Source organism: Macrotis lagotis, chromosome X, assembly GCF_037893015.1.
Source record: "Macrotis lagotis isolate mMagLag1 chromosome X, bilby.v1.9.chrom.fasta, whole genome shotgun sequence".
Taxonomy (NCBI): Eukaryota; Metazoa; Chordata; class Mammalia; order Peramelemorphia; family Peramelidae; genus Macrotis; species Macrotis lagotis.
The window spans coordinates 525862742-526006920 of NC_133666.1; the positions used below are offsets into that span (position 1 = coordinate 525862742).

General features: G+C 35.0%; 1 protein-coding gene across 5 annotated transcripts; it reads left to right on the plus strand.

Annotated features, from left to right (window-relative positions):
- The first annotated feature begins 13884 nt into the window (after positions 1 to 13884).
- SLC35B3 (solute carrier family 35 member B3) lies at positions 13885 to 74167 on the plus strand. Of its 5 annotated transcripts, none has more exons than XM_074208119.1 (10): positions 13885 to 13999; positions 32557 to 32838; positions 36529 to 36650; positions 39185 to 39339; positions 41742 to 41849; positions 45059 to 45156; positions 60636 to 60728; positions 61150 to 61261; positions 69812 to 69881; positions 71575 to 74167. In XM_074208119.1, the coding sequence occupies exons 2-10, from the start codon at positions 32638 to 32640 to the stop codon at positions 71723 to 71725; spliced, it is 1110 nt and encodes a 369-aa protein (XP_074064220.1). In that variant the 5' UTR covers positions 13885 to 13999; positions 32557 to 32637; the 3' UTR covers positions 71726 to 74167. The 5 variants fall into 5 exon arrangements, with proteins under 5 accessions (XP_074064220.1, XP_074064217.1, XP_074064215.1 ...); XM_074208116.1 differs by lacking the exon at positions 13885 to 13999 and adding an exon at positions 14194 to 14310 and having other exon boundaries at positions 45092 to 45156; XM_074208114.1 differs by lacking the exon at positions 13885 to 13999 and adding an exon at positions 14195 to 14310.
- Positions 74168 to 144179: the final 70012 nt, after the last annotated feature.

Here is a 144179-nt window from a genome sequence, read left to right on the forward strand (position 1 = left end):
GCCATGACAGTTGATCATCACACAATATTACTGTTAATGTATATAATATTCCTTTGGTTCTGCTCACTTTTCTAAGAATCAGTCCATGAAAATCTTTCCAGGATTTTCTGAAGTCCACTCATTCATGATTTCTTACTGAACAATAGTATTTCATCACATTCATATACCACAATTTGTTCAGCCATTCCCCAGTTGATGGGCATTTCCTCAGTTTCAAATTCTTTGTCACTAAAAAAAAGAGTTACTATAAATATTTTTGCATATGTGTATCTTTTCCCTTTTTATGATCTCTTTGGGATATAAATTTAGGAGGGGAACTGTTGGATCAAAGAGTTTGTGGTTTTATTGCCCTTTGGACATAGTTCCAAATTGCTAAGCAGAATGGTTGGGTCAGTTCACAACTCCATCAACAATGTATTAGTGTCCCAGTTTTCCTATATCCCCTCTAACACTGATCATTCTCCCTTGTCATTTTTAGCTCATCTGATAGGTGTGAGGTAGTACCTCAGAGCTGTTTTAATTTCTTTCACTCATCAATAATGACTTTAAGCATTTTTTTCATACAACTAAAGATAGTTTGAATTTCTTCACCTGAAAACTGTCTGTTCACATCCTTTGATCATTTATCATTTGGAGAATGACTTGTATTCTTATAAACCCAATTCAGTTCTCTATATAGTTTAGAAATAAGTTCTTTGGCAGAAACACTATGAAAATTGTTACATTTCTGCTTTCCTTCTCATCTTTGCTGCATTGGCTTAACTTGTGCAAAACATTTTTAATTTAATGTAATCAAAACTATCCATATTTTTTTTAGGTTTTTGCAAGGCAAATGGGGTTAAGTAGCTTGCCCAAGGCCACACAGCTAGGTAATTATTAAGTGTCTGAGACCAGATTTGAACCCAGGTACTCCTGACTCCAAGGCCTGTGCTTTATCCACTATGCCACCTAGCCGCCCCCATTTTTCATTTTATAATGTTTCTACTTCTCTACTTCTTTTTTGCCCATAAACTATTCCTCTCTCCATAGATCTGACAGATAAACTATTCCTGTTATCCTATTTTGGGTAATAGTTTTTAGCCTTTATGTCTAAATCATGTAACCATTTCAACCTTTTCTTGGTATAGTTATAAGATGTTCTATGCCAAATTTCTGCCATACTATCTTCCAGATTTCCCAGCAGTTTTTGTCAAATAGTGAATTCTTATTCTAGAAGCTGGAGTCTTTGGATATATCAAATAGTAGATTACTCAACTTATTGACTACTGTTTCTTTTCTATCTAATGTATTCCACTGAACCACCAGGCTATTTCGTAGCCAGTTACAGACAATTTTGATGACTGCCACCTTGTAATATAAATACAGATCTAGTATGGCTAGATTACCTTCCATTACGATTTTTTTTCCATTAGTTCTGGATCATTTGTTCCTCCAGATGACTTTGATGATGATCTTTTCTAATTCTGTAAAATAATTTTTTGGCAGTTTGGTTGATATTGCACTGAATAAGTAATTTAATTTAGATAGAATTGTCATTTTTATAATATCAGATTGGCCAACCCAATAGTAACTGATGCTTTTCCAATTTTTTAGATTTCATCTTATTTGTATGAAAGTGTTTTATAATTGTATTAGTATAGTGTCTGAGTTTCTCTTGGCAGATAGACTCATGTATTTTATGTTGTCTACAGTTACTTTAGTTTTATTTATTTATTTTGGGGTTTTACAAGGTAATGGGTTTAAGTGACATGCCCAAGGTCACACAGATAAGTATTAAGTGTCTAAGGCCAGATTTGAACTCAGATTCTCCTGACTCCAGGGTCAATACTTTATCCATTGAGCTACCTAGCTGTTCTTGTATTTAAATGGGATTTTTTTCTATTTCCTGCTGTTAGATTTTGTTGGTAATATAAAAATTCTGAAAGTGTATGTGGGTTTATTTTATATACTGCTACTTTGCTAAAGTTGTTAATTGCTTCACGTAGTTTTTAAATTGATTTTCTTGGGTTCTCTAAATATGCCATCATATCATCTGTAAAGAGCGAAGGTTTTGTTTCCTAACTGTTTGTTCTATTTCCTTCAATTTCTTTTCCTTTTATTATTGCTAAAGCTGACAGTTTTATAATTAAATTTTTCCAATTACATGCTTTGTAGTTTTTCAACAAGCATCCATTTGCAAATTTATACATTTCATATTTTTCTACCACCCGTACTTCCCTCCTCCTTCCTCTTGGTGGTATACATGTATATGTACATTTGTATATGTACATTTCTGTTTAACATATTTACATAATAGTCATTTTGTATAAGGAGGAATTATAACTAAGAGAAAAGGAAAACCATGATATAGGAAGGAAAAACATAGGAGAAGTTTAAAAAAAAGTGAACAGAGTATACATTCAGATTCTGTGCATGGTATTGTCCATAATAGAACTCCTAGCATTGTCCTTGATCTCTAAACTGCTGAGAGGATCTGCATCTCTCATAGTCGATTAACTCACAATGACCAATGTTCTCTTGGTTCTGCTTTTAAAATTAACATTTCTAATGCAATATTGAATAATAGTGATTATAATAGGCATCTTTATTTCACTCCTGATCTTACTGGGAATGCTTCTAGCTTATCCCCATTAAATATAATGCTTATATATGATTTTATATTGATACTGCTTATCAGTTTAAGGAAAACTCCATTTATTCCTTGGCTCTCTAGTGTTTTTAATAGGAATAGGTGGTGCATTTTGTAAAAGGCTTTTCCAGCAACTATAGAGATAATATAATTTCTGTTAGTTTTGTTATTGATATGGTCAATTGTCAATTGTTTTCCTAATATTGAATCACTCCTTCATTCCTGTTTCAAGTCTTTTGTGATCATAGTATATTATTCTAGTGATAACATGCTGCAATGTCTTTGCTAATATTTTATTTAAAATTTTGCATCAATATTCATTAGGAAAATTGCACTATAATTTTCTTTGTTGGCTTTTGGCTCTTTCTGGTTTTAGTATCAGTATGATATTGATGCTATAAAAGAAATTTTGTAGAACACTTTCTACATCAATTTTTAAATAGTTTATTTAGAATGGGAATTAATTGTTCTTCAAGTGTTTGGTAGAATTCACTTGTAAATCCATCTGACACTGGAGATTTTTTTGTAGGAGTTCATTGAAGGCTTGTTCAATTTCTTTTTCTGAAATGAGGGTATTTAAGTATTTTATTTCCTCCTCTATTAATTTGGACAATTTAACTTTTTGTAAAGATTCATCAATTTCACTCAGTCAGATTTAGTGGCATAAAGTTGAGTAAAATAGCTCTAAATTATTACTTTAATTTCCTTCTAACTAAGAGAAAAGGAAAACCATGATATAGGAAGGAAAAACATAGGAGAAGTTTAAAAAAAAGTGAACAGAGTATACATTCAGATTCTGTGCATGGCATTGTCCATAATAGAACTCCTAGCATTGTCCTTGATCTCTAAACTGCTGAGAGGATCTGCATCTCTCATAGTCGATTAACTCACAATGACCAATGTTTTTCCTTCCTTCTAATGGTGAGTTCATGCTTTTTATTTTTGATATTTGCAATTTGATTTTCTTCTTTTCAAATCAAATTAACCAAAAGTTTACCTATTTTATTGGCTTTCTTTGTAATATTAATTCTTAGTTTTATTAATTCAATAGTTTTTTTACTTTCAATTTTATTAATTTCTCCTTTTATTTTTAGAATTTCTAATATGATATTTAATTGGGGATTTTTCATTTATTCTTTTTCTAGTTTTTTTAGTAGCATGCCCAAATCATTGACCTCCTCTTTCTATATTTTATTCAAATAAACATTTAGATATATAAATTTTCCCCTAATAAGTGCTTTGGCTACATACCACAAAGTATTAGTATGGTATCTCATTATTGTCATTGTTTTGGATAAAATTATTTCTATTATTTGTTGTCTGATCCACTCATTCTTTCAAATTAAGTTAGTTTCCAATTTATTTTAGTCTATCTTACCATTGTTCTTAATTACATGTGATTTTCATTATATCATGATATGAAAAAGATGGGTTTAATATTTTTGCCTTTCTATATGTTATTGTGAAATTCTTATGCCCTACTAAAGATCAATTTTTATATGAATCATATACTGATGAGAAAAAAGTATATTCATTTCTATCTTCACTCAATTTTCTCCAGTTTATCATATCTAATTTTTCTTTTAGGTTTTTGCAAGGCAAATGGGGTTAAGTGGCTTGCCCAAGGCCACACAGCTAGGTAATTATTAAGTGTGTGAAACCAGATTTGAACCCAGGTGCTCCTGACTCCAGGGCCAGTGCTTTATCCATTACGCCACCTAGCTGCCCCCCATCATATCTAATTTTTCTAAGATTTGGTTCACCCCTTTCTTGTTTATTTTATGATTAGATTTGTCTAGTTTTGAGAGAAGAAAGTCGAGGCCACCTACAAGTATACTTTTGCTGTCTTTGTCCTTCCATTTAGCATTTTCTCTAAGACTCTGGATGGTGAATATATGTTTAGTACTGATATTATTTCATTGTCTATGGTACATTTTAGGGAGATGTAGTTTCCTTCCTAATCCCTTTTAACTAGATCTGTTTTTACTTTTGCTTTGGCTTAGAATAAGATTAATACCCCTACTTTTTTTTAACTTCAGGTTAAACATAATATTCTGCTCCAGCCTTTTGCCTTTACTCTGCATGTTTCTCTCTGCTTCAAAATGTGTTCCTTGTAAACAACATATTGTGGAATTCTGGTTTTTAATCTACTCTGCTATGATTCCATTTTATAGGAGTTGATTCCATTCACAATCTGTTATAATTACCAATTTTGTATTACTCTCCATCCTATCTATCCCCCTTTTGCAATTTTTTCACCTCCATGTTTCATTTCTGACCACCACCCCCTCAATCTGTCCACCCTTCTATAAATGCTCCTCCCTTTTCTTAACCCTTTGCTCTTTCATTTTCACCCTCATTTCTGACCTCACATATCAGACCCTCCTTCCCCCTTCTTTCTGTTAAGCCTCCTATTTCCCTGAATAAATATCTAAACCTAATTTGAAATGCATGTTATTTCCTCATTGAGCAAAATCTATCACACCCTACCTTCTTTCCCTCAACTATAATATCTTTTGTGGCTCTTCATTTTATTTACCCTCTTCTGCCTCCCTCTTCTCCTAGTATTTTATACCTATTTTAGAATCACAATCCTTCAGTATACTCCTTTCAACTATCCTAATACAATTCAAGAGTTATGAGTATAATCACATCATAATCAACTTATACCCACACCCGCTGTCTAAATATGCTCCTTTCAACTGTCCTAATAGAAATACAATTCTTGAGAGTTACAAGTACTATCTTTTTGTGTCGAGTTCCCCCACCACCACCAAAAGAATATGCTGAATTTTGAAAGGTAGTCAATGCCCAGTTCTAATCCAAGCTCTTTGTCTTCCAGAATAGCATATACCAAGCCCGATGAGCTCTTAATGTAGTTGCTGCTAAACCTTGTGTAATCCAAACTTACGATATTTGAATTGTTTGTTTCTGGCTACTTGTAAAATTTTCTCCTTGACTTGGGAGTTCTGGAATTTGACTATAATATTTATAGCAGTTTTTATTTTGGGACCTCTTTCAGGAGGTGATCAGTGGATTCCCTCAAGTTTCTATTTTACCCTGTGCTTCTAGAATAACAGTAATTTTCCAGGACAATTTCTTGAAAAATGAAGTCTATACTCATTTCCTGGTCATGACTTTCAGGTAGTCCAATAATTTTTAATTATCTCTCCTGGATGTTTTCCTGGTCAGATGTTTTTCCAATGAGAAATTTCCCGTTTTCTTCGTGTTTTTCATTGTTTTGGTTTTGTTTTATTGTCTCTTGACTTCTTACAAAGTCATCAACTCATTTTAGCTCCCTTCTACATTTGAAGGAATTATTTACTTCAGAGAGCCTCTCCTTTTCCATCTGGTTAATTCTGCTTTTTTTTTTTTTTTTTAGGTTTTTGCAAGGCAATGGGGCTAAGTGGCTTGCCCAAGGCCACACAGCTAGGTAACTATTAAGTGTCTGAGGCCAAATTTGAACCCAGGTACTCCTGACTCCAAGGCCGGTGCTTTATCCATTGCACCACCTGGCTGCCCCTTAATTCTGCTTTTTAAGGCATTCTTCTCCCTTTGCCCTTTTGGACTGCTTTTTTCATTTGGCCTAAACTGATTTTTAAGATGTTATTTTCTTTAGTATTCTTTGTAATTCTTTCACCAAGCTGCTGTCTTGGTTTTCATGATTTTCTGGGATTGCTCTCATTTCTCTACCCAATTCCCCCCCCCCCACCTCCTTTACTTTATTTTCAAAATCTTTTTTGAACTCCTCCATAACTTGAAGCCAATTCATATTTTTCTTGGAGACTTTGGATAGAGAAACTTGGACTTTGTTATCTTCTGAGTGTGTATTTTGATCTTTCATGGCACCAAAGTAATTGTCTATGGTCAGATTTTTTTTTCTGTTTTCTCATTTCTCCAGCCTATGACTCGATTCCCTGTTTTAAGGTGGGGGTCTGCTCCCAGGTGGAGGATGTACTGTTCCATGCTTTTGAAGATTTGTTAATCTGTTTTCAGGGATACCCACCCCAGGGACCTAAAATTCTTTCAAGGTCTTACGAGAGGTTCTGACTGCTGTCCTGGCCTGTGCTCTGCCCTATAACTGTGAGGAGGGGGCCCTGCCCCACTATGGCAATAAAGCTCCTTTTCCTGAGAATGGGGCCCAGACTGTGACCTGGATCTGAAAATGGGTAAAGCCAAAGAGTTCTGCCTCAGGGCAGAGACATTTCTGCAGTCTTCTCCCGACCCACCTACCATCTATGGACTGAGCTCTCTGGAAGCAGCTGCCAGGTGGTAACCTGCAGTTTGGCTCCACAGGCCTGCTCCCAGAACTGAAGGAACAGTAAGAGATAGAGTTAGGATATAAGGAAGCAACTGACTTTGAATTTGCTATCTGCTATTAAGGTTATTCAGAAAATGCCCAGTCAGCCTGGTAAGTTCTACAACAGTCTAGGCAAGAGAGTAGAGTGCCCCAGTTGTAATGAATTTTCATGTTATTCAGCTATTCTGCAGTGCTAAAATGATCTAAATGTTAACAACTCCAAATTCTTCCAATCCAGGAAAAATCTAAGCCTTTAAAGGCTTAGATCAAGAGGCTAGACATCTATAAGTATAACAGGGAGAAACACCTAAAATGGTGTTATTTCTTTAACCACCCCAAGTTCATGTCACTCCTGAAGGGAATTCAAACCAGAGAATCAAACTAAGTATATAAATGCCCTAAGGCAAAGTAAGACTTAACAGAAAAGAAAAATGACTACATTGGTTGTATAAAGTTTATTAATAACAGTGTGTGTCCTCTGCATTTTCTATGAAGGTGATATAAAGACTGTACCATATCTAGAATTACAAGATCAAAGAATTTAGAGTTGAAATTAACTAGTCTTTAGATTCAATTTGAAAGAAGAATCCCTACCCCATTCCCATCTAAAAAGTGTTCATTCACCTACTTCTCAAAGACTTCCAGGGAGGAGGAGTTCATTACTTCCTCAGGAGTTATAGACTATAAATAAGTATATTTGAATTTATATTATGATATTGTACAAAGGAATAGGGGCAAAATAAGCCCAAGAGATTTAGGGATGGTGATATCCACAGGACTTAATTCAATAGCTATCTCAGGAATGTGGTCAAGGGTTATGGGTACAAAAACAAGGCAAAAAACCCCTTATTTGCTAAATAAAAGTAGGACATGGGATCTCCATGTCCTATGGATTCTTATTTTTCTCACCTGCCCATGGATCAGATTTAATCCAGGACATTTATCGGGTTAAGGCCATATTTGGGGGTTAAATGGCCACATCTGGAATAATTATTAAAGAACTATGCAAGGTGTTTACAGGCAGATAGACTAGTATAGCATCAACCTGATAATACTATACAAAAATGTTCTTTCCAGGAAACCTAACAATAATAGAACCATCAGAACATAGCTTCTAGACTTCTCAGGTATCAATTTTTAAAATGTAATTCTTAAAGTCCCATGTAGTTAACACAGTGACTGTCTCACAAATAAAACTCTTTTTCTAGTTAAAATATTATGTTAGCCCAAGAGAGAGGAGTGTTGTGTATGCCAGATTTCTTTGGAATGATATTTTATTCCTTTTGAATTCCTAGCTGTTGGTGACACAGATACTGATACTGCTCTGAAGGGCTCATCAAAGTCAAGCTTGGATTAGCAAAATTATTCCCACATTTTCAGAGCCATTTAGACCGAATGGCTTATATGTGAGCCATCCAAGCATCGTGCTGAACTTGTGGCAAGGCAGAGTTGGACAACATAGATCTATTTGCCTGTAATTTGCAAGAACCAACAGATGGCTCCCATATATTTCTAGTTATTTCTATGGACCTGGACACCTTGTTTCATGGAAGAAAATCAATCAATTGGTATTAATTTGGAATGTTTATGTAGAATAAATATTTGGCAAAACCTTAGAGTTCAAAGAATACCTCATTACTAAAGTAGTCAAGAATACCACCATAGCAGTGTGGGCAGTGGTGATATTCAGCCGATTTGCACAGATTTGGCAGAGGTTACACCTAATTTTATGCTGAGTTTAGCAAACTGGTTTTAAAATGGTATTTGTAATCAGGGTTCTCTCAAAGGTGGGTTCCTAAGCAGCCACCCAATGTGTAAATCACAAATTTACATTTCTTACTCATTTTTAACCCTCATCTGCACAACAGCATTTTCTAAATGCCCAAAGTAATGCTCATTTTGTCCACTGGTGAAAAAAAATTGACAGAACTATGTTTGAAATACTTTTCATTTCTTAAATCTCATTATGCCTTTTTTTTTTGGTGGAATTATAAGCCTCTTCATGAGAAGACTGTGCATAATGTCCCAGAACTGAAGGAATAGTAAGAGATGGAGTTAGGATATAAGAAAGCAACTGACTTTGACTTTGCTGTCTGCTATTAAGGTTACTCAGAAAATGCCCGGTCAGTCTGGGCATTTTAATTCCCTCATTTTTGTTACTTCAGTAAACAAACATAAAACATGAAGAGAAAAAAGTGCCAAACAATCAGGTACTGACAAGCTGTCATTTGTTTCTGCTTTGTGTCCCCCAAGATATTATGAGTGCGTTGGTGTTCCCTGAAAGGTGAAACTAATAGGGTGTGGGGACACAATGAACCAACAGAAATATAGATTTCAAGGGTTATCTTACCGCCCAAAGTATTTGCAACAGTACTTTTTGCAATAGCAAAGAATTAGAAACAATGTAGATTGGGGAATGGATAAAAAATTGTCCTTTCTCAAAAAAGACATCAAGAGTGTGAAGTCTTAAACATGAACTGGATGAATGAGGCAGAGCTGCTCAGTCTTCAATCTCACTCTTTCCTCCAGAATTTGCTTCCTTGATGTTTTTGAAAAAAATTCTCCTTCACAACTCAAAGCTGTCTCCAGTGCCTAGAATATTCTTCCATCTCATCTCTATCTCTGTACTTTCCTGAATTCTTTTAAGGCCTAGCTAAAATCCAGTCCTTTAACATTAATGCTTTCCCTCTATTATCTTCAATTAATCCTGTAGTATAACCAGTTGTTCAGTCATTTTACACATGCTGCCTGTCTTCTCCCTTAAGACTGTGAGCTCCCTGAGAGCAGGGATTAACTTTATGTCTTTTGTCTTTATTTGTAATTCCAAAACTTAGTATAGTACTTAGCACCTTGAAGATGCTTTATAAACATTTACTGACAGATAAATAAAATTACTCTTCCATCCAATTTGGCAAATGTTAAGATATCTTATGTTTTCTGTCAGTGTTTTGAGGCTAATTATTTTTTAAGACTTTTACCAAGTCTGAATTGAATGTGTATGCAAAAGGCAAAAGAGAATAATTTCTTGCTGTCTTCACTGGAAGTTTTAAAATGAGAACTTCTATTGGCCCTTGAGTGGGGGTAGACTGATCAGGCTATCAAGTGCCTCAACATATAGTACTTCTTATTTTTTAAGAGTTTAATTGAATAGTAATCTGGAAAATGAACAAATTGAGGTACAAACCTATAAACTCTGAAAAGTAGGAAGATCCATCAGAGAACCCTGCAACTGGAGTTGATAAGAGTCTGTACCAACTGAGTCTAGTGAGGAGGAATCCTTCAGGGATAACCTGTATGATACAGGCTATAAGTAAATTTGCCAGGCAGATGAAAAATCATGTTCTTGCACTGATCCAAAAATTATGACACACCCAAAAATATACTTGATGGGGAATCTGTAAAAGAAGAAAATATTCCCAGAGTCAAGAGGTACACAGGTTCTTTACATGTGTCTTTACCATTGTGCTTTTTGAGTTGTGCTTTAAGTTTGAACCCACTCTCCCAGATGACTCTGAAAGAGAAAGTGGATCAAGTGTATACAGGAGGAAGAGGGCTTCCTAAATTGGGGGTGATATTTTAGTAACTTCTGTCTTAGTATATAGGCCTTCGCAATAAATATCTTTTTTTGTAAAAGCTAACTAATATCAAATGACTGGTTCATATTGGGCAGATATTAACTGGGTAATTAATATTCTGGGAGCATATTAGATAAGGGCTCATGAAAAATACTATTAGAAACAAAAAGACCCATAATTACACCTAGAACTCTGAGGGGAGATGTAAGTCAGCTAACTTTTGGAGCTCCAGTCCAGGAATGGGAGTGGAAATTGGGAACAGTAAGCCCAGAGGGGGCACTAAACTACAAAGCAATAGTCAGCAAAACAAGCTATACTGATTTTTTTAAAAAAAAGAATAGCTGATTAATTAAGAGATTGTGAGGAATGTAAGGTGTTGGTCTTCACAGGATGTGGGGGGGGGGGGGGCCCTTAGGGAATCCATCACGAAGGGGAAATGCCCAGCCAAACACAAAGCAGGTAGAGTTTTCCTAATCCCATTCCAGAGATAGCAAACCCAAAACCACTCAACTGGTCAAGAGTGACCTAGAGATCTTGACCTAATGCAACTGAGTTTTCCCAATTAGGTAATTGAACATTAATCCACACATCCCCTGTGAGTATTGGGGTTCATCAGCATATCATTGTTCTATGATGTGGGGGGGGGAGACAACTATGGAGAACAGTTCTTGACTAAACAACAAAAATTTTAAAAAGTTTATCAAAGGGAATAAGAAGTTAGATTTTTATTTCAGAAAATTGGAAAAGTTTTGCCCAAACAAAAACAATCCATTTATCATTTAAAGGGAAATAGCTGTGGGGAAAAAAATCTTTCCAACAAATTTCTTTATAAAGGTCTAATACCAAGATGTGTAGGAAACTTCTACAAATATAAAAGAACAATAACCATTCACCAATAGAAGGATAACTATATACATTATATAAGTATTATAAATTAGATTATAGATTATATAAGCAAGCAGTTACCAAGGAAACATACAGATATCAAGAACCAAAAGAAAAATGCTCCAAATGACAAATTACAAGAGAAATGTAAATTAAAATAACTGAGATTCTGGCTTATACTCATCAATTTAGAAAAAAATGATAACAAAGTTGAATGACAATTTTTTTTGAGTGCCCTAAGATAGTAACATTCACATAATATTGATGGAGGTATGAATCAGTCTAACCATTATGGAAAATAACTTGAATCTATGGTACAGATTAGTTACAGCAGCTTTTTGTGATTTGCAAGCAAGAAAACAATAAACTGAAAAAATGCAACTTAAAAAAACTCTCAAAAATAACCAAATAATCACCAAAAAATTCCCTGGTAGAATAGTCTGTAATGTCAGTTTCCTTGGGCATGGTGATTCAAAGATTTGTCGATGATTACATTGTAATTACTTGGAAATACTAGACAGAAAAAGGTTAAATCTTGTGTTTTTCTATGCAGACCTACTTAGTATATCCTGAGAATATAGAGAATATGAGAATATGCTATAGAAACTCTGTCTTGCTACAATCCCTGGGAAAATCTTCCTCTCTACCAGACCTTGGAATTATTTTAGGTGTCTTGCCAACTAGAGAGGGCACTTGGCTCTGCTGCTGGGGGGATCAGGGAGGTTCAGGTGGAACTCAATGAAATAACGAACTGTTAACTAAAAAATGAATCCTTGTTCCCCCCAAATGGGCTAATTCTTGTTAACCATAATTTTCTTAGGTCAAAAATGAAGTAACAAATGTTAGTTTTATAAATGAAATTTTATTCTTGAGATGTTATCAAGACCCCATGGGTGGATGGCATCCTTCTGATGCCAATCCAGAATTAAATGAATAATCAGTATTTATAGAATTTTAACAAAAGAAATTTTGGCAGTCAACCAATCAGGTTAAATATTTGTGCATAAAAGTGTTATTGATTACTTTATGATTCTCTAACCCATCTATAAAGTCTGTTCTATGTCAGAACTGAAAAAGATCCAATTAGGACAGGACTACTGTCTCCTCTTCTGACTTTGATATTTTATAGTTATTAGATATGAAATAGACATATAAAACATTGGAACTTCTCCCTTTCCAAAATGTCCTAAGTATAAGAATTTATTCAGTCTCTTATCTACCTCACCAGAGTAGCTCCCTGGCTTCCCAGGTTGGTCTTATCCTCTAATTGTTTACATAACTTGAAAGCCACTCTAATTATTTACATAACTAGAGGGGGACTAGGCTGTTTTTACATAGACAACTTCAGATTTATAACTAGAGAGCCAGAGGCCTTGTGGAGAGCAGAGGCTAACATTCCAGACTTACAACCTCAGTTAGAGGCTGATAGAACAGATTTTGATCAGGAATACTTAATTCTTAGAAATTCAGGCTTGGATATTATCCTTGAGCATCCTGACATAATCCTTTACACTATGCTTGCATCCGCCCCACCCCCAACCCTTTCCCAGCACACATACATAAGCCATATAAGCCATAGCCTTTGTCCTGCTAGTTGCTAAAGGATACAGGCCTGCAGAATAAAACTTGTATGTCCTTTATAACTCTGAGTCTTGAATTTTTCTTTTGAATCCATTCACCACTCAAACTCTAAGCTGCATCACAAATCTGTATGAACCAGAATGGATTTTGTCTGTTATCCAGCCTTTATTTAGAGTAAGCATATTGCAGTAGAAACAAATGACATCAGAAAAAACCTGGATTCAAATCTAGTCTCCAACACCTTTCTGAGACATTTTCCTCATCTATAAAATAGAGAACAATAATAACATCTATCTTGAACACTGGCCTTGGAGTCAGGAGTACCCGAGTCCAAATTCGGCCTTAGACACTTAATGTCACTTAACCACATTTGCCTTGCAAAAAACCTAAAAAAAAAAATAATAATAATAATATCGATCTCAATGTTGGAGTCTTAGAACTGACTTTGAATCCTTTCCTTTTTTTGGAACCTTAAACAAGTCATTTTAAACCTTTTTGGACTTCATTTTTCTCTTGTGTGGGAAAAAAAGCAGCAGCTGGAGCTCCTGGTGCAGCAGAGTTCAAGTTCCAGCTGGGCTTCCTTACTGGGGTGTGACCCTGGAGAAGTCGGGTGTCCCGCTTCCCTTAACCTGCACGAGCCGCCCCGCCCAGACTGGCGCCGGGGGGCACGGCCAAGGCCACGGCCAGGGCTCGCCTCAGGGGGCTCCGCGGCGCTCGGGGCCGCCCGGGCACTTCCGCTCCCGGGCGGGCGCGGGCCCAGGCGCCCCGGCAGGGCCCGGGGCGGGGCCACGTGCGGCGCCCGGGGCCGCCGCTTCCCCTCCCCAGGCACGGCGACGCGGCCCAGGCGGGGAGCGCCGAGTGGGAGGATGAGCCGCTCGAGCCGCTCGGCGCTCGCCGCCCTCCCACGCCATCTTCGGCGGCTCAGCGAGAGGAGGCCGGCGAGCCGCCGCTACCCCGGCGGCCGCCCCGCCGCGCCTCGTCCCTCAGGCCGGCGGGGAGAGCCAGGAAGCGGCGCGCGGCCGCTCCGAGGTAACGCACCCCGCGGGCTCCCGGGGCCGGGGAGGGGGAGGGTGGCCCAGCCCGGAGCCCCCCCAGCTGGAGCGAGGGCAGGAGGCGGGGCCGCAGCGCCGCCGCTCCCAGTCCCCTTCCGCTGGCTCGACTGCGCACGCGCGCCCTTCCGAGACACGTCCGCACGCACGCGCGACGTCATTTACATACGCGGAAGCGGGAGCTGGGAGCCGCCGATGCGGAGCCAGGCGGAGGAGGCGGCGGCTGAAGGCCGCGATGGCGGAGACGGGGGGTTAGCGACGGAGCTTCCTGGGCCACGGCGACCCTCCCAGGTGACCGCATCTGCCTGAGGCGAGAGCGGCCTCTGCCTGCCGCCCCGCCCGCCCGACACTTCCCTCTGTAGGCCAGCCCCTGCCCCGCGCGGGCCCACACCGGGGCGCCCCGGCTCCTCGCTTTCTGACAGCCCGAAGCTGGTTGCGGTGCCTCTGCCCGGGCCCCTCGCCGCCTGGGCGCCGGAGCCCTTGTTTAATGACCACTTCCTGATTCTAGGGCGAAGCGTCCCGTGAGCACTTGCGTGTCCAGGACCCGCTGTGAAGATGAATATGGCTTTAGCCCTCCGCGGGGTGGGGGGCCGACGTGCAAGTGCGCTCAGAGGGGTGTGATTGTCCGCGTGGGGGGCCTTTAGAGCCGCAAGTGCGCCCGAGAGCGGTAAATGGATGAGGACGCGCCTCCTATCCACGTATTGGGCTCTTTAGATGCATTTTACGCGTGTGCTACGATATTTAAGTCAAGTCAGCAGAACTGCAGTGCTTTGCACAGGCTGCTTTGAAAACACGAAGAATGGCAAGAGGCTGTACAAGTGCCCAGTCTCCACATAATTGGGTTTCAGTCACTTATATAGCCCTTCCCCCAATTTAAAATTTACCAAAATGGTAAAATGTTTGGTTTTTTAATTGCTAGAAGGAGAGGGGAGAAAAAAACTTGAAAACTCAATTATTTGACTTGGCTTTTGAGGTTAAAGAACTTGAAATCCATAAAAGTTTAGACTAGTTATTTTTCAGAGGCAATCCTCTGCCTTAGGAACAAAAGGAATTATCATTATTATTTTTGTCCAGGAGTTCCCGATCCCCATGAAATCATAACTGTATACCAGGAAAGAAAAAAAAAACTCTTTTGTAAGGCAATGGGGTTAAGTGGCTCGCCCCAGAAAAGAAAAATTCTAAAACTAATGTTAGTGCTGAGTACTTTGGAACAGAAATAATAAAAGAATAACGAGAATGTTAGCTTTTCATGTAGCTTAACTGTGATTTCAGTCAACCATAACCTGGTTCTTCTTTTAACCCGTACTAATCATGACTGCATTTATCACAACTTACATAACCAGAACCAAACTTTCTTGAATGGAATGTCTTCACCATTTGGGTTTAGCATATCATTTGTGACTAACTTATTTCATTGGTGGAGGACATTTTTAAACTAAGTAAAAAAAATGGAGCCAGATTAAGTGGTTAAATAATAATTGAGGCCTTTCAAAGGGTTGATTTTCATTGTAGATATTACTGACCCATCAAAAGGTACACAGAATGATGCAGTAGACATAATATATTTGATTTTTAAGTCAGAGGACCTGGGTTCAAATATCACTTCTGCTACTTTTAATCCCCATATGATTCTGAGCAATTCTTTTCACCTAAGCTTCAGTTTCAATTCAATTCAAAAATCATTTGTTAAATGTCTACTCTGTAATGTCTGGAAAAATGAGGGGGTTAGGCTAAGTACTCTCTAAGGTCTTTTCCAGCTCTAAATCCTATGAGCCTTTGTTCTAGGAACCCTTCAACTAAAATATCAGAAGTGTACTCTGCTTTTGGGAAACTTAAGTTCCTAAATTTCTTGGCTAACTTTAATAGGGTAGTGGATAACATAACAGTACATCAAGGATCCATGTTTTCCTAGGTGTGTGGGAGTTCCTATATGATTACTGTGCTGAGTGGTTATAAGAAATTGTGAAATGATAAAAGCAAAATTAATTTTTGATCATGTTAATTTTTTAAAATTAACATTTTAGGATTTTTCCTAAGTCCTTTTAGAAATTAGTAATGTTATGAAGTAAAACAGTGATAGGATTTCACAACTTACCAAAATGACATCATTGATGTAATAATACCTTAGATTAGCTAAATTTTGTTCATCCCGATAAATGTTGGTGTAATTCCTTGGTTTAATAGTATTCATTATAGAAGACAACTTTAAATATCTTTACTGAATAAAAATTATTTTAGAGTCTTTTAAAATTAACCAACATGTTATTTCTTTATATTCAGGAATTTTCTTTCTAAATCTGTATGTTTCTGACCTTTTAAAAATATTTTTTGTTACATTTTGTTCATTTTGACTACTCTAAGGCCATTAAGTATATACAGACTTGTCATTTTAAATTGCTCTGTGATTTCATGCATGTAATGTTAAGAATGGTACAAATCCTCTAAGCTTAGAGTTTGTGCTTGATATATTACTATTAAATTTTACTACACTTAGTGAGTGACTTGTTGAACAAAGTTTTTTCTATCACTGATAGCTGAAAAAAGAGACTCTAACCTTTAATTCTTTAAGTTCTGACCAAAAACCATCAAAAACTTTGTCTCATCACAATACATCCATTAGACTCTCACCATCTATACCTACATTCTCTTGTAAATTCCTCTTCCACCCTGAATCACTTGCCTCTGGTTTCCTGGTTCCCTCGTTGCCTGATTTGGGATAAAGCGAAAACATGCTTTTAGTAATTTGGCTTCTCTGACTTTTTTTTTTTTGCCTCTGCTTACATTACATTTAGTAAAATGAATATGGAACTGTAATCTTAACTCCCAAAAGATTCAGCTGGGAAGAAGAAACAACTTTAAAGCAAACAACATTTCAGAGTTTCTACTAATTATAAAGATCCACATAGTTGTGCATGGTACAAAAAACAGAATGTCAAGAAGTAGGGAAGAGTTCTTATGGTACTTTACACACAATTGCTCTAAGCCTACTTCTTTGTCACTTTACTATTAAAATTTAAAATAAGTACAAGTATCAATGTTTTACAACAACACGAAAGAAATTTCGCTATTATTTAAAAGAGAGAAGTTCTTCCAAAAGCTATGGTTCAATGGAGTGGTTAATCTTAGAACCCTAATATAGTGAATTATATACCTCCTTTCTTTGGACTGATGGAACTTCAGGAAAGTTTTCCCATCTTGCCACTTGTCAGTATTTTAAATATTTGCATCCCAGATCCTTGCTCAAGTAATAATGCTAGGGTTAGAGTTTGCACTGAATCAACCACAGAGTCAGAGACTAAAAGAACAGTCTTTTAGTAGACTGAAAGTACCCAGGTGTAGCTAGCAATGTTGCTATTCCAGTTCTGTCTCTCTGTCTCAGTCTGTGTCTGTCGCTTTCTCTCTGCCCCCCCCATCACGATTCACAAATTAACTTGATGTATGTTACATCAAACTTAATATATGATATTTTTGCCTAGAGTCATGGTAGTAGCCTAATCCAGGAATTTTGGTTATTTCATTCACTAGACTGTTGACCATAGTAAGCCATACCATTACAACAGCAAAATTCTTCCTTTTCCCACTTCATAAATATTCTAGATGGTCTAAAGATTTAGTCACTAACAAAGCAGGAAGTAGCATTACCACTTGATATTCTCTTCCCCAAGAGCATATCAGGTAAACTTTCTAAAATGTCTAATCTTTGATGCTTTTTGAGAGTGGAAAAATAGATTTCTGATTAATAATAATTTTAAACAGAAAGAAGTTAATTGTGGTTGTTAAGGGAAATTTTCAAGGTATTGCCTAGAAATTAATGAAGCTTTTGCCCAAGGTAAATTCAAGAATTTGTTTCATATCCATTACATTCTTTCTTAGTCTAATTCATGGAAATGCTTAATTTTTGGCATGAGTTTTCCTTCAAGTTCCAGAGGACCATAGCTTCACATGTCCAACACATAAACTAATCAGAAACCATGCTAATTAAAAACATCAAATTCACAAATTAGTGTTCAATAGATATTTGTTGTGCATGCTCATAAGGTAAGCAAGTTCTAGGTTCTAGCTGTTTAGATATGTCCTATCCCTATAAGTTAAGGAGGGCCTGATGCTGCTTCCCTGTTCCCATAGCTGGATTTCTTACCTCTCAACTGCAAATAGTCCTGCTAAAATAGAGTCCTATGCCAACCTTTTTTTTATGTGTTTTTATTGTATTATCTATATTAGTGGACTCATCTTTGGCATGGCTAATTTTATTGAATGTTAAGAGAAAGTAATGACTTTTGTGAGAATATTACAGACAGATACAAAGTAAGTTATGAAGTAAAAGAAAACACATGTGTTGTGGGATTTTTTTAAACCTGATCTCAGTAGATACCATACATGGGTTGAATTTGTATGGTCACACATTTTTTTTTCCTTTATTAACCTTTGAGTATTTGGACCTCGTTTTTGAAGATTTTTTTCTAGATAATTCATAGGGTCATTTGAAGAGTAACACTAACCAGTGTTGACTGTGTTGACATTTTATTATTATTGCCTGTAAGCTTAAGGATAAATTGTACAACTTTTAAAAGTTTAGAACTTCAGATAACACACTTATACTTTATACATATATCTTTTGAAAATAAATGTTGGGACAGCTAGGTGGTACAGTGGATAGAGCACTAGCACTGGAATCAGGAGGACCTGAGTTCAAATTTGACCTCAGACACTTAATTACCTAGCTGTGTGACCTTGGGCAAGTCACTTAACCCCATTGCCTTGCAATTAAAAAAGAAGATGAGTATCATCAAGGCTACTCTTAATGAAATCATCTGATTTTATTTAGACATTTCAAGATCAATAATTGTCAGGTTGCAAGTATAATAATTACAAAGATATAAATTGATATGCTTTTCAAAAGTTTATTCGATAAGAGACTTATCTAAACAGTGGAGTAATAAATATTTTTTAAATGCCAAAGAAAATAAAAAAATAAAAATTAATAAAACTAAAAGCTACCTTGAGAAATACCCTACCATTTTTATACATAGGTATAATTATTTCCATTTTACACTTTTCCTGAGGACAAGTAGGTGGTACACTGACCTTGGTGTCAAGAAAACAGTTCAAATCTGACCTCTGAAACTTGACACTAGTTTAAAATGAGGACACTGAAACTTGGGTTAAACAACTCAACCAAGGTCACATTTATAGCTAATAATTGTTAGAGGCAGGATACAAACCCAGATCCCTGCTAACTATTAATATGCATTTCCCTTTATTGTCCAAAATTTGGATCTGGCATATCAACATTTTTCTTGTACATTTTCCCTTCTCTTTAATATTTTATTTTATTTCAACTTACGTGTAAAAACAATTTTAATTTTTTTAAATTTTGAATTCAAAATTCTGTCCCTCTTCTGACCCCTTATTGAGAAGGTAAGCAAATTGATATGTTATAGCTGCACAGTCTTACAAAATATTTCCATATAAGTCCCATTTTAAAATAAAGTTTAAAGTATTTAAAAATAAAGTATTGCCTTGATCTGTTTTCAGATTCCATCAGTTCTGAAGATGGATAGCATTTTTTTTTATCATAAGTCCTTTAGAATTGTCTTGGATTGGGCGGCTAGGTGGTGTAGTGGATAAAACACCAGCCCTGGAGTCAGGAGTACCTGGGTTCAAATCTGGTCTCAGACACTTAATAATTACCTAGCTGTGTGGCCTTGGGCAAGTCACTTAACCCTGTTTGCCTTGCAAAAACCTTAAAAAAAATTGTCTTGGATTTTTGTATTGCTGAGAATAGCTAAGTCATTCACTGTTGATCATCATAATATATTGCTGTTATTGTGTGTAATATTCTCCAATTCTGTTCACTCCATTTTGCTAATAGTTCATGTATTTCTGGGTTTTTCTGAGAACATCTGTTACATGGACAATATGGACAATAGCATTCTATCACAATCATATACTACAACTTGTTCAGCCATTTCCCATTTGATAGTCACCACTAAAAGAGCTGCTATAAATATTTTGGACCCATTGGTCCTTTTAAATTTTTAATCTTTTTAGTGGTGGTATTGCAGGATCAAAGGCTATGTCATTTTATCAACCTTTGGACATAGTTCTAAATTGCTCTAATGGCTGCCACATCCAAAGAAGACAGCAGGTACACAAATTATCCATTCCCCACCGGGGATGTAGTGACAATACATAACTCTTTCAAGGCCCTGTAATTGGAATGAGTACACTTTAGATCTTTTAAGGAGGATCCATTGAGGGAAAGTCTGGTACTAGCAGCTGTGATAATTCCCACTCTGATAACATATATTAAAGTTGCTGTAGTTAAAAAGTTTGTAGTTGAATCTTGAGATCAAGTTGGCAGGCCTCCTCAAGGTGAGCCACCCCCTGTCCCAGCCCCTCCTTCTCCATGCACCCTTGATGCTCTTAGCTGAGGATTTCTCAGGGCCAAAGTGTTTGCTTTGGGTTCAAAACAGGCTTGAGTAGCCTGAATATCCCAGCTATGAATAATGGAATAGTACCCCGGTTCTATTTTTGTGGTTTTCAGGACTGGGGCCATGATTATTAAAAGGGACATTTGGCGGCAGTCTTATTGTAATACAAGAGGTGAAATTCTTGGACCGTTGCAAGATGGACCAGAGCAAAAGAATTTGCCGAGAATGTTTTCATTAATGAAGAATGGAAGTCAGAGGTTCAAGGATGATCATATTATCCTAAGACAATGTGATGCCAACCAGTGAGTTATTCCAGGGGAATGGTGGGGGGTAATAGTTGCAGAACTGAGTAGAACAATTCACTTCCCTTACTGAGAGACCATTAAGAGGCAGGATAGCTATACTATGTTGTCACAAAGTTGTCAACAAAAATTACCATGGTGTTAGGTTCAGCACTGATGAAATGCCATAGTGCCTTGTTGATTTGGGAAGGACTCGCATTCTAAAGGCCAACAACTTCCATAGCATCCAGACATCCTATTTTTCCTACTAGATCAGGCCACTGAGTGAAAATAGTTCTAGAAAAGAGAGCAAGAAGGGTGTCACTGCACAACATTGCCCTTATTGTGCATTTCATGCCATCATTCATTTGACACCATGGTCGTCTTTGATTCTGAAGGACAGTAATTAAAAAGGAATGGTTTGGATTAATTTACAGCTCCAATTGTGCATTAGTTTCTCAATTTTCCCTCATTACCTTTAACATTTGTCATTGTCCTTTTCTGTCATTTTAGACAAGCTGATATGGGGCAGGACCTCAGAGTTCTTTTAATCAGTAATGATTTAGAGCATTTTCTTCATATGACTGGATAGCTTTGACTTAAATCCTAAACAATGAGAAAGTTCTTAGGAGTTACAATTATCATTATCTTTCTTATTTACATTTTGATGTTTTCTCTTGAATCTTGTATTTGGAAGTCACCTCTTCCATTAAACTTTGGTCTTTTTATAAGATATACTTGAAAGTACTGGTGTTTCATTGAATATCCCCTCCCACCCCCGAAAGATTATACTCAGTTTTCCTGGGTAGGTGATTCTTGATTTAATCCTAGCTCTTTTTGCCTTCTAGAGTATCCTTCACTAATATGGAAATATGTTTAAAATAATTGTGCATGTAAATCTGGATCATATTTCTTTGCAGTCTTGGGGAGGGGGAAGGAAAGAGAAGGAGGGAGAAAACTTGGAAACTCAAAATTTTATAAAAATGAATGTCAGAATATCATATTCTCAGCCTTCCTGTCCTTTGATATAGGAGCTGCTAAACCTTGCCTTGTCTTGACTTTGGCTCCACTGTATTTGAATTATTTTATTCTAGTTGCTTGTTATATTTTCTTTTTGACCTAGGAACTCTGAAATTTGGTTATAATCTTCCTGAGAGTTTTCATTTTGAAATATCTTTCAGGAAGTGATTGGTGGATTCTTTCAATTACTATTTTACCCTCTGGTTCTAAGATATCAGGGCTGTTTTCCTTGATAATTTGTTGAAAGATGATGTGTTTGTCTTCTTTTGACCCTGACTCTCATAGTTCAGTAATTCTTAAATTACCCATCTTGAATCTATTCTCCAGACCAGTTGTTTTTTCTAATGATAGAGTTCACATTTTTTTCTTCTATTCTTTCATTCTTTTGGTTTTATATTATTATTATTTCTTGATGATAAATGGAATTATCAACTTCCACTTACCTAATTCTGATTTTTAAGCAATTGTTTTCTTCAGTAAACTATGGTACCTACTTTTCTATTTGGTCATTTCTACTTTTTTAAGAAGTTCTTTTCTTCTGTGAATTTATGTACCTCTTTTTTTCCATTTAGCCAATATGCTATTAAAGTAGTTTTCTTCAGTGGATTTTGTTGCTCTTTTATCATTGACATATTCTGTTTTTTAAGATGTTTCTTTTTTTTTTCCAGGATTTTCTTACGTCACTCATTTCTTTTCCCAGTTTATCCTCTGTGATTTCCAGAATCCTTTTTCAACTCTTGCAATAATTCTTTTTGGGTCTTAAACCAATTTACATTTTACTTTGAGCTCTTGAATATAGCACTTTTGATGTCTTCAGTAATTGTGTTTTGAGCTTCCCTATCATCATAATAACTTTCCATAGTCAAGTTCTTTTTTTTGTTGTTTGCTCATTTTTCCAGCTTACTACTTGACTTTTAGTTTTATATTAAAGTTGGACTCTTCTCCCACAATGGAGGTAGCACCATATCAAACTTTAGGTTTTCTGTGCAGCTATTTTCAAGAGCTCATTCTAGGAGTCTTTAAGTTTTCAGATCTTCTAAGGTGGTTCAATCTAAAGTTATTTACAACTCTTCTGGCCTCTACTTTAGTCTGTGAGCAACCATGAGCACTCTTTTATACCCTGGAGCTGTGACCAGGGTCTCTACTGCCCTTACAAGTTCCAATTTTGCTGTGCTTGTGCTTTTCCTCACCCTGAGATTTGCAACCCAGGATTACAGCTTATATTTAGGTATAGTCAAAGCAACAGTCCTGCAAACACTGACAGTAGGGAAGTTCTGACATCTCCATCTAACCCCCTTATTGTATATGGGCTGAGAGCTCTAGAAGCTGCTGCCACCAATTCAGTTACACCCAAGGACCTGCTGTTGGCTACAGAGGCAACCTACTGCTGTCTTGCCAGGGCATTTCCTAAATGGGACTGCCTCACCTTCATGCTGGTCTAACAGACCTTTTCCTGATGACTTTCTAAATTGTCTTGGACTAAAAAATTGTTTTACCTTGTCCTTTTGTGGGTTCTATGGCTCCAGAATTCATTGAAGGCATTATTTTATAGTTGTTTGAAGGGGAATTTGGAAGATCTCAGGGGAGGCCTTACCTTTTCTCCTCCATCTTGGCTCCACCCCTTTCTGCCAACTCTTAGTTCCATCACATCATACTTCCTTTTCTTGAGCTCAGTAACTTTACAATCTTAATTTAAGTGAAGGGATAAAAATAGCTTAAAAAGCTTGATGTGTGTGATAGGCTAGAATGCTTTAGGGAAAGGTCATTAGACTTACAAGGACAAAGAATAAATCTAAAATTGACTTTTGAAGTAATCAGAAAAGCTAGAGTGGTGGCATTCCTTATGGAGAAAAATAAAACAGCATGGATAAAGACAGAGACAGTAAACAGCAAAGTCATTGTCATTTCAAAGTAGTGACATGATACAAACTGCCTTTTAGAAACTTAATATAACAATTATGTACCATGAATTGAAAGTAGACAAGAGTAGGCATAGGGACATTATTTAATCATTCAGCAAGGATTTATTAAATTCTTACCATGTGTTACATGAAAGACTAAATGGGAATGACACTAAAAATGGGAATACAAAAAAAAGTTTTTAAAAAAATCACCCTCTGTCTTTACAAAGCCTATATTTTAATGGGTGAGATAACATACATGTAAGTATGTATAAAGATAAATAAACACAAAAGTAAGCTGAAAGAGAAATATCCTAATTCTAGGTAGACTGAAAAATTCCTCCAGAAGAAGCACGTAAATAAGATAGTAGTTGAGTGAAGAGAAGGGTTAAATGTGAATGCTGTTTTGTAGATAGAAAAGGACAAGATTTGAGAACTAGTTAAATCTGTATTTTTAATAAAGAGTTGAATATTACACTTATGTTATAAATTTAGCAGTAGGATAGTGCCCTTAAAAATATTTAAATGTAGAAATGGATTGGATTTGGGTAAATTTGGAATATTAATGGAATATTATTTTGAAATACCCAGTTGATAGGTTATATTATGAATTTGGCACTAAGGTAAAAAACTAGATAGGGCTAAATCCATAGATCTGATTAGCATCATAAGCATAAGAGGTGACAGGTGGTAATTGAACCCATGGGAATTGATAGGGTCCTAAGTGAAACAAGAAATAAAAGGACACTCATAACTTTGGAGAAAGCAGTTTCAATTAAATGTAAATTTTAGAGGCCAGGTTTTAGAGGAACTAGAAGAGAGAAAGGGGAGACACAAGCATAGATAAAAAAGAGGAAGAAATGAATATTGGACATTGTTTTCCTTGGAGAATTGGGTAAAGGAGGAGATAATGACAGGAATCAGGGATGATCCTCCACCAATTTCACGTGATGAAGTAACCTTATTCCTTACCAAGCTAACCCCTCTACTTTTTTAAGGAATTCCATTTTCCTCCTCCAACAGATTACTCCTTCTGCCATCCTCATTCTCACTTATTTTTCAATTGCTCCCTCTCTGACTCATTTCCTCCTGCCTACAATTATGCCCATGTCTCTCCCTTCCTTAAAAAAACTATAATTCAAGCCTTCCATCCATGCTAATAACTATTGTCTTATATCTCTTCCTGCCTTTTGTAGCCAAACTCTGAGAAGACCATCTATAACAGCAGTTTCCACTTCCCTTTCACTCTCTTTTTAGCCACTTTCAACTTGCAATCTGCCTTCCAACCTTATCATTCTAACAAAACTGCACTTTATAAATTTACTAATGATCGCTTTAGTTGCAAAATCCAGTGGCCTTTTTTCAATCCTCATTCTCCTTAACCTCTGCAGCATTTAATACTGTTGATCATGCGAGATTTCCAGGATATCACTTAATCCTAGTTTTCTTAACTGATTCTTCTTCTCTTTCTCTTTGGTTGTATTCTCCTCCAGATCATGTTCCCCGTACCTTACAAATCCCTCGTTTCTTTTCTTCTTTTGGTTCTCTTCTTTTCTTCCTCTATACTAATTCACTTGGTGATTTCATCAGCTCCCATGGACTCCCATCTTTACACTGATAATTCTCAAATCAATCTTTGCTGCTCCAATCTCACTAGTGACTACCAGCCTCACATCTCCAACTGCCTTTCAAACATCTCAAACTGGATATCCCAAGTTCTCATCTTAAACTCAATGTCAAAACTTTTCTTTTTCCCCCTAAACCCTCACCCCTTCCTATCTTCCCTGTTACTATAGAAAGCAACATCCCTCCCTCCCTCAGCCTCAAAAGTCAGTCTAGGATGACTCTAGACTGACTCTCTCATTTAACTTCTTCCCCTATCCAAAGTGTTGTGAAGACCAGTTGACATCTCCTTTGCACCGTCACTCAAAAAGGACAACTTCTCATCTCTGATACAGTCACCACTCCAGTATAGTCCCTTGTTACCTCCTTGCAATCTTGATGATTGCAAAAGTTTGCTGGTGATCTGTCTCCCTCATGTGTCTTACTCCAATCTATTCCCCAATCAACCACTAAAGTGATTTTCCTAAAAAGCAAGTCTTCATCATGTCACCATCACCACCCGCCCCCAACCCAGTAACCTCCAGTGGCTTCCTGTTGCCTTTAGGAGCAAATACAAAGTGCTATGTTTGATATTCAAAGTCGTTCATAACCTAGCCTCCTCCAACTTCTTTTATGCCTTATTCCCTAACATATATTCTTTGATCAATTGACACTGTTTCTTGGCTTTTCCACCAATAAAATATTCCATCTCTCTCAACTTGAAGCTTTTTTTTTTTTATTCTGGCTCTCTTCCATGCTTGAAATAGCTTTCCCTATTCCACTGACTGCTTACCTCCATGACTTCCTTTAAGATCCAGTTAAAATCCTACATCCTCCAGGAAGCTTTCCCCAAACTGCTCTTAATTTCAGTGCTTTCACTCTATTAATTACTTTCTATTATCCCATATAAAACTTGCTTTTGTTGGCATGTTTTCTCCTCCCTTCGTTTGTAAACTTCTTGAGGGCAAGGATTGCTTTTTGCCTCTTTTTGTATCCCCTAATGCTTAGCACAGTACTAGCATCTAGTAGACATTTAATAAATATTTATTGATGTGAAGTTGAGAAGGAAGATGGAACTCTCAAAGAATGGTATGAGATTTTAAGTTGAAGTATGAAGTCCTCAGCTGGAAGAGGGGTGGGTGAGAGGATAGAATAGAGATTTGGAACAGTTGTGGTAAAAGGGATAGTGAATTGATTAGGGGAAAATTTGAAGGATTCCCATGTTGCATTGAGGTCCCAGTTGAGGTGAGAAAATAAATTTGTGCTAAAATTATTCTAGATTGTTTCATAATTTAGTCTGTTTAACAGTATAGCTGAGTAGGAATAAAAGGAGATTGTGGAAGTAATCTAGGATTGAACTGTGGCAATGAATAATTGGTAATAGAGTAAGGGGGTAGGGGATTCTAGAGTAGAGGATAGTGTAGAGTTCATTCATCAAGGAGTTGTCATTAGGAAAGGTGGAGAGTTGGGAGTAGAAGTGCTAGTCTGGAAAAAGACTTAGAGATAAAGGGGTTGGACATCATGGTGACTCCTTTGGAGCAGTAAGGCATAGGAATAGATGGAATCATAAAAGATAATAAAGTTCTTGAACATGGGAAGTGAAATACTTGAGGTTGGTGACAAGATTAAAAGAATAATATCTTAATAATCAATATTTATGCAGCACTTTAAGGTTTACAAATCTATAATCATCACCATCTGTAGCTGAGAAATTTGAGGAAACATCAGTATGTATGTTGAAGTGCCCTAAGTATGAGGATGACATTTGAGATGGAGAGAGACTACCAGCCAGAACAACTCAATGAGAAAGTAAAGAATACTTATTGTATATCAGTAGGTAACAGCCACCAAGACTTGAATTGTGTAATTAATTTGGGCACAGTCGCCCTCAAAGGAGGAAAGATTGCTAAGTGATGGTAAAAGAGGGACACCTTAGAAACAGCAGTGATGACAGAAGAAAGAAGGAAAGAAAATTCTTACTCCCCATTCAGGACTAATGAGTGAGAAACATAAGAGAATACTGAAGAAGTTGACCAGGGATTGTAATGTCATCCAGAAGAAACTAGTTCTCAGTGAGTGCCAGAAGATAGAAGTGTAAGAAGGAGATGTTTAATTATAGTTCCCCCAGAGGGAGACCATGAATATTTTAAAGTATACACAATATAAATATAAATTTAAGAAATGCCAATATATAAAATGTTGTTAAATATAGTATAGTTTGGGAAGGATTCCATAAGGTAGATATAAGGAGGAAGAACATTCCAAGCTTGGAGAGGACCAGTACAAAAACATAAATGTGGGATTTGGAGTGTTATTAGTAAGGAATAAAGAGATAATCAGTTAGCTGGAGTAAAGATGGTAGAACAGGAAATAATGGATAGATTGGTTTTGGTCAGGACATGTAAGACCTTAAAAGCTAAATATAGTAGTTTATATTTTATCTTAGAATAGTAGGAAATCACTGTGATTAATTGAGTAGGAAAGTTGCATGAGCAGATTTACACTTAAAGAAAATCCTTTGAACACCCATCTGTAGAATGGACCAGAGTAGAATGAAACTTGAAGAAGGGAAATCATTTAGGAGACTTGCAATGAACTAGTCAAGAAGTGATGAAAGCCATAACTAAGGCTAGGACTCTTGTGAATAGAAAGGGTCAGATAGAAGTGATATTGTGAAGATAGTTATAAGATTTGGTAACTGATAAGATCTGTGAAGTGGAGTTAAGGTGCCCAGGATAATGATGAGTTTTTATTATAAACTTGGGAAATTGGAAGAATAGTGCCTTCAACAGAAAGAATGAAAGCAGTTTTACAAAGGGAAACGGTTTTGGAGGAAAGATAATTAGTTAAGATTTGTACATATTAGGTTTAAGATGTCTCCAGGAAATATAATTGGAAATATCCAAAAAGCAAACATGGATGCAGTACTAATGCTTGTTAAACTCATTGGAATTGCTGAGAGTACCAAGAAAGAGAATGTAGATTTTCATTTCTTAGGTGAATTCTCAATTTAAAATGAATTATACAAAGGGAGGAAAATTATTTTATACCTTCATCTCCTTCTTACACTTCTTCTATCTTCTGGCACTCACTGAGAACTAGTTCCCTCTGGATGATACTACAATCCCTGGTCAACTTCTTCAGTATTCTCTTATGTCTCTCACTCATTAATCCTGAATGGGGAGTAAAAGCTATTGCTGTTAAAAGCTGTATTATTATTCAGAAGCCCTTACTGAATACAGATTTTTATGTAAGTTTATGAAATGAAATTTTAGTGATCTTTTATTTTTACATTACCTAAATGCTCCTGTATTATATACAACTATCATAATTTGTTGATTTATTTATTGATTTTCTGTAAATCCTTTAATACTTTCAATAATTTCAAGGATTTGTTACCCCCTCTATCAATGTAGATTATAATCTTTTTATGTCTTCTCCCTCATCCTATGTGATAACTCTGGGGGACTTATTTGTTAATTTTTGCCTATTTTGTGGCTCCTTATACACCTCTTGGACTATTAATATATAATACCAGATTTATAACACTATGTCCTAGAGGCATATCAAATTCAGCATGTCTAAAACCATAATTTTCCTCCCAAAGACATCCCAGCACAAACTTCACTATCATTGTTGAAAATTATACCATCCTTTCAATTAAGCACCACAACTCTTGTTTCCTTGCTGAATCTTCTTCCAAATCACAGGTCTGGTTCTGGGCCATATTTTCTCTCTCTCTCTCTCTCTCTCTCTCTCTCTCTCTCTCTCTCTCTCTCTCTATCTCTCTCTCTCTCTCTCTTTTTTGGTATATATTATTTCAATTGGTTATGTCATCAGCTCTCATGATTTCATTTATCTTTGTGCTGATGATTCTTTCATACACTTACCCAGCTTTAACCTCTCTGCTGACTACCACTTTCATACTTCTAACTGCTAACTGGAAATCTTGAATTGGATTGTCTTTAATTTAACACGTCCAAAACAACTCATTAACTCCCCCAATACTCCAAACTCTTCTCTCTTCCAGACTTCTCTCCCTTTTGATAGTACTACCTTCCTCCCAATCACCCAGTTTACAAAATATGTGTTGTTTTAGACTCCTCATCCCCCTCGATATCTAATCAGTGGTGAAGTCCTATCAATTTTATCTTTGTGACATCTCTTATATATCCCCACTTTTTTTTCTGCTGGCACTGTTACCACTCTGCTACAGGCCCTTATTACTCTTTCAATAGCTTGTTGGTTGGTTTGCCTGATAAAAGTCTCTTTCCACTAAAGTCTATCCTTCATTCAGGTCCAAAGTTAATCTTCCTGAAGTGAAGGGCTAACCAGGTCATCCCCCTCCTCAATAACTTCCAGTGACTCTCTATGCAGATATTACCTATTTTGTAAACCTGGGTGACTAGGAGGATGGTGGTACTGTCAAATTTGAAAGAAGTTTGGACAAGAGAAGAATTTGGGGTGTCAGAGGTAGGTAATGAGTCATTTTGTACATGTTAAGTTTAAGATTTCTAGAGGGCAATCCAATGTAATATAAAATTCCTCTATTTGGCATTCAAAGCCTTTCATAACCTGTTTCCCCCCCACACCCCTTTTCAGCTTTTTACATCTTATTCCCTTCTATTCCCCCCATTTAATCTTTTGATATATCTTGTTCTTTCAATTCCTTTTACTATCTCCTGACTGCAGGCATTTTCCCTGGTTGTCCCAGTATCTGGAATTTCTTCCTTCCTTATCTCTGTCTCCAGACTTTCTTTACATCCGAACTAAAATCATACCCCTCTAGGAAATCTTTCCCAATCATACCCCTTAATTCCAGTATCTTCCCTCTATTTATTATCTCCAATTTAACTTTTTTTTTTTGCTTGTTTGAGAATAGAGACAATCTTTTGCCGTCGTTTTATATCCCCAAGGCTGAACATAGTGCTTTGGCACATAATAGGCACTTAATACATGTTTATTGATTGACCAACTGAAAACCTCTCATTATTATTGTGCTAAGGATTGATTCTGAATGGGTTGTGACTAAACTATATAGGGTCTTTACATAGACAGCTGATTTGGAAATGATTTCTACATTGATAACTATAAAAACATCAGTGTCATTTTTTATGATTTTTTTTTTAGTACTTATCCAACACCTTTCAACTTTTTTCTTAGAATTTTTTTGACTTCCTCTTTATCATGATTCTTTTGTTGGTTAAATATCTCTGTGATATAGTTTATAACTACAGTTATTCTTTATTTTAATGTATTTTCCATTTTTCAAAGTTAATCCTTATTTGAGGAATTTGACTTGAAGATACTGAACTTGAACACTGTCTATTCAAATTTCTTGTTTCTTTTAATGTGAATTAATTTTGACCTTTGCTCTAATTAGCCGATGATTTACTCTGCAAAGACAATTCCAAAGTTACTCCCATACTGGTAACCAATCCTGTCTAAGATAAATTCAAATTAATTTTTTGATAGTTTTTGGTAAATTGCTCTATCTTAATCTTTAAAGCTTTCCTTGGAGGAAAAATGTTTATAATATATAGGCATGAAGTCTTCTTTACTTCTTAGTCGTAAACTTAACTTATTTTCATCTGCCTTTATGTGATGTTACTCATATTATTTACAGATTAATTTTAGAGAATTTTCTCAAGATTTTTAATAGAATTTTCCCTAAATCATCCAATACAACAGAAGTTACTTTATAAACATCAGCTACCTTTTATTTACACTCACCTTTTACACCTTCAAGACTAGATAACAAAGTAGACTATTGAATGATATTTCTTGTTGCCTTTGTGCAACTGATAAAGACTATCTTTGCCAATTATTTTCAGAGGCAAACTTAAAAATAGTTCTTCCATTTAGCTCAGCTTCCTTCTATCTTGTGGTTTTTCTTTATAGTATGAATGAAAGTATGGTTGACCATGGTTCATTTTCTCCAGTGACAGAGCAGCTTGTGGAACATAAATAGTGCTTTTAGACTGCCAATGCTTGAGGAGATTTATAAAAAAGAAAATTGTGTAGGAATAGTTTGTCCTGCCCAACTACCTTTCTAATACTCTTACCATGGAAATGAATGGGAATCTCTGAGAGCTGGTTGGGTTTTTTCCCTCAATTCTAGGTTGGCATGACCAGACACTTCAATCAGCATATGTATCTTTTAATTTGCCTTAAAATTTAGTGCAAATAGAATTATGAATAATTGTTGGATGCTTATGCCAAGTCTGGTATTATTTTTAAATAGTTAAAATAACTAATAAAACTAATAAATAGCTTACATTTAAATATCCTATCTCATTTGAACCTCACAGTAATTCTAGGTGATAGGTACTACAGTCATTATTAGCCCCATTTTGGAAATGAGGAAACTGAAGATCATAGAAATAAGTGACTTGTCCAAGGTTACACAGGTGGAATTTGTCAGAAGAAGGTTTTGTATGATTTTCTCTGGTGCTAATTATTGAGGATGTTGGCAAAGAGTTTTTCATGGAAATAGTTAATGAATAATTGGACTACTGTGCCACTTAAAAAAATGTTTGATTAAAAAGTTAATGACTAGGGGTAGCTAGGTGGTGCAGTGGAGCACCAGCCCTGGTGTCAGGAGTACCTGAGTTCAAATCTGGCCTCAGACACTTAATAATTACCTAGCTGTGTGGCTTTGGGCAAGCCACTTAACCCGTTTGCCTTGCAAAAACTAAAAAAAAAAAAAAAAAGTTAATGACTATATAACCCTAAAAAGTTAATTTGTATATTCTGTATACTATCTTTGAAATTTTACATTTAAAAACTCAATGAATATTTTTACTTTCAAAAGAATTTCATCAAAAATGAAAATTTGATTTTTGTTCATTTTGACATTTTAACAATTTTGACAAATTAACATAGGAAATAATGTATTTTACAATATAGCTATTATTTTGGAATAATGCTGAAAATATGTTTTATACATGTGTATATATAACTCTTTAAATGTATAATCCTAGGATTAAGTGGTGTTGTCTATTGGTTTGTTGCCAAGGAAATTAATATGACACAGGCTGTTTTAATATTGTGACTTCACCCTCATCTTAAACAAGCAAAGATGAATTATGAGCATAAGCACATATATTTTGATGTTATGAAATGTAAATAAATGCTTTCCTATTGAGAGTGAGTGACATCATTTTATGTAATTTTAAAACATAATGTTTAATGTAAGATAAAATAAATTTTGTAACCATATATATATATATATATATATATATATATATATATATCACCCTGGGGTCTGAATTTCACATGGTTTTTCTCATTCTCTAGGATTTTGGTCAATATTCCAAGGAAGAATTCAGCAATAAGGAAAGTAGCTCCATAAGCACTGAATGCATCGAATTAAGAACAATGGATCTGAAATTCAACAACTCCAGAAAATATATTTCTATCAGTGTCTCTTCCAAAGCCCAAGCTATGTCACCACATATCAAGTCAATAGATGACATTGTAGTACTTGGCATAAATCTCAGCAAATTTAACAAACCTACTCAGTTTTTCATATGTGTTACAGGAGTTTTTGTATTTTACCTAATCTATGGATATTTGCAGGTAAAAAAAATCATTTTCATCTATTTCTTTTTTATTGATGCCACTTAACCTTGTGAGATAACACAAGATAACACATACATACATATGTATTTGTAAATGCATATTTCTGTATGTGCATATATATATATATATATGTATGTATGTATGTATGTATATATACCATTTTGCTGGCTTAGTAAATCTTAGGTTTTTAAGTAGATAAAAGTTTTGTCAAGTGTACTTTTCACACCAGTTTTCCTGCTATCTCTGATAGGTTAAAGTTAATTCTACAATTCAAGTGAAGAAATAATATGATTTTCTTAAAAACTAGAAAGATGAGGAATGGAGAGGATGGCAATTGGGCCTTGACATTTACTAGAATTATTCATTTGATCCTGGAAGTGATATAAAGGCACTGAAGTTTATTAAGTAGAAGAGTGACATGGTTGGACCTGTGCTTTTGGAAAATCACTTTGACAGCTAAGTGGAGGATAGATTTGTGGCAAGCAAACCAACCAGCAGGCTTTTGAAATAGTCTAGGTTTGAGATGATGGGGCAGTGGTGACAATGTCAGAGGAGAGAAGGAGGAGTATTAAAGAAGTGTTAAAAATCAACAAGTCAGGAGCAGCTAGGTGGTGCAGTGGATAGAGCACCGGCCCTGGAGTCAGGAGGACCTGAGTTCAAATCCAGCCTCAGACGCTTAAAATTACCTAGCTGTGTGATCTTGTACAACTCACTCAATCTCATTGCCTTAAATATATAAAATTTAAAAAAAATTTTTTTAAAAATCAGCAGGTTGGGTAGCTAGGTAGTGCAGTAAATAGAATACTTACTTTCTGGCCCTGGAGTCAGGACTTCAATTCAAATCTGGCCTCAGGCACCTAATAATTGCCTAGCTGTGTGATCTTGGGCAAGTCACTCTTAACCCCATTGCCTTAAATAAATAAAAATTAAAAGACAAATCAACAGGACCGGCAACAGATTTAATATGGACATGTGAGAGAGTCAAGGATAATACCTAGTTTATGAACCTTATCTTTGTAATAAAAACAACAACAACAACAACAACAATAATAAAGAGGTTTGGAAGGGAGAGGGTGAGGGTTTGGCAGACAAAAATTAGTTCAGTTATAAACGAGTTTAGTTTTAAGATATCCACAGGCTATCTGGTCAAGATATCTACTGTACAGTTGGAGATGTGAGATTGATGGAAGTCATCAGAGAAGTTGGGGCTGGATAAATTCATTAGAGAATCCTTAGCATAGTGATAATAGTTAAATCTATGGGAGGTAATGAGATCACCAAGAAGATTCAGGACAGCAAAGCAGGGATGCCCTGCATGTTGATCCAACAGCCTAACTATCTAACTATAAAGACCAGTTTTTAAAAAGTGCTATGCTCATCACTGAGGATGCAAAAACAACAGAAAAAGACTCTTTACCCTGAAGCATCTTTACAAATAAGCATAGCTAAAATAAACACAGAGTAAATTTGAGGCAGCACTAATAGCTGGGGGCGGGGGTCAGGAAAGGAGTCATATAGGAGGTGATAAAAGAAAAAAAAGTGATTTGAAAACTTTGAAAGAAAAAAGTGATTCAGATATGGAAGCCTAGGAAATTGATCAGCCAGCCTATGAAGAGGCACAAAGATAGAGTGAGTATCATATCAGGCACAGCAAAAATTTATCAAACTTTTTTTAATCTATATACCTTATACTAATTTCACCCTTTTGAAATGCATGTCTAAAGAAGTATAGAGTATAATTAAGATAAACTACATAGAAAAAGTTCATTTACCTGCCCATCCAGAATCAATTTTTTAGCATTTCTTAGAAATACTTGTTAAAATATGCCACGCAAAAAAATTTACCAATAAGCCTTGGTTTTGATCAAAATTGAAATTTAAGACTGCTATTATAAGGGGCAACTGGGTGGTGCAGTGGTTAGAGCAGCGGTCCTGTAGTCAGGAGGACCTAAGTTCAAATCTGGCCTCAGAAATTTAATATTTAGCTATGTGACCTTGGGCAAGTCACTTAACCCCATTCCCTTGCATAAACAACAACAAAAAAGACTGCTATTAGAAGGTTTATGTGAACAGCTTGCTATTTTTTTATGGTTGTTAAACTCAGTAAAATGTGAAGGTTTCTTTATGATTTGAAGATGTTTTAACTTCAAAGTCCCTCTTTTACATAATGAGTTATACCACCATACAGAAGAACCGGAATTGGCAATTTGAATATTTTTATTGAGGAAACACTTTTTAAATAACAAAGGTGGTCATCTTCCTTTGCCCCTTTTAAGTATCATGCACAAAAATCAACAGGTTACTTAAAAAGTTAAGTCATAATTTGTCTTTTTTGCATTTTCATTTTTGAAATTCATATTTCTATAAAATAGTTTTATATTGAAATGGTATTAGACTTCATTTGAAGTAAAACTTTAGATCTTTGGTAATAATAAATTAGATAGGTTAGTTACACATAGTGATTAGTCATATTTTAAATGCCAAACTAAATGTTTGAGAGCTATGATTTAATTTTGTTTTCTCATCTAAAACAAACTAAGACATTTTACAGATTTATATGTACAAAGGAATTAATGGTTCCTTTTTGATAGTAATGCCAAAGGACACCCTAAAAATGTTTGATGTTATCAATAAACATCAAATTCAGTATTTTGTTGCTTTAGTTTTTGTTTTTAAATAAATAGATGCTAGTACTCTTATCTGATTTATTTTTTATTTCAAGCATAGTGGTTATTTGTTTATTTATGTGTTTGTTTATTATTTATTTGTTTAAAACTTAAGATTCACATGCAAAACTTTTCAACAACGAAGTCCCATTCTTTGTAGTGAGTCATGAGCATACAGATTTCCTGATTTGTATAAATTATGGCAAGATCAGTATGATTGTTAAGAAGTCTGAATTCAATAGAATTGTTTTAAAGGGAATTCTTTTTATTTTTATTATAGTAACTTTTAATGACAAGAGGAGAAATCAGTAAATTTTTTATAAATTATATGCTTCTAAAGCTTTCTTTCTTAAGTTGATTAAACATTCCCCTTCCAAGGGAAATTATTGATGCTGTTGAATTGCTTACTATACAATATTTGTAAAAGGCATGCAAAATTACACTTCACATCTAAAATATTTCAATTCTAAGTTACAGGAATTCAAATCAATTAGATTTTACAGAATTTATGATCAGTCAGCTATATCATAGCAATAATTGAGTTGAATTAATTGTCTTTTTTGAGAAGTAATTATAATAAACTTGAGCTCCTACTTATATTACAATAAACTATGCTACCTATTTAATCAGTGTCTTAGGAATGTTAGGATAAACTACCCTTTGATTGTCATTTGGTAATTTGCAGTAATTATATAATATTAACCTTTTAGAAGGAATAATGAAATACCTGGGATTTTTTTCTTCGTGAACCTCTTCCTTCTGTTTTACTGCCTTTTATCAGCTAACATCAGCTCTGTGGAGAGTAGCTTCTACAGTATTAAGAGCTGTCTTCTGAAGAGTAACAGGCTCTGTGTTTGATTGGACTCAATCTGTTTTATTTGTATCAGAAGTCTTATATTCTCATGTATTTGGTGTTAGTAATTTTCTTTGAACTCTACTTTTTAATATTATGTTGCTAGTATCTCAATTATTTGTGACTGATCATATTTGAACTTAAATAATTTCGTATGTTTCTTGACAGGAGCTGATATTTTCAGTGGAGGGTTTTAAGCCCTTTGGCTGGTATCTTACTTTAGTTCAGTTTGGGTTTTACTCTATATTTGGACTAATAGAACTTCAGCTTATTCAGGACAAAAGGAGAAGGTATAAATGTTTTCCTAATTCATTTATGGATAAGATTTTCTTTTGTTTTCCCTTAGTCTTGTATGTGATAAAAATACAATAAAGAAAATTTTCAGAGACTGGTCTGAGCAAGAGGGTGCACTCAAGTCAGAGAGCCATACCTAAAGCACAGCAAAGTAGGTTTTTTTATAGACCTTAACCACAGTCCCCTCACTGTAACCCTCCTCCCCTTTAACCCATTGGCTGGGGTTTTTTGGGTACAATCTATTCGCAGAAAATCCACACCAGCAACAGACACAAAGAAATGATGAAATATTTTCATAATATTTTTTCCACCAGATGGTTAGTTACATCACCATCTTTGAAAGTATGTCTTACCTGATATTTTCTGTCATCATATAGTCTTATATTTAAATAATTGTTTTTAGATTAAGAATGCACATCTATGTAACAGTCTTTATTGGTGTTTGATAGTCAGTAATACTCATTCTGTTTACTAACCTTGATAAAAATGTCTTATTTTAAAGCAAAGACAAAACTTTATTGCTAATGTAATTGGATACATCACCATACTTAATATCAGAAGATCAGTTTTTTCATTCTATTTTTTTTCTTCGAAAATTCTAACTTGTTTAATTATCATGGTAGGAAATAAATTGTACAAATGATTATCAAAATTCTTCAGACTTCTCATGGCATTTTTTGGTTCCATATCTAAAATTCCCAAACTCCAATGTATTTTTAGGGTTGATCTGAAGTTGATAAAGTACAGTTATATCTGCCAAGACAGTTGAAAAAATTTCAGCCCTTTTGATTTCCATTGTAGATTTCGTAAAACACTGGGGTTTTCAGGGTTGCTTTTTTTTTTTATAAAGAGTATTTAAAAATTCTCACAAAGAATTAAAAATACTAGAAATATTTTAGGGATGTTCGAAAGCCACTGGTTTCCTGTTTGCTCATAAGATAAAATCTAACTTGTGCTGTTTCATTAAATATATGTAGATAATGAAAGTCAAACTAATTCAAATATTAGCACTTAACTTGCCAATTTTAGCCTTATAAATGGCATTTAAAGAATTTCAAGACTTAAATTTCTATAACCTTTTAAGTATCTTCCATTTAGTCACCCAAAATTACCCATGGATTATGTATTTTTTTTAAAATGAAAGCATTTGATTTCATGATTCAAATACAACTGAAGAAATATAGTACTTTTTTGTGGAAAGGAATTTGTAAACTAAATAATTTAGAAAATGTAGAATTGTAATATTGAACTTAAATTTTTTTTAAGATATATTTTATGGCTGAAGTAGAAAATCCTCCAAAATTGTATGTAAGACACTGACAGACCCTAAATTGCAACATCTCTCAGTATTTGTAGAATAAAGATTGTGCAATTTTAGATATTTATTTCTTAATTCTTTTATTAAAGCTGATGTCTTTGAACCAAAAATTCATAAGACTTTTGCTTTCCTTTTGCTTTTCTTCTTTGTTATCCCCCCCTTTTTAACTTTTATTATGCAACACTTTGAGAGAAAGAGAAATTCTGAACAATTATTTTTAAAAAAAATGTTTCAATATTTAGTGAAGTCATTAAAAAATTTGTAAAATAGATTTAATGACTAAGTATTTTAATCTATATGTATATATAATATATACCCCAAACTCTTTCAACTTTTATAATTGAGAACTGACTGAATATTGTATTATATTTTCAGTCTAGTTACCTTATAAATGTAATTGCTTAATATAAGATAGTGTATTTTTTTAATAAAGGACATTTTTTAAATCAATATCGGCTTTTTAAATGTCATCTTCCCAAGAATTAAGAATTTATGAAAGTAAGTGAAACCAATAAACTTTTGCTGGCATATATTTTTATTCTCTGAGTGCTGTCTGCCAAAGATAAAGCAAATTGAAATATTTTAAGTCAAAGATGTTGAATTGGGGAGTTTGGATACCTTAATAGAAACTTGAGGTTTTGATTTTCTAATTCTACATTTATTAAATCTTTGGGAAAAAATAGACTATATAGTAAACCTAATTGAAGTTTAAAAGTAAAATATTAAGAGTGGTTATTTGACATTACATAAACTTTAGTGATTTAGGTCTTTTTTTCCTATATTTTCTCACACATTGTGTGTGTGTTTGTGTGTGTTTGTGTGTGTGTGTGTGTGTGTGTGTGTGTGTGTAGTATTACATCCCTTGAAGAAAAAAATTCAAACATCTATACTTCAAAGAAAATGTAAATTAATTTTTATATTTTACTTTTTTGTAAAACCATATTCATAAGTAGTCTTTTACAAATGTTTCAATACTTTTAAATAAAAGTCAAAATTATTATTTTTCCAACATCCATAAAATGATTCAAAGATAATCAGTTCATAATTTTAAGCTAAGAAAATTCCCTGGCTTAATAAATGATATTTTTTTTAGCAGTGCTAAGCAAAATTAGAAAATTATTTACTAAATCATTTCCCTTTTGTGAATACACCTTGAATTGTCTCATTAATTTGGTCCCCAATCTTTATTTTAATGTTAATTGTGTTTCACAGGATACCAGGAAAAACCTATATGATAATAGCTTTTTTAACCGTGGGTACTATGGGTTTGTCAAACACTTCCCTAGGCTACCTGAATTACCCCACCCAAGTCATCTTTAAGTGCTGCAAATTGATTCCAGTTATGCTAGGAGGAGTTTTTATTCAAGGTAATGATTGATTTTTAATATTCCTTAGAGCTAATTAAAGATTGTCCATTAGAGTTTTTTAAAATAGCATCTGACATTAGAAAAAGCATTTAGCTTCCATTAAAGAGGGGTAAATGTTCATTTTCAATTTTTTTTAAATTGCAAGTGGTATATTACAAAAAAGATTTAATTATCAAAACAAAATACAATTATGTACCTTGTTCCCTTAAGTATTTGACCTACCTCTTGACATGCTTAACTTGGATGCAGGCAGTTCAAGTATCAGAATTTTTCCTATTTTTCCTAAATGTATAAAACACTGTTGTTATTTTTTATTAAATTATTTGAGAGAATTTATATTCATCTTTATTCTTGATGTTTTTTCTTGATTGTGTAAAACACTTAAGTAAAAAATTAATGCAAGCTAACTCTCTAAAGCTTGTTTTTTTGACTCATTCTAGAAGTCAACACTTCTATAAACATAGAACAATGTGGAAATAAGAGTTTACAAAGGGAAGTGGTAGCAATAAGAAATTTAAATTCCTATTTGTTTCAGATAAAATATTGTAAGAATAGTCTACCTTAAGATATTTCAGTTTAAGTAAACTTTTTAAATATGTATATTTTACACTACTGGAAAAGGAGTTTGTAAATGAAAATGTATACAGTAACCACATTTTCTTGTGACTTTGATCTTTATGCCTTACCCCCAAATCCTGAGACAAAAATAATAAAACATTTGGTTTTATGGTCACAGTATAGCATAGCTTTCACTCATCTTCCTGAGTGGTAATGATCTTTTGACCTCATCAAGTATTTTGTTCATAACTTTCTAATGAACTTTTCTTATAATGTTGATTATGATATCTATCCATTTTGGTATCTAGCCCCCTATTAGACAGTTAGCTTCTTTTTGGTTGTTTTTTGTTTTTTTTTTCTAGGTTTTTGCAAGGCAAATGGGGTTAAGTGGCTTGCCCAAGGCCACTCAGCTAGGTAATTATTAAGTGTCTGAGGCCGGATTTGAACTCAGGTACTCCTGACTCCAGGTCCGGTACTCTATCCAACTATGCCACCTAGCTGCCCCGACAGTTAGCTTCTTAGAGGTAGAAATTATTTTTTATCTAAAATTACTAAATTTATAGTACCTAATACAGTGCCATATAAGCAGTATGTGGTTAACATGTTTGTTGATTAAATGTGATAAAACCACTAATATTCAATTTCTTTGTCATTGTCCAAACTCAAAAACTTTAATTTCCTACCACCTCATTTAAGCATATAGATGTTGAAGTATGAATGATCTTTGAGTAAATTTTTCAAGATCATGTTGTTAAAATAAACTATGTAGCTATATTTCATATAATTGGAAGCTTAGTAACTCTATGGAACATGAATAATTTAGCAGTCACACTGCCTAAATCATCATCCAATAATCTCTAGAATTGAGTACCTGGAAGAACCATTTAAACATGAGTATGTGCATTTGTAATTTACTTCAGAATTCAGAAATCTTTGCACTTAATAATAAAGTGCCTCCATTAAATTCATTAAAAATATTTTTCTCCCAGAAATTAGATTGGAAACTTGAGAAAAAGATGATTTATTCTCAACACAGAATCATAGGATTTCAGTTTTAGAAGGGACTTCAGTGGTCATCAAGTGGTTACAAGCCCAGATCATCAAGTCTTTGAGTTAGCTCATTTCTTCGTATCAAATGAGTATTCAGTAAATGTCTATTAAATATTGAATGTCACTGGATTTTTTTAGAAATCTTTATTAATTATTGTGATAAAGAGAGAAGCCCATCTTACACCATTTAGAACATTTTTTAGTGTTAATAACTTATTGGAAAATATTTGAAAACATATTTATACCTGTAGTTTACAGAGACCCTCATGTGTGATGATATGGATGAGAGTAGAGTTGAAATCTCACTATCACATTTATTAAATTCTTAGTGTTGTATTATATTCCCTCTTAATACAGAAGTTATAACTGCCCAAGATCATAAATTTTGTAGTTGCTGAATTGTAATTACAAACCAAGTCTTTCTCTTTAATTCTGTAAAGTTGCTTGAAAAATGGTTATCTGCTATACTTTGTTTAGTTTAGAAGTTCACAAACTTGTTATTCCATTCCAACACCTCTAAGTTTTCATGTACAAATTTTTAAATTGCTATAGCTAATATACTTCATCAATTAGTAACTAACTCTCTCCTGATAAATATTGTGACCCTTGATGGTAGACATGGACACCATTGCGGAGCTTATTTGGTAAGGGCCTACCAGAACTTATGTTCCATTGACATACCCTTGAAGAATCATGATAGTATATGAAAGGATTCATGTGAAAGACTATTGAATTCAAAGCACAAGATATGCATAAAATGGGAGTATCTGATATTTAATTCTTGTTCCATATAGGAAAACGTTATAATATTGCAGATGTGTCTGCTGCAGTGTGTATGAGTCTTGGTCTAATATGGTTTACTTTAGCTGACAGCACAGTTGCACCAAATTTCAACTTGACAGGTAAGACACTCTTTGTACTTTTGGATTTCATAATCATCTTTGCCTTTGAATAAGACCTCTTTAAATTTTATAAGAAATTTCAATGATGGCCTTGTACAAGTTCAGAACAATATTCTGATATAAATTTGTTATATGATCTGTGTGAAGAATTATATTACAAAAGTCATTGTAAATAATGGATTTGTTTCAGTGGGCTTTGGATGCTTACCCCATGGTAAGAATAATAATTGAAATTGCTATGGAACTTTAAAATTTACAAATTTATATATATATATATATATATATATATATATATATATATATATATATATGTATATGTATATTATCTCATTTGAACTAAACAAGAACTCTACAAAATAATTACCAGTGATGGACATCATTTCTATTATATAAAGGAGAAAACTGAGTCTCAGAGAGGTTAAGTGACTTGACCATGGTCACTCAACTACTACGATTTCCATGGCTGTTTTTTTTGGGGGGGGGGGGGTTGTTTTTTTGTTTAGTTTTTTAGTTTTTGCAAGGCAATGGGGTTAAGTGGCTTGCCCAAGATCACACAGCTAGGTCTGAGGTCGGATTTGAACTCAGGTACTCCTGACTCCAGGGCCAGTGCTCTACCCACTGTGCAACCTAGCTGCCCCTCAACTACTAAGATTTAATGACTAAGAAGAAATTATGACTCCTCCAACAATCGCTGTACCACAACATGTTGCCTCGCTAATTTTAGATCATAATTGCTTATTGTTTATATAATCAATTACTTTTTAAATTTTATGTATATATAATATATACTATATATATATATATATACATATATGATACTAGATTTAATCAAATGAAAATTCTTTATTGTCTCATACTGTGGGGGTAAAATCCAAAGTGTTCATTAGATGAACAATTTTTCCCTTATCATCCTGTGTAGAATTCTGTAAATTAGTTTTATAATTTCTTAAGAAGACCTAGGATAAAAAGGAAAGTTTGAAAGTAATTAGGAGTTTTAAAATGTGCTAACCTCCAGAAGCCCGTTCATGTTTTAAGAATGTTATAAAAGATTTAAAATGTTGTTTTGGATTAATTTGGATATTTATTATATTTTATTGCCTTTAAAGGACAGGTTTGAATGTTAGATTTTTACTAATAGAGTATAGGAAACATTTTTCTTTTAGTTTTCCTCACATAAGCTTCAAAAAAGACATACCTTGCAGAAGTAGGAGTTCACAGCCTTTAACGAGACACCCAATAAAAAAAATTCTGTTGTCTAGGTTACTACTAATTATTTAAATCAACTTCGTTATCTTTTTTTAATCAAGATTCAAATAGTCTCTTGACTGTTTTTATTAGATTAATTACTTGCCTTGGCAACAAAAATGGGTACATGAACAGTTCTGTTGCCCATTTGGGATCATAGCTTGTAGACACCAAACAAGCTAAAAATAATGGTGTATGACCCCTTCACCTGTCTGCTTTAGATTTTTGTACTTAGGTGTGGAATTGGGATATCTGGATTTGTTACTCTGCTATAAAACTTTAATTGGCGCTATGTTGCCTACTAAACAATTAACTCAGAATTTAAGTCCCTGTCCAGTTGTGTTGCCTCCCTGTTCTGCCTGCTCTTCTCATGCCTCTGCTCTTGCTTCTACTTAGGCCTAGAACTTCACCCTTTCCTCCCCTGTTGTAATCCTACACATCTTATAAAATCCAAACCAAATGGTCTACTATGAATGAAGTTTTTCCCTATCCCAGTCAGGAATGATCATTTTGCTTTTGGGGACCTCAGTCCCCCCCCCTTTTAATTACTCTCTTAAATCATGGAGCCAAGGTTTACTTTTGTATTGTATTTACCTATATGGATGTAATTTTCCCCTACTAGACTGTAAGTTCCTTTCAGTAGATCCTCATCTTAATTGAGATTTGATTCTTATTCAGGTTCTACCTAGCACAGTGCTTTTCATAAAGTAGTTACTTGAACAAAAAATTATTGAATTACATTAAATCAAGTTGAAAAGTCATTTTCCTGAACCAGATTTCAGCTCTAGAGTTCCCAAGAATGACCATAATTTTCATACACACCTTCTTTGTATACTTCAGTGACTTTCATACAAAGGAAAATTTTGATTCTACTACTGTTTTAGGGGGAATAAAAGGTCATCATTATGGGTACTGATACTTTGAACTGCAATTTGAAGTTTGCACTCTCTCTCTTTTCTCTTTATTCCCAGTGAAATAATCTCCTTTGGGAGATTGGACTTCATCATTAAAAACATACATGGAGCTACTTATGCTGTTTAGGAGCTGGGGGGAGGGGGGTTATAGAAAAAAGAGAAGCCTAATCTGTACCTTTTAGAAATATTAGGTCTACATGGAGATGCCAATAAGAGGAATACACCCTAAAATATTTCCAAGTCAATAAGAGTACATTAGTGAATTAAACAATGTGGGTATTTAAAAAAAACAGCGATGAAAATTAGATTTGTGCTTTCAATCATGGGTTTTACAGCTTCCCATTAGGAGCTCCCTCTTACATTTGCATTATATGCTCCTTTGCAACTTAAAGCAGATCTTAATCTTTCTTTGTCATGGACCTCTTTTGCAGTCTGGTGAAACCCTTCTGAGGATAACATAAAATGAAATAATAGGATAATAAAGGAAATTAATAATATAAAAACTTAGTTATCAAAATATTTTTAAACAAGTTTACAGATCCCAAGTTAGGAAGTCTTAAAGAGTTATCTAGACTACAGAGAAGTTAAATGACTGGTCATATAGAGCAGTATGACTCACATTAGACTTGCACCCAGGTCTTACTGGCTCAAGAACAGCCCACCTATCCACAGTGCTTCACTGCTTATTATTTTAAAAATAGAAGAACTTAATGCTTCTAAATAACTTTCCTTTTTTAGAATCCATACATATAAGAAAAATCTCATCATTGCTTGAATCATTTTTGTTATAAATTCTTTTGAATGTCATCTTTACTTGTCAAATGATATGATTTTAGGTCCAGTACAAGATATGCTTTTTAGTAAGATCATTCTTTTTGTATGATTCTTAAAACTAGTTGTAAAGGAAAATAGGAGCTTTAAATAGCATGGGAAGACTATTTTCTCTTTAATGAGAATTCAAGATTACAAGTTTTAAAACCTGAGTACTTTATTGTATTTCTTATATTTAAATAAGGAGACTTTTTTTGTTTGTTTTTTACTTTCTGGAAGGTGTGGTCCTTATATCCCTTGCCCTCTGTGCAGATGCTGTGATAGGAAATGTACAGGAAAAAGCTATGAAGATGCATAATGCTTCCAATTCAGAAATGGTAAATATGAACTTAGACATATTGATGTATTTTCAAATTTAAAAACTCAGCTATAAAAATTTGCCTTGTTTTAAGTAGTAGCTGTCTTCCTGAAAAGTTCTTGGTGAATTTTGCTTTTAGTAGATCAGATCATTTAAAATGTACTGGGAAGCTAGCTATTTTAAGGGAACTCTGATAAATCCTTTTGTGAAGGAAAAAAAAATGCATTGTAAATAGTCTACTCCTGTCTATTTATCTTAATGGAAATGTATTTATTACATTGTCTTAAAGTAAACTCCTAAAGTATATAAATGTTTCAATTTGGAAGAGAAGGTTTTGATTTATAATTACCATTTTTTCATACTCCTAAAACATAGTATTTTTTTTCACTTTTTTATAGCTTGACAAAGAAAATTGATATATGTGCTTACATCATCATGTAAGTGAAAGGCAATATACTTTGTGGTTAGATCACTAGACTAGATCTCCAGACACTTGAGTTTTGCTTTCTGGCTCCACTATTAAGCTATTAAGTGTATTTTGGGTATGACATTGGAACACCTCTCATTTGTCTTTCATGGCTGGAATGGTACATGGTAATTCTGTAACCTCACATGTTCACAAGATAGTTTTAAGAATATATAATGTCAGGGCGGCTAGGTTATGCAGTGGACAGAGTACCAGCTGTCCCTGGAGTTAAGAGGACCTGAGTTCAAATAAGGTCTCAGACACTTAATAATTACCTAGTTGTGTGACCTTGGGCAAGTCACTTAACCCCATTGCCCTAAATAAATAAAAATTTTAAAAAATTATAAAAGAAAAAAGAGTATATAATGTTTCTGAAATACAGCGTAAATAAAAAACATTTAGAAGGAATATTTTGACTTTTAAGATTAGACAGTAATACTACAATAGTTCCCTAATATACAACAGAAATCTTAGGATCAGGATCTTAAGGATTTACCAATAGAAAGAGATCCCATCCATCTTCTTTAATTTTAGATGACCTTCTTTTACAATATTGGACTTCCAATTTAGAAGTAAGGAGTCTTCCTTATCTTTACTCTCTTTAAATCATAGAGATCTTCTTTCTGCCACCTATCCTATAATGCTACATTTAGAGATTATAAGTATTTATATTTGGGGGGAACAAACTTTATGTAACATATCCCTAAACTTATATTTTCTTATCCCTGAACTACCAGTTGACTGTTTTCTTAACTGAAAAATGACTTAAAGAAGAATATATATATATATGTATATATATATATATACATATACATATATACATATATATATATAAAATAAATAATGTGTGTGTATATATATAGATATATATATAGATATATATAGATATATATAGATATATATATTTGGGAGTGCAGGGAGGGAAAAAACAAATATTTGCAAATTAAATATGTAAGCACATGCATATAAAATACTAAATCTAAATCTAGTTGTAAGTGAATCTTTATGAACATATACTTAGAAGAAGGAAGTTGTGCCCAATTTAAGTGGCCCAGTTGTCACAATTTAATTATCTACTAGCTGAAGATATATTTAGGTTCAGAAATCTAAATCCTAATTATACTGTATCATATAAAAATGGACAATAGATATAATGGTCTTGTTGATAAAAATGATTGTATTTTGTTCACATAATTTCCTCTAGTTACACCAAGAAGCAGTTTGATAATGCTGGGGGTGGGTGGAGGGAAATGGGGAGGCTGTTGGAATCAGAGTACCTAGGTTCTTAAGGAAAGTCACTTAAGTCCTTTAGGCTTCACTCAAAAGTTTCTTTCAATTCTCATATTATCCATCAAAGAAATATTAGAAATTGAAAACTCAGAAGGATTAATCATGACTGGAAAATTCCATATCATTAACATTTAATTTCCTCTGAAAGTTTCAAGAAATGACATTGAGTTTTATTGGAAAGAACTCCATTTTTCAAGAATTTTAAAAAAAATTATATTCATAAATATATTGTACAGATGTTGAAGAATATATACATATATATGTACACATGTCCATTGTTCTTATGAAGCTGCTAAAAGAAATATTCTTTTACTCCTCCAAGTACAGATCAACACCACTGAGAAAAGCACTTTCTAATAACTGAAAATTACTACAGCCAAAACATAAACTGGGGTAGGGGGAAGGGGGGAAAAGCACATAATTATATGGTAATTAGTCAACGTTACTAAATGGAATGATCAATCACTTTATCATATGTGTCCAATGATCTGGGTTCTTTGCAAAGTTCAGGGAATAAAAGCAAAAATTAAACAATTGCTGTTTCAATTGGGGGAAATTTTGGCATAGAAAGGCAATAACTACTGGGAGATCAGGAAAGCTCTGGCTGGAAAAGTAGGTTCAAATGAAGTTATGAAGGATTTTAAATGTCAAACAAAGGAGTATATATTTTGTCCTAGAAGTAATAAATAACTACTGGAGCTTATTAAGCTGGGGAGTGACATAGTCACATAGGTGCTTTGGGAATATCACTTTGGTAGGAATAGATGCAACAAGAACATTTAGAAGGCTAATATCCAGGCCAGAGGTAGTGATGGTGGTGGTGATGATGATGATGATAACTGGTGTTTATATAACATCTACCCTCCAATTTACCCTGCCAATTTTATGGAAATGACTGTAAGATAAGGGAGTTGGGTAAATTCAAGATATGTCAGGAGGATAGAAGGAGAGATTTGCCAACTCTCTCATTGAGGGAAGGAAAGGAAGATAGAGGAGTTGGGAATGATCCAGTGGTCATGAGTATATACTTACTAAAAACTGGAAAGTTAGGAAGAAAGGTAAACTTGGAAAGAGAAATAATGAATTCCCTTTTGGACATAGTTTAAGATACCTGTGGGACATCCAGTGAAAATATTTCAGTAGGTTTATGGCAGTTGTGGACTGAGGCCTGATAATAAATAGGTTTGAACCTTTTGGACTTAATGAGGTCACGGAGAGAAGAATATTAGAGAGAGAAGAGAAGAGCTTTGGGGTTATGTCCACAGTTGAGTGTAACATAAATGATGGTTCAGTAAAGGAGACTGAAGACAAGTCAGACAGGTAAGAGGAAAACTCAGGAAGAAAACTCAGGAAGATCAAAGTTATGAAAAGCCAAAGAGGAGTCTCTCATAGAAGAGACTATCAGAGATTGAGAAAATGCCATTGAATTTGTCAACTAAATAATCTTTGGTAACTTTGGAAAGAAATGAAGTCAGAAGCCACACATCAAGGAGTTGAGATCTGAGTGACTGAAGAAGTAGACATAAGTATGGATAGATTTTTGTACCCATTTAATTGAGAAAGGGAGGAGATAGGATGATAAGTTGAGGGGAGTATCTGGTTAAATGCATTTTTGTTAAGATTGGGGAGAACTGGATGTGTTTGTAGGTAGTAGGGAATGAGCTAATTAATAGGAAGTGATTAGAAAGAAAGGGAAAATGATTGGGGGAGGGGATAAAGAAGAAGTTAGCTTTGAAGAGAAGAAAGACCATCCCTTTGATCAACACTAATAGAGGAAAGATTGGAGGATGCCACAGGTGCTGAGATATAGAGTAAGTGCTCTCAAAGCTTCTTTTGTCTCAGGAAAGCATGAGGGGCAGTCTTCAGCTGAGAGGGTGGGACAGAGTGGTAATGTGGGAAATATCTGGAGGACATGAGAAGTTCTTGAACAACAGCTGTGAAGGGTGGGAAAAAGAATAAGGGTTGAAGCAGAGGATTGCTTTGCAGCAATGAGGGCCCAGTTGAAGGCCTTACTGAATTATGAATGGACCCAGTTTGACTCAAGTATATGACTTCCTCTGGCACTATTTAGCAACACGTGACTTAGAGTATAGGAGGCAAATTGGGTATCACATGAATGCTTCTAAAGAATGCTTTTTTTTAGTCTGGAATTTGAATAAGCTCAAAGCATTCATAATTCTAATTTTGGCAACGTTATTTGTAGCACTCTTTTTCTTGTTTTATTTAAAAACTGTATTGAATTTTGTTAAGATCTGACTTACAGCTTCCACTTGAGTGTATTCAGATTCTTTAAGTGTTATGATCCTTATTTTACATACTTAGGACCAACATAATATTTTTTACACTCTAATATTTATTCTCATTTTGTACAAATAATGTTTTTTACATTAATAAAATATTCTTGTTTAAGAGTAAACGAAATATCCCCCCATAAATATAGACTTGCTTGAGTGATAAAGTAAAGGGGAAGAGAAAAAAATTAAAATTAAAAAAATAATAGTAATAATTGTAGGTATGACCAGGTGGCACAATGAACGGAGCACCAGCCCTGGAGCCATGAGCACCCGAGCCCACATCCAGCCCCGTACATCCAACAATCACCCAGCCATGTGATATTCAAGCCACCCGAACCCCACTGCCCTGCAAAAACCGAAAAAAGGGAAAAAAAGACCCAAAATAAAATAAATTCGTAATAATAGCAGAGGTGGCTGGGTGGCGGACAGAGCATTGGCCCTTGAGCCAGGACCACCCGGGTCCAAATCCGGCCTCACACACTCAACGATCACCCTGCTATGTGGCCCCAGGCAGGCCACCCAGCCCCATCTGCCCTGCACCCCCCCCAATAATAACAACAACAATAATAATAATAATAATAATAAATGTGCTTGAATCTTTGTTCCAACACCACTAACTCTGTCGCAGGTGGATCACATTCTTTATGATAAGTCTATGGCAAAAGTTACTTCCATATTTTTCCACCATTGCCATTGCTGATCACAACGCCCTCCTTTCGTATTTCTCCACTACCATGTACTATATTTTCTCTCTCCTTTCACTCTGACTCTGCTGTAGGGTAGCTGAGTGGCACAGCAGACAGATACCCTGCTCTGGGGCCAAGAGGCCCTGAGCCCTCATACCACCTCTTAGGCCCAGAATCTGCCTGGCCCTGTGGTCCCAGACAGGCCATCCAATCCCAGCCCCTTGCAAGAAGTAAAAAAGAAAATGTGTTATATCTGACCACTCTTCCCCCATGGTCCATCCTCTCCTTCATCATTCACATCCCTACCCCTTCCCCCTATCCCCCCCCTTCTTCTTACTCCAGATGCCTATACCCCATTGAGTATATATGCTGTTTCCTCTCCTAGCCATCTCTGATGAGAGTGAAGATTCCCTCCTTTCCCCTTGCCTTCCCCACTTCCATATCATTGCAATAGCTCATTGTAATAAAGAAAAATCTTATTATATGAAATATCTTGGCCTATTCCCCCTCTCCTTTTTCTTTCTCCCATTACATTTCCCTTTTTTCTGTTGACTCCATTTTTACACCATATTTTATCTTCAAATTCAGCTTTCTCCTGTGCTTCAACTATAAAATCTCCATCTACCTGCTCTATTAACTGAGAAGGTTCATATGAGTATTATCAGTGTCATTTTTCTATGCAAGAATACATGCAGTTCATCATCAAGTCCCTCATATTTTCCCCTTCTCCTCCAATCTCTGTGCTTTACCCGAGTCCTGTATCTGAAGATCAAACCTTCTGTTCAGCTCTGGCCATTCCAAACGGAACATTTGAAATTTCCCTGGTTCATTGAAAGTCCATCTTTTTCCCTGGAAGAAGACATTCAGCCTTGCTGGGTAGTTGATTCTCAGTTGCATTCTAAGCTCTTTTGCCTTCCAGTATATTATAAGGACCAACATAATATTGAGAAGGAAAATTTCAGATAACCTTTATCAGTCTGTAAAAGTCCAATAACATACAATAGAAAACATTTTTTTCAGGCCAGTGTTCTAAAGAATAGTACCAGAAAGTCAGTAAGTACAAAGATAAAAGTGGTTACTATAAGATATTATCCCAAAGCATAGTTTAGAATGGACCTATTTCTATGCAAAATAGAAAATTATAATGGATATTTATTTTGATAAAAATTCATCTATATACAAATGACAACACAGACATAGCCATTAAAACTTTACCTAATCAGAGTTAGCAGCTTTTCTTAGTACTGAACTGAATTGGGTGATTAACCTCATTAGAAATTACTTTAGAAAATAATCAGAGCTTGTAAAATTAAGTGCTTTATCATAATGAGCAATATGGGATTTCAGAAGCTGAACAAAGCCCAGAAGCTCTTCATAGTTTCTAGTGAACAGTCACCAGTTTTTACAATCTCCATATTCTCCAAGTACCTGGAGAGAGATAAAGAATTAAAGCATTTGCTATCTTGTTTAACATATTTCAGTACCAAAAAGAGAATCAAATAAAAATTGTCACAGAATTGAGCATGCACTAATAATTGAGAAAATTTGTAATTAATAAAACTTCTAGAGGAGAAGAATGAAATGATTTTATATAAATGATAAGTTCAGGAGGAGTTTTTAATTTATATTGACCAGAAAAAAAATGACCAAATTCATTAATGTGAGATAAGAGAATAAACACATTAAATGAGATTCTTTGGGTAGATTTTGATGGTATTATAAATTAGTTAAATACACTATAGAACAACCCCCAGTAACCTCCAGAGTGTTTATAGAATGAAAATAAATTTATTTGCAAGTGACAATCACAGCTCTTTAACCAACTCATAGAATTAATTGGTTGACTCATTTTGCAAATTAATGTGAAAGATAAACCAGTCACTATGCTGTGTATTGGGGTTACAAAGAAAGGGGAAAAAAATTCCCTGCCCTCAAGGAGCTTACAATCTAATGGGCAAGATAACTTGCAAACAATTCTGTGAAAATGAGACATATATAGGACAAATTGGAGGCCATTCCAGAGGAAGTTCATTAAGATTAAGGAGGAAAACCTTATTGCAAAAGGGAGGATTTTGCTAACATATGTAAGAATCATGGGAAGTTAAGAGATGGAGATGAGGAGGGAGAATGTTCCAATTTTCTCGCTGAGGTCAGCCAGCAAAAATAAAGAGGCCACTAGTGTCACTGTATCACAATGTATATAGAGGTAGGGAAGTAATGTGTAAGAAGACTAGAAATATAGGCCAGCTTATAAAGGACTTTAAAAACCAAACACAAGACTAGATTCTAGAAGTAATAGGATATTAGGGGAATTTATTACATAAATGGATGATAACATCAGACCTAAATTTTAGGGAGAACATTTTAATAGCCAAATGAAGGGTGATGATAAGATGAGACAGGGGACCAGCCATCAGACTATTGCAGTAGTTTGGGACTGAGATGATGAGGGCCTGCACAAATATGGTGACAGTGTCAGAAGTGAGAAGAGCCTGAATGGGAGAGAAATTACAAAGTTGAATTTAAGATGTCTATGGGACATCTTGCTTAAGATATCTAAAAGGCAGCTGGAGATAATATTAATAATTAATGTTTGTATAGTATTTGCTATGTAACAGGCATTGTGCTAAGCACTACAATTATTATCTCATTTGGTTATCACAACAACCATAAGAGGTAGGTGCTGTTATTAATATTCCCATTTCTTTTGTTGGGAGGGACAGTCTAAGGTAGTCTTTTTTTTTTTAATTTTTGAATTTTATTTATTTTTGAATTTTACAATTTTACCCTAATCTCACTTCCCTCCTGCACCCCCCCACAGAAGTCAGTCTGTTAATCTCTACATTGTTTCAGTGCTATACAATGATCTAAATTGAATGTGCTGAGAGAGAAATCATTCTTATGGGAAAAAAATAGAATATAAGAGATAGCAATATTATATAAGGTAATAGTTTTGCTTTTTTAATTAAAGGTAATAGTCTTTGGTCTTTATTCAAACTCCACAATTCTTTCTCTAGATATAGATGGTATGATCCATTGCAGATACCCCCAAATTGTCCCTGATTATTGCACTTATGAAATGAGCAAGTCCATTAAGATTCATTATCGACCCCATGTTGCTGTAAGGTTATACAATGTTCTTCTGGTTCTGCTCATCTTGCTCCGCATCAGTTCATGCAAATCCCTCCAGGCTTCTCTGAATTCCCATCCTTCCTGGTTTCTAATAGAACAATAATGTTCCATGACATACATATACCACAATTTGTTCAGCCATTCCCCAATTGATGGACATTCACTTAATTTCCAATTCTTTGCCACCACAAACAGGTCTGCTATGAATATTTTTGTACATGTGATGTTTTTACTCTTTTTCATAATCTCTTCAGGGTATAGACCCAGGACTAGTATTGCTGGATCAAAGGATATGCATATTTTTATTGCCCTTTGGGCTTAATTCCAAATTGCACTCCAGAAAGGTTGGATGAGTTCATAGCTCCACCAACAATGTATTAGTGTCCCAGGTTTCCTTTATCCCTTCCAACATTGATCATTGTTCTTTCTGGTCATGTTGGCCAGTCTGAGAGGTATGAGTTGGTACCTCATAGATGCTTTAATTTGCATTTCTCTAATAAGTAGTGATTTAGAGCAGTTTTTCAGATGACTGTGGATCACTTTGATTTCCTCATCTATAAATTGCCTTTGCATATCCTTTGACCATTTATCAATTGGGGAATGGCTTGTTTTTTTAAAGATTTGACTCAGTTATCTGTATATTTTAGAAATGATTCCTTTATCAGAAATACTAGTTGTAAAATTCTTGGTTACAGTGGTTTTCTGTGCAAAAGCTTTTTGATGTAATCAGAATTGTCTAGTTTGTTTTTATTGATGTTCTCCATCTCTTCCTTGGTCATAAACTGCCTTCCTTTCCATGGATCAGACAAGTAAACTATTCCTTGATCTCCTGGTTTGCTTATAATATTGTTTTTTATGAGTAAATCCTCTATCCATTTTAATCTTATCTTGGTGTAGGATGTTAGATGTTGGTCTAATCCAAGTTTCTGCCAGACCAACTTCCAATTTTCCCAACAGTTTTTATTGAAGAGAAAGTTTTTATCCCAATAGCTCGACTCTCTGGATTTATTAAACAGCAGATTACTATAATCATTTCCTGCTATTATACCTAGCCTATTCCACTGGTCCACTACTCCATTTCTTAGCCAATACTAGACAGTTTTGATGACTGATGCTTTATAATATAATTTTAGATCTGGTAGGGCTAAGCCACCTTCTTTTGCACTTTTTTTCATTAAACCCTTGGAAATTCTTGACTTTTTATTTCTCCAAATGAATTTGCTTACAATTTTTTCTAACTCCCTGGAAATTCTCGACTTTCTATTTCTCCATATGAATTGCTTACAATTTTTTCTAACTCATTAAAGTAATTTTTTGGAATTTTGATTGGTGGGGCACTAAACAAGTAGTTTGGTTTTGGTAGAATTGTCATTTTTATTATATTAGCTCGACCTATCCATGAGCAGTTGATAGTTGCCCAGTTATTTAAATCTGATTTTATTTGTGAGAGAAGTGTTTTGTTGCTGTTTTCATAGAGTTTTGAGTCTGCCTTGGCAAGTAGACTCCCAAGTATTTTGTATTGTATGAAGTTATTTTGAATGGGATTTCTCTTTCTAGCTCTTGCTGCTGTATCTTGCTAGTAATATATAGAAATGCTGACGTTGTATGAGAGTTTATTTTATATCCTCTGATTTTGCTAAAGTTGCTAATTGTTTCTAGTAGTTCTTTAGATATTTTTTAGGATTCTCTTGGTATACCATCATGTCATCTGCAAAGAGTGAGAGTTTCGTTTCTTCCTTACCAATTCTAATTCCTTCAGTTTCTTTTTTCTTCTCTTATTGCTGAAACTAACATTTCTAATACAATATTTTTAAAAAATACAGTATTGAAGAGTAGTGGTGATAATGGGCATCCTTGTTTCATCCTTGATCTTATTGGGAATGCTTCTAGCTTATCCCCATTGCATTCAGCATCTATTGAGATAATCATATGATTTCTTTTTTTTTTTTAAGGTTTTTGCAAGGCAAATGGGGTTAAGTGGCTTGCCCAAGGCCACACAGCTAGGTAATTATTAAGTGTCTGAGACCAAATTTGAACCTAGGTACTCCTGACTCCAAGGCTGGTGCTTTATCCACTATGCCACCTAGCCACCCTCCACATAATCATATGATTTCTGATAGGTTTGTTATTGATATAGTTTAAACTATTTTCCTAATATTGAACTAATTCTGCATTCCTGGTATAAATCCTGCTTGATCATAGTGTATATTTTAATGATTATCATAGTGTATTATCTTAGTATATTATCTTAGTGGTAACTTGTTGTAATCACTTTGCTAAGATTTTATTAAGATTTTTGCATCTATATTCATTAGAGGGATAGGTCTATAATTTTCCTTCTCTGTTTTGACTCTTCCTGGTTTAGGTATCAGCACTATATTGGTGTCATAGAAAGAGTTATCAGAGTTCTGTCCTCACCTATTTTGCCAAAGAGTTTATATAGAACTGGAAACATGTGTTCCTTAAATGTTTGATAGAATTCACTTGTGAATCCTTCTGGCCCTGGAGATTTTTTTCTTAGGGAGTTCAATAATGACTTGTTGAATTTCTTTTTCTGAGATAGGCTTATTTATGTATTTAATTTCCTCGTCCTTTTACATGGGCAACTTATATTTTTATAAATATTCATCCATTTCACTTGGATTATCAATTTTATTAGTATATAGTTGGGCAAAATAATTGCGCATCGTTATTTTAAATTCCTCTTCATTGGTGTTGAGTTTACCTTTTTCATTTATGATACTGGTAATTTGGTTTTCTGCTTTCTATTTAACCAAATGTTTATTAACTTTATTTTTTTTTATAAAATCAACTTTTTGTTTTATTTATTCAATAGCTTTCTTGATTTTGATTTTATTAATTTCTCCTTTAATTTTTAGATTTCAATTGGGGACATTTAATTTGTTCTTTCTCTAATTTTTTTAGTTGCATATTAGTTCATTGATTTCCTCTTTGTCTAATTTATTCTTGTAAGCATTTAAAGATAAAATATATCACCTGCCAACTGCTTTGGCTGTGTCCCATAAGTTTTGGTATGTTGTCATTATCTAGGATGAAATCATTAATTATTTCTATAATTTGTTGTTTGATCCATTCATTCTTTAAAATGAGGTTATTTAGTTTCCAGTTAGTTTTAGGTCTATCTCTCCCTGGCCCATTATTGCATTTGATTTTTATGGCATTATGATCTGAGAAGGATATATTCACTATTTCTAGCTTTCTGCATTTGATTATTAGGTTTTTATGTCCTAGTACATGGTCAGTTTTTGTGTAAGTGCCATGTCCTGCAAAAAAAAGTATATTCTTTTCTATCCCCATTCAAACTTTCTCCAAAGGTCTATCATGTCTAGGTTTTCTAACACTCTGTTTACCTCCTTTACTTCCTTGTTTATTTTATGGTTAGATTTATCTAAATCTGAGAGCAGGAGGTTGAGGTCTCCCACCAGTAGAGTTTTGCTGTCTATATAACTCATTCAACTTCTCTAAAAATTTGGATGCTATACCACTTGGTGCATATATATTTTGTATTGAAATTGCTTCATTGTGTATGGTACTTTTTAGGAGGATATAGTTCCCTTCTTTATTGTGTTTTTATGAGATCCATTTTTGCAGCCGCTTTGTCTGAGATAAGGATTGCAACCCCTGCTTTTCTCACTTCAGCTGAAGCAAAATATATTTTGCTCCAACCTTTTACTTTAACTTTATATGTATCTCTCTACTTCAAATGAGTGTCTTGTAAGCAACATATTGCAGGATTCTGATTTTTAATCCAGTTTGCTATTTGATTAAGTTTTATGGGAGAATTTGTCCCATTCACATTTAAAGTTATAATTACTAACTTTTTATTGCCCTGCATGCTATCTTCCCTCTGTTATATTTTCCCCTTTTGCCCACTTTATCCATATTCCCCAGTATTTTGTTTCTGAATATCCCCATCTTCACTGTTTTCCCCCTTGTATCTAATCCCCTTCCCTTTCTTTCCCCTTTCCCTTTGCCCATTCTTCCTTCTATTAGTTCCTCTTTTCCTCCCCCACCCCTTTCCATTTTTAATAATTGAAAGGTAAGCTAAGTTTCTCAACCTGAGTGTGTGTGTATATTAACTTTAGGTCTAATCTGATGAGAGTAAGATTCAGGCAGTTCTCACTTCCTTCTTTCTTCCCCTCTATTGCAATAGGTCCTTGGTACCTCTTTATATAATGTGATTCACCCCATTCAGTCTCCTCCATCTTCGCATCTCTTTTACTGTCCCCCTTTTTAAGGAGATATTGCTTTTCAATCATTTTATCTGAGTCACAGTTAAGTCATGACTGCTCATTATTTCTCGCTAATTATATTCTCTCTAATAGAGTTACAGTTCTTGAGAATTATGAGAGTCTCTCTCCCAGGTGTGGACATGGCCAATTTCAGCTTATTGGATAGCAGGTTTTTTTTCTTTACCCTTTATTTAACCTTTCCATGCGTCTCTTGAGCTGTTTGATGTCCAAATTTTTCTGTTTAGCTCTGGTCTTTTCATCAGGAAAAGTTGGAAGTCTCCTATTTCATTAAATGTCCATCTTTTCCCCTGGAAGGTTTAGTTTTGCCAGATAGTGGATTCTTGGCTGCATTCCAAGCTCCCTTGCTCTTTGGAATACCCCATTCCAGACCCTTCTGTCCCTTAGTGTTGATGTAGCCAGGTTCTGTGTAATCCTTACTGTGGCTCCTTGGTATTAAATTGTTTTTTCTGGCTGCTTGTAGGATTTTCTCTTTTCTCTTATCTTATAGTTCTGGAATTTGGCCAAAATATTCCTTGGTATTTTTCATTTTAGGATCCCTTTCTGGAGGGGAATTGCTGTATTCTTTCTATACCTTTTTTTGCCCTCTGGTTCCATAATATCAGGGCAGTTTTCCATCACTAAATCCTGTAAAATTAAGTGCAGGCTTTTTTTTTCTCTTCAATATTTTCAGGAAGCCCAATGTTTCTTAGGTTGTCTCTTGTGATTTTATTCTTGAGATCAGTGGTTTTGCTGATGATGAGGTATTTTACATTTTCTTCTTTTTTTAATTGATTTTTTTGGTTTTGTTTAACAGATTCTTGTTGTCTCATGAAGTCATTAGTCAGATTCCATTTTTTAGAGGAGAATTTTCTTAATTTACCTTCTGTAACTCGATTTCTAGTTGGTCAATTCTATTTTGGAAGGAGTTTTCCATTTGACCAAGTGTGGTTTTGAGAGAATAATTTTCCTTTTGTCCAGTTGTATTTGTCCAATTGTATTTTCCAAGGATTTGTTTCCTTGTTGCAAGATGTTAATTTTCTCTTGCAAGTGTTAATTTTCTCTTGAGTTTCTTTTCTCAAATTTTCCAAAAAAATTCCTTCCAGATTTTTTCAAGGAAGTCTTTCTGGGCTGGAGACCAATTCATATTCTCCTCAGAGGTTCTAGCTCTCTGGGTTAGGATCTGTCTCTTCAGAGTAGCTTTTAATGGGTCCTCCTTTTGCTGGCTTTTTGTCATTTTCCTGAGATCTTATGTTGGGGGAGGGGCTGGTTCACCGAAGTTTGTTGTTGAGATTCCCTAGAGGCTTTACTCACTTGGTTTAGTAACTCCAAGTGGGCCAGCCAGTAGGGGGTGCTGGTTGCTTTCTCTCGAGTGTCTGTGACCTTGATCTGAAGCCCTCTCCCCTAGGCCTGGGGGCAGGGGCTCATCAGGGTCTGACTTATCCTTGAACTATGTGGGCTGGGCCCTGGGGCCATTATGTTAGTTTCCCTTTGGGGGGGGGGTGCTCTGAGGCATGCTGAGGCAGGGGGAGGGGGGTGCTGTTACTGTGTTTGTTCTGGGAAGTGTGGAGCTCCGGGCCCCAGCAGAGCAAGTTGCACTCTGCATCTCTCTATGCTGGGGCTGCCCAGGCCACCGCTCCTGTGGCCAAAGACTCTGTGGCCTTGGACTTCAGCTCCTACACTCAAGACAGTAGCTGATCCTGGGTTAATCCCGGTCTCACCCTGCCCCTGCTGGCTCTCTGCTCTCTTCCCCCAGCTGACCCACAATCCCAGAGACAGACCTTTCTGGGTTTTGTTGATAGGATTTTTGTTAAGAGGTTTCTTTCATATTATTTCTGAGGGAAAACCAGGAAATCTTAGCACAGTGCCTGTCTTCTCTCCACCATCTTGACAGGAAGTCTCTATTATCCCCATTTCACAAATTAGGAAACTGAGGCAAACAGAAGTTAAATAATTTATCTAAGGTCACACAGCTAATGAGTATCTGGGTGTGGATTTGAGCTTGTCTTCCTGACTTCGGGGCTAGTTCTCTATCTGACTAGGTCAAATCATGTCCAGTAAGACTGGAAGTTGGCAGAAAAGTTAGGTTGGACAAGTAGATCTGAGAGTCTGTCATCTTAGTAGAGATGATAATTAAAACAGTGGGAACTGATTCATGGACCAAGGAAACAATGTAGAGAGGCAAGAGATGAGCACCCAGGAAAGAGCTTTGGGAAATCCCTACTTTTAGAAGATTTAGCATGGATGAAGATTCAGCAAAGGAGAAAGAGCAGTCAAGCAAGTATTTTTCTTGGACAAGACTAATAAACCCTTACTAGTACATACCTAACATAACACTTTGCACACAATAGGAGCCTAATAAATTTTGAGTTGAATTTCTTAAGTTTGAACTACTAGAACCATGAATGCTAAACCTTTCTAATCTGCACTGCTTGTGTTAACTTGAGTTATAATTATCCTATTCTTTATAGGTGTAGAAATGGAAAAAATAGATCATCACATAAGAAATTCATGGCCAGGAAGTATTGGGTAAACAGCAAATGATAGACAGTATAGTGATTCCAGACAATGCAGCATAATGGAAAGAGCTTGGATCCTGGGAATGGGGAGATACTAGTTCTTCTTTAAGAAGCAAATTGTTTAGCCTTGCTTACCCTATATCTCATTATCTGTAATATTGGGGGGAGGGTGTCACATAACTCTAACTCCAAGTTCCCTTCCAGGCCTAAAGTTTTTTGTACAAACATGGTTATGTGTTTTAACCTAAATCTCTGATACTGCCGAGTCAATCAAGAGACTCCTTTCTTAAACACTAGTCAGAATAAATTCTATATCGTCACATAAGAAATTCATGGTCAGGAGGTATTGGATAAGCAGCAGGGAGTAACAAAAGTATTAAGATTGTTAGGCAGATAAACCTTGAGCTTTATAAATTGGTGGAAGAATAGAAAAGTTTTCATATGAAGTCTGGCATGTGATGCTTTACTATATTCTTTTTTATTATGAATGTATGTCAGTTTAAAGTATTTCTAGAAAGATCAAATATTAGTGTCATATTCTAAAACCATCATCTTCTAATTCATTAACTGCTCTAAGATATTTAATATATTTAAAAGATAATATGTACTGCAGGATTTTGTTTAATTTAGTCTGTAAAGTTTAATTAGTCCATAAACTATAAACAGTTACTATTAACCATCATTTTTAGTATGTTAGTCTATATAGTGACATTGATGTTAGCTTCAGAATGTTTTGTGCTGAAGACCAAATTGAATAAATTAATCGAGCCACATATTTAAAAGCCTTAGTTTCCTATCTTTGGTTTGATAGTTCCTATCACTAGATAATTTTTTTAAACCACTTTATTTTATCCATTCCAGGTTTTGTATTCCTATTCAATAGGTTTTGTGTACATTTTATTGGGATTGACATGCACTACTGGATTAAGCCCTGCAGTAGCATTTTGTTCAAAGGTAAATGCCTGTTAATTACTTTTTAAACAAACATCTAAATAGTTTTCTATATACTTTTAATCTCCCTTGTTGGAAAAGATAGCTACTAATATAATTTAGAAATTCCTTTAATATAATCTTACCATGACCTGTATTAGGACGTCATAAATTTAGATTGCATGATTTATATTTTAATATGTTTTGTCCTTGCTACAACCCAGCAAATTATTTTTTAAAAAATCACTATGCCAAAGTTGTAGATTTTTAATTTCATTATAATTTTTCCATTCTTTAATCAAATTTAAATAAGAATCTTTGCTTGAATGCATTGTTGAACAACTTATTATTGCTCAAGCAGTTGATTAAAATCTGTATTTTATTTCATCTCCTAATACCTCAGGGTTTGTTTTGCATTTTCCTAACAGGTTTTTTGTTGTTGCAGCATCCAGTGCAGACGTATGGCTATGCATTCCTTTTCTCCCTTACTGGATACTTTGGAATCTCCTTTGTTCTGGCTTTGATTAAAATTTTCGGTGCACTTCTTGCTGTAACAGGTATGAGTAGCATCTATGCTTGATTTTTTTTTAACATAATTATTTTAAAACATTTCTAAATGTTATTTTCCAAAAGCAGGAGTAGAATCCACTTTTTCCAGGTCCCAGCTAGTAAGTATGTGAGGTCAGATCTAATTGATTCCAAGTTCACTCATTGCCTTAAATAACTCCACTATCTATGATAATTCCTCTACTTGATTCCATCCTCTTCCCCCCTTCTCTAGTAAAATGCATTCCCCTAATCATCGTTCTTCCCCTCCTTCACTTCCTCCCTCTCCTACTCTTTCTCTCTCTAATCTTCTCTTTCTTTGGTTTATCCTTTCCTATTTCCTGCAAGCACGCTTAGTTTTTCTCATCTTAAAAATCTCTTACTAGATAATACTATCCCCTTTAGTTATTTCCCTATCTTCTTTCTCCATTTTTCAGTTAAAATCCTAAAAAAATAAGTTTGTCTATACCTGTTGCTATCAATTTCACCCCAATACTCACTCATTTGCATTTTGGCTTCCAGTATTATCATTGACTTCTCTTCCAAAGTTACCAACTATCACTTAAGTGTTAAATCTGATAGCCTGTTTCCCACCTTTATTCTTCTTAGTCTTTCTCTACCTTTTTACTCTTTTGTAGGTTTTTTGTTATCTCTTTATTCTCCTACTGCCTTTCTAATTATATCTTTTTTGTATTCTTTGCTGCATTATAATGGATAACTATGAGTATGTAATCATCCCTCCACATTTGTAAGAATTAGGGACACAGCACTTCTACAAATGTGAAAAACTACAAATTATATACCACCCCAAAATTCACTTTTATTAATTCTTACCATATTTATTTAAAACACAAACAAGTAAAATAACACACTACACTCATAAAAAATGATTCAGTTTCTATGTGAGAGAAATTAGTATCTCACAAACTATGCAGTCTTCACAATAGTCCCTGAAGCTATATCAACTGATTCACGGATTTCCTTCTACTAAAAAGCACAAGATAGAAAGATCACTGGGAAAGAAAATCACATGACTAAGCCTGGATAGTAGAGTTCTAATAATGAAAAATATGTTCCAGTGGTTTCCTGTTACCTCAGGGATTAAATATAAATTCTTTTCTTTGACATTTAAAGCCCTTCATAGTCTGGCTTTTTCTTACCAACCTTCTGATACATATTTTGCCCTTGATAAACTCTTAATCCAATGAAACTGTATTTTACCATGACACTCCATCCCATATTTCAGTGCCTTTGTGCTACTCATTAAGCCTGGGAATGTACTGCCTCTTGATTACCCTATCTCAAAATCTTTAACTTAACTTAGAACTCAACATGTAATTAAAACTATTTCAGTTTGACCTATTGAAACAAGCTCCTAACATGGATGAAGGAAATGGATGAAGGAAAAGACATAACAGTAATTATAATAATCTTGTTATTGTGAAATTTAACATATACATCAGTTAGCATTACAGTGTGATCAAAAGAGCCTAAAGATTTGTTTAGTCAATCACTTGACTGGCACCTTAGTAAAACAATGGTATAAAATGTAAACCCAATCCCAAAATTGTACAGAACCTGGTGAAAGATTATATATTGTATCACCTTATAGAAGGGCAAGAAATAGTGGAGGGAGAAAAAAGCAGTTTGAAAAAGCCTTGAGTTAGAGATTCAGCTAAACAAAGTTATCCTGAGGGCATTTAAGAATGAAACTGAAATGAAGATAACAAGTAAACAAAGAAAAGATCTACAAACAAATTTTATTCCACATCAAGGGCAGTGAGATCACCCACCATAGCTGGACTCTTGACATCATAGTCTCACATGAGTTAATCAATGATACATGCTTAGAGAACATGTAACTAATAGGATTATTGTTCTAGAACTGGAAGGGATCTTAGAGTTCATAGAATCTTTAAATCTCAGGTCACACAGGTAGTAAATTCAGTGTATCAATAAATACCAGATGTCAGTAATTACCAGGCTGGGTTTGAATATAGACTCTCCAATTCCAGAAGTAGCATTTTTTTCCACTGTATCACACTATCCTGAAAAAACAAATCAAAGGTAGGAATAGCAACTGGGATGAATCAGATATAAAAAAGAGGTCTGACCTGAGATTGGGATGTTTCTGATGAGATGGATGATGGATGAGAATTGGCGGTCACCAATTAAAGATTGAGAGATGAAGATTGAGAGTTTTCTTTGAATAGTGAATGAATTCACATAAGCCCTGGGATTTTTAACTTTTCAGGATTTATTATAGAAGGTTTACAAAGATACAGATTAAAGCTCCTAGAAAAGCATTAAGTACTTTGAGGATAAGCTAGGTGATGTTTGAGAGAGACAGAGAAAGAAAGAAGAGAAAAGACAGACAGCCATGACCACATGGCATGGGGGCCCGTGGTGCTCCAGTCCAGTCTAGATTGGGAGCATGTGGCCAAGGATGGAGCAAGCAGGTAGAGTCCAGGAGAGAGAGAGCCCAAGGAGGGGTGGTGCTTCTTCTTAAATGCACTTCTATAATGGGTTGGACAAAGGGTGGCACTTGGGAAGTGCTCTAGCACCTTGTTTAGGTCTCTTTCTGATAGGCTATGTACTGGTCCTTTCTGTCTCAAGTGCGCAACCTCTAAGTTCAATATGTCATTTCCTGTCACACCAGTGTCAGTGGGCAAAGTCGGGTAGTTGGAAAGGGAAAGAGGAAGCTGGAGGAAAGTTGAACAATCCAAGGCCATTCCATCCTGGAATGGAGTCACTTTGAACAATAGAATTTCCCAGATAGATCACAATATCTTCCCTGCATCAAAAACCTCTATAAGTGCTTTAAGTGTCCTGTTTTGATCAATGTGTGAGGGGAAAATCTTGGCCCCCACAAAGTGGTGGAGGAAACATTAGTAACTACTGACCCATCTTTCTCATTTCATATAAAATTGTTATGAAAATGACAAATGTATAATCTCTACATATATCAGATACAACTTTGATGAGATGAGTATAAACAGACAGACTTTCTTGAGTGATATTCCATAAACCATGTCATTTTCATGGTTAAATTGACTGAAGTATAGAAGATATGATCTCATAGTGCCTATAATTTAACTACAAATAAGTGTTTAATTTGGTAGAAAAAATAGTCATCTTAAAGGTATGCATATGTCAAAATAACATGACTCCCTGAAAAATAATAACTAAGGAAATCTTGTTCCTAGACTCTGTAATCATTAATATCAAGAAGACATAAACTAGGGAAATCTGTGCTTGCCAAAGGTATTGATTATTTTCTTGAAGGAGATGCAATGCAAAACCCAAATTGAAATAGGATTCCTATAGATAATGATGTCTTCCAGGTGTTCCTGTTTATGGACGATGATTACAAATAATTAGAACATTACCCATCAACTAGAACATTACAGAGCTTTTTCACTGATATCCAGTTTGGCCTAACTCATCTACATGATAAAAATCAAGTAATTTAAGAATGTCTGTTGTCTTTTCTGATACTCAATTAAATGGAAAGCTATTGTTCTTGTCCAGGATAATATACATATTTGTGTATATAATATGTGACTTATATTAAAATCAGACTCAACATTTAATATCAAGAGGAGGTGGCTATATTACCTTTGGGAAATTGCAAATTTTTACCCTAAGCTTCTCCTTGAAATAAAGGCCTATTTTTTAATATCAGCATCCTTGCTGCATATCATGAACACTGGTCTTTGATGAATTCAAATTATGACCTGTGATAAGGGCATTAGAATAATGCAGTTATGTACATGAATAGAGTAAACATTCTATTAGCAAGTGATTATTAAGGAGAACTAGAATAAAGTATGCCATCAAAGAAATATATGGTAAAATAAGAGATGGGTTAAACATGAAAGAACAAGAATGTATTATCTACTATCCTCTTTGCTCCTCATAATATCAAGAGAAGCTAAAGGCCATAACTAGCATCGTGATGGACCTCCAGTAATAAACTTAAAGGATGACAAGGACAAGAGTTACAAAGGATAGGCAAGCATGGCTGAGTATTTGATTATTTATTTCTTCATAATAAGCCTAGCAATCTTGACTCTAAATTTTTATGAAACTATTAATACACATTCTATATCCACATTTATGTCAGTCATGAAAGATTCATGTGTGTATGTGTCCTTGCATATGGGTGTATGAATTTATGTGTATGTGTACATATATATATATATGTATAATACATATGTGTATTTTTGTTCAAATAACCACTTATACTTCTATATATGCACACACAAACTCAGCAAGAAGACCTACTTAGTAATAATGAAAAGATCTAAGAGAAAATACTTTCGTTTATTTCTGTAATTGTTTTCCTCTTTGTTCAGTGAAGTGATATTTGATAAGTTTAAAAATATAGCATTTCATAATGTGAAAATTTTAAAATATGAAACTTTTCTTAGGTTTTCTATCCCAGATCTTAAATATTAATTCAATTCTTTTAAAAATACAAAAATTAGAAGATGTTTATTTACTGTACTGTGAAACAATATTCCCTTATTTCCTACATTTCCTTTCATTCTTCTATTGAGTGTGGGACTGATGAAAATGTTTAATGAAAATTGTATTTCTATTAGGAAAATGAGACCTTATCAGACTTAATTGGAAAAAAAGAACAAAAGGCATTTAACTTCTGAAATAGTTATAAATATTTTAATTAATAACTGATTTGGTGAAACAGAAATAATACTAATTAAAAGCTGAAGTAATTTAAGTGTTTTTAAATTATTCATCTGTAAACTCAATTTTCTAATTAAAACTATACTTTTTTATTTTGCTTTTTCCATATAATGGAAAAAATCTTTTTCTAATATACATAAATTCATACAGTATTTCAAAACATTGCAATGTTACAAAACATTACTTAGCTTTAAAATAAGTAATTATTGGGGGCATACCATGAATAAGCAAGGAATGTTCTACAATGTTAAAAATATGATTGACTGTATAGTATGATATCTTGAGAGGACCAAGTAGAGAATGAAGTAGAGTAGAATAAGAACAGCCTTCAAGAGAAGACCATTAAAGTAACTCAGGTAGTAATAAAAGATCTTGGTCACATGTTAGGTAGAAAGCAAAGAAGGTAATACATATACACATATATATGTATATGTAATACATATACACATATAATACATATATAATACACCTGTATATAATATATACATACAATACATATATGATACACATATATATAATATACATATATACACATAATATAAAACAATGATTTGACACTTGTTGACATTGGTTGACAATGATAGCCACTAAAGAAATAATTGAATCTGATAAGGGAAGATTTAGGAAGATAGCTATTATAAGTTCAACTTAAGCTTTGTTGTGTTTGAGATTCCAGTAGGACAACCAGTCAATGATGTTCTCTAGGCATTTAGAAGCGTAGGTTTGGATTTGGTTGTTGGGAGAGAAATCAAGGGTTATCTTGGATTTTTTTAGTCATTTGCATAAAGGTATCACCTGAAACTTGATGCTGTATCATTTTGGTTCAGTAGAAAGAACACTGGACCTAGAGTCCAGAAACCTGAATTGAAATCTCTGCTCTCATATTCACCTTTTTTTTTTTTTTTAAACAAGGCAGTGGGGTTAAGTGACTGCCCAAGGTCACAGAGCTAGGCAATTATTACATGTCTGAGACCAGATTTGAACTCAGATTCTACTGACTCCAGGATCGGTGCTCTATCCACTGTGCCACCTAGCTGCCCCTTCTTTGTGACCTTGCAGCATTCAAATAATTTACCTGAGATCTCAATTTCCACAACTTTAAAACTGGGAAATGGGTAAGCAGGAGATTGGACTAGATAATTTCTGAGAATTCTTGTACCTTTCCAGCTCTAAATTTATGCTCCTAAGAATGAAATTACCAATAAAGAGACTGATAAGTGAGAGAGAAGCTACTCAAGACTGTCATGAAAGTGGATAGCATGTTCTACCATGAATCTTCTAGAATTGTTTTAGGTTGTTTTAGAATTCCTAATTCTTTCAAAAGTGGTTTTGTCTTTACAATGTTATAATTACCATATAAATTGTTTTCCTGGTTCTGTTAATTTCACTTTGCATTTTTTTTATTATATCACATTCATAGACTACAATATTGTCAACCCATCAATGGGTATTTAGTTTAATTAAAATTATAGTTAGTTCATACAGTTCTTCCTAGGTTTCTCTGAAACCATGTCCTTCATTATTTATTATAGCACAATAGTATATATTACATTTATATACTATAACTTGTTCAACTATTCCTCAATTAATTGGGACCTCCCTCAATTTTCAGTAATTTACTACTAGAAAAAGAGCTTTCATAAATATTTTTGTACCTATGAGTCCTTTCCTTCTTTCTTATTCCCAAATTTAATGAAAAATTTTTCTGAATGAAATGCCTATCTGAATAAGAGGCAGGCAGACTGCCCAATTCCTACACACCTACTACAGTGAAGTCCTAAAGGACACACTACACCAAAAAATAATCAAGAAATCCAATGAGAAGCAATAGCGACTTCTTCTACCCTAAAACTACACAAAAAATTCAGCCAGAAACCCACAGGCAATGAGAAAAGCAGTCCCTCCAGCAAAATCAGCATGAACATGAGCAAAGATGAAAAACTTGTAACCTGCAAGATTATATATTGAAGCCAGCCAGCCACCAGATAAGTCAGAAAGTCCTAGGTGGTAGCCCCAGATTGAGACCAGTACTGTGCTCATACCCCCAGAACCCCAGGCCCCCAGTCTCCTTAAAAAATGTATTACTTTAAACTTGATAGTTTAAGTTTCAAAGATCCAGAGCTGGGTTGGGACCCCTGGAAATTCAGGGAAGAACCCAAAGTAGTAACAATCAAAACTACCCATCTCTCCAGAAAGATCAATGGGAGGCAAAAGGCTAGGAAGAGCATAATGCTCAATTTCAGAACTTAGAATAGGAGAGGAGTAAATCAAGGAAAATGCAGCTAAATTTAAAAAAGAAAAAGGAAAAAGACTTCAAATCTAGAAGTCCCCCAGAAGGAACAAGTAATTCCGTAATAACTACAAATTCAGAGGTTAAAAAAAAGGATTTTTCCACAATGATTACATGAGTGCAAAGGGGAAAAAAAAGATATAAAATTGAAATAAAATTTTTTAGATCTTTGGAAGAAAGAATTGAAAAGAGATTAAGCAGAAAAGAGAAAATGGAATTTCCAAGAAATGGAAAACTAGAATAGAACAAAGAAAAGTTGATGACTCCAGGTCACAGCAATAACTATTAGAACAAAATCAAAAGTTTGAAAAAAATAGAAAAAAATATGAGCTATCAGTTATCAAAAACTAGTGACAATTCAAAGAGATATTTTTAAGCTGCTGAACTCCCTAAAAAACACTTCTTTCTAAAAGGCCAAATTATATATTTCAGTAAACCAAGAATGAAAAAATGCCTAGCAAGAAAGCAAATAAAGATATAGCTTACTTATCACTTCTTCAAAGGAAGCCCAATAGGAAAAGTCTCAGAAATGTAATAATCAAAAGTCAGGATTACACAAAACCTGAATAATAAATAAGAGGATTTCAACTGTTTTGATAATGGCCTTGTCTACCCACAGGGAGGGTTTTTTCCTAGGCAGAGCTGTTTTTAAAAAAAAGGTTTATTGACATTTTTGATGTCACTTCCCAGTCTATCTACTTACTTTTTGTTATACAGCTCTAACTGTAAAGTTAAAACAAAGACATTGTCCTTGTCTGGCAGAGTAGATGTCATTACAAGGTAGATCTCACTACTTTGTACTATCTGCTGAAAGAGTAATACTGGAAACAAGATTGGTCTCAGCATTAACGTACTAGAAAAAAAGATCTGTGTTGTTTTCCTTTACATTATTATAATTCTATAAATTGTTCTCTTGGTTTGACTACCTCCTGCTGTGTCAGTTCATAAATGAAAGTTTCTCTGACTTCTTCACAGTGAATTTTTCTCATTATATTCATGGATTATTCAACCCATCAGCATTCTCTTTATTGTAACAATTATTGTCACAATTAACTTGATAAAACTTCGGGGAAAAATTATCATGATGTCATTTTGGTTATCTTATTTTTTAAATTTCCATTTCTTTGTTTAATTTATAATTGTTATTTCAGTGTTAACTTCACATCTTTATTTTTCTATTTTTCCTTTTTTTACTAATGCTAATGTTAGTTCTGAATCAATATTCTGACTGTATACTGATACCTGACTCCCACATCAATAAAAGTTCCTTTTCTACCTGATAAATATTTTATTTTAAGTAGCATCATATAGAACTAAATAGATTATATTTTAAAAGGTTTTAATGATTTAATTGCATTTTAGAGTAAATATTCATGTCACATAGAAAAAAAGAAATCTATTATATTTAGCATTCAATGGAAATCTTGTTAGATACCTCATTCTAGTAAGTTTCTCTTTTATTATTATTATTATTATTATCATAACAGTTTCAATGAAAGTTTTGTAGGATACAAGCAGGAAAATGGGCACATATTAAACTGATCCTTTGTTTGTCTTATAGTAACAACAGGAAGAAAAGCAATGACCATTGTGCTTTCCTTTATATTCTTTGCTAAGCCATTCACATTTCAGTAAGTACTTGGTCTTCTACAGTTTTCTCAGCTTCTATGTAGTATAATACATAATTCCCTAAATTACATATAATTCATCTTTTGTATTTTTGCTCTCTTTGATAAAATCTTTAATTTTAATAGTTTTATTATGCTTTAGAAAATATTTGATAATGAATCCTTTTGCTTAAAACTCTTTGCAGATATCTCTATATCACTCATAGTTAAATTCACTTTTTATATAAATGGATTCTAACTGCTTGTTTCCTAAAACAAGAGTTCAGAATTTTTCTTCCTATAATGCAAAGAAATCATGTAGATGTGCCTAAAAAACTGACTTGGTATTTGATTTCTGTCACATATAATACATGTCCATCTTTCATTAGAATAATTCTTTAATACTTCATTGTAGTGTGGTGGCAGTTCCTGAGCCAGCACAGAACACGCTCTGATACTTTTTAGGGGTGTTTAACCTATTGTCTGAAGCCCAGCCAAGATAAGTTCATCCACAGGCTGGCCTCACACTGTGTGTTGTACAGACTTTCCAACTTGTGTCAGTGTAGGAAGCACCCACTCCAATGAGATCAGTGATCCTTGATCCCAGTTGGAATCAGCATTGCTTAAACCTATTCAGAGAAGGAAAAGCTACATTCTACAACCCCTAGTCATCACATTCACCTGAATTTGAAATATGTCTCAGTTGCTTTAGAATGAATTTCCATCATTTTACAGATGGGGAAATTGAGGTAAACAAGGTTAAGTGACTTGCCCAAGGTCAGACTTCTAGGAAGTGTCTGAAGCCAGATTTGAACTCAAGAAGTTGAGTCTTCCAGACCTGACACCCTATCCACTGCACTATCTTGCTGCCTTCATACATACCTATGCAGAAAAATGCAAGCTTTCTTGTTGTACTTCAGTTCTCAGTAAACTCATATACGGACCTGTTTTTCAAAATAGGTAAAGCAAACAATGTAGATGGGAATTTCCTTGGTTCCTCAATTCCTAGAGATAACTTCTTTCATGCCTTTTTCCACTCTCTGAGGTTTATGCATATCGTTTGATCCAGAATTCCTAGAAAGTTTAGATTTTGAATTTTGAACCATAATTCTAAAAAAGTTCAAAATTTGTCAAATGTTGCACTAAAAAGAAAGAATGACTTTTCTCTAGAGATAGGAGAAAAGACCCAGTACATTAGAGATCTCAGGAAATGAAGTAATAGAATTTAAGAACTAGCAGAAGCTAGTGGAACTAGAACACTATAAGAACCTAGCAAATGAATTCAGACACCAAAATTATATAATTTTACTTTGAAATACAAATTTTCATATAATACCTCTGTTTTCTTTCCTTTATAAATAAAAAAAAGTACTGCATGAGTTAATATCACTTGGTCTTTGAGGCATTCTTAAATTCCAGTTCTTCTGGTATAAGCCCAAGCCCTCAATTTACATAAAAAGACTTCAAGGCTCAGGTTGGCAAGTGACATATCAAAAGTCACAAAGCTTCTGATATCAGATGGCAAACTTAGAACCCAGTGCTTTTTCCACTGCCCTGAAGATAGTTTAATAAAAATAATAATAAATATGTAATGATAATATCAAATAAAATGGTAACTTTATAACCTTTAAATGTAATTATGTGTTCATAATCAGATTCTTTTGTTTACAATGTATTGTTACATTAATCTTTAACTCTTTTTTTTCCTCCCTCTCAGGTATGTGTGGTCTGGTCTGTTAGTTGTACTTGGTATATTTCTAAATGTTTACAGCAAAAATATGGATAAAATCAAGCTTCCATCACTATACAGTCTATTAAATAAAAAAATGGAAGACAGAAAGACAAGGACGTTGGCACAAACAGTATAGACAGTAATTTATGCTGTCTGAAATGGAAATTTTTTGAGTGAACAATTATCAGTTCACTTTCCAAAGGGGTCTCTATTAAAAACCAAAGGAGAAGAAGGCAAGCTGTGCATTATGGCTTAAATATGAACATTTTTTAAATGAAATCAACCTCTTCAAAACACTTGAATTCACTTTACTTTTGAAACATACAACAAAGCCAGTTTGTAGCACATTATGAAAATAAAAATCAACATGAAGGATTGAAGTACATGGCAGCTTCTTGAAAATTTTCACCGGAAATGGGATATTGCAAGACCAAGAACAATTTGAAATCATACCTGTGTCATATCTAAAATACCATTCATGTGGAATATATATAGATTGTCTTGTCTTTATTGTTTGTTTTGACTTATTAAAATTGATTTTTTTCTATTATTATGATACTGATGACCAAATTTATATTTAAAAGTCTTAGGAGAATAATTATTTTAAATAAAAATATATTTAATGATTTGTAATATCATATATTATCCATTAAAGTTGAGTATGGAAATTAAATTGTCTTTAATGAAACAAAAAATTGGAGAATATTTCTCTCACTTATAATTTAAAAATCTATTTTCCAGTGACAGCATGCCTTTTAATTACTCTGTGAAATGTGCCTAGGATATCCATAGGAATCAGCTTATGAAATAGTTAAATGCAGAACAATGGAAGGAATTCTTTCTGCCCACTAGGACAGTTCTGAAAAATTAAATTATCCCAGAAGGGCTCATTCATTTAACTAAGGTAGAAAAAATTCATATCAAAATGATTATAGTTTATTTTTCTCACAAAATGTGGATCAGCTTTGAAACAATAAAAAAATGGTGAAATTAAAGTAGTTGAAAACGACTTATTTTTCATGCATACAAAAAAATAGAGACTCTTATATAGTAGGGGAAAAAAACATTTTTCTAGGCTGTTTACCATATTTTCCCATGTAAGACACACACACACACACACACACACACACACACACACACACACACACCTCTTAATTTTGGGGTCCAAAATTTGGAAAAAAACTATTACATAAAGTTATTAAAGTTTTATTCATCATGAAATTCAAGGACCTTCTCAATTTTCAGCATCTTTTGGGCAAGTTTGGTGCATGTCCCCATGCTTAGTCCATTCCATTTCATGAACCTGAAGCAACAATTGTCTTCCTTTGAAATGAGTAACTTCTTTTCCATCAGCAATTCTTCTTGCCTCCTGCTGAACCATCTTTGTGGACACAGGAATTCCAATAGTCCTTTGCTCTTCAATTCCCTCTCTCCCACAGATCATTTGGCTAACTTGCCTCTTATGGCCTTCTTCCAGGGCATTCTCAGTAGGGTTTCTTCTTCCTATATAGCCAGTCTCCAATTGTATTCTCAGGTGGAGGAGGACCAAACTGACATTCAGCAGCATGATTTCCATTCACTTTTGCAAACTGGTTCACTTTTAACTTGAATTCAGCACTGTACAGAAATCTTTTCTAAGTCATTTCTGATCAGAACGTGGCAAAGCGTAACGTAATATATACTTGTAACAAATGTGAAATAATGAATATAAGGTCAAAAACAAGCCTGAAAAAGTGGAAAATGCAAGTTAAAAAATCTATGACCGCTGTATAAGAAGTTCCCAGTTTTTAGACCCCAAATTTTTCCACCAAAAGGAGCATATTATACATAGAGAAATAAGGTAATGTGCAATTTTAGTGCAATGACCTCCACTAAAATATTTTAATGTGTCATTAAATCAGGGATACAGCTTTGGGATGATCCTGAGCTTTTGCAGGTGATGCCAGGGGGGTACATACTAACAATGGAAAGGGCTGTTGGCTGTTGGGTCTGGTTCCTGCCTCCTTATATTTGGAGAATTTCAACACAAGAAAAGTAGCCAACAGGTAATGGTGGGGCAAGGGAAGAACTGAAGGTTTGCCACCCCAAGTCATAAAGAACTGTTAATTTGCCAACATGTAGATGGAGTCATTGATATTTTATATCAATGATGAGACATAGGGAACAGTGATCAACATCACAGCCTTCTGAGAAGATAAGTTGATAGAATCATAGGGTCACAGCCTGAAGATCATCTAGTCTTAAACCCTTTTTTTCAGATGAGAAGCAAAGACTGAACAGGAATGTGTCTTATCCAAGTCATATAGTTAGATATTGAGACAAATATCAATTAAGGGATTTGTCTGAAGGAATACAGCTCATAAGTGGGATCTGCAGCCAGGAATGGAATTTATGTAGGTCCCTAAATCCATTAGTCTAAGTCCAAAACTATACCACTTAGAATTTGCTTATATTTGGAGTAATCTGAATTTTTAGCCATTTACTTTTAATTATATTTAAAGCCACCAGAAATTCTCTCTCTCTCTCTCTCTCTCTCTCTCTCTCTCTCTATATATATATATATATATATATATATATATATACTCAATTCAGAATTAGAATCTTGAGTTTCTATCTTGAGTTTAACATGAGGACATTGTACTTCAGATCCTTCCAGTTCTAAATCTATGTTGCTAAATAGTAAGAAATATTTTATAATATCCCTTAATGAAATTTGCCAAAATCAACATAGCTTACATGTTGTCTAGACTCTTGACAGGTTGGATTCGCTGAATCTATTCTGGTTGGTAACCAACACCATGTTCTCTTTAAGAATTTAACTGATGATTTTTGCCACCTCCCCACCTTAAACTGCTGTCTACTGGTTTAGGATATAAGATAACAAATTTTTAGTATGATTTCTTTTCTCCCACTTTAAATATTAATAAGGCGTTGACTCTTAAAATCTTCAAAAAATTCCCTAATCTTCTAAATTCTGAAAAAGTATAGCATATTTCTCTCCCCAGTTCCATTACCAACATGGTATTTTTGAGACTAAAATATAGACAACCAGGATTTCCAAAATTTGGTGAAGCTGTATGATTTAGTCTTGTCACCTGCTTGTTATTCACCTAAACCTGATTTAGTATTCATTACTTTTTTATATAAATCTGTATTACTTTAAAAAAATTGTAAATGTAAGATAAAGCCATAATTTACTATGAGTCATGGTCTGTTGTTTTAATTTCATGGCATATAGTTAGAATATTTTTTATGCTATGGTGTAGTGACATTATGAAAAAATATTCATTTCAGTGAACTCCAGTTGCTTCAGAGTGCACTCTTTATTACAAGAGTTTAGAAAAGCTTCAAAATAGTGTATGACTTAACACTTAAAGGGTTTTCTAAGAGTTTGTACCTAAAATGTGTATCATTCAATAATTAATTATATAACAAACCACCAAATTTTAGAAACATAAATAATTCCTTTTTCTATGAATTGCTAATTTCCATTAATGAAGTGATTTGAGGGTGAGTAATGACAGAGATGTATGATCATCAAAGGGGTAGTTTTTTTTGTAACTTTGGTCTTACACTTTTCATTCCAAGAGATTAAAGGAGATAGCTTCATCAGCTGTTCAAACCCTAACCCAAGATCTTAACATAATACTATATGGAGAACATTTTTGGAAATAGTATGGCGTAATGAATAATGTGCTGGACTTAGAACCAGTAAAACCTAGGTTCATATATTGCCAATACTTGCTCTATGACCCTGGCATGTCACTTAACCTCCTTGAGACTAGCTTTTTCCCTTCTATAAATTATAATTAATGAGTAATGTCACCTACCTAATAATAATAGCTAACATTTATATAGTGGTTTAAGGTTGTAAAGTACTCCTCACAGCAACCTTTGGAGATAGATGGCATTATTTTCATTTTACGGATAAGGATACTGAGGCAAACAAAGGCTGTGATTTGCCAGGTCACAAAATTAGTGTCTGAATCAGAATTGAACTGAGGTCTTCCTGACTCTATGTCCAATGTTTAATCTGACTTAACAGAATTGTTATGAAGCTCAAATTAGATAATTTATGTGAAAGCATTTTTAAATCTGAAATTGAGCTATTATTATGACCAAATAAAATTGCATTAATGTATGCCATTATTTATATTGCTTTCTATTTACATCCAGTTCTACAAACATCATAAATACTCCATAATAAAGCAAGCCCTTGTACCTGCACATGTGATCTTGTTCTATTACATTTCTTCCTGCAGATTGCCCCTTCTATTATCCCTACTCTATCACTTTAATCTCTCCCTGCCTAACATCTGCCTCATTATTGCCTATGAACATGCCATGTCTCCCTACAACCTGAAGAAAAACCCTCATTTAATCCATCTATCCCTCCTTGAGGACATCTACAGTGGGTACCTCCACTTCTCTCACTTTTTAACCCTACAATTTGGCTTCGGACCTCATCATCAAGTCAACTGAAACTTTTCTCTCCAAAGTTACTAATAAACTCCTAATTGCCAGATCTCATGACTTTTTCTCAGTTCTCATCCCTCTTAACCTCTTTGTACCCTTTGACATTGAATAATCACCTTTTTCTTTTTTATATTGTTTTCTCTAGGTTTTCAGGTCACCATTCTCCCCAAAACTTCTTTGTACCTATCTGACCACTCCTTATTCTCCACTATATCTTCATCTAGATCATGCCTACTAAAGGGGGATGTCCCAAAGGGTTCTATCCTAGGGCATCTTCTCTTTTCCCTCTATACTATACTTGATGATTTCATTAGATCCCATGGATTTGGTTATCTTTTTTGGATTATTTTCAAATATGCTTATCCACCTTGATCTTTCTGCCAACTCTCCAAGACTTATATTTCTAACTGCCTTTCAGACATCTTGAATTTGATGTCCAATAGACATTTTTAAACTTAATATACCCAAAACTGAACCCATTATCTCTATTCCAAAACCTTCCAAATCTATTTGTTGAGGATCCTCCCAGATTCTTCCCAGGATTCCAGTATTCCAATCCTTGAATCTTCACTTTCTCACACACCTCTCCAGCATTGTCCAATTTATTATCAAGAATTGTTGGTTTCAACGATGCACCATCTCTGAATATGGCCCCTTCATTCTTCTGATACTGCCACCATTCTGAACACACTTTGCACTAAGATAATTGCAATAGTCTGCTGATTGAGCCCTGCCACAAGTGTCTTCATTCATGCTCCATTCAGCTACCAAAGTAATGTTCTCAAAGCAAAGGTCTGACCATGTCACACCCCATTCAATAAACTTCATTGGTTCTTTTTGCATCTGTAGGATCAAATACAAAGTATTCTGGCATTTAAAGTCTTTTATAACCTACCCCCCCAAAAAAAAACCTTCCCATGACTCCTAATTAAACCTCATCACATACTCTGATCCAGTGACATTGGCATCCTTACTGCTCAATGAATAAGACACTATTCTCTTGACTCTGGGCATTTTCTCTTTGCTTGTTCATCTCCACTTCCTGGCTTCATTGGTTCCTTCATGTCTCAACTAAAATCTTACCTTCTTCAAGAAGTCTTTTGTAATTCCTTTTAATTCTAGTGTTTTCCCTCTGTTGATTATTTCCTATTTATTCTGTACCAAACTTGTTTGTACATGGTTGTTTACACATTGTCTCAACCCAGACTTTTAACTCCTTGAGAAAAAGGGATTTATTCTTTTCCTTTCTTTATATCCCCAGCATCTAGCATGGGTTCTAATTTAATTAAAGCTCATTGACTTGACTGTGCTTCAAGAACAAGGGCAGGGCACCTCTGGTCCACAAAATGTATTAACCTGGCATTGCCCAAGCAATTGCAGGTGGGACTCAAAATTCAAGAAATTTTGGTACTTTTTAGGAGTGAATTAAATGTTTGACCAAATCTAGCCCACAAATAATGTTATAAATATCCAAATGGCCCTTGGCAGAAAAAAAGTTTTCCTCAGCCCTGTTCAAAAAGAAAGAAAATTGAAATGGCAATAATTCTTAATTTTCTGACTATCTAAACATTTTTTACTGAGAAAACATTTCTGAGCAATAGGTACCTAGACAATTTTCTTGGGCTCAAAGGTGGTAGATGAGACACGTTCCTTTGAAAAGCTTATGATCTAATGGAATACTGAAATACCACACACATGAAAATGCTTGATTCAAACATAGCCAGATGTTGTCATAATGGTTTTCTCTGTTCTAAGTAAGGGGGATTTTTGAGTTTACAGAAGGAGGATATGGATTAAAGTGATTAAACACATCAGTTAGAAAGTTGATGGTTAAGATTCCATGTGGGTAAAGACCAGGGTGCTGTCACAGTAATGTTGAAACCAGGTTCTTGGGGCCTGGGTATTGAAAGATGGGCTCAAATTAAAAAGAAAATCATCTCAGAAGACATAATTTAAAAACATAATAGATTATTCAATAGGTACTAACAGGTACCTTTCTAAAATTTTTTAAATTACCATTTGACCAATGTCTTTAACAATCTGTCATCCCCATAAAAGCAAATCTTAAACTCTATTTACCAATTCACAAGACCTATCTATTACTTTTCTTTCCTATCATAATGTGTCTCAAGATGCTCTAGTCTAACCCAAAATTTGTTACTATTGATAAAAATTTGAAGCTCTTTCACCACAACAATTTAATTAGTTCACCGGTTTGGTTATTGCACAGTAAACTCAGTGAATTGCCTTTCTTTAATTAGTGTTTCTAGTCATTAAATAGTTGACTCAATCCATCACCTTTCTTAGTTTCTTGATGTGAAAAAAATGTTTTTGCCTTGCAATGTCCTTCAACTCAGTATGAAAGAAAATGAAATGAATACATAATTCTTCATATTTAGATCACTGTCTCCCTGGACCTGATATGGTTTTTGTAAAAGCAATACATGGAGAATACAAATCATTTTAATAGTTTATATAACTTGACTATTCCTCGCCCCCCCAAAAAAAACAAAATGAAATACCTATACTTGGGTAAAACACTAAAGGACATATTCTAATGTAAGTTATGTTTTATAGGCAAAATTCTCATTTCCTTTTACCATAGAACTGCCTATTGAATGTGTGTAAGGAGTCAGCATGGCATAGTGAAGAGGGGGCTTGCTTTGAACTATAAAACCTAGGTTCAAGCTCTGCCACTGAGACATTTTGGTTATGTGATCATGGGCAAATTATTTAATCTTTCAGCACTTGAGAAGACTCTAAGTTACAAAACACTTGCTTTAATTAATAGAGGGTATTTCCTGAGAGTCCAAATTAATAAAATAATTAGATCTGGACCAAAAAAACAAAATGTATTTCAGATATTCAGAGACACTAGTTACTGAGTCAAGGTCAGCCAGAACACAAAGGGACCAAAGAAATTTGACCCATCATGTATAATTTTTCTTTTTTTATTGAAATTTTATTTTATTTTCCCAATTATATATATTATGGTGGTTTTTCAACATTCATCCATTTGTAAATTTCTGTTACACACTTTTCTACCACCTTCTCTCTTTCCCCCCTCCCCATGGTGGTGAACAATCAGGTAAAAGTTGTGCATGTACATTTGTGTTAAACATATTTACTTATTAGTCATTTTGTGTAAAAGAAATCAGAACTAAAGGGAAAGAAAGAAAATGTTGAGATAGGAAGGAAAAATATAAGATAAGATTTAAAAAAGTGAACATAGTATACATTCAGATTCTGTAGATTTTTCCCGCTAGATGTGGATGGCATTATCCATAACAGGTCTCCCAGGGTTATCTTTGATCTCTGAACTGCTGAGAGTTGCATCCATTGAAGTTGATCATCTCACAAGATTGTTGTTAATGTGTCATGAACCATTTCTCAGGTCCTCATAGATAGGTCTTTATGCCATCTATAGCTTTAACTTGCTGATATGTACCATCAGAGAAAAATAATTAATTCATTAATTCATCAGAACCATGTTTTATACAACTATTATAAATAGTTAGTTTAAGCAAGATAAACTCTTAAACCTTTATTAAGCTTTATGTGAAAATATTGAATGAGACTGTTACTGTCAGTAGGATTGAAATCCATATATATGTAAACCAAAATCATCTGGCAAAGGTGCCCATCAATTTGCAGAATGACTGAACAAATTGTAACATATGAATGTAATGGAATATTATTGTTCTATAAGAATTGATGAGCTGGTGAATTTCAGAAAAACCTCAAAATACTTATAAGAACTGATGCTGAGTGAAGTGAGCAGAATCAGGAGAATATTGTACATTTTAACAGCTATTTTGTGGGATGATCAGCTATAATAGACTTTGCCTTCCTCAGCAATACAGTGATCAAAGTTCTAAAAGATTTGTGATGAAAAAATGCCATCCACATCCAGAGAAAGAAATTTGGAGTCTGAATGCAGATCACAGCCTACTATTTTCACTATTTTTTTCTTTCATATGGATTTCCCTTTTGTTCTGATTCTTCTTTCACAGCATAACTAATGTAGAAATATGTCTAATATGATTGAGCTGTGTATAACCTTTATCAGAATTCTTCTTTTCTTAGAGATGGAGGAAAGGATAGGAGGGAAGAATTCTATAAAAACAAATGTTGGAAAACTATCTTTACATGTAATTGGGGAAAGTGTATTATAGACAGAAATAAAACCACTATAAGTATTAGCATGGCATCATGGAAAGAACCTTGAACTCTGGTAGTCAGAAAACCTAGAGTCTTGGCCACTAACTAATGATGAATAATCTCAGTCTGGTCATTGATTTCAATTGCCTCATTTATAAAATGAAAGAGATAGATTAGATTATGTTGAAAGTCCCTTCCAACTCTAAGATTCTGAAGTATTTTGTTGAAAACAATAGAAATTGATTGAAAAATCAATCAATCAGCAAACATTTATTAAATGCCCACAAAGTGCCAGCACTCCAGGACTGATTTCTTTACTGAATTCCAGTTCCACATCAATTGCTTATCAAATATTTTGTGTTGAATATAGCATGGGCATCTTAAACAAACATGTACAAAACAAAACTGATCATCTTAACCGTCAAACCCATTTTTCTCCTTTCTCCAAATTTCTTTTTCTGTCCAAGACATTAAACATCCCTCTAGTCACCCAGCTTCATAACCTCAGAGTCATGCTCAACTCCTCTTTCTTATCCCAAATATGCCATCAATTCCCATGTCTTATCATTTTTACTTTCTTTTGCATTTGTCCCCATTCTCTCTACTCACAAAGCTATCACACTACTTGAGATTGCCATTACCACTCATGAGAATCATAGCTTCCAAATTGTTCTCCATATTTAAAAGTGTCTGTGCTCCAATCCATCTTCCACATAGTTATCAATGGGATTTTCCTAAAACACTTCTGATCATGTTATTTTCCTCTTGTGTAAACTAGTGTAAACTTTATTTCCTCTAGGATCAAATATAAACTCCTCTATCTATCCCTGAAGAACCTTTCACCACCTTGATCCCATCTACTTTCCAAACCTTATTACACCTTACTTCTTCCCTTTGTTTACTCATAGGTCCAGCCAAACTGCCCTCCTTGCCATTCTTTACATACAACACTCCTTTCCCCATGTCTCCACATAAGTTATCTGCCATCCCTGGAATATAGCTCCTTTTTATCTCTACCATTTAAAATCCCTGGCTTCCTTTGAAATTCAACTCATGTACAATTCTATATTGTCTTTTCTATTTACCCCCCTCCCCCTTCCAAAAACAGGAAATCAGTACGAGTTTATCAAGTATAAACTGAAACGTTTCTTTCAAATGATGTACCTTTAAATGTATAATAAAACCAATCCTTTCATAGTCTTTATTTACCTCTTCAAGGAGAATGACTGAGCTAATTTTCAATTTATTTGCAACTTTCTATTGTCTTCTGCTTCATTTATAGTGAGAATATTCAGATTAATAGTTTAGTATTTCTGTTGGACTGGCCAAAGTGTGAGTGGGGAGGGATCAGTCCTTAGAGATGTACAGTTATTCTCTGACTAATTTCAATCCAACCACACAGAAACTAGTGAATCTACTTCTGGTCAAGAGTCAATTGGGGCCATACAGTGTGATGATGAAAATGACTGTGAAATTTGAAGAACTGGTGTCTCAGGAATTGCTGAGCCAAAATTGAATGTGTTCACATATAAAAACTGTGGCCTATCCATCTCTCAATCTCTTTCCTTTTATTGGAAACTCAGAATGACTATGAGCTGCTATGTTGGGAGAGGAGGGGGCGAATGGGGAGGAATAGCTGGCTTTATTACTCCAACTAGCCACCATGTGTCTATAAGCACATTATACCTCTGTTTCTTTTGTATTTATTTTCCTGAAAATTGAATAAAGTCAAAAGAATATTTGGAAATGGACCTATCAATTTAATGATTTCAAAAGATGCAGATGTCTCACCAAAGGCTGAAAATCATAGCAGTAGGTACAAAAAACAATAGTAACTAATGATGCAGATGGATGTTAAAAGACATCACTTGAAGACTATGACAGCTTAGGAAATAAGACCCCTTATGGCAGAGGGAAGTGCCAGCTATGGACTGAAGACACCTAACCCTCAGAGTAGAGAATTACATCTATGGGAACTTCATGAGGACTCCACAAAGGATGAAAAGTCCCAGGACCAATCAGGAGTTATCCTATGGCCATACCTCAAATTCTCTATAGTTATAGTTTTATCTTAAACCCACTCTCCCTAGGCCCTGTGTGTAAAAGAAAAGAATATGCTCCCAATGTGGAGGAGGAAGGTTTTATAACTATTTTATGTTATATTTTCTCAGTATAACCTTTCCTAAAAGCTAATGGAATTCCACTGGTTGATTGTTAATGAAGAATACTCCTACATCTGGTCATGAATGATTCCGGGAGTCAGAACTATGGTTGGTACCAATGGGAGCCATTGAGCGACAGTCCAAGATACTCAGGGACTCTCAGGGTTCCCCAGATGAGAAGCATTAATAGCTTCACCCTCTGGAAATCCCAATCTGTGAATATTAGCATCCAGTTGAAGCAATAACTCTAAAAGGGTTTCTACAATAGAATAAATATTATCTAATCACTATGCAGGAATTTCATATTTAGAGTTTCAACAAAGTCAGTTTTTCTTACATTCAAAAATATTTATGATTCTTAATTCCATCTGTCCCATTTTTGACTACTTAGCCATTTTTGATGCTCAAGTAAAAGATTACACAAGCTTGATGACCATTTTATATTTTTCCTTGTTGTATGAATTGCCATTGGCAAGTAATTTAAGAAGTAACCAGTCTAATGGCACTGAGCTTTTCCACACTTAACTAGGTTAGTCCTCAGAAGGCAAAAAGCCTATTGTGCTAAAAGTATTCTAAGCTTTTTCTACAGCCTAACAGAATAGACTAGTGTCATATTCTTGTCACAATAAAGCATCAAAGGAGGACTATTTGTATATGAAGATGAGCAATAGACAGAACCAGAATTTAACAGCAAGAGAAAGGATTACAAAGGGATATTTCATAGTATGTTTAATGTCCCAAAGCAGCTCCCCAAATTAGAGGTTTTTTTTAGCATCTGCAAATTTTCTTTTATATGAGAAAAGAGTTAAATAAAAGGAAAGCAAAGAAAGGACAGTGAACAATTAGAGGAGTGGTGGCTTCTTTGTATAGAAGTCTACAGCTCACATGGCCAGCTGCTGAAATAAAATCTGTATGTCCTAGCCAGTACCAGTTTTGATGACTGTCATTTTATAATATAATTTTGGATGTAGCACAGGTAGACTACCTTGCTTTGCATTTTTTATTAATTCCTTGATATTCTTGACCTTTTGCTGCTCCAGATGAAATTTGTCACTATATTTTCTAGTTCTGTAAAATATGGGGTGTTTTGGTGTTTGATTGATATGGCACTGAATTGGTAAATTAATTTATGTAGAATTGTCATTTGTTATTATATTAACTTGGCCTAATCATGAGTATCCAAAAGTAAGAACAAATTACCCACTAAACAAAGATACAAAGCAATCCCCTTTGAACAGACAAGCAGAGAGAACTACAATAGTTCTTTCACTAAACTTATCCTATAAATTTGGGGGGAAAGTGGAGAGGAGGAAGGTACTCTTCAGCATATATTTTCATTAACTGCAACCCTAATTAGTTATGAAGGAAGATGGAAGGGAACTGAAACCAAAAAGTTCAGTGGCCTGATCAACAATTCTTATGCTCCCTTTCTAGTAAAAGGAGACACAAGTAGTTCTAGGCCCATATTTTTAATATTATTAGTCTTTGGACTATGAAATACAAGTTCTGAGGAATTAAAAATTAGGGTTTTCCAAAGGAAAATGGAAAGGTACACTGAGAATATGAGTAATCTGAGGCCCATTACCTGTGAAGAAATGTACAAGACAAACCATTTGGTTGATTGGTTGGTTTTTGTCCTTTTGTTATTGAAGAATATCTACATGATGTCACTATGTTGGTGACAAGTCACGGTATGTCTGACTGTGGCTGATCAGACCAATATGAACTTGGAAAACTCTACCTCTGTTCAAGTACATACAATCTATGTGAATACCTGGGGTGGGTTCTCTAAACTTATGCAGCTCACATTTCCTTTGAGCTGCTTCCATTCTGCCTTGCCCATAGAGTGCAGCACCCTCACTGATGAGGGAACACCATACTGAGTGGTCCTGTGCCAGTGTCTCCCACATTGCACAGTCAAGTTTGAAGTTCTTAAGAGAGATAACTATAAGAAGAAAAGGTGGGAAGAAAAGTGAACAAGCATTTATAAAACTGCTATCCTCTTCCAGGCAATGTGCTAAGCCTTTTACAGATTTTCACACTTGATCCTTACAAAACTCTATGAGGTAGGTGTTTTCATTGTCCCCAATTTGCAACTGAAGAACATGAGGCAGACAGAAATTAATTAGCTTGCCCAGGGTCACACAGTTAAATGTTTGAGGCACAATTTGAACTCAAGTCTTTCTGAGTTCCCAATGATGTGGCGACCTAGTTGGTCCTTTGTGCAGTCCAGCTCAACAGGAGACAGAAAGGAGATTTGTGCCTGCTGGAACTTGGGGAGCACACTGCAGGTGAAGTCTCCATCATTCAAGGAGGGGGCATGAGCCAGAGCAAGAAGAGGTTCCAGAAAGCACCAGGGCTCTACAAGTAGGAAAGGAGTAAACTAACAACTTTTGCCTGCTAACCAGTTCCAAGTCGCAGATCCAGAGCAGAACAAGGAGACTTTTTCCAGGGACATGGCACTCCACCTAGGGAAGCCCTGGGCAATGTAGGAAGCTCAGGAGTCAGCCACCCCAGTAGCAGTATGGATCAGAATCTTTGAATTTTAATTTTACTTCCAGCATCTAACCTAGTCTGCAGAGGAATAACCAAGACAAGAAACCCAGACCACAATTCTGCTGCTCTGAACCAAAAAACAATGCAGTGGGGGAGAGAACCAACCCTGAAATCAGAAGAACTGAGTTCAAATCCAGCCTCTGACACTAAGTATGACCTTGGGCAAGTCTCTTAACCACAATTGCCTCTCATCCAGGGCCATCTCCAATCTTTCTTATCCATATCTGGCCAATGGATCCAAATGGCTCTGGAGGAGGAGAAGATGAGGCTGGTAACTTAATGTAGTCCCACCTCACAGAAATCTAATTCATGGGCATGCCATGGCATCACCTCTCTGATGTCATGGCCTTCCTCAAGATTGAAGGAAAAACATTATTACTCTAGCATAAACTCAAACCTAAGACAGGAACTTGCAAATGATACCTGGTGATGGAGAGTGTAGGGAAGGGGGAACGCTGTGGAAGAGGGAGAGCAGACTTTGTCCAATCAGACCACTTTAAAAGCAATGAAAAGGGGGGCGGAGCCAAGATGGCGACAAGAAGGGATCCAGTCTTAGGAGCTCTCTGATAAAATTCATCAGCTAAGGACTCTAAACTTTCGGGAGACAGAACCCACAAAGAGACCCAGTGCAGCAGTTCTCCTACTCAAGGTAACCTGGAAAAGAGCAGAAAGGCTCTGCTAACCGGGATCGGAGAGGCAGCCTGCCAGAGGGGTGGCCTGCCAGAGCCAAAGAACTTCAGCCTCCCAGAGGCAGCCCCAGGGCGCTGGGAGTCTCAGCTCACAGCAGCAAGGGAGTCTCCTGAGCTGCACCCTGAGGAGTACCGGGCACAAAGTGGGGGAACAGCGGGGGACCTCTGCCAGAGCAAGCACCTGGAGCCCAGCCCTCAGGGCACACAGCAAGCAGCATGGTCTTTCCCCAGCCCTGATCCAGGAAACAGAAGCAGGCGGAGCCCATAAGCAGGAGCCCCCAGGGCATGAGCCCTTTAAGCTGAGGGAGGGGAGTGAAGAGAGAGACTACTGAGCTCTGTCCTCTGCCCCTGGAACAGGACTCTGGGGCTCTGACCACATTCAGATCCTGATCGCAGTCTAGGCCCCCCATAGAACAGCAGGGGCTCCCCACCTTGGCCCCATGGCAGAGGGAGGTGCTTATGATCATTCACGGACCAGGAGGGAGGACAGAGCCTCACACACTGAGACCCTTGTGGGAGTATCCCAAAAGCTCAGGAAGCACCCCAAAAAACAGGCTTAGGCTGGGAAAATGAACAAGCAAAGAAATAAGAGGAAGACCATTGAGAAATATTTTGCAAATGAGCCCAAGAAGGATCAAAATACTCAGTCTGAAGATGAGGAAGCACAAGCTCCTACATCTAAAGACTCTAAGAAAAATAGAAATTGTCTCAGGCTATGACAGAGCTCAAAAAAGACTTTGAAAATCAAATGTGGGAGTTGGAAGAAAAACTGGGAAAAGAAAGGAGAGAGATGCAGGAAAAACATGAAAATGAAGTCAGCAGCTTAGTCAAGGAAATCCAAAAAAATGCTGAAGAAAATAGCATGCTAAAAACTAGCTTAGGTCAAATGGATAAAACAGTTCAAAAAGTTATGGAGGAGAAAAATGCTTTAAAAAGCAAAATTGGCCAGATGGAAAAAGAGATAAGAAAACTCTCTGAGGAGAACAAATCCTTCAGACAAAGAATAGAATTCAGGGAGATTGGTGAATTTAACAGAAATCAGGAATCAATACTTCAAAACAAAAAAAAATGAAAAATTAGAAGAAAATGTGAAATTTCGCATTGAAAAAACAACTGATATGGAAAACAGATTTAGGAAAGATAATTTAAAAATTATTGGAATACCTGAAAGTCATGATCAGGAAAAGAGCCTTGACATCATTTTCAAAGAATTACTACAGGAAAATTGCCCTGATATTCTAGAAGCAGAGGGCAAAATAGAAATGGAGAGAATCCAGCGATCTCCCAGAGAAAGAGATCCCAAAAAACCAACCCCTAAGAATATTTTAGCCAAGTTCCAGAACTCCCAAGTCAAAGAGAAAATATTACAAGCAGCCAGAAGGACACAGTTCAAATATCATGGAGCTGCAGTCAGAATCACACAGGACTTAGCAGCAGCTACATTGGAAGCTCATAGGGCTTGGAATACAATATACCGGAAGGCAAAAGAGCTTAGAATGCAGCCAGGAATGAACCACCCAGCAAGGCTGAATGTCATCTTCCAGGGAAAAAGGATGGACTTTCAATGAACCAGGGGAATTTCAAATGTTCCTTTTGGAATGGCCAGAGCTGAACAGAAGGTTTCATCTTCAGATACAGGACTCAGGTGAAGCACGGAGATTGGAGGAGAGGGGGGAAATATGAAGGACTTAATGAGGATGAACTGTATGTATTCCTGCATAGAAAAATGACACTGATAATACTCATTTGAACCTTCTCAGTTAATAGAGCAGGTAGAGAGAGCTTTTATAGTTGAAGCACAGGAGAAAGCTGACTTAGAAGATAAAATATGGTGTAAAAATGGAGTCAATAGAAAAAAAGGGAAATGGAATGGGAGAAAGAAAAAGGAGAGGGGGGAATAGTCCAAGATATTTCACATAAGATTTTTTTTATTACAATGAGCTATTGCAATGATATGGAAGGGGGGAGGCAAGGGGAATGAGGGAACTTTTGCTCTCATCAGAGATGACTAGGAGAGGAAACAGCATATATACTCAATGGGGTATAGACATCTGGAGTAAGAAGGAGGGGGGAGCAGGGGGAAGGGGTGGGGATGTGAATAAGGGAGGAGAGGATGGACCATGGGGGGAGAGTGGCCAGATATAGCACATTTTCTTTCTTACTTCTTGCAAGGGGTTGGGATTGGAAGGCCTGCCCAGGACCACAGAGCCAGGTGGATTCTGGGCCTAAGGGGTGGTATGGGGGCTCAGGGGCTTCTTGGCCCCAGGACCAGGAATCTGTCTGCTGCGCCACTCAGCGACCCTACAGCAGAGTCAGAGTGAAAGGAGAGAAAAAATATAGTACATGGTAGTGGAGAAATAAGAAAGGAGGGAGTTGCGATCAGCAATGGCAAGGGTGGAAAAATATGGAAATAACTTTTGTGATGGACTTATCATAAAGAATGAGATCCACCCATGACAGAGTTGTTGGTGTTGGAACAAAGACTCAAGCACATTTTTTGTTATTATTATTTGGGGGAGGGTGCAGGGCAGGTGGGGCTGGATGGCTACATAGCGGGGTGATCTTTGGGCGTCTGAGGCTGGATTTGGACCCAGGTGCTCCTGGCTCAAGGGCCAATGCTCTGTCTGCCACCCAGCCACCCCTACTATTATTACTATTTTATTTTATTTTGGGTCTTTTTTTTCTTTCTTTTTTTTGGTTTTTGCAGGGCAGTGGGGATCGGGTGGCTTGCGTGTCCCATGGCTGGGTGATTCTTGGGTTTACGAGGCTAGATATGGACTTCAGGTGCTCGTGGCTCCAGGGCTGGTGTTTCATCCATTGCACCACCTGGCCATACCTATAATTATTACTATTATTTTTTAATTTTAATTTTTTTCTCTCCCCTTTACTTTTTTCGCCCAAGCAAGTCTATCTATATTCATGGGGGGGAGGGGTATTTTGTTTACTTGTAAACAAGAATATTTTATTAATGTAAAAAAAAATTTGTACAAAATGAGAATAAAAAAATAAATTTAAAAAATAAAGAAAAGAAAACCTCAAACATGCATATATACATGCACCCCTGCCCCACAGTGAGAGGTTATATGCAGATTTTACATAAGCCTGAGTTGAGAGGAAAAGCCCAACAGGTACTTAACTGTTTCTTGACAGATCAATATAACCAATAAAGTATTTCCCTTCATGCAAAAAATAAAAATAAAAAATAAAAAAGCAATGAAAATTTATGAGTACTTAATGCCCCCAAGAAAACAACAAAACCACCAACCTAGACCTTCCCTCCAGAAGTGTAGCAGAACCCAGTCCTGAAATCAAGTCCAAAGTCAAGAAATACATTGTAAGAATGAACAAACAAAAAAGAATCCCTACATAATGAGCTCTTGGGTGTAGGAACATTCAATATCCAAATGCAAAGGAGAATGACTCTAAAACATCTACAAGCAAGGCCTCAAAGAAAACATAGCTTGGGCACCAGCACAACTAGAATTTTTTTTTAGATTTTTGCAAGGCAAATTGGGTTAAGTGGCTTGCCCAAGGCCACACAGCTAGGTAATTATTAAGTGTTTGAGACCAGATTTGAACCCAGGTACTCCTGATTCCAGGGCCAGTGCTTTATCCACTGCACCACCTAGCCACCCCACAACTAGAAGTTTTGATAAAGATGAAGCAAAAGTATATAAAACTATTAACTTTTTTTTGAAAATGGAATGATAGCACTAGAGGGGAAAGAAATGAGTACTATGAAAAAACTGGAAAAGGAGTTAACAGCTTGTCCAAGAGATTCCAAACCCTGCCCAAGCAACAACTCCCTGAAAATTAAGGTGAATCAAATAAAAACCATTGATTCCATAAAGCAATAAGAAATAATAAAGACAAATGCTGTGGGGTAATAGAAGAAAGTGTAAGGTACCTTATTACAAAAACTGATTTTAAAAACAAAATTTAAGAGAAAAAATAAGAATCACTGAACTACCTAAACACCATCACCACAAAAAGACTCTAAACATCATAATTCAAGAAATCTCAAAATTACCTAGATCTCTTAGAACCAGACAACAAAATAAAAATAGAAAGACTCCATTGGTCACCTCCTGAAAGAAATCCTAAAACTAAAACTTCCAAGAACATCATTGCTATTTCAGAATTTCTAGTTCAAATTTAAGAAAATAAATTGCAAGTTTCCAGAAAAAAGAATTCTTAGCAACTCTCACTATAAAAGAGCAGTGAGTTTGAAGCATATTTCAGAAGGCAAAAAATATGGAATTAGAACCCAGAATAACTTACCCCAGCAAAAAATGAATATAATGCAACATGGGGGGGGGGGGAAGTGAATCTTTAATGAAGCAAGGGACTTCTAAGCATTCTTTAAAAAAATGTAAAAACTACATAAAATTTTGAAATTCAAACACAAAACTTAAGAGAAATGTAGTTATATGAACATGAATTAATAATGATAGAAATGATAAAATAATGTTAAAAAACCAAGGATAAATAGCTTATATTCAAATATAGGGAGATATTCATATGTTTCCTTTGACCCTATCATCAATAGACTTCTTAAAGGGATAAGGAATGTTGTATCTTGAGGATTTTAGGAAAAGAATAGAAAGAGATGGTGTGGAAAAGGAGAGGGAAAGAAAGATTAGGGAAGATTATTTCACATAATCAGAATGCATATAAACATCTATACAAACAAAAAAGACAAGGAAGTGACTGACACTTGAAATTTACTCTCATCAGAACCATTCAAAAGAAGGAAGAATATTCACATACACACGCACATACACACACACACACACACACACACACACACACACACAAAGAGGGTTGGGCATAGTAATACATGTTACTCAAAAAGGAAATAAAAAGGAAAATGGGGAAAAGGGGGATTTAGAGAGATGGTAGATTTAGAGAAGGATTAATCTGAGATTCTCATAAACTGGAAAATGGATGAAGAGTTTTGGTATATAAATGTGATAAAATACTATTGTGCTGAACTCTTCTTATCTGTGTAAAAACTAACCAAGGTTCCAAAAGACTAATGATGAAACATGCTACCCACTTCCCAATAGAGAGTTAAAAGACTCAGAATGCAGAATGAAAAAAAAAAAAACTTGACATGGCCAATGTGGAAATTTGCTTTGATTCACTATATATGTTTGGAATGAGTTTTATTTTTCTTATACTCTCAATTATGTGGTATGTGTTGGAGGTGGGAAGAGGGGAGGAGGACTGAAGAGGTGAAAGGATGAGGAACTAGATCTCTGATGATTAAAATGAATATTTTTAAAAGTGGCATGAATATGTTATAATTTTCATGATTGGAAGGATTACTGTTTACTATAGAGTGAAGGAATCACAAAATCATAAAAATATTCCTCCCTATTAAAAACAACTACTAAAATGATTTGCACCTGAGGGAAGAGTAATGATCTAGGATTAGAAATTATCTACTTGATTTTTTTCTTGGAGCTATAGCTAATTTAATGATGAGATGTGATTTTTCAACTTAATTTTCCAATGAACACAAATTTTTGAGCTTTCCCCAATCGTTTTGGGTTTTTAGATGATAAGCCGTATGTATTCTGAAGATGCTCTATGCAAACTGGAATAGTGAAGCAGCCAGGCTTCCCTAAACAGATGCAAAGTCTCACTATTATTACACATTCAAACAGCATCCCCCCAAATGGACATGAATATGCAAATGAGCCTGCTGTCATGTCAGAAAGCTTCATTACAATTATATGAATTTGAACTTAAAACTACCCAGAGAGCTCTTCTGCAAGCCTATTTCAATCCTATTCCAGAGATTCCAAAGCTAAAGACTGCACTGGGGCTGCTGGGACTCCACACTACTTAGACCTTTCACTAAAAGTCTTCACACTGGGTCTTTCTCTATATCCTACAGGCTGGGATTAAGTTCTTAATTCTTTTATACCCATTTAATTTTATTTTGCCATCTCATTCTATTGTATGGTCTTTTGCATGGTGTGTGGTTCCTTGAAGCTCTAAATCTATGCTCCTATGTTAACACACAACAGAAATCTTAAGATTTGCTCATTAGAGCACAGGGTCTGGAGTCAGAAAGAACTGAGCTCTGATCACAGATAATTATTCATTGTACAATGCTGGACAAGTCACTGAACCTCTATTAGTCTCAGTTTCCTCCACTGTATACTGGGGATAATAACACCACCTACTTCTCAGAGTTGTTGTGAGGATCAGAGAGATAATTTTTCTAAGAGTGCTTAGAAAAGTGTCTATATCTATCTGGACATAGATGCATAAAGATATATTTATATATGTTTGTGTGTATGTATATTTTGTATGTGTATATGTGGAGGGGGGCACTATAAATGCTTATTTTCTTCTCTTCCTTTCCCCTTTCTCTTTATTCTTCTGGAGATGTGTGGGTCTGGACCAGAGCTAAACAGTATTTCTTTAAGTTTAATTCCATTCATAGTTCACTTGGATAATTTTTGGCCAAGTATATATCCTCTACTTAAATTTCCATTATCTAATTAAAGGTGGAAAGAGGGAGGAGGTGGAATGCTTACAATGTGCTTCAAGACCTTTGAATACTTTAGTCTAACTCTTCTTGACATGTAATCCCAGAATCTTGGGTGGGTTGATAGGGGGACCACATCAACCACTGACATAGTCCATTTCATTTTTGAAAAACTCTAATCATGATGAACTTTTCCCTTAAATCCAACTAAATTTACGTGATTGTAATTTCCACCTATGACTGCTAGTTCTGCCATCTGGAGCCAAGCAGAAGCAATATAAACCCTCTAGTCTACCTACCCGTACATTAAATAAATAAAGACAACTATAGCATCTCCAATAAGTAGTTTCCTTTCAAACTAAACATTCTCAAGTCTCTTAATTATATTCAATTAAGATGAATTTGAAACCATTTACTATCCTGGCTGTCATCCTCTAGACATAGAAATAATTGCCCTCAATACCCATCTTAGAGTGGTAGCCAATACTGAATGCAGTAGTACAGAAGTGGACCAAACATCTCTCTAATTCTAGACACTATGACTGTCTTAAAACAACCTTTTAACTTTCTTGACTGACATGTTAATTGTTTCCTATACACATAGTATATAGTAAGTACTTAATAAATGTTTCTTTAGGTTTATATTTATATTTTTTCAGACCAAGCATTAAATAGGCACAACTCTTCCTCTTGTACTTCTGAAGTTGAGTGTTTTGAATCCATCTATGAAAATATTTTCCTCTATAACCTTTCATTTTCTTCAATTTATTAAATACATTGTCCTTTTTGGAAGAGAGCTTTCAAGGCTATATATTTTTCCACACATCTATCTATCTATCTATCTATCTATCTATCTATCTATCTATCTATCTATCTATCTATATTATATATAAATAATATATATGCATACATATATACATTCATATACAAACTATATGTATATATGTATATTTATATTTGTATATATGTCATATAAATATGGAACAAATGAAAAATTCAAGACACAATTTCTGGGTCATTAATAATCAATTTGTTAACTGACTAGTAAATGATTAATAGATTGTGGTCAGTGCTCTCTCATAAATCAAAGACATTGCCCCCAGAACACTGAATGCTTAAAAATCCTTTCCCTCTGAGGGAGAAATCAACTCTGCTTGGTTAAGAAGCAATGCTGGGATAGACTTGTTATTGGTGAGGTAGGAAAAAAGTCTTCAATTCCTCCTTCTGAGAATTTGACCCAATCATAAGAATCAGCCACCTCCAGCAAAGTGGATAAAAGAATCTTTTTCTACTCAGACTATTCTGTCTGGTTTTTTGCTTTAATAAGTTTAGTCACTGTGAAAGGTTTCAAGTAAAGGTCCTAGACTGGATTCTGTTTGTAAGATCTTCTAGTACGCTCAAGAAACAGGTATCAAGAGAATTTGAGCAATTTCATCTAACAAGAATGTCCTTCAGAGAACAGTTTGATTTACCTAAAAGAGGCTGGTTTCTGAATAGGAAGACAAAAATAACCTTAATTTAATAATTTAATATTTGGTTAATAATATGATACAAATAATAATTGCTCTCAGATATGTGTATATGTATATATGTACATAACACCATTATGCTTATGTCACATATATATATATATATATATATATATATATATATATATATATATATATATATATAAAATGAATTACCATGTATCCCTAGTAATTCCTGGCATGGCTAATTCATTATGACCAGCTTTGGTGTTTTCCTGGCAAATATACTCAGTGATTTGTCATTTCCTTCTCCAACTCACTTTATAGATGAAGAAATTGATGCAAATAGGTTAAGTGACTTGCCCAGGATTACAGAACTGTTAAGTGTCTGATAGTAAATTTGAACTCAGGTCTTCCTGACTCTAGGCCTGGTGCTCTATCCACTGTGCTATCCCTAGCTGTACATGCAAACATAAATAGATGTATAATGTATGTACATATATATTATTTTTGTGAATATATGTCAAGCCACATCTTTGGATATGATTATTGCTAATTATTATAATTGCATGTTATATATATATTATATTTTATTGCATACATTATATACACGTATATTTATACAAACAAACCTATTTGTAAGTTATACACCTATACAACACACACACACATATAATATATATATATATATATATATATATATATATATATATATATATATATACACATTATACCAAATATAGTCACATATATACTGAAATATATGGTCATTTGTGTCAAACAGATATATGTGTATATATATATATTATATATATATATATATATAGAGAGAGAGAGAGAGAGAGAGAGAGAGAGAGAGAAATATATAAATATATAGAGAGATATATAAAATCAAACAGCACAATGAAAATATTTTTTAACCTTGTCTATTATCTGGCACATTACCTGGTCATTTCAGTTTTTTGTCACCTGCAAATATGTTAAGCATTCTATCTATGACTTTATTCAAATTACTTTTTAAAATGTTAAATTAAACCTAACAATAAAAGAAATGGACATCAAAACAACCCAAAAGTTTACACAGTAAATTGACAGATAACAAATTCACAGAATAATTGATGTTAGAGGAGTTGTTAGAAGACTAGAAGACAAGTACACTAATACATTCTTGAACTGTGAATCAATATAGCCATTCTGAAGAGTAATTTGAAATAATGCAAATAAAAATATTCATGCTTTTCTTTGACCCAGGGATTCAACTACTAACTATATACATGTCATTCATAAGAAGAAAATGCCCAAAAAACACCAAAATATTTATAGCAACAATAACTATGAATAAAGATGATTGGGAATGGCAAACAAACTGATACATTAATGTAATAAAATATTAATGAGATGAATAAAAAGAAGCATGGGAAGATTTATATAAACTGATGCAGACTAAAACAGTGTTTATCTTTCAATATGACTTTTTTAATGTCTTATTTAGTTTTTCTATTCTTCCTCCTTTTGCTTTATTTTTCTTAAAAATACTTTTATGTGAAACAGCTCTCTGGGAAAGGGAGGGAAAGAAATACTGAGAGAAATTTAGGCAATAAAAAGCAAAATATATTTTTGGTAAATAGTATTTTATTTTTCCAATTACATATAAAGATAGTTTTCAACATTCATTTTTTTATAAGAGTTTGAGCTTCAAACTTTTTCTCCCTCCCTACCATCTTCCATCCTTAAGATGGCAAGCAATCTGATATAGGTAATGCATGTGCAATTATGTAAACATATTTCCACAATAGACTTGTTGTGAAAGAAACAACAAAAGGGAAAAGCCACTGAGAAAAGATTTTTTTTAAGTGAAAATAGTATGCTTTGGTCTACTTTCAGACTCCATAGATTTTTCTCTGGATGTGGATAGCATTTTCTATCAAGAGTCTTTTGAAATTGTCTTAGATTATTCATTTGATGAAAAGAGCTAAGTCTATCATGACTGATCATCAAATAATGTTGTTGCTATTGTATACAGTGTTCTCGTTCTGCTCATTTCACTCAGCATCAGTTTCATGTAAGTCTTTTGAGGCTGTTCTGAAATCCTCCTGCTCATCATTTTTTTTAGGTTTTTGCAAGGCAAATGGGTTAAGTGGCTTGCCCAAGGCCACACAGCTAGGTAATTATTAAGTGTCTGAGGTCAGATTTGAACCCAGGTACTCCTGACTCTATCTTCAAATTCAGGTTTCTGCTGTGCTTCATCTACAAAAGCTCTTTCTACTTGCTCTATTAAATGAGAAGTTTCATATGAGTATCATCAGTATCATTTTTCTATGCAGGAATACATGCAGTTCATCATCATTAAGTCCTTCATATTTTACCCTTCTCCTTCACTCTCTGTCTTTCATCTGAGTCCTGTAACTAAAGGTCAAACTTTATGTTCAGCTCTGGTCATTTTAAAAGGAACATTTGAAATTCCCCTCTTTCAATAGAAGTTCATCTTTTCCCCTGGAAGAGGATGTTCAGTTTTGCTGGGTAGTTGATTCTTGGTTACATTCCAAGCTCCTTTGCCTTCCAGAATATTATATTCTAAACCCTATGAGCCCTTAAAGTAGTTGCTGCCAAGTCCTATATGATCCTGACTGTGCTCCATATTTGAATTGTGTCCTTCTGGCTGTTTGTAATATTTTCTCTTTGACTTGGGAGTTTTGGAACTTAACTATAATATTCCTAGGGGTTGGGGTTTTTTTTGGATCTCTTTCTGGGGGAGATTGATGGATTTTCTCAATTTCTATTTTGCCCTCTGCTTCTTGGATATCAGGGCAATTTTCCTGTAGTATTTCATTAAAAATGAGGTCCAGGCTCTTTTCCTGATGGTGACTTTCAGGTATCCCAATAATTTTTTTTCTAGGTTTTTGCAAGGCAAATGGGATTAAGTGGCTTGCCCAAGGCCACACAGCTAGGTAATTACAAAGTGTCTGAGACCGGATTTGAACCCAGGTATTCCTGACTCCAGGGCCAGTGCTTTATCCACTGCACCACCTAGCTGCCCCCCACTGTGCCACCTAGCCACCCCTATCCCAATAATTTTTAAATTATCTTTCCTGTATGTTTTCCAGATCAGTTGTTTTTTCTTCTAAATTTTTCATGGTGTTGAAGTATTGTGTCTTGACTTCTTGTAAAGTCAGCAGCTTCCTTTAGCTCCATTCCACATCTGAAGGATTTGTTTTCCTCAAAGAAATTTCTTATCTCCTTTTCCATCTGACCAATTCTGCTTTTTAAAGCATTCTTCTCCTTAATAATTTTTTGAACTGTCTTATTCATTTGACTTTTGCTTTTCCTTTTTTACTTCTTGCACGGGGCTGGGATTGGGTGGCCTGTCTGGGACCATGGGGCCAGGCGGTTGCTGGGTCTCAGGGGTAGTATGTTGGCTTGGGGCCTCTTGGCCCCAGGGCTGGTGATAAGTTCACTGTGCCAGGTTTTTAACATGTTATTTTCTTCAGTGTTATTTTGAATCTCCTTGACTAAGTTGCTGACTTCTTCTTCATGTTTTTTCCTGCATCTCATTTCTTTTCCCAATTTTCCTTCTATCTCACTTACTTGATTTTCAAAATCTTTTTTGAGCTCTATCATAGCCTGAGCCCAACTTCTGTTTTTCTTGGAGTCTTTAGAAGCAGGAGCTTGTACTTCCTCACCTTCAAATTGAGTATTTTGATCCTTCTTGGAATCATAGACAAAAAAATTCTCAATGGTATTCCTCTTTTTTCTCTGTTTGCTCATTTCCCCCACCTGTTCCTGGTTTGGTGGAGCTTCCTGAGCTTTTGAATATTATTGGGACACCTGTTTTGGGGTTTTTCTTATGTTCTCTTGCCTGTGCTTTGATATGTAGATGACCACAAGTACTCCCCTCTGCCCTGAAGCTGTGAGGAGGATCCCTGCTATCTTAGTATAGAAGGCCAAACTGCAACCTGGATGTGAGTGTAGGCAAACAGCAAAGTCCTGCCCTAGGGAGAACAGAGAGATTTCTGCAATCTCCCCTACCCCCTTACCATCTGTGAGCTGTGTTCTGGAATTGAAGGCTGGTTTCCCCAGATTCCTGTTGCAGGTTCTCACTACAGGGCTGCTCTGACTCTGCTCACTCTGCACTCATTCTGGTACAGCAGAGTTCCCTCACCTCCCCTTCAAGCTGTTCCCAGTGATCCCTGGGCTGGGCTTGGCTGGGCTGCACTGAGCTGCAGCCAGGGCTTTTTTCCAACCTCCACTCATGATGAAACACACCTTTCCCACAGAACTTTTAAGTGATTTTTTATTCATTAAAAAATATATCCTTTGTTAAGAGTAAACATAATACTCCCTCACCCCAAAAATATAGACCCTCATGAGAAATAAAGTAAAGAGAAAAATTTTATTTGTCTGTGTTCTGATACCATCAGCGTTGTCTCTGATGGATCATATTCTTTATGATAATTCCATCAAAAAAGTTACTTCCACTCAGTCTTTCTGTGGATTATGCCCCTCTAAATTTTGGCTAGAGTCATAATCTGATGGCTTTTGGAGTTTTTTAGGGAAGAAGTTTCTGGGAAATGCTGCCTTCATGTTGCCATCTTGACTCTGCCCCCCTTGACCCAATTATTCTTTGGATTATATTATTAATTTTATAATTAGGTTTTAATCTTTCACTCCTTTGCCCTTTATTAATGTAATTTTTATTATCTTGAATGGAAAAGGATGCATTTAAAATTTCTGCTTTTCTGCATTTTATTGGCAAGTTCTGATGCACTCATAAATGGACAGTTTTTGGGTAGGTACTATGTACAGCTTAGAAAACCATCTATTCATTTCTTTCTATCCCCTTTCAGTTTTCTCCAAAGCTCTATCATATAAAAATTTCATAAAATTCTATTCACCCCTTTTTACTTTTCTCTTGTTTACTTTGTGATTAAATTTATCTAGTTCTAAGAAGGAGAGGTTGGGGTACCCCATTAATATAGTTTTCCTGACTATTTCGTTTTGTAACTCACTTCATTTCTCCTCTAAGAATTTGGAGCATATATGTTCATGATTGATATTATATCATTGTCTTTGCTACCTTTTAGCAAGTTGTTTTTTTTCCTTTTCTATTTTAATTAGGTCTGTTTTTGCTTTTGCTTTGTCAGGGATGAGGATTGCTACTCCTGCTTTTTTTTTTTTAATTTCAGCTGAAGCATAATATATTCTGCTCCACTCTTTTACCTTTATTCTGTGAGTGTCTCTGTTATTCAAATGAGTTTGTTGTAAACAACACATACTATGATCCTAGCTGGCATTTTTTTCTACTCTACTATTTGATTTCATTTTATAGGAAAGTTCATCCCATTCACACCAACAGATATGACTACTGTGAATTTCCCTTTATCCTGTTTCACCCTTTTTATACTTTTCTCTCTCCTTTCACCCTGTCCCTCCTCATCAATATTTTGCTTCTGAACACTACCTCTTCTAATCGGCTCTTCTTTGTTTCAGTCCCCCCTTTCTCTTCCTTTTCTTTCCTTTTCCTTTCCTTCTGCTTTCTCTTCTATCATTTTCCCCACCTCCATTTCTTTCCCCTTTTCCCCTCACTTTTCTTTTTCCTTTCTTCTTCTACTTCCCTAAAGGGAAGATAAATTTCTCTACCCAACTGAATGGGTTGGGTATGTTATTCCGTCTTGTGTCAAATCCAATGAAACTAAAGTTTAAACAAATTCCCTCCCCCTCTTCTTTCCTTCTACTGTAATAAGTTTTCCACATCTCTTAATGTGATATAATATATCCTATTCTACTTCCCCTTTCCTCTTCTCCCAGTAAAATAATGTTTTCCTCCTCAGATAAATCTTTTTATCATCACATCAAAGTCAGCTTAAACCCAACTTAAATGCTCTAAGTATACTCCTTTTAATTACCTTAATAGAGATACAGTTATTAAGCATTACAAGTATCACCTTCCTATGTAGGGATGTAAATAGCTTAACTTTATTGAATACCATGTTGTTGTTTTTCCTTTCCTGTTAAACTTTTTATTCTTCTCTTGAGTCTTTTATTGAGGATCAAATTTTCTGTTCAACCCTGATCTTTTCATCAGCAAAGTTTGAATTGAATATCTATCTTTTCCCCTGAAATATTATGCTCACTTTTGCTTGGTTATTTTCCAAACTTTTGCTTTCTAGAATATCGTAGTTCCTCTATTGTTTAATATAGATGCTGTTAAGTCCTGTGTAATCCTGAATATGGTTCTTTGGTATTTGCATTGTTCCCTTCTGACTGCTTGCAGTATTTTCTCTTTGACCTGATAATTCTGAAATTTGGCTCTGATATTCCTGGGAGTTTTCATTTTGGGATGTCTTTCAGGAAGTGAATGGTAGATTCTTTTAATTATTATTTTATCCTCTGATTCTAGGATAATTTCTTGATAATTTCTTGAAAGATGCTGTCGAGGCTCTTTTTTTGATCATGGTCTTCAGGTGGATACTTCTTAAATTATCTCTGCTGGATCTATTTTCTAGGTCTGTTGTTTTTCCCAATGAGATATTTTATATTTTCTTCTATTTTTTATTTCTTTTGATCTTGTTTGACTGATTCTTGATGTTTCATAAAGTCATTTGATTCCACTTGCTCAATTCTAATTTTTAAAGAATTATTTTCTCCAAGTAGCTTTTGTATCTTCTTTTCCATGTGATCATTCGTAATTTTTAAGCAGCTGTTTTCTTCATTCAGTTTTTGTACTTCCTTTTCCAAGTTTCTGTCTCTTTTTTATGATTCTCTTGTAAAACTCTAATTTCTTTTCTTCTACCTCTCTTTATTTTTAAAATCCTTTTCAAGTTCTTCCAAGAGAGCTTAAAGACCAATTGAATTTGAGATCAATTTGTATTTCCTTTTGAGGCTTTGGAGGTAGGCATTTTGACAGTGTTGTCTTTTCTGAATTTCTGTTTTCATCTTCCTTCTTACCATAGTAGCTTTCAGAGATCTCTTCTGTATTTTTCTCAGGTTTTAAAGTTGACCTCTCCTCCTGGGGCACACATGTGTATTCTCCCAAGGGACTTGCACTGGTCACTATCTTCCTTCACCAGGGCCTCTAGTGCTGTTTTTTTGCCCGCTGCACTAGGTTGGCTTAGCCCATTCATACCTGTTGTGCCATGGGTTCCAGGGCTGCGTTGGGGCTGATCACCTCACAGCTGACTTGCTATGGCACTAGCATGCTGAGGCAGAACTGTGTAGCCTCAGTTGGTGATCTCTCCTCACTTTCCTGGACAACTCCTACTCTGAGTCGTGCTCCCCTTTTACCTAAGTGAGACAGACATTACCTGAATTTTCCATTATTGTGACACAGAAAATTATTTCACTTTTTTCGTGGATTCAGTCACCTCACAATTCTTTTAGAATCTTGGTTTAATGTTGTTTCTCAGAGAAACTACCTAGCCTTCCCTCTTCTGATTATTTTTGCCATTTTTCTTAATCTCTTCTATTTCTGTTAAGTCACAACCATTTTTTCTTTTTTATGTCCATTTTTAAACATAAAATGTTCCCCAGTTATTGGTAATTTTCTTGAAGAGATCTCTTGTTTTAACTATTCTATTATTTTCTTCTATGTCTTTGCATTGCTTATTTAATAAAACTTTATCTCACCTTAATATTCCCCTGAAAATCAGCATTCAGTTAGGTATTTATTTCCTTCCCTTTTCCTTTTCCTTTTCCTTTTCCCTTTCCCTTTCCCTTTCCCTTTCCCTTTCCCTTTCCCTTTCCCTTTCCCTTTCCCTTTCCCTTTCCCTTTCCCTTTCCCTTTCCCTTTCCCTTTCCTTCTTTCCTCAGCTATTTGTAAAGCTTTATCCAACAGCCATTTGCTTTCTGGATCTTCATTTTCTTTGCAATATTTTTTTTCTACTGCCTCCTAAACAATTCTGTGAATTTCTGTTCTCTGTTTTCATGAATCATAGTTCTTCATGTACCTTATCTACCAGATGTAATCCTTTGAATATTTTCTTCACTTATTCATATTTAGAAGAGATGTTATTTTGGTCATACTATAATAGTCTGATAGTTTACCCTAATTTTTTCAATTTAAGTCTGAATTTTGCAATAAATAGTTCATGATCTGAATCAGAGTCCGCTCCAAGTCTTTTTTAACTGACTGTATAAATCTTCTCCACCTTTGGTTGTGAAGTATATAATCAATCTGATTTCAGTATTGGCCCTTTGGTGATATCCATTTCTAGAGTCACTTTTTGGGTTGTTGAAAAAGATTGCTTGCTATGACCAGTGAGTTTTCTTGACAAAACTCTATTAGTTTCTTCTCTGCTTCATTCTGTACTCAAGGCCAAACAAATGGAAGAATTGGGATTAAAACCCAGATCCTTTGCTTCCAAATAGAGAGAAACATTTTCTTATATTAAAAATATGGTTAATTCCTTGTTTGTTCAACTAAAATAGTTTCATAAGAATGGCTTTTGCAGGAGAAAGATTCAGTGAAGGCAAGTGGGTTTAAAATTCCTTTAAGTAACATTATAAAACTAAATCAAACTGGGATATCTTTTTTGGCCAATGCTTTATTGATGTCTTTGTTTTAAAAATCACATAATTTTTCTTTATGCTCTCTCAATCCCATTTAATATACTCTTCTAACAAAAAACAATTCAAAAAAACCTCTATTGTCAATGTATGCAGCATCTAGAATTTGTAGTATAGGCCCTCAAAAGATCGAAATGTGTTATATTATTTGTCCTCTATAACTAATATTAGTTATTACAATTAATCTGAGTTCAGTATCTTTCATTGCCTTTAGTCTTGTTTTTGTAAAAATGGTTGAATTGGAATATAAACCTATGGGATTATCTCCAGGAACATACTCAAAGTTGCCCTACCTGTTTCCCGTCAACAATGGCAGAATATTGAGCTTTGCTTTTAGATGGCATCTTTGCTTTTAGACTCATCTTCATGAGTTCAAATCTGGTCTTAGATGTTTCCTGGATGTGTAACCCTGATCACTTAGCTCTGTTTGACTAAGTTCCTTCTGTGTAAAGCAAGATGGAAAAGGACATGGCAAACCACTCTCGTATCTTTGCCAAGAAAAATCCCAAATGGGATGATGAAGAGTCAGACATTACTGAAAACAAGTGAACAACAATTCATGTACTATAGAGCTTATACTCAGAGATGAGAGTCTGCTTATAACTCAGTGGATCTTTAAAAGGAAGGAATGATATCACTTTCTTTGTTTACAGCTAGTAAGTGTCTGAGGTCAGATTTGAATTTAGTAAGATGAATCTTCCTGACTCTGGCACAGCACTCTGTTCCCTCCACCAACTAGTTGCCCCTTCATATATATTAATATCTCTTTTGTATATCTGAAAAATTACTTTCCCCATACCTTATTTATACTGAGCAATGAGTACCTGTTTAGTCCACTCCTTTTGAATGCCCTTGAGGTGAGACTAAGCCAAGAAATTTGTCCTGTGGTTGCCTGGTAAGGGAGTTAACAAATGAAAGAATATAATCACCATAAAGAGAGCAGACTGTCAAGAAGTCCACATATTTGGAAATCAACTCATTTTCAATTTAGAAGTGAAGAAAGACACTGCCTTCTGAGCCCTAATACTTGAAAAGGGAAATCCAAAAATCTTTTTGAAAAGTATACTGCTTCAAATTTACTCTTTTTTTGGACATGAATGTGACTATAGTCAAGAAAGATTATGAGAGGCAAATCAAGAAACTATGTAAATTTAATGTCCAGATCTGGGGACTGACCCTGGTCTGAACAACTTTCATTAATAGAGCAGAAGGACCGCTCTTAAGGAGATCAGAATGAATGCTGTGTCCCAGTCTTTTAAGCCAAGGAGGTTTTTATCAATTGTTTCATTTTCATTTATGTTATTTTAGGTAATGTGCATATATTTCTCTTAGTTCTGCTATATTAGCTCTGTATTGGTTCATACAAAACTTCCCTTGGATTTCTGAAATCTTTGTTTCTAGTAAGGCAATAATATTACTTTCAAATACCACTGTTTCTTCAGTTCACTCTCTAATCAATAGACACATACTTTGAATAGAGTGCTGGGTATGGTTTTAGAAAGACTCATCTTTATAAGTTCAAATTTATTCTCAAATATTTACTAGCTCTGTGACAATTAGCAAGTCACTTAACTCTGGTGGCCTCTGTTTCCTCAAGTGTAAAATGAGCTAGAAAAAGGCCCCAGCAAACCACTCCAGTATCTTTAAAAATCTCAAATGAGGTCACAGAGAGTCAGACATGACTGGAAACAACTGATCAACAACAAGGCACATACTTTCATTTCTAAACTTCTGCTATGAATATTTTATTTGTATGGAACTTTTCTTTTCTGTAATAGGATCATTGTGTCAAAGGACATAAATAGTTTGATCTTTACTCACATAAGATAAAGCTTACTTCTAGATTTATTTGATTTCAAATGAATTTTATATGACATTTTATCTCATAATTTTTTCTTAGTAAGCACAATAAATAAAGCAATATTCAGGAAATTACTCACCACTCTTAATAGGAAGAACTGAGCACTTCATCAAACAACCTCTGTGAGATGTCCTTCAGTGAAAGTTATTTTTTCCTTAAATTCCTTTTCTGTCTTATGTCCAGTCACTTCTCCTACACCTATCAGAGGATCATTGACATAAGACTGGAAGAAATCTTAGAGCCATTGCATTTAATTCTTTAAAGTTGGAACACAAAGAATTTAAGAGACTTGCCCAGGGTCACAGAGCTCCCACGGCAATTAAGGTTTTGAGGTGGAATTTGAACAGAAGTCTTTCTGAAGCTAAGTCCAGTGACCCACATACCACTACTCCATGTTGTCTTTTTTTCCCCATTTTTGAATAAAAAAAATGTTTTTTCTCAACTTTGTCCCTAGTGGAAGAGAATTTCCTCACTGATACAAAAAGTTCTTCATCTTTATTATCTAAGTTTTCAGAAGCAAGCTAGAGGTCTGCCTTAATTTTAATGGTAAAAGAACTGCTTATTTAATGGATTATAATCTGCATCCTTATATAAAAAGAAAAATTCCACCAGAGACAGAATATTTGACACTGAGGAAGAATGTATTCAGGCATTAGATACTTTTTTCATTATGTTCTGCATTAAGTGCTTTTCATTTAGAAGACGGATCTAAAACACTAGTCTTATCATTCTTTGGTTTGCAATTTAAGTATAAAATCCTGCCAGTGTTGCAACCATTAAAATAAAACAGTCTTGGAAATTAAGCACTAATTTCCCCCAAAATGGTCATTACTGGTTTTTTTTCTTCCCTAATTACCATTGTAATGAAGTGGCCAGTATTATAGTAGGAAGTGATTTCAAAGCCAGCTTTTTCTTATTATGAATCATACTTTATTTTTTCCATCTAATGTGAATCAGGCCTAGTTATTAAAAAATCCATGTGCAAACTCCCATCCTTCTTGAGACAAAAAAAACAATTTCAGATAAGCAAATCATACTTGTAAGCTTTCAAAGAGCGTAGCTTATCAAGCATTTAGCTGAAACAAAAATGGAAACAGTCTTTTTCACTGTAGGAGTATTTCTGATCTGTGCTGCTCTTTTGTTATCAATGTTAGATTTTCAAAATCTCAGAACATACATTCTTTCTTTTTTGGGCAAGGGTTAAGTGACTTGTCCAAGGTCACACAGCTAGGAAATTATAAGTTGTCTGAGGCTGAATTTGAACTCAGGTCCTCCTGACTCCAGGACTGATGCTTTATCCACTGTACCACCTAGTTGCCCCAGAACATACATTCTTAAATAGCATCAATTGACACCTTTAAGTTGGGGGGACTTGAATGAGACAGTACATATATGAAAGCACTTTCAGTAATGCATAGCAAGATGAAAAGATAATATTTCTTCTGAGCTCATCTGTTTGCATTCCTCCTGCCCATATTTCCTGACTATTCCTTCCCCTCACTGCTTTCAATGTAGACAGACTTTAGATCAGTAACTGCTTTTGCCCTTTTATTTTTCACAGAATTCAGGCTCTTCCCTTCCCCTCCCCCAAAATCTGCTGCTTTAAAATTGCTATTTCTCTGAATGACATTTCTTTCTTTTCTCATCTTGAACTTAAAACAAAACTTTACTTCTCAACTTTGACAGTATCTCCCTTGGACATGCCAAGTGATCACCTTTTGAACTGTTTTTCCAAACTACTATCTACTCTTTATCTCTCTGTCTAATTAAAATATTCTATCTAGGACATTGGTCCTATTCAAATCCTCAAATGGATCTGTGATCTCCAATCTGTCATCCTTGTCATTCCCAAATTTGCTAATGTCAGTTCAACTAAAGTACTAGAAACCATCTCCCCCTTTTATATCTAAACATCACAGGGGTGCCAGTGGGCAACTCAAGCTGTCCACCCTGCCATCATCTCTCTGTCAATCATGTTAATATAATTATTTGATGATATCATTTACCCCTTTTCTTTCAGACTTACTTCATGGTTATATGTTACAACCTGCTTACACTCATCTTATACTTTCCCATTACTTTCTTTGTGATATTCCTTTTACTTCTTGGAAACAGTGTTGTTTCAGGTCTCACTTCCATTCAGCAACATTGGTAAAATGTTTGTATTGTAAAGATGTGTCTTTACTATTATATCTGTCACTCAAACATGTATTCAGATCCTAACATGTGTCAGACTCTATGCTAAACCTTGAAAAAAAAAGACTGATTTCAATCTCTGCTTTCAAGGAGCTTCCAATATAATGGGGGAAAAGTTGCAAATAATTTTGTACAAAAAAAAAAAAACAGGAAAAAAAAAGAAAAATTGGGAATACTTTGAAAGGGAAGGCATGAAGAGTAAGAAATAGAAAAAACTTTTTACAGAAGATAACTTTAGTTGGGACTTGAAGGAAGCCAGAGAAATCAGGTAGTAGAAATAATAAGAGAGTGTGCTAGCATAGGTCACAGTCATTTAAAAAGCTCAGAGTTGGGAGATGTATGATGTTCAAGGAATAGCAAGAAGGTCATTGTGTCTAGATTACAGAGTATGTGGAGAGAGCGCAAAGTATAAGAAGATTAGCATGTAGGAAAAGACCAGTTCATGAAATTTTTTAAAAGTCAAACACAAGAGTTTATATTTGATTGCAGAGGAGCCTGTGAAGTTTATTGAATATGAATCAATCAAGTTTATTTGTTGTTGTTGTTTAGTCATTTTTAGTCATGTCTGACTCTGTATGACCCTTTTGGAGGTTTCCTTGGCAAAGAAATTTTACCATTTCCTTCTTTAGCTCATTATATAGATTAGAACCTGAGGAAAATAGAGTTGAGTGACTTGCCCAGGGTCACACAGCTAATAAGTATCTGAAGATAGATTTGAACTCACAAAGATGAGTTTTCTTTACTACAACAGTTATTTATACACTGCTCTACCTATCTGCTTGAAATTTAGGAAGACCATTTTTATAACTTGCTGTTCATCCTTCCTTCATTCTTAAAGAGAAACAATGATGTCCTGACTTGCAAGTGTTTGACTGAGATAGAACTGTGCAAAATCATCAGCCTCACTCTCTCCTCCAGAGCCATCAGAGTCTAGTGGCAAGACATAGGTCAAGATTACTGGAAATGGCCTTGTATATAGTGGGAAACATTGGCCTTTTTAGCCTAGGTCTTTCCCAGGTTTATTTGAGGCCATTCAGTATGTAAAGGCTAGGGAAGAATTGAGGCAAAAGATGTCTTAGTTTGCCTTCATCTCATAAAAAAAAGTCAGTTTTGGAGGGGAATATCCTCAGAGCTTCTCGCCAGAACAGAAACAAATGCTCCATTCATTCTGAATCAAACGATGAGCTCCATTTGAATCCCAGTGGGAATTTATCAAATTCTGGTTTTTCCAGAGCTGTATTTCAAGAAATCATTAATGAAAACTACAAGAGATAATATTGTCTTAGCTTTTAAAAAAAGCAACAGTGATAGAGTAAATAAGTTAGGGAAAGAAAAACACCTAACCCCCAAATTCCAAAACTATAAACAATTAAAATTTATATTTCTTCGGACAGAGCACCCACATGTAAGGGTATAACTCTCCAAATGTACAGAGGGAGAAGAGGAAAAGGCAGAGGTGAAAGATTGTGATTGTTGTTCATTCTTCATTCTCAAAGAGGAACAAAGATATCAAAATGTATACATATGAATGACCTTTTTTGTAAATGCAGTTTGGTAGCAGAAAAGAATGGACAAGGAACTTTTGTTTAATAAAAACTGCTAAAATTCACAAGTAAAGAAATACAATTTTCACATCAGATATGACATTTTATTTGGAAAAAGAAAGAAAATATACTTTTTCATAAATAAGAAACATTTAAATCACATTGTAAGAGAAATAAATGGATTCTGCCTTTATGTTTGAATACTTTGTGGCTAAAATAGAGAGGGGGAAAATCTTTCATTTGTGGAAATCTTTTTAAATATAAGTATGAAGTAACAGTTTTCAATAGACATAATGTTAACTTGAAAATGAGAAAGTTCAGAAGTTATAGGGCACTGGAAGGCACTGGAAGGCACTGGACACAGCAAGCTGTTCAGTGGTTGTATTCAGGAAGACCAGAGTAAAATCCAGATTCAGACATATAAGCTGGACAAGTCATTTACTTTCTCTTGCCTCAGTTTCAACTATAATAAAAGATACCTACTCCATAGGATTATTGAGAGGATTAAATGAAATATTGTAAATCACTTACCACAAATCTGAAACATAATAGGTAGTGGGTAAATGCTTATTTCTACCACTTTCTATTGTACTCCCTCAGCTCATTGCATGTAACCTTTATAGATTTGAGTCTATTATTTTCAAAATGGTAAACCACATAACTGAAGACAATGTGGTGATAAAATAAGGACTATGGGTTTAATAACCAAATAAAATTTACGAGTGGGATTTTTTTGTTTTGTTCTGTTTTAGCTCATAAGGGAATGGTAGGTTACTGAGTGTTAGGAAATATTGATTTGAACCACTAAAGCAAGTGAAAAAAAAATCTGATGGGAGTGGTAAAAAATGTCTAGGAGAGCAAGGACTTAACCAGGGTGGAGAAGTCAGCCTCCATAGAGCAGGTGAAGAGTCAGTAGGAATGTCAAGAGGGTTTCAGTTGCTAGTTGCTGTTTGCCTAGTGAAAAGCTGATTATTTTTGAAAGCCAACTGGATTTCCCTTCAGAACCATCTATAGCATGAGAGAGATAAAGACTCTCAGGGATATCTTACTCTCTAAGGAAAGAAAAAAATCAGAAAGGGGGAATTCAGGCTTTACCCTTGATTTGCTATTGGATTGGCTGGTTGGCAGCTGATTAGAAGTCAGATTCCTTGTAAGAAAAGAGCTGGTTGGATTTGCCTTCATAGCCCAGGAGAGCAAGTTTCATGGGCTTTACATTCTTTGGTTTGAAGGGAAATGTTGGTCAATACAAAATTTTCACACTTTTTCTTCATTCTTTTAAAGGTGTTTGAAAATTAAAAGTTCTTATCAATGCCTCAGTACTTTGAGAGGAGAAGAAAAATATTTGCCCAGCAAAAGAGCAATGAGGACTAGAGGAACAGAGAAACAACTTCATGGGATGTTGATTCTCCTGAATAGAATAAGACCTATAGTCTAGAGTTGGGAGTTACTCCAGATACATGGGCTTTCTTCATTTAGGTGTTTCTATGCTTATGTGTTTGCTCACTCTCCCCCCACACATATTAATTGAATTGAAGGATGAGTTTATGTATAGACTATGATGTATTGGTCATTCCTGCATTAGTTTCTATTGAGTACCTGTGATGAATTATTATTACTTTTGTCTTATTGTTAAGGAAATAGTTGAGTGTAAGATTGAATGGATCATCATCATGAGTGACTGTTTTGTAATTACTGTTCTGTATATGGACTCACATCAGTAGAGGCATGTGAACTATAGTGGTAGTGGAGCGAGTGTATTCCCCCCTCAAAAGGGTTTCTCATATAAGTTGAATGCAATTGAATGGCAATGGTCTTTCTTTGGGTACCTGCTCTTGGTAGTGTGAGAGAAGGCTGAGGTGAGTGAACCAATCTACAAAGACAAAAGGTGACCTATACCCTATATAGTGGGAGCTGTGGGAGCAAAAAAAACATGAGCTACATATGAAAATAATTATTATTTCTATTTCCAATTTTTTCTTTGACTACTCATAATTATTACTACCTGTGCACCCTTGACCAAGTTCCTTCACTTTCCAGGGTCTTAGTTCTCTCACATGTAAAATGAAGGGTTCAACGAGATTTGAGATTCTTTCAAGATCTACATTCATAAGTTCAAAAGGTATTATTGTTTTCATTCTTCCATAATACTGTTCTATAAGTCCCAGAGGACTCTTCAGAACTCTAAAAATATCACCATTTTAGGGCAAATCCTTACAAGTCTGGTTATCCTCACATTTCTTGGAATCATTATACCACTGTTTCCAGAAGTACAATTCCCTGAAGCAGACTATTAAAAGTGCTGCTTTTGACAGGATAATAAAGAACTTTAAAATGTTGGTGATTCCTTATTTCCTTCTCTGAAAGAAGTTCCTGGCTCCCTGAGTATTATCAAACCAATCTGCAATGGACAATTGGGGAAATATTGGCAACCAAGTATGAAAAGGATTTTGTTGATTGTTTTAGTTATAATTCTGATTGCTCTATTTTTAAAAACTATTTCAATTCTATGCTTTTCAATAATTAAGGCACCCTTGGGCCTCAATTTCCTCAACTGAAAAATTAGGGGGTTGATTTAGAACTGGTAAAACCCTTTGTGGTCATCTAAATCTATGATCACAAAATTCTAGAATTCTAGATATAAGTAAGTAAAAATAAGCTCTGATCATCACTAAGATTCATTCTAAAAGCCATTAAGAAATTATCATTTCTTTCTGCTTCAAAACTCCAGAAATGAAGAAGCTTTCTTTTATCCCATAGTAAATCTAGGTGGTACAGTTGGAAGAGTACCAGATCTAAAGTCATGAAGACTCATCTTCCTGACTTCAAATCTAACCACAGATTTACTTACTCCCTGGGCAAGTCACTTAACCCTGTTTGCTTCACTTTCTTCATCAGTAAAATGAGCTGGAAAAGGAAATGACAAACCCCCAAATGAGGTCATAAAGAGTCAGACATAATTGAAAATGACCAAATTTAAAAACAAAGAAAGAAACTGAAACCCTGTAATTAATGTTTATCTAGTGAAGTATAAATGGGTTTTAATGAATGGAATGTCCATGAAGCATGAAACATGAATGCTATTGAATTTGATAAATATTGAAGAATAAAAATCCTGAGACAAAATTGAATCATACAGTCTCATTCCCATGATGTAAATGTGTATTTAATTCATTTATTTAGAAGTGGTTTTGCTTTAATTACTACAATTTAAGGTTTAAGATTTGGCATGCTCAACATAGAAAGATGCTGTTTTCAAGTATTAAAGTTTTATTTAACAAAAGCTCTTCTAATTCCTAAGTAATTTTAAAGTAATTTAAAGCAAGAAAAAGTAAGAATTCCTGCTTCAGAGGGAAATCTGTCTTTTTCAAAATGCCTCCAGTATAGTAAATGACTTGCCCAAGGTCATACAGCTAATAAGTAAAGTAACTTAAGTCTCCCGACTCTTCATCCAGCACTCTATTAGTCTTCTTTGTTGTTCATGAGATACATTTATAGTATATAGAGCATGTTGTTATTTTCTATGTCTCATTTATTTAGAATGCCAGAAAAAGTCAGTTTACTTTTCCATTGTAGAACCAGAATTCTGTTTTACTTATAATTTTGCATTATCAAAAACCAGAATTCCCCATTTTCTCCTAAAATATCTAAAGCAATTGATGGGCTTCCAGTCTTTCTTTCTATGACAATATTCAGTGAACAGTTCTATCCATGGCACTCTTTTACCACAATAATGAATTTGGAGATGACCATAGTTCATTACACAGACTAAAGACAAGCAGAGGCCACCAATCCATCTGAAGTTAATGGAAGAGGGTGGAAGTCATTTGTTATGCCTCCATTAAAAAATAAATAATTACCAAACAAAAAGAACTGTTAATGTTTCTGGAATATTTAGAATTTAGAAATTTTTTTCCTTCAAAATTTATTAACATCCAAGGATATGAACAGTTTTCAAATGAAGAAATTAAAGATATATATATATATATATATATATATATATATATAATTATATGAAAAATTCTCCAAATAATTACTGATTAGAGAAATGCAATTAAAACAACCATGATGTATCACCTCACACCTATCAGACTGGCCAAGATGAAAAAATGCTGGAGAGGTTGTGGGAGGATTGGGACATTGATGCACTGCTGGTGGAGTTGTGAATGGATCCAACCATTGTGGAGAGCAATATGGAAATATGCCCAAAGAGCAATAAAACTGTTCACACCCTTTGACCCAGCAATTCCAATTCTAAATTATAAGAAAGGGAAAAGTCCTATGTATTCCAAAATATTCATAGCTGCTCTTTTTGTAGTGGCAAAAAATTGGAAATTGAGGGGGGATGCCAATCAATTGAGGAATGGCTAAACAAGTTATGGTACATGAATACTATGGAATATTATTGTTCTCTAAGAAATCATAAATGGTCTGACTCTAGAGAAACATGGAATGATTTACAAGATCTGATGCTGAGTGAAGGGAGTAGAACCAAGAGAACAATGTACACATCAACAAACATTGTGAGAAGATCAGTCTTGATGGAAGCAACTCCTCTTAGTAGTTCAGAGAGCTAGGAAACCATATTAGGCCAGCTATGGACAATGTTATCCCCATCAAGAGGAAGAAAAACTAAGCAAAACAGAACAAAATGAAACAAAAAAAAACAACCCTTTAGAATCTGATGAACATTTTATAAAAATTATCTCATCTATCTCTTTCCCTTAATCCTAATTCCTCATACCAAAAGTGATTAATCTATAAACGTGTTTGTCAAAAATATATATAGACAATGCTAACTTGACTGGGGGGGGGGGTGGGAAGGGAGGATGGAAGGAAATTTTGCACCTTAAAAATATACATGTGCATATGGATGATAAGTAAATCAATTAATTTTTTAAAAAAAGAAACTGAAAGGTTAGACCAGACCTGAGAGAGGATCTAGCCCAACCTTTTCCTGAAACATGAAATTCTTCTGCACCATCCATTAAAAACAATTACTCTGGGGCGGCTAGGTGGTGTAGTGGATAAAGCACCAGCCCTGGAGTTAGGAGTACCTGGGTTCAAATCTGGTCTCAGACACTTAATAATTACCTAGCTGTGTGGCCTTAGGCAAGCCACTTAACCCCCTTTGCCTTACAAAAAAATTGATTATTCAGCCAAAAAAAATTTATTAACAATTTTATATGATGTTATCTTTAGTACTTGTGTAACCTTGGTCAAGTCACTTAATCTCATTAGGCCTCATTTTCCTTATCTGTTATCCCCATCCAGAGGATAAGACTTGAAACAAATTATACTACTGAGGGAAATAAAACATATACATATAAGCAATACAAAATACACAAAAATTAAATATAAAATATTGGAAAAGGACATTTGCAATTGAGATATTTGAAATGAGCTTTAAAGTAGTTAGGAGTTTCAAGATGTAAAGGTAAAGAGAGTATTTCAAAGTTTGGAAATAACCTGTAACAAGGCAGAGAAGCAAAAGATAGAATTTCTTATTTGGAAAACAGCAAGTTTATCAGTGAATTGAAATTGTTATCCCTCTCACCACTACTACCAGAAGCTCCTCCTGTTATTATAGAAGTCTACAAGCACTCAGTATAAGATAGCAATAGTAAGAAGAATGGAAAGAGGTACACAGAAATCACTTCCAAACTGTCTCAGAAGTTTGAGGAGCTTAGAAGTCATTTTCAACTCCCTTATAAATTGACTCAAGCTGTCTTGAGACTATGTGCCAGTGCAATGACCCCTCCATCCCACCTACTGCCCAGGCTGTAAACTGAAAATAAGTCCTAGACATGAACAGTAAAACCAGCTAAATACTATGCAAATGAATTAAACTTAAGGTGGTATTGATAACTTTTAAATGATGTTGATATATTAATGAACTAAGCCTAAAGTGGCAAGAATAAGAATCAGTTCATGGTCTTCCATCATAACCCTTTGAAAATGGAACCCAAGTTCCTACCTTAAAGTACTCTTCAATCCATTATGGGTTCATGAAACCTAAACCTTAATCTGCAGTTTATATAAGTGACTCTCTGCTCCCCTCCTTTTCCTTCTCCTTTTCCTTCTCTTGCATATTTTGCCTGCTTCCCTATACTACTCCATTCCCCATTCCTATGCCATCTGCTTCTGTTTTCCCTAGCTCTGTCTCTGTATATTCTTTTTCCTTAATAAAGTGTAATTGAAGAATTACTCCCTGCTTGGTGCCTTCATAGTCTTTCCCAGCAAGTATCTAGTTCTCTTCCTTTAGCTCATAAATTGAAAGGGCAGGGAAGCCTCCAGGACTTTATCCTGTTTTTATCATGGATGAGCATGGCACTGTGAAACCATTGGTAGAAAACATGAGTAAGCAGAGAATCATGTATTCCACATCTCCCAAAAAAGAACCCCCCATTGTTGAGACTTATAATGCAAATGGAAGTATATAGCATATAGGAAGTAACTGAAAAAATTCAGAAAGATAGATTTGAATGGTATTGTGAAAAAATTTTAATATCAACTAGAAAAGTTTGTATTTGAATCAAGAGGTAAGAAGTAACTGGAACTTCTTGAGTAGGCTACTGGCTTCTTCGGAATCACCATTATATCAGTTTAGTAAATATAAGGAGGATGGATTGTTGAGAATATCTAGGAAAGAGAAGATGAGACTTTAATTTAGAGATATGGTTATGTGAATGAAAAGAAAATAATTATATGCAAGGCATTATAGGGGGAAAATCAATAAGACTTGGCAATTGATTAGATATAGGCTAAGGGAAAGTAAATAGTAGAAGACTCCAAGATTGTGAACCTGTGTGACTGGAAAGATAATGGTAACCTTGACAGAAATAAGGAAATAAAAAAATAAAATTTTGAAGAAAAGAATGAATTTTGCTAAAGACATGGATTGGTTGGTTGGTTCTTGTCCTTCATTATCGAAGAAGACCAAAATGACCACACCATATTTGAGACAAATTACAATGTGTCTGAGTGGGGCTGATCAGACCAATATGAGCTTGGAATACTCTACCACAGGTCAAGCACAAATAGTTCATGTGAACACCTGGGTGGGTAATCTAAACTTACATATGTCACGTTTCCTTTGAACTCCTTCAATTCTTCATTCCTCATGATGAGGGCACACCATAATGGCGGATCTGTGCCAATGTCTCCCATGCTGTACAATAAATTCTATAGTTCTTTTATGAGAATTTCAGGGTGTCTCAGTATTGCTTCTTCTGATCCCAGTGTGAGTGCTTGCCCTCTATTATTTCCCCATAAAATCATTTTTTTTTGGCAAGCATATATCTGGTACATCAAAGTGTCCAGCCCATCATAGTTATACTCTGTGTACTAATGTTGGAATGCAAGGTAGTTTAGTTTGAGAAAGCTAAGTGTAAGGTATCTTATCCTGCCAGATCTTCAGAATCTTCCTAAGACAATTTAAATGGAAATGATTCAAATTCCTGACATGGCACTAGTAGACTGTCCAGATTTCACAGGTATATAGCAATGATGTCAGCACAACAGCTCTGTAGACCTTCAGTTTGGTAGTCAGCCTAATATCTCTTCAATTCCATACTTTCTTTCAGAGACATAATTTTCCATAAACCCTCACAACTAACAGTATCAAAGGCTTTGGTCAGATCTACAATGGTGTACATAGACCTCTGTTCAATTCCTGGCATTTTTCCTGGGAGTTGTCAGGCAGCAAACACCATATCGACTGTTCCTTGACCCTTTCAGAAACCACACTGGCTTTCAGGGAGGTGACCATTTTCCAGGTGAAGCATCAGCCTATTGAGAAGGACATACCAGCAATGACTGAAAGAGAAATACCCCTGTGATTGTCAATCTATTCCTTTTATCTTTATAGAGATGGACAATGGATGCATAAATGAATGCATAAATGAATGAATGAATGAATGGAAAGACATTTATTATATGCCACAACTTGTGAACATTTGGGACAAAAAACTTAAAATAGAGTCCCTAAGCTTCTTTGGAAGCATAAAGTTTCATAAAGGTAGGTAACAAATATAGAGTAGTAGTGGCTGGGAGAAGGTTGCCTTTCTTTTTTTTGGGGGGGGGGAATCCGGGGAGTGGAAGGGAAAGTGACTAGAGGCAAAAAGCAGTTAATTGATAAACCATCTCCAGAGTTATTGACATGTTGAATCTAAGAAGCTTTGGGGATTTGCAGTCTAAAGTATCCACTAGGCAGTTAGAATTAAGAAGATACTCATGGTTTGTAAGCAAAACATGCATTGACTATCTCCAGCACAGGCAGGCTCAGGTAGATAAGAGAAAACCACAAAATAATTGTCTCTCTCAACAACAAAACAGGATATTCAGGAAGAGTCAACCATGAGAAATATGACAGAAAGATTAAGAAGTATGATAATTGAGAAAAGACCATCAGGTTTGAACAGTATAAGGTCACTGCTAACTTAATATTCCAAAACATTGTATCTGAATTATGCTCCTCCAATAACAATGATGTATACTATTTTCAATTTTGAGAACTCTACAATTTTACAAGTTTACTGTACAGGCTTTAATTTTATCTTAACAAATATAAATAATCCATGAGATGTCTTACTTGCTTTTCCAATTTTTTACATTTTTGGTTGCTTTTATGCTATCCATATGGATATATATATGTATATATATATATATATGTATATAGATATATAAACATGTAAACACATACACACATATATATGCATATATATATATATATATGAAAAAAGTCCTCTAAAGACATTTTCCCTCATTTACATGTCTCTTCTAGATTTCAAAAACCATGCCTTGCTACTGCCATTTCTTTCAGCTTGTAGCACCTATAACCTTCTCATTGTGGAACAGTCTACCCTTTCCAAGGTACATTCTCATGGCATATTTTTCCATAAAGTTGACCTCACCTCTTTTTCCATTGGCAACTCCTTCCTGAAGCTTCCATTTTTTGGAGGGGACCAAAGCTAGCCTACCTTCATTCTCCTTGAAGTCCTATTCCTGACTTTTCTTTTGTCCTTCAAAAACCATGTCCCTACTCAGGTCCCACCTCCAGCTCCATTTTCAGTAATCTTTTATGTATTGTCTCCCTCCCTTAGAATGTAAACTCCTTATGGGCAGAGATTATTTCTCTCTTTGCTTATATGTATCTCCAGAGCTTAACAGAGTAAGCTCTTAATAAATGCTTGCTTTTTGTTTTCTTCTTCCTTTAGTCTAAATAACAGAAGACAGAAGAAATGGAAAAACCTAAGAAATGCCAGAAGAGTAAACAGAGGCAAAAAAAAATTCAAAAATCTTAATGTAGAAAGTTAGCTACTGTAGAACAAAGGGAATCAAATGACAGCAAGTAGAATAGGGAATAAACTATTGATAACAAAAGTCTAAAAGATAAGAAAAATCAACATGAAAATTCAATATGTTAGTGTGTTGGAAAGGGAACAAGATGGGTCAATGATATATTTATTTCATGTGATGAGTAGATCTCCAATAAATTAACTATATTTAATTGAATATGCATGGTCCAATTTATCATCCATGGGCAAATATTTCCACAGTCTTAATCTTCCTTATTCTTCTAGGGGCTCCTATTAATCAGGTGTTCAAAGGAGACTTGTCTCTGGGCACAGACTCATTAGGTGAAATCTCTGAAATGCTAGTCTATCACTTGAGGACATTATATTACTATTAAGTCAATTAAATGCAGGACTAATAAACTTGTTTTCAAGACCATTTAAGGTAAATCTTAAATGTTCTTTCTTTATAATGTGGTTGATACTTAACAAAGCAATTTATCAATGTTACATTATTAAAAGGTGTTTCCATTATTACCACTACACAGTTGCAAATCCTATTTCCAAGTGCTGCTCATAATCTCTATTGTGAAGGTTTTCTTGAATTCTTTTCTAGAAATTTGTGATTTGTATGTCATCTGCCCTAGAGGATTTCTCTGACTAAAAGAAAAGCATCTTATGCAAACACATAAGTAGGAAAAAGGCAGGTTTGGGAGGTGATGGTCTCAACACAGTTTTATAACTCATTGAGCTTTGTGGTTTAGCCATTGACAAAAGTTAGAATAAGTGTAAAGATTTGACAAAGCTTTTATGATCTAGTGAAAATTTTTGGTTTTTATCAACTGAACTCAAATACAAAGAAAGCAGCAGTAAAAAACAACACTATCAATTACGTCATTTGAAACAGCCCTATGAAGGAGAACATCCTCCTTTTACAGAAGAGGAAACAGAAGCACAAGAGAGGCTAAGTGATTTTTTTTGTCATGAGTTTTTTTTAAGGTTTTTGCAAGGCAAATGGGGTTAAGTGGCTTGTCCAAGGCCCCCTGTCATGAGTTTTAAAGCATCATTTGAACCCAGGATAATCCTGATGATTCAATACTCTAGTCACTGTATCATATTCTCCCTAAGAATGCATTAATAAGAGACTTCTTCATTCCATTTTCAAGGGGGGGGGTTCCATTTTACATAAATAGCATTAAAATGTTTTCTGATAATAATAATAATAATGACAGCTAATATTTATATAGCACTTAAAGATTTTCAAAGCATCTTACATCCGCCACTTCATCTGTATAGCAATTAAGTGAAATTGTATTTCAATTCTATTTTTAGAGATGAAAAATTGATACTCTAAAAGAAGTTAAGTAATCTGCCCTTGATAACAACTAGTAAATGTCTGAAGTCAGTTTTAAATTCAGTTCTCTCCTGACTACAAGGCCAGCATAGTTTTTTCTCTTCATCAAGCTGCCTTCATCAGAAGAAAATAACTTAATTTGTGTTTTATTTCATTATATAATTCACCTAGTTTTGAAATTTTTCCTTCCAGTTTGGAGGAATTTAAATACATTGGCTTATTTTATCAGATGCGGTTTCTTATGGCTACTCTCCCATTCAGCCTTTTTCTATTCTTTTCTATTCTTTCTTTATCGATTTCTGATTATCAGTTATTAGTTCCAGATTCTCATGCAGCATTCAGACTTTGCGTCAGCATCATATTGCATCCATTCACATATCATCTCTTTCACATTTCATATTCTCATTTCATCTCCATCCATTCATATCTCATGTTTCTAGTCATTCTCACCATCTCCCTTCTGTCCCTGCTTCCTACCCCACTGCATATTTAACTTCCCAGAACCAAACACTCCTTCCTAGTTGCTACTCCAATAAAGGTTTGCCTTTTTCAGGATATGAGATCCTTGAGGGTAGAAACTGTCTCTTTTAAAAGATATTTTATCTAGTACATAGCACAGTATCTGGAACATAATAAATATTTACTAAATGCTCTCACATTCATGATTCAATCATTACATTGTTTTTAATGTAACCCAACTTCCAATCAAGCTGAATGGGGAATGGATAGCCCTGTTCTATCTTCAGAATATGAGTTAGGATTGATAGGGTTGACACAATCCTATGCAATTATATGAAAGGTGGAATATCTATAAGAACCTAGGAAAGGAAAGACTTTCTTCATTTTTTTTCCTCTTAAAAGGACACACAGGATACCAGACTCTCTTTGGGACTGATTCAAGATAGAAGAGAAGGAAAAAAACTACTTTAGAAGTGGCAAACATTTAGGAGAAACTAATACCTCAAGACATATCAATTTTCTAGTTTGTCTCTTTAAAATAGATTGGAAGAAATTCTCTTTGGATTAGACCAAGGATTCTCTTTTTGGTTGAGCAAGATAGCATCTCACTCCTATTTAAAAAGAACTCATTCACTCTTGTATATTTTCTTGTATGTTCTACACCATGGAACTTGTGAAAATAACTCTTGGTGGGAAGGAGTCAAGCTTTCAGATATAAGCTTGGGTTACTCTTTCCCTTTTAATGATAGAGACCAATGTTTATTTTCTTTTGAACCAAAGAATAAAATAAAATAAAATGTACCACTAGAGCAGCAATATTCTAGTCCAGTATCCCTCTCTCAAAATAAAACAGATCAAATAGCCTCAAGTTAGATTCTTCTCCCTTCAAGACATGAACTACAATGTCCTTTGAAAAAGAGTAGAAAATATCTCTCTCTACTTACAAATCACATATGTAAAGTGATTCAACCATTCTGGAAAGCAATATGGAATTATGCCCAAAGAACAATAAAACTATTCATACCCTTTGACCTAGCAATTCCATTTCTAGGTCTATACCCAGAAGAAATAACAAAAAAAATGGAAAAAAGTCCCACATGTTCCAAAATTTTCATAGCAGCTTTTTTTATGTAGTGGCAAAGAATTGGAAATTGAGGACATGCCCATCAATTGGGGAATGGCTAAACAAGTTATGGTACATGAATATTATGGAATATTATTGTTCTATAAGAAACCATAAATGGTCAGGCCCCAAGGAAGCATGGAAGGAATTACAGGATCTGGTGCTGAGTGAAGGGAGCAGAACCAGGAGAACAATGAACACATTTACAACAACATTGTGATCAACCTCTTCCACTCAGCAGTTCAAAGAACTAGGACAACCCTATTAGACTGTCTGTGGACAATTCTATCCCCATCTAGAGAAAGAAAAACAAAATAAAATCCCTCAGAATCTGAGGAACCCTATATTCACTTTAAAAAAAAATCTCCTATGTATTTCTTTCTCTTAATTCTAATTCCTCATACCAAAAATGGCTAACCTGTAAACATGCTTAATGTAAGTGCGTAAAAACAATAATAACCTGACTTTGCCACAGAGGGAAGTGGGGTGGGAATGGAGAGTGGAAGGAAATTTCATAACTTAGAAATATACATGGGCATATGGACGAATGTTAAACAATAACTTTTATAACATGTATTTGGAAAAGTAAAACAACAGAAAAGAAAGCAAAAAAATATCTTCCAACTTTTGAACTGAAAAAAATCCCTTGAAATGAAGTTGTTTCTCTGACTTTAACATTCATAGAAATTTTTTCATCTGTTATCATATCTAGACCCCTTAGTAACATTACAAGATGAATCACATTCCTAATTACATTAACTTGTTCCTGGAAGAATCAGCATCCTAGAGTATAACAGTCTATTACATTCTCACAAGTAAAACCTAGAAGAGTTCAGAAAGTATCTTTGTTCAGATATATCATCCCTGTTGATGATGATGATGATGATGATGATGATGATGATGATGATATTTATCCTTCATTCTCAAAGAAGACCATGACATCAGGGAGGAGATGCCATGACATGCATGTAAATTGGATTTGAGGATGATGTTTTGCTAAATCATCATTCTCACCTTCTCTTCCAGTGCCATATGGTTCCAGTGGTTAGATATGAATCAGGACAACTGGAGATAGTCCTGGTTGCCAGGCAATCAGACTTAAGTGACTTCCTAGTCTTTGTATGAGTGTCTGAGGTCAGATTTGACTCAGGTCCTCCTGACTTCAGGGCCAATGCTATGTCAACTGTGATCCCTACTTCATAGGTAAAGGAAGGAAAGTTTAATGAACATTTTAGATAGTGAACAACTGATCAAAAATGTTATGTGACTTTATTTTCAGAGTCGTGCTAAAGGAAATGAAGAGTCAAATAGAACATTTCTACTTCCCATGAATTTATTTAAACCAATCTATTTACTATTGAGAGATTTTAATGTAGTAAGAAAATGTCTTACAATAGGTTACCAGTTTTTGTAAATCTAGTAGGACCATTACATGAAGGCTTCTGAGTCTTGGAACATGAACACAAACATGGACACAAGTCATATACATGTTACCAAAAAGGAGAAAAGTAGTAACTGATGGTGATTAAGAGGATTCAAAATTGAGATTGTAGCCTGTTTCTTTGATAGGGTTTGTTTTAAGTGTTTTTGGTTTTGGACTTTTTTCCCCAAACATCACTAAGTAAAGAGAAGACAATTTATGATGTAGAGATTTCTTTTTTTTAGATCTTATTTTATCTATTTTGACAGATTCATGGTTTCATTGATGCTGAACATGATGGCTCCACCACTTCTTAGTCTCTGTTATTCAATTCTATAATTGTCCATAAATCCACCATAAAGTATTGCTGCAATATTATGATGCCTTACTTGGGCCACAATTCTCTTATTATCTTGAATACCAATCTGCATTGGTGGAGAGAATTTTCTCACCAGAAATTCTATACACCAATGGAATCATGGTTTCAAAAAAAAAATAAAAGTATTGGGTACAATGGGACATTAAGACTGACTATATTTCCTCTCATTCTTGCTATGTGATTACCAACCCTCCCCTTCTTTTTCCAGTGATATGTATACTAGAATAATGCATTTTCTGCCACTTCTATGCAGGTTATCACTGGCAATAGACTGCAGCCTACTTACATTTGCCACACATGTTGATTTTTATATGTTTTCATTTTTAGTATTCTGTGATGCTTATAATCCAAAAATCTGCAAGCATACATTAGTAGGAGAATGTTGTTGTTAAAAAAGTTAGGGTTTGGGGGCAATGAGCAGTTTGGAATCATTGAAAGCACTGCATAATTTTCTAAATGTCATCTAGTATAATATCCGAAACCTCCATTCTGGGCACAGCTCAATGTCCATCTGCAGTGTCTAAGATTTGCATATTGATGGACTAATTTGATAGGCTACTCATTCAAGTGTTTGAAGTCTGGGCAATGTGCATTTATTTCACTTGTTTTTTCTAGTGTGGATAGTTAGACAAATTTCTCACGTTTTGCCTTTCAAAGAGAAAGTTTGGTATTAACCTGGGGCTCAGTAAAATGACCAAAATGTTATCTATGTTTAAAAACCTAAAGAGAACCTGGCAGCCCTGAGTTTTTAGAGAATTTTTCTTTTGTTTTGACTACACTTTCCAAGATAGATACTGGAAAACACCAGTGCGGATCACACTTGGCAAATTTCAAAGAAAAGGGAAAAGGAGAGAGGGATAGAATTTGGAACTCAAAACTTTTTTTTTTAGGTTTTGCTAGGCAATGGGGTTAAGTGGCTTGCCCAAGGCCACATAGCTAGGTGATTATTAAGTGTCTGAGGCTGGATTTGAACTCAGGTACTCCTGACTCCAGGGCCAGTGCTCTATCCACTGCACCTCCCAGCTGCCCCCTGGAACTCAAAACTTTAAATAAAAATGTTTAAAATTGGGGGGAACTGGAGCAGCTAGTGCAGTAGATAGAACTGCACTGGAGTCAGGAGAACCTGAATTCAAATCTGACCTCAGACACTTAATAATCGTCTAGCTGTGTGACCTTGTGCAAGCCACTTAACCCCATTACCTTAAATAAAAATTGAAAAAATTGGGGAAAATACTTGGAAGGTTTGTTACCTCTATGGTCTCATCTGTCATAATTTTACATAATCTTAGGGTATCCATATGAGAGATCTTGTTGGAGAAGAACTTCCAAGGATTGTAATTTGTTCTACAGCATAAATTTTTTAAAAGGAAAATTGGAGCCAGCATGATCTTACAATTTCTATATCTATCATTCAATTATATAACTATAAATATGTTATCTGCTGTGGAAAATACTTTGCTTTAGATTACCAGAGTAAAATTCATGTGATTTCAAAAGTGGCATTCTTGAGGATTGAGCCCAACACAGTTGAATATTTTCATCAGCAACTTGGTTAATGGAATAGAAAACATGGTTATTAAGAGTGCAAATATATTCAGTACAGAAAGGGTAATCAGTGTGTGTTAAGACATTAATGGAATTAAAGGTAACCCTGCCAATTGAAAAGCATTACATAGAAAGAAGTATAGTGAAGATAAATATAGGGGAGGGAAATATATCAACGCAAAATTGAAAATAACTTTTAGTAAATATACTTTATTAATAGCATATTTACATAACTTAAAATTTGCAAAGTTCTATCTTCACTGACATCAAATTTATATCTGTTGTTTTAAGTTTCAAGAAATCTTGTAGAAGTTTAACATGTGAGGAAATTGTCTTTAAGGCAGGTTTTACTAAATCAGATGGTTTTGTTTTGGACACATCCCTTTTTAAATAGTTCCTTCCACAGAGATTTGAAAAAAAGTTGTCATGGCAAAGAGAGACAGATCATTTAATAATATAATATGTAGTATTACAAGGTAAAGAATTTATTAATGCCTATAGATAATGTAAATAAAGTTTATATTATATCTTTATATATACAAGTGTATATATAAAAATATTTCAACAATATATTAGTGGTGAGAAATGTTATATCCAGGATCATCTCTGACCAATACTTTAACATTGGACAATTGTTCAGTAACAATTTCTATATAACAATGGACAATCACTTCAACAATTTAGGTCTCTTATGATAGCAGTTTAAATTAAATCTTCAGTTGTCTTTTCCACACAATAAGATTTACATGCAATTCTTTCAAACTGTCTTTTTCAGAATCTTGGGGTCATGAAGAACTTAGTCTTTCAGGAAAGACATTCTTTTTTTCTAATTTTATAAAGGTTTTATTTATTTTCAGTTTTACAATTTTTGCCCCAATCTTGTTTACCTCCCCCACCACAGAAGGCAGTTTGTTAGTCTTTACATCATTCGCATAGTAGTTGAATGTGATGATAGAGAAGTCATCTTCTTAAAGAAGAAACATATAGTATGAGACATAGCAGAATTACATAAAAAGACAACTTTTTAAAAAAATTAAATTAAAGGTACATAGAAAGTCTTTGGTCTTTGTTCAAACTCCAGAATTCTTTCTTAAGATACAGATGGCATTCTCCATCATAGATATCCCCAAATTGTGCCTGATTGATGCCCTGTTAATATGAGCAAGTGCATTAAGGTTGATCATTACCCCCATGTTGCTGTTAGGGTGTCCAGTGTTCTGGTTCTGCTCATCTCACTCAGCATCAGTTCATGAAAATCCTTCCAGGCTTCCCTGAATTCCCATCCCTCCTGGTTTCTAATAGAACAATAGTGTTCCATCCCCCAAATGAAGGGCATTCCCTCAGTTTCCATTTCTTTGCCACCACAAAGAGAGCTGCTATGAACATTTTTGTACAGGTGATGTTTTTACCCCGTTTTATGATCTCTTCAGGGTATAGCGCCAGTGGTGGTATTGCTAGATCAAGGTATGCACATTTTTGTTGCCCTTTGGGCATAATTCCAAATTGCTCTCCAGTAAGGCTGGATGAGTTCACAGCTCCACCAACAATGTATGAGTGTCCCAGATTTCCCACATTCTTTTCAACATTGATCATTGTCCTTTCTGGTCATATTGGCCAGTCTGAGAGGTGTGAGGCAATACCTCAGAGATGTTTTAATTTTCATTTATTTCATAATTAGTGATTTAGAGCAATTTTTTACATGACTATGTATCACTTTGATTTCATCTTCTGTAAATTGCCTTTGCATATCCTTTGATCATTTGTCAATTGGGGCATGGCTTTTTTAAATTGATTCAGTTCTCTGTATATTTTAGAGATGAGTCCTTTGTCAGAAACACTAGTTGTAAAAATTGTTTTCCAATTTACTACGTTTCTTTTGATCTTGGTTACAATGGTTTTGTCTGTTCAAAAGTTTTTTAATTTAATGTAATTGAAATTATCTAGTTTGTTTTTTGATGATGTTCTCCTTTTGCTTCTGAGGGATACTGCCTGTTATGCTCCATATATGCAATATACTCCCTCCTCTCTTTCACCATTGAGATCTCTCACTTCCTCAAAGGCACATTTCTTCAAAGAAGCCTATGCTGATCTCCACCTCTCTCTACCTGGGGAGTCCTGAGTAGTTCTCCCTCCTGAATTTAATTTGCATTCACTTTGCAAATAGGAGTTTTAACCTAGTGTAGTGGAGCAGGCTGGCCCTAGAAAGGCTTGATTTCAAGTTTTAACTGGCTAGGAGTAGTTAAATAAGTGACTGAATCACTAATCATTATAGGCAACCCTCTAAGATTAAATGCATATAAAGTGCTACCTGCCTTGGTAAAGGGAATTTTCTCACTTGGAAGTGTACCTGGGAGTTCCTTACACCAAGGAGTAGCTGGTCCAGTCCCCTCCCACTTTCTATATACTTTTATTTATCTTTGTACATTTTGTGTTTGCTTTATAAATTCCTTAAGGGAAGAAACTGTTTTGCAATTCTTTTTATAGCAAAGAGCCATAACAGTGTTTGTCTAAATAAAGACTTCATAAATGATTGTTAAACTGTACTGCCTACAACTAAGGTGAAAAAGGCTTCTTATTGTATATATCTTTCATACCTTATGGAATCTCTTCTAGGTTAGCTCACTTTCAGAGTCTGAATTTTTTTTTCAATTGTAGAATTCATTTAAACATTTTTTTTTCAGTGAAGAAACATTTATTTTTTTCTCCCTTCTACATCCCTACTCTTCTAGTGGGGTGTTGGGGTGGTAATGGGGGAGAGGCAAACCCTTCCAGCAATGGATACAGCACTAGACCTGGAGTTAGGAAGACCTGAGTTCAAATTCAGACTCAAATACTTATTGTGTGAAAGCTGGGCAAGAAACTTAACCTCTCTTTGCCTTAATTTCCATAATAACCCCAAACTCTCAGGGCTATGTGTAAAAATTAAATAAGATGATAATTGCAAATGCTTAGCACAAAGTGTCTGCCACAAAGTAACCGCTAATAAATGTTAGTTATTATTATTTAAAAAGAATGGTCAAGCAAAACAAATTCCCATGTTGTTCATGGCCCAAAATATGTATCTCTTGCCAATTAGTTTATCACATAACAGTCAGCGGTGATCAATAATCTTCATCATAGATCCTTGGAATCTTGGGTAGTCATTGTATTAATGAGAGTTCTTAATTCTTCCAAAATCATTTTTACAATGCTGTTTATTGTTCTCCTGATTCTATTTGCTTTATTCTTGTATCATCGATATGGTGACCGAAGTAACCATTGGAGCAGAAACCTTGGGGAAGTTCAAAGTAATTCTAATTCATAATTGAAATGACTTTTCAAGCTAGTTTGCAAGATTTTGCCTGTAAAAAAATCACATTTCACCAAGAAATGTGTATGAATAATCTGCTCTCATTAAACGGTTGCCTGGATAAAGTTAGAAAAAAAATTAAGAAATAGTTTTAAATGTAGTGGTATTGTGAGAAAAAAATAGAATTACCTTTAAGAAATCCCTTTCACATCTTAAAAGTACTTTTGGAATTCAAAGGACAAGGGCCTTTATGGTCTGGCTTTTTCCCACCTGCTGTCAGTAGTTAACTTGTCTGAAAAATGTCTGTGGAGTGCTCAGTAAACCATGAATCATTGTATTAATGTAAAAGTATTGCTTTATGTGTTTCCCTCCCCTGCCTGAAGAAGTATTTACTGAAGATGGATAACCTACTCCCAATGAATGGGAATATTGCCTTCAGGCTGGCTCCATGACATCTATGCAGATAGCTGGCTGTTGATGTAGCTCTGATCTGAGAGGATGGCCTGCCCTATCCATGTCAAATAATGCAGGTCCAACAGTCCTCTTTTAACTCCATCTTACCTGAAAGAGAATGGCATGGAGAAGCAGATGAAGTGGCACCTAGAGAAAAGATTATAGAGGACAAAGAGAAACCCCATGATTAGAGCAGGATCTTGGGGTACATGACATGTAAGGATGACCATCAGAGGGAAGAAAGAGCAGGTGGAATAAATTTAAGAGGAGTACTCCTGCTAGATGTCAATGGGCAGTCAATAAGCATTTATTATAAAACTTCATTTGCCAGGCATTGTATTACACAATAGGAATATAAAGAAAGGTTTAAAAAAAAGTTCCCAAGGGTGGCTAGGTGGCACAGTGGATAGAGCACCAGCCCTGGAGTCAGGAGTACCTGAGTTCAAACCCGGCCTCAGACACTTAATAATTACCTAGCTATGTGGCCTTGGGCAAGCCACTTAACCCCATTTGCCTTGCAAAAACCTAAAAAAGATTTTTTTTTAAATTAAAAAAATAAAAAAATAAAAATGTCCCCACTATTAGAAAATTCATACTCTAATGAAAGGAACTATACAAAAATTTTTAGATCCATGCAAATATATAGAGAATAGAGGAGAAAACTATAGTACCTGTAGTCCAATGAAATTAAGAAGCTAAACTTGGTTGTTGTTCAGTCATGTTCTACTCTTTCTGATTCCATTTGGTGTTTTCTTGGCAAAGCTTCTATAGTCATTTTCCATTTCCTTCTTCAACTTAGTCATTTTTCAATAATTTTCAACTCTTTGTGACCCCTCTTGGAATTATCTAGGCAAAGATTTGGTATCTCCTCCAGCTCATTTTGTAGATAAGGAAACTGAAGGCAAAGAGGATTAAGTGACTTTCCCAGGGTCACACAGCTAGTGTTTGAGGCCAGATTTGAACTAGGGAAGATGAATCTTCCTGACTCCAGACCTGCAACTCTATCTACTGCATCACCTAGCTGTCCCTAGGAGCCAAAGTGAGGATGGAGAGCATTTTCCTCATGGGAGATATCCAAGGAATTTAAAGCTGGAGAGTCATGAATAAGAAATAACAAATGGCCTATTGAAACTAGATACAGAATGAATGGGGCAGAATAAAATGTAGAAAGCCAGAAAAACAGAATAAAGAAGGAAAAGACTAAAGTGTGAAAAGCATTATGACTCAGACAAACAGAAAACATTTTAAAATTTGATATTGAAGGTAATACAGAGCCACTGAAATTATTTGGGATTAGAAAGCAAAGGGGAAGTGATGAGATTAATTTGTCTATACTTTGTGAGAATCACTTTTGCAACTGCACAGAAGATGGAGCAGAGTGGAACAAGCAGGAAGGCTAATCAGGTTATTCAAATATTTCATTCCAAAGCTGATGAGAACAAGACTGGTAGTTAAGTGGGTAATGATGGGGGTGGGGGGTGGGGGTGGGGGGCTCTAAACAGCAAATGTGAAGAAATGACTGGCTATATGGGGTGAGTGAGTGGACTTGACTATGACACTGAGATTTTGAGGTTTCCTAACTGAAGAATGATGACATGAACAGCAACAGGGAACTTGAGAAGAGGAGATGTTGGGGACGTGGTGGGAGGGATGATACTGATTTCTGCTTGGACATGTTGAGTTTGAGATGCCATTAGCGTCTAGTTGAGATGCTTTTTGAAGTTGCTAATGTGGGACAGGAGCTCAGAAGAGAGAATAGGTCTAGATCAATTCCTCTTGGAGTCATAAGCTTAGAGCTTCTACTTAAACCCATGAGAACTCATGAGGTAATTGAGAGAAACAGTATAGAGCAAAAGGGAAGATGATTCAGGATGAGACATTAGAGGCTACCTCTGGTTAGTGACCATAATCTGGGCAATGATTAAACAAAGAAGACTGAGGCAATCAACAGGTAGAGATGTAAAAAAGAAAGAAAAAAAAAACAACCTGAGAGAGAAAGAGAGACTTAAAAGGAGTAGAGGAAGTTGGAAAAGGATTCTAAATTAACAACTTAATTATGAAAGGAAAAAGAAAGGGAAACAAAAAAGGCATTTAAAATAAATGACAATGGGGGCAGCTAGGTGGCACAGTGGATAGAGCACTGCCCCTGGAGTCAGGAGGACCTGAGTTCAAATCCGACCTCAGATACTTAATAATTACCTAGCTGTGTGGCCTTGGGCAAGCCACTTAACCCCATTGCCTTGCAAATACCTAAAAAACCCAATAAAATAAATGACAATGAAAGAGGATGAGAAATAGAAGAAATACAAGTATCCAGAAGCTAAAATCCAAGGAAGGACCCCCCAAAATACATACAAATATATATAAAAATATCCAAAAATTTAGAATGTAAGCAAAAGCAACTAAATGCCCTCATAGAAGAATGACTTCACAGATATCCCTCAATCTTAACAAAATAAAATGCACAAAAGTTAGGCTAGGGGAAACATTTTAAGTTAAGAAGATATGTTCTATTTTTGCCATTTTCCTCAAAGACAATCCAATCTTCAGTGAAGACACGAAGTGGTTAAGTCTATGAATATGTTATGAAATTTACTCTTCCAGTTCTTTTATTTACCTCTGGAAGCAGATCCTGGGAGTCACTCTTTTGTTTTTCTGCAACTTCCTTGTGTCCTCTGATTTCATGCAATTCACTTCAGGTCATGTACTCACTCAATGACCATTCAACAAAGATTTCACATTAGTTATTAATATTTCATTATTGTTAATGTTGTTATAGTTGTTAAAATGTACGCAACCTGAAAACTGTGATTCTTTGTACTTTCTTTTTTTTCGTCACTATCATCACTTCAAAGAATAAGGAGGCTGGTTGAACAAAGCAGACAGCTTTTGTCAGAGATTTTTTGTTTAATAATTCACCCTTTGGTGGTTAGCTCACTGTTAATGAGTCTCTCTCTCTCTCTCTCTCTGTCTCTCTGTCTCTCTCTCTCTCTCTCTCTCTCTCTCTCTCTCTCTCTCTCTCCTTATATAGGATGGTCCTCAGAAAGCAGCTTCTATCCAGCTCTAGAACAATTAAAGTACTTCCAAGACCATAAGACCTACAATGTTTAGTTGTCATAGCTTTCAAAAAACCCAGTTTAGGGTGGCTAGGTGGTGCAGTGGATAGAGCACCAGTCCTGGAGTCAGGAATACCTGAGTTCAAATCCGACCTCAGACACTTAATTACCTAGCTGTGTGGCCTGGGGCAAGCCACTTAACTCCATTGCCTTGCAAAAAACCTAAAAAAAAAAAAACAAAAAACCCTGTTTATAGCCATTATGACTATAGGGAATAGAAAACCTGTGATTTCACCAAAGTTAGTAAACTTCCTCTATTAATGCAGTTTACCACCTTCTCTTCTGAGGGTTGGTGTTTAGCCCAGGGTCACACAGTCAGTTTGTGTGAGAGACAGGTCTTCCTGATTCTAAGGAAGTCTGGCTCTGTATCCTCTATGCTATGGGTACCCCTTTGTTATAATTAAGGTGATTTTTATAAAGGATATAAAAAAGAGAGCTTTTTTGGAACACTTGCCACAATTTAATTCAAATATATATACAATTGATTAATCTGATCTAATCAGGGAAACAAATATAGTATTGCTTTTATAGAACACTTTCTGAGCCATTAATTTATTGGATGTATTTGAAAGTAGGAAAGCCACATTGCCTTAAAATATTCTTTTTTCTGAGTCTAGTGCTAGAAGTCTATAGTCTATCCACAGCTCACACTTTTTAGTCATGTGACACTGGGCAAAGTCATTTCAGTCTCAGTTTCCTCATCTATGAAATGGAAGTAATAATAACACTTAATAGTCATTTCTGAAGATCAGATGAGATCTATGTAAAGTGCTTGGTATTCTTAAAACCCTCTCATAATCTTTTGAATTGCATTAAGTTGGGAAAGGCAAGATAAGCTAAAACTCATCATGCTCAACACTTGATCAGATTCTTAGTGTTATCATGACCTCTTCCAAATCCCATGTACTCTATTTGTAGTGAAAATGAGAAATTGCTGGCTCTGTTATTCTCTATAATGATAGTGATTTCTTCTTCCTCTTCTCTCTTGTAGCTCTCTAAAGTCTTTGTTGTGCTTTGTTGGAAGTCTTATCTTCACGACCAGAAGAGATGTTAATAAACAGATATCATGTTTTACATTTCTCTTCTATTCCTAAAGTAACTAACACTTGTATATTTTCTTAGTACATATATTTGTTTTTAATTATTTGTTGCTGTTGTTAAATCATATCCAAATGTTTGTGACTCTATCTGAGATTTTCTTGGCAAAGATACTGACATGCTTTGACATTTTCTTCTCCAGTTCATTTCACAGATAAGAAAACTGAGGGAAACAGAATTAAGTGGCTTGCTCAGAGTCACAAAGCTAGAAAGGTCTGAGGTCAGATTTCAACTCAGGTCTTCCTAACATCAGGCCCAGAATTCTATCCATTGTGGCACCTTGCTGCCCACTTAATTTTTTCTAATGCCTTTTCCCACAAAGAGAATTTAAGTTCCCGGAGGGCAGATCCCATTTAGTTTTTGTATTTATATACTTAACATTTAGCAATGTTGGCACTTAATGGATTAGTAATTGATTAATGATATATGTCCAGTATTATACTAATGCTGCAGACATTGATATAGAGATGTGAGACTTAGAGAATTGTCAAGTAGATTCTTTTCCAGAATTTACCATATTAGTACAGCAGACTTGTTATTGTTGCTGTCGTGAAAAATTTCTGAGAAGGATATGAAAACTGATTTTTCATCTTGAGAATAATGATCAAGTGTGATATTAGAGGGGGCACTGGAGTAACCTTTCCCCTATCCTGAAGTCCCACTACCTGGAACATTTTAGAAAATATGTATATACAGATCCATTTTATATATACATATATATAAAATGGATCTGTATATACATATATACATATATGTATGTATACATATATACATATATGTATGTATACATATATGTGGGGGCATATATATCTGTGTTTGTGTTTATACACATGCTGACATATAGATGCATATATACATTCATATATATGCACACATATGGAGACAGCAGACAGCTCTGTGGATGGAGCACTGAACAGGAAGACTTGAGTTGAGTTTGACCTCAGATGCTTACTAGTTGAGTAACCCTGGACAAGTCACTTAATCTACTAGAGAAGGAAATTACACACCATGCCTCATACCATTATTTACCAAACCTCCTGAATATTGTTGCTGTGCTATAGTCCACAGGGACTGAATAATAACAACTGCGTATGTGTACATGTGTGTGTGTGTTTATGCATGTAACTATAACAACTCTTAAAGTTCCAAGGGATAGTGATGGTAGAGACCTTTTCCCTCCACACTGGATAGTCAGAGATCCAGTGACATAAGACCATGCTAGAGCTTTCTGGAAGTCTAATTGTGTTCCCTAGAAAAGTCTTGAAGATCAACCTACTTTACCCAGCTGACAGATGAACTCGTGTAGCCAAGGCACTGGCAAAGGAGCAATTCATTCATGAGAATTGGATTTAGTTGGGGTAAATGCTTAGTAGCAACAACTTTAAACTTGAGCCCATTCCCCAGAGGCCAAAGTGTTTTGGTAAAAGGGCTCACAGTCCCAAGTTGTTGATGAAGGTGGCAGGAAAACACAATACTTTTATATTTTAATTCTTGCCATATTGTTTTAGTAGATAACCAACCCAACGTAAAAGCCAATTAATATCAATTGGTATCAATAACACTGAAGGGCTATAATTTTACTGGTGATTGATATTTGGAATAATACAACAGAATAGAGGTTTAAGACAATAGATCAGCACAATAATGACAATCCCTGATAGTTACCACTAAGAATTCCAAGTAGGGAATATAGCTATCCTTTGGGGACCCAACTTGTTAGCATTGTGTGTGGTATAAAAACCCTCAGAGCTTCTATAGATGATATAAGAAGAGCCTTACTCAGCCTGGAAATTGAAAGGTATTAATATTCCTGAAAATATTTCATTTTCAGTTTTGCTTTTGATACAGGAAATATTTCTCATACAAAACTGAGTTGCTTAACATTCTCTTCATTCTCTTTTGCTAATAATATTATCATTCCTTAAGTAAGGCCCTACTGATTAACACATCAATTTTGTTCAGAAAGTGCCACAAAACCTGGTTACTTGAGAAGAAAGGAAACAAGTATTTTTTAATCACCTACTTTGTACTAGCCCTATCCTAGATTTAATTTAATACTCATAACAACCCTAGGAGATAGGTGTTATTATTCCCATTTTGCAGTAGAGAATACCAAGGCAGAGAGGGGTTAAATGATTTGAAGAAGGTCATGCATCTAGTATTTGAGAAAAGATTTGAACTCAGGTCTTCCTAACTCCTGGCCCAAAACCTATTTACTGCACTATCTTGTTGTTCTTCCTTGAGAAAGCTGTAAATGATAGGCATAGAGTTTTAGAACTAGAAGTCATCTAGTCCAAATCTACCTTTGAACAATGAAGAATGATTATTAAATAACTTGGCTGAAGTCACACAACTAGTTAAGGAGAGAAAACAAATTAGAATTCATCTCTCTGCCTCCTACTTCAGCACTCTTTAAATTATACCATAAAACCTAGATTATTTGCCCCCCTTAAAAGAGAAAAAGAGAAACATAGTAGAATAAAAGGTGATATAACATTTTTAAAAAGAACTGAGATTAGTAATGATACCAGTGATGCCATTAGTAGTAGTAGTATTTCCCAAATGAAGCACATCTATCCTGAAGCCAAAAAAAGCAATAAGACAAGTGACATGCTTTGAGTCCTTTTTATTAGTCAGAACCCTAGTCTCCTATTACATGCTCATGTCTTTAATATGCATGAAACAATATCCTCTGATGCAACAGATGATTAAAGAAATATATTAAAGCATTCATTCCGAATGAAAACAGAGGGACAAGGTAATTCCCAAGACTCAGGAACTAGAGGGAGGAGTATAAGCTGATGTAGGTCATTTCTCCCTAGAGAATGACTGAGGAGATTGCTTTCAGACAGTGATTTTTAGCTCTCTGAAGTTGACAGCATGAAGTGTTAAAATAGGTTTTGAGAATTTTCCAGTTCAAAGTCAAGCCCAGTAAGGAAAAAAAATAAAAGAAGAAATTTTATTTTCTCTTGATTAAGGGCATCCATGAGCAAAAAAAAAAAGGAGTAAAAGGATTGGTTTTGGGTACTAGTTATTTCACATGCTAACATCATATAGTTATTGAAAGGTTCAGAAAGGAGTGTAATGGAGCCAACCTAACCAGCTTTCAAGACAACATTGCCTAAATTTTCAGTATGAGAATTTAAATCCCAGTAATCTAGCATCTTCCACAAACCAATGTTTGATTTACTACTTTATTGATTGTCTAAATTTTTTAAAATGGCACTAATGCAAATTAAATTTAATGGGTATATTCATTTTTTTGAAAGTTTGGTTGTACAGTAATCTATTCAAGGGACAGAAAGTAGAGCAAACTGTTTACCTAAGGAGAACAAGAGGAAATGAGGTTTGAAAAGCAAATTAAAAGTCTTGAATGTCAGAATAAGTTTAATAGTCTATGGAGAGGAGATGCTAGGTGGCACAGTGGATAGAGCACCGGCCCTGGAGTCAGGAGTACCTGAGTTCAAATCCGACCTCAGACACTTAATAATTACCTAGCTGTTTGGCCTTGGGTAAGCCACTTAATCAACCATTTTGCCTTGCAAAAAAAAACAAAAAAATAGTTTATGAAGAGTATAGGTTTTAATTGTAAACACTGGTTATACACATGTAATGTACCAGGGTAAGAATTCTAGATTCTGGGATATAACTTCAACTGTCCTTAAGGAGCTTATAATATACTGAAAGGAGAGATACCTATACAGTTATCTATATAACAAATTAGATTATGTTCCAGGCAAATGAGATATTGAAATAAAATGTCATAAAAGATTCAGGAAGTGAGAGATCTTTTCCAACTAAGGAATATTCCATGAAGTAGAAACTGAGAAGGATCTTGAAGGAAAAGATTTTTTTTTAGTTTTTGCAAGGCAAATGGGGTTAAGTGGCTTGCCCACGGCCACACAGCTAGGTAATTATTAAGTGTCTGAGGTCGGGTTTGAACTCAGGTACTCCTGACTCCAGGGCCGGTGCTCCTATCCACTGAGCCACCTAGATGTCCCTGAAGGAAAAGATTTTAACAAAGTCTGGGGAGAAGAGAATCTCTAAACCACTTCTAGCTATGTCTGTGATCCATTGATATGATGAGGCTAGTAATTTAGCTCAAAGATGAATTATAGCAGGTCTATACCAACTAGTTTAAGGAGTCTGGGTTTTTTTCTCTAAGTTAATGGAAAATGATTGAAAGTTTCTGAAAGAGATAATTATATTATGAAAGCAATGTTGTTGTTTGTTTTGCAAGGCATTCAGGTTAAGTGACTTGCCCAAAGTCACACAGCTAGACAATTATTAAGTGTCTGAGGTCAAACTTGAACTCAGGTCCTCCTGACTCCAGGGACAGTGCTCTATCCACTGTGCCACCTAGCTGCCTCCAAAAGCAATGTTTTAAAGAAGATTAATAATCAATAGTATTCAGAATTCAGAGAAAGGGAGACATTATGGTAATCTGGAATGTCTACATGTGAGATTAATAGAATAGTATTTATGGGATGAGGAGGGAAGGATCATAGATTTCAAACTGGAAGCCTACTAAGGTCAATTAATCCAACTTCTTTAACAAATAAGGAAACCAAAGCTCCAAGGGTTTTTTCAGTGTCTTGCTTGACATCACACAATAGGATAGAGCAGAGACAGGATTTGAAGCCAATTCCTCTGACTTCATGGAAAGGATAAATGTGAGATATAATAAAAACAGAAGAATTACCTGGAAGGAAAACAAGTGCCCATCATTTGAGGGAATGACTGAATAAATTGTGGTGCACTGATGTGATGGAATATTATTAAATCATAAGAAATAAGAGAAAAATTAAGTAGACCTGTGTAAACAGAACCAGAGGAATAATTTAAACAATAATTATAAGAATGTAAATGAAGACAACATTAAAATAACCCAGCACTTTATTCGATGCAATGTTCAATTGTGACTAGGAGAATGATTATGAAATCACTGCCCCAGCTTCTCACATAAAAATGACAGACCACAGGTGAACATGAAAGCATCTATTTTCAGAATCAACAGAACTTGGTGACTTCAATTTAAGCAACAATATTACATACCTTGAATTTTTCAAGTACCAACAAAATAATATCTCAGATAACTAATTCATTAGAAGGTTTCATTGAGATGCTTACAGTTGGAAGGCAACTTTTATGAGGGACTGAATCATTTTGTTGCTTCATACTCAAAGCTAATTTGTGAAATGCAGCTAGGTAGCACAGTAAATCCAGAGTTAAAAAGGCCCATCTTCCTGAGTTCAAATCTGGCCTTAGCTGTATGACCCTAGGCAAGTCATTTAACCCTGTTTGCCCCAGTTTCCTTATCTGTAAAATGAATTGGAGAAGGAAATGGCAAACTACTCTAGTTATCATTGCCAAGAAGAGTCAGACATGACTGAAAATGACTGAATAGTAGCAAAATAATTGTACATTCATGAGTTATTTATGATTATAGTAGGGTCTTGCACATAGTTGGTGCTTAATAAATGTGTAATTGAATGTCATTCTGATCATATCATACCTGTATTCAAAACCCTTCAATAGATCCACATGGTCTTCTAAACCCCTCACCTTGAAAACAAAATCCTTTTTATGATCTGGCTATATTTGGTTCCAATTTGCTTTTTGAGCCTTACTTATTACTGATTTTTAGATAAATCATAAGTCATAAGAATAATTTTTGTTATCTCTAATCATAAAACTTCAAGTATGAGGGAGCATAATAGTTTAAACCACTATAAAAACAACTGACTCAACAGTGAGCATTGCATGAAAGCCATCAAATACAGACACAATTACAGTGGTTTATATGATTGACTTTTTCCAGTAATATATTCACTAATTAATGAGATGAGAGACTGATAATGGGGTTTATAGCTAGAGAAATTTAGAAATTATCTAGTCTAATGCCCACTTTTTATGGAGAAAGGACCTGAGGTTCACAGTTAAATAACTTAACCAAGTTAATGAAAGAAAATGAATCAGATTTTAGGAGTTAGGATTTCTTCTTTCAGTTCTTAATCTTGTGTTCTTTCCTAGTAACCCATAGCTACATTTCAGAGTAACATGGAGGAATCTAATAGATGGCCAAAAAGCACTCAGTTGGATTTATATCCAGTGGGAGGAAAGAGAGATTATGTTCCCTGTTGATGAAACACTTTCTAGGATATAAACTTCCCCCTTACTTTTTCTTTTCATTTATTTCCTATTTTGAAAAAGAAAGGTTCCTTTTCAAAGACTTTACATCATTATTAGAGAGCAGTTACTTCTGATTTTTTTCCTCCTTTAAAAAAATTCTTTACTGTAATGGATGACTCTCTGGGAGGGGAAATGGGAAAAATACAAGGAGGAAATCTAGATATAAAAACAAAATAATCTATAACTTTTTTAAGATCAATTACTTCATTATTTTGATACTTCAGTAGATGACTGACAATTTTTCCTTTTTTTAAGATTGTCTATTCCAATCTTCTGATGCTCCATTATGTGTTATTACTACAATGACTTTCACACACATATAAACACATATAATATGTATGCATATATAATGTGTATATGGATGTCTAATTTTCAACAGTTACTTATGACATTAAATATATTCTCCATCTTATCCTTTTTCTGCTTATTAGGTTTTGTTTTAGAGAAATTTTAAATTTTAATGTAGTCAAGCACAACTGCCTAATTCCCAAAAATTCCTTCCAATTTTTGAAGAAATAATCTCCACTTCACAAATGAGTCAAATGCTTTATTCAATTTCTTTCATATTTCTTGGGATTAACTTTTAAGTCTTTTAGTCTTTCATGTAGCTGAAAATTACCACAATTCCAAACAACTTAGAAGGACCATCTCATATATATGAAATTGGCAAAAAAGAATTAAAAACAATAACATTCAGTGTTGAAGAAAGTACTCACTTATGCATTATTTGTGGAATTATAAACATTTAGAGTCTTTTTGGAAATCAATCTGATAGCTATGTAGCTATGTGAAAAATATAAGAATACATTCAATTCAGTAATTAGATTATTTGGCTTATACTCTGTAAGTATTAACAAAAATTATTTTAAAAAGAACTATCTTCTCAAGAATGTTCATAATCTCAATAGACAAAAAATATATTGAGGAAAAAGTTGATCAGAAGATGTCCAATCAATTGATTTCCCTTCCCCCAAATCAGTTAATAAAGCTATAAAATAGAGACAAGAGGTGTTAAACTAACATAGGGAAAAGTATTTATACTTTGTTATCCCTTTGTGAGCTCTGAAGAAGCTTTCTGATCCAACTTTAAGGAGTTAGATAACACTGTTATTCACTACTTTTCTAAAACAACTAGTTACACATCTGCTGGTTCTTTTTAAAAGCAATATACATCCTCTAGAGAAACAGCCCTTAAATTGTGGGTTCTGTCAGCAAGGAGAGAGCCAGCTGTGGAAGAATCTAGATTTCAAGAGGGACTCATTTCTCAACCTGGGCAGAGAAAAGTGGCATTTCTGTCCCCCAATTAGTGAAGCTTCTTACCCAGAAGGATACATTTCCCTCATTAGGAATAAGGCACAGTGAGTCAAAGTATAATAAAGGAAAGGCTTTGTGAAGTGGGAAAAATAGCTCTGGACATCATCAGTCAAGCTACAACGATGAATAGTTTCAGGGAGCTCTCTTGAGGGATTTGTTGAACAGAGTTGAAACAATAAGAGAACAATACATGAAAGAAAAGATATCAAGAATATTAAAATCTTCCCTACAGTGCTAAAGGATGAGTTACCTGGGCCATGTATAGCTTCCATATATGCTTCTTGAACTTAATCTGAATGCCTTCTCTACTCCATGGCAATGCATGCACTTGTGATAGAGGATGCCCGACATTAATAGGATGCATGTTTTCTCAACATTTTTCTTACTATGCTATTTCTATAAGTGCCCTTTATTTTGAGCTAAATTTATCATCTGACCTGACTTTTGAAGATAAAGACATCAGTGGGTGTTCATGAACTTTAGGAATATATGCCATAGAATATCTTGAATTTGGAGTAGTTACTCTCTGAGTTCCCAAACCCCTTTCCTCCCCAAATTGTGAGAATACTCCCAGATGACTGAACTTGAAAGGCATTGGGATAGGAACTGTGCTTATAATTTAATAGTACAGAAAACCCTTAGGTGAAGAGAAACTTCCTCTTCTAGTACAAGACAATGTCTTCTTTGAAAAGGACAATCCTTGGCCAATATGACCAGAAAGGATAATGATCATTGTTGGAAGGGTTGTGGGAAATCTGGGACACTATTACACTGTTGGTGTCGCTGTGAACTCATCTAACCCTTCTGGAGAGCTATTTGGAACTATGCCCAAAGGGCAACAAGAATGTGTATACCCTTTGACCCAGCAATACCACTACTGGGTCTATACCCTGAAGAGATGAGGAAAAAGGGTAAAACCATCACTTGTACAAAATTATTTATAGCAGCCCTGTTTGTGGTGGCAAAGAATTGGAAATCAAATAAATGTCCTTCAATTGGGGAATGGCTTAGCAAACTGTGGTATATGTATGTCATGGAACACTATTGTTCTATTAGAAACCAGGAGGGACGGGATTTCAGGGAAGCCTGGAGGGATTTGCATGAACTGATGCTGAGTGAGATGAGCAGAACCAGAGGAACACTGTACACCCTAACAGCAACATGGGAGTGATGTTCAACCTTGAAGGACTCCCTCATTCCATCAGTGCAACAATCGGGAACAATTTGGGGCTGTCTGCAAAGGAGAGTGCCATCTGTATCCAGATAAGGACCTGTAGAGTTTGAACAAAGTTCAAGGACTATTCCCTTTAATTTAGAAAAAAAACAGATATCTTTTTGTCTGATCTTGTTACCTCTTAGACTTCTCTTCTTTAAGGATATGATTTCTCTCTCATCACACCCAATTTGGATCAAGGTACAACATGGAAACAAAGTAAAGACTGACAGATTGCTTTCTGGGGGGGGGGGGAGTAAGATTGGAGGGAAAATTGTAAAAACTCAAAAAATATCTTTAATAAAAATTAATTTAAAAAAGAAAAGGACAATCTTTAAAAGTCACCTTGAACACTGAGAAATTGATTTGCCCAAAATCACATAACCAATCTGAAACAAAGGAAGTATTTGATTCAGTCTGAATCTGAAGACAACTTTACTATTCATTTTACCAGTGGCGTCAAACTCAAAATAGAAATGTGGTGATTAAAGTTAAATAAGGATCTCTACAGGCCACATAGTAACTTGGGAAACCACACATTAATGTCGCCTGTGTTCCAGAGTATTTTTATTTATTTTGTTAAATATTTCATAATTACATATTAATTGGGATCTGACTACAGTTAGATGTAGCTGCCAGGCAGTATAATTCTTTACTATATCATTTTTTCTTACAAAATACTGAAAGTGATATAAATGTCCAATATGAGGAAATAAATTAGAAGAATTAATTGTGGTCCATTTCTAGTTAAATAGAATGATGTTATTAAATTAGACAAGTATGAAGAATACAAAAATAAAATCTTGGAAGACTTTAAAGGAAATAATGAAAAGCAATGAAAAACAGAACCAGAAAAATGGAGCATGTGCTGAATTTGTAAAAGGGGAAATAAATTAGAATATATAGAGAAAGGATTCTGCTGAAAATTTAGAGAAACTGGAAATTTATATCTTGAAACATTGTTACAATGAAGTAACCTAAAGGTGAACAATTACTAAGCACACTTAGTTACTTGTGTTGATATTCAGTATTAAGTTTCTAATAAAATACCCTATTTTAAAAAAAATCAGCAATTCCCTGATCTCACTCCATTGTTGCAGAAGTCAATCACTTTTCATTCTTTGTGATTCTTTTCCAAGTTCTCCCACAAATTCTCAAAAGAATATATATCCAGTTCCACTGGAGGTATATGTACATTGAAGAATATTTTCCTAAAAATTCTGATTTCTAATGATCATGATGAATAATATTTGTCCAGTTGTGGATAATAAAAAAATACATTTGAGAAACAGAACTAATCGATCAACAACCATTTATTAAGTATTTGTTATTTACTAGATATTGTTCTAAGCACTGGGATACAAAGGAAAAAAAATAACAGCACTCTTGAGGAGCTTATATTTTAACAGAGGAATTGTTGAGGTTGACTGGAATGCCAAAAAAGATTAGAAAGTAGGTTAAGGAGAGCTATTTGGAACTATGCCCAAAGGGCAACAAAAATGTGCATACCCTTTGACCTAGCAATACCACTACTGGGTCTATACCCTGAAGAGATGAGGAAAAAGGGTAAAAACATTACTTGTACAAAAATATTTATATCAGCCCTGTTTGTGGGTGTCAAAGAATTGGAAATCCAATAAATGTCCTTCAATCGGGGAATGGCTTAGCAAACTGTGGTATATGTATGTCATGGAACACTGTTGTTCTATTAGAAACCAGGAGGGAAGGGATTTCAGGGAAGCCTGGAGGGATTTGCATGAACTGATGCTGAGTGAGTTGAGCAGAACCAGAAAAACACCTTACACCCTAACAGCAACATGGGAGTGATGTTCAACCTTGAAGGACTTGCTCATTCCATCAGGGCAACAATCGGGAACAATTTGGGGCTGTCTGCAAAGGAGAGTGCCATCTGTATCCAGATAAGGAGCTGTGGAGTTTGAACAAAGTTCAAGGACTATTCCCTTTAATTTAGGAAAAAACCAGATAGCATATTGTCTGATCTTGTTGCCTCTTAGACTTCTCTTCTCTTTAAGGATATGATTTCTCTCTCATCACACCCAATTTGGATCAAGGTACAACATGGAAACAAAGTAAAGACTGACAGTGTGCTCTCTGTGGGGGGGGGGGAAGCAAGATTGGGGGAAAATGTAAAACTCAAATAATATCTTTAATAAAAATAAATTTAAATGATTAAAAAAAAGAAAGTAGGTTAAGGACAGATCATGGACAGGGGTGAGAAATATCTTGAAATCCCAGTTAAAAATTTGGAGTCTTTGGTAAATGATGAGTTGTGAAGATTTTTTAGAAGAGCAATATTAGGACTGTACTTTGAAAGTACAGTCCAATCATGGAAATAGAATAGATTTCAATGAGGAAAGATTAGAGATAGAGAGAAAAGCTATGAAGCTATTTCAATAGACCAAGTGAGAGATACCGTGGGCCCAAACAAAGGTATTATCATTGGGAAAGGGGGGAAATGGGAGGAGGAAGGACACATGAGATTGATGTTATAGAAGTAGGACTTTAGAGCATTAATGTTAGCAAAATGTTATCCAAAGAAAGGAAATTAGAGGGATGAGCTAGTTTAGAGGAATCAGATGCTATATTCCATTTTAGACGTGTTGAATTTGAGATATCAAAAGAACAATAGATGGAAATATCCAATTATCAAGGTCACAATGTAAGAATATTTAAAAGCCATATGTGGGCATCATGAAACACATACTTGTAGGTTCATACCTAGCCATCATTTCCTAAACTACTCTTACTGGTTTTAAAAAACAGGGAGGGTCAACAGCATTAAGATTCTACAGAAGTGAAAGCATGAGTTTTTGAGGATGAAAAAAAATGCCCTTGGATTTAGGAATTAAGAGGTCTTTGATTACCTTAAATAGAGCTGTTTTAAAAGAAAGGTTAGAAATAAAAAAAACAGATAGCAAAAGATTCAAGTGGAATAGACATAAGAAAGTGAGGATTTTATGTTTAGATTGCTTTTTTATGACATTTATAATTATATATTTTAACATCTAATCCCATCTCATCACCTTGTATCTTTGATCTCTCTCCCTCCTCTCTCTCTCTCTCTCTCTCTCTCTCTCTCTCTCTCTCTCTCTCTCTCTCTCTCTCTCTCTCTCCTCTCTCCCTTAGTTTCTCCCTTTCTCTTTCCCATTTCATTCCTCTCTCCCTTCATTTTCTCCCTTTCCCTTTTAGTCTCTCATCTGTTTTTGTTTTTCTCAGCTTATGTTCAATTTTTCTTTGCTGCCTACAAATATCTATAATTGGGCCCCATCCCACATAACCCTGGGTAAGTAACTATGCCTCTCAGTCTCAGTTTTCCCATCCATAAAATGGGGATGGTAATGACACCTGCCTTCCAAAGTTGTTATGAGAATCAAATGAGATAATTTTAAAATGCTTAGAATGGTGCCAGTCACATAGTACATGATATATAAATGTTAGCTCTTTTTATTTTTATTATATAATATCCAATTCCTATCTCTCTCCTCACCTCTGCTTCTTAGAATTCTTTACTCAAGTCTAATCATTATCATGTGATCATTGGTTGAAATTCAATAAAACCAGTAATAACAGTAAGTGACTATCTCTTATCAGAAAGAGGATTAGACTTGGAGTATTGAACCTAGAGTCAAGGAAATATGAACTGAAATCCAGGGTTTGTCACTCACTACCTGTAATATGACTTTTCATGTAATTAAGCTTCTCTGAGTGCCTCAGTTTCCTTATCTATATGACTAGTGAGTTGGACTTCCAGAACTAAATCAATGATCTTATCATAGTATAGATACTGTCAGATAACATTCACTATATTTTTTTCATTCAATTCAAAATAAAAACAAATAAGATTTATGATATAACTAAAAATGATTTTAAGAAAACATCTATGGTCCTAAATAACCCCATTTCTTTGTTAAGTCAACTATATACATTATCAATTGTTTCCATATATCTTTTTCAACTGAATAGTAGAAAATTGAAAGTGAAGAAGAAATAGATCTGAGTGCATAAATTTAAATTGATTTTTAAATGCTTAATAATATCCAAAAACTATATAAGTGAACCAATGGAAGTAAATTTTCAAGAATACAAGAGAAAATGTATCAGCAATGTAGTTAATTCCTCAATAAAAATGAATGGCTCCCA

Bases quoted from the DNA above. Each gene is read 5' to 3' on its own strand.
- SLC35B3 (XM_074208114.1), top strand. From the start codon at position 14,215: ATGCGGAGCCAGGCGGAGGAGGCGGCGGCTGAAGGCCGCGATGGCGGA. The intron at 14,311-32,556 runs GTGACCGCATCT...CTCATTCTCTAG, and splicing joins GGCCACGGCGACCCTCCCAG to GATTTTGGTCAATATTCCAA. The intron at 45,157-60,635 runs GTAAATATGAAC...TATCCATTCCAG, and splicing joins ATGCTTCCAATTCAGAAATG to GTTTTGTATTCCTATTCAAT.